This window comes from Aplidium turbinatum, chromosome 2 (assembly GCF_918807975.1).
Source record: "Aplidium turbinatum chromosome 2, kaAplTurb1.1, whole genome shotgun sequence".
NCBI lineage: Eukaryota > Metazoa > Chordata > Ascidiacea > Aplousobranchia > Polyclinidae > Aplidium > Aplidium turbinatum.
In genome coordinates this window covers 37759783-37891258 of record NC_137473.1, presented here as the reverse complement: position 1 = coordinate 37891258, position 131476 = coordinate 37759783, and the positions used below count along the sequence as shown (strand labels likewise).

At 37.2% G+C, this 131476-nt stretch overlaps 8 protein-coding genes and 1 long non-coding RNA gene across 10 annotated transcripts; 5 read left to right on the top strand and 4 right to left on the bottom strand.

Moving 5' to 3' along the window:
• Positions 1 to 23249: 23249 nt before the first annotated feature.
• Positions 23250 to 26652, top strand: LOC145764509 (histone acetyltransferase KAT2A-like). Its single transcript, XM_082576126.1, has one exon. The coding sequence runs from the start codon at positions 23311 to 23313 to the stop codon at positions 25735 to 25737; it is 2427 nt and encodes an 808-aa protein (XP_082432252.1). The 5' UTR covers positions 23250 to 23310; the 3' UTR covers positions 25738 to 26652.
• A 70-nt stretch (positions 26653 to 26722) lies between these two features.
• LOC145764914 (sodium/hydrogen exchanger 9-like) lies at positions 26723 to 61438 on the top strand. The gene is made up of 14 exons (XM_082576611.1): positions 26723 to 26870; positions 28886 to 29076; positions 29183 to 29260; positions 29771 to 29847; positions 50058 to 50273; positions 50641 to 50917; positions 51295 to 51462; positions 51606 to 51717; positions 52777 to 52930; positions 53627 to 53684; positions 54431 to 54469; positions 56453 to 56535; positions 56978 to 57083; positions 57281 to 61438. Exons 1-14 carry the CDS (start codon positions 26723 to 26725, stop codon positions 57641 to 57643), a joined length of 2070 nt encoding a protein of 689 aa, XP_082432737.1. The 3' UTR covers positions 57644 to 61438.
• On the bottom strand, positions 39783 to 40924 carry LOC145765686 (uncharacterized). The gene is made up of 4 exons (XR_014288605.1): positions 40872 to 40924; positions 40550 to 40611; positions 40239 to 40405; positions 39783 to 39797 (listed from the first exon to the last, which is right to left on the bottom strand). It is a non-coding gene; the product is annotated as an uncharacterized LOC145765686 (long non-coding RNA).
• Positions 61439 to 65958: 4520 nt separating the features above from the next.
• On the bottom strand, positions 65959 to 75464 carry LOC145765265 (claudin-19-like). 2 transcript variants are annotated; one of them, XM_082577061.1, is made up of 4 exons: positions 75256 to 75464; positions 74879 to 75061; positions 73127 to 73291; positions 65959 to 66374 (listed from the first exon to the last, which is right to left on the bottom strand). In XM_082577061.1, the coding sequence occupies exons 2-4, from the start codon at positions 74937 to 74939 to the stop codon at positions 66061 to 66063; spliced, it is 540 nt and encodes a 179-aa protein (XP_082433187.1). In that variant the 5' UTR covers positions 74940 to 75061; positions 75256 to 75464; the 3' UTR covers positions 65959 to 66060. The 2 variants fall into 2 exon arrangements, with proteins under 2 accessions (XP_082433187.1, XP_082433186.1); XM_082577060.1 differs by lacking the exon at positions 75256 to 75464 and having other exon boundaries at positions 74879 to 75163.
• Positions 75465 to 79709: 4245 nt separating this feature from the next.
• LOC145764271 (uncharacterized) lies at positions 79710 to 80096 on the top strand. Its single transcript, XM_082575894.1, has one exon. The coding sequence runs from the start codon at positions 79710 to 79712 to the stop codon at positions 80094 to 80096; it is 387 nt and encodes a 128-aa protein (XP_082432020.1).
• A 2526-nt stretch (positions 80097 to 82622) lies between these two features.
• Positions 82623 to 84336, top strand: LOC145764270 (claudin-7-like). Its single transcript, XM_082575893.1, has 3 exons — positions 82623 to 82836; positions 83059 to 83223; positions 83819 to 84336. The coding sequence occupies exons 1-3, from the start codon at positions 82623 to 82625 to the stop codon at positions 84334 to 84336; spliced, it is 897 nt and encodes a 298-aa protein (XP_082432019.1).
• Positions 84337 to 88947: 4611 nt separating this feature from the next.
• Positions 88948 to 90829, bottom strand: LOC145765553 (claudin-19-like). Its single transcript, XM_082577389.1, has 3 exons — positions 90583 to 90829; positions 90158 to 90322; positions 88948 to 89797 (listed from the first exon to the last, which is right to left on the bottom strand). Exons 1-3 carry the CDS (start codon positions 90794 to 90796, stop codon positions 89265 to 89267), a joined length of 912 nt encoding a protein of 303 aa, XP_082433515.1. The 5' UTR covers positions 90797 to 90829; the 3' UTR covers positions 88948 to 89264.
• A 7555-nt stretch (positions 90830 to 98384) lies between these two features.
• On the bottom strand, positions 98385 to 130878 carry LOC145764916 (claudin-1-like). Its single transcript, XM_082576612.1, has 3 exons — positions 130642 to 130878; positions 101612 to 101776; positions 98385 to 99548 (listed from the first exon to the last, which is right to left on the bottom strand). Exons 1-3 carry the CDS (start codon positions 130859 to 130861, stop codon positions 99274 to 99276), a joined length of 660 nt encoding a protein of 219 aa, XP_082432738.1. The 5' UTR covers positions 130862 to 130878; the 3' UTR covers positions 98385 to 99273.
• LOC145764913 (protein inturned-like) lies at positions 113937 to 118310 on the top strand. Its single transcript, XM_082576610.1, has one exon. It carries the CDS (start codon positions 113978 to 113980, stop codon positions 116570 to 116572), a length of 2595 nt encoding a protein of 864 aa, XP_082432736.1. The 5' UTR covers positions 113937 to 113977; the 3' UTR covers positions 116573 to 118310.
• Positions 130879 to 131476: the final 598 nt, after the last annotated feature.

Here is a 131476-nt window from a genome sequence, read left to right as displayed (position 1 = left end):
TGTGTCCGCGTCGGGGATGAACGAATAAAGTCTGGTGATGAACAAGTGCTGCAATGGAAACAGTATTTTAACTGCAACACTTGACGGAATGGGAGTGTTATGTTTTTAAAACTGTTTTTTCATCGGTCCAATTGTGAATCTGGATCCGCTTAACTTGTCTTCAGGGTCCGCGTCCAAATACTCCTGTAACAGATTCAACGCGTATTGCTTTCTTTTGTTGGTTTTTGCGTAAAGTGGTGCAAAAACTCCTCCGTGGCTCTACCTACCACCATCCACTTCAGTGTCGCTGCTATACTCCCCTCTTCAGCAGAGCAGTTTGCTTCTTCAATTGCTTGAAGCATGTTCTGTCTTATTTTGGTCTTCAATTCAGCAGTGTCGCTTAATGATCAGGCATTAAACTCAGATAAGTCTAAATTGTGGGTGGAATGCAGTCGCAAGCTGAAAGTCGCTGTCCTCGAACCAATGACCAAATCTGGTTTGTATTGCTTCCACAAGAACGTCCACCAACGGCAAGCAATCAGCAATGCTGTTGCTGGTTTTAATGTCAGACAATCTTTTTAGAGGCATTACAAGCGTTACACTAAATGCAATAAATTTCAACTTCTTGAAGGTAACTAAGTCACTGACCACTAAGTAACTAACCACTCGGCAGCTGTGGCCGAGTGGTTAGCGCGTTGGGCTCGCAGTCGAGAGCCTGCATGTTCAACTCCAGCCACCCGCACTTGCTGTTGTTTCTCTAGGCAAGAAACTTTACGATAATTGCCTCTACCTAGTGATCGATTTCGAGTAATGAGTGGTACCAAATTTAAGTCATAAGCAGAGTAGACAACCGGAAACAGACATTGCCGTCGGCTGCAGCGTGGGTCAGGTGTATGTCGGAAGGCGTACACCGATGCATAGCGCTCAAGTCCGCTTTCCCGCAATGCAGGATAAAGATAAACAAACAAACAAACAAACAAAACAAATTCAAGACAAATGTACGACTAGTCCAATTGATGTCAAGTTATCTTGTTGTGTATCGCGATTTCGAATAATAAATTCTCTTCAGCACAACTTTATAACAGGCATAGTAAAATCTTCAGTAGGTCAGTTTAAGAATGCAGCAGTTAAGTTTAGAAAGAAATCAACAATAGTGTTTTTCGGTTGCTAAGAAACAAATAAGTTTAGTCTGCTAGCAGTAGTGACAATATTATTTAAATTATGAAGGGAATTAAGTCATACATTAGTAAAACGGAGTGACAACGCCAGGGAGGGATTCTGGGGAGGCAAGCCATCCTCGCACAAAAGTGACACAAAATTGCCCTATAACGGATCAAATTGATACAGTCACTATCAATTAAATGCAAAAATAATGAAAAAGGCAATATAACGCAAGAGAACAACTGCACGCCCAGCAAGCTGATGCAAGAGAGAGGCCCAATTACGGATCCATAGGATGCACTGCCAAGTAATTATAAATTCAAGACAAATGTACGACTAGTCCAATTGATGTCAAGTTATCTTGTTGTGTATCGCGATTTCGAATAATAAATTCTCTTCAGCACAACTTTATAACAGGCATAGTAAAATCTTCAGTAGGTCAGTTTAAGAATGCAGCAGTTAAGTTTAGAAAGAAATCAACAATAGTGTTTTTCGGTTGCTAAGAAACAAATAAGTTTAGTCTGCTAGCAGTAGTGACAATATTATTTAAATTATGAAGGGAATTAAGTCATACATTAGTAAAACGGAGTGACAACGCCAGGGAGGGATTCTGGGGAGGCAAGCCATCCTCGCACAAAAGTGACACAAAATTGCCCTATAACGGATCAAATTGATACAGTCACTATCAATTAAATGCAAAAATAATGAAAAAGGCAATATAACGCAAGAGAACAACTGCACGCCCAGCAAGCTGATGCAAGAGAGAGGCCCAATTACGGATCCATAGGATGCACTGCCAATGAAGAGAATTTATTATTCGAAATCGCGATACACAACAAGATAACTTGACATCAATTGGACTAGTCGTACATTTGTCTTGAATTTATAATTATTTGGCAGTGCATCCTATGGATCCGTAATTGGGCCTCTCTCTTGCATCAGCTTGCTGGGCGTGCAGTTGTTCTCTTGCGTTATATTGCCTTTTTCATTATTTTTGCATTTAATTGATAGTGACTGTATCAATTTGATCCGTTATAGGGCAATTTTGTGTCACTTTTGTGCGAGGATGGCTTGCCTCCCCAGAATCCCTCCCTGGCGTTGTCACTCCGTTTTACTAATGTATGACTTAATTCCCTTCATAATTTAAATAATATTGTCACTACTGCTAGCAGACTAAACTTATTTGTTTCTTAGCAACCGAAAAACACTATTGTTGATTTCTTTCTAAACTTAACTGCTGCATTCTTAAACTGACCTACTGAAGATTTTACTATGCCTGTTATAAAGTTGTGCTGAAGAGAATTTATTATTCGAAATCGCGATACACAACAAGATAACTTGACATCAATTGGACTAGTCGTACATTTGTCTTGAATTTATAATTATTTGGCAGTGCATCCTATGGATCCGTAATTGGGCCTCTCTCTTGCATCAGCTTGCTGGGCGTGCAGTTGTTCTCTTGCGTTATATTGCCTTTTTCATTATTTTTGCAAACAAAACAAACACTGACTATAAGCATCAACAAATTGCTTTTAATCGCTGCGTGTTTCTTGATGCTTATAGTCAGATAGTTAGTTACCTTCAAGAAGTTGAAATTTACTGGATTTTTATAAATATTTTCAGTTTCCTGATGAGGGCTTAAGTTAAACCGAAAACGTTTGAGTGTTAAACTCATTTGTAAATATGTAAAATATATTATTATACAGTAATGCTCAACCCTGTTGTATTGTTGTGTCTTGCCTGTCTTTGGTACATATTGATTAATCGCCAAGAACAATTAATTTAGCCAAATCAGTTATCAAAAATCGCCAAAAAAGTGCCAAATCATAAATATGAAGCTAAACGTCTTAAAAAATCGCCAGATTTCTGGACTTTAGCGATAAATTCGCCAATATGGCAACCCTTCTCCACCAGACTACAAAACAAAAGTAGAACCGCGCATGCGCAGTGCTGCGCCGATACATCTGCGAGAAAAATGCATTATTGCGCAAAACGCAGCAAACACGCACTAAGCAAGACACAAACACATGTAGAGAAATAAACGGCAATTAAAAACTGAAATTTCAATACAAAAGTAACTTGTAACTGTAACTATTGAAAAAGTGCTAAAATAGGAACTAGTTACCGCGTTTCGTTACTTTTGGAAAATAGTAACGAAGTTACAGTTACTCAAAAAGTAAATAGTTACAGTAACTAGTTACTGCCCACCTCTGTGCATAGCACATGGCAATGGAATTAAGCCTTTGTGCTTCGGAGCCATGTTTGCGGCGTAGCTAGCTAAACGATCTTTCAGCTTCTGCAGAAGGGCCATTGACCAACAGCAACTTTACAAGTTTCTGCACACTGGCATACAACTCTTTGACAATAATAAGTCCCATTAACTTGTTTCGAACATCGCACACATACTTGATCGGCCCAAATTTCTGATGGAAGTGGTCATACCGTCCCAACGCTGTAACAGCACTGTCGTTGAATGTGCCAGATACTAAAACTTCTTCGGACTTCTTCAAGCATTTGGTGAGTTTTAATCCCTTCACCATTGAAGCTGTGAGTGAGGCCTTGCACTATGCTGTCAATAGATGCATAGAACTGCCTTCTTTAATGAGAAGCGAGGTTATGAGAAACACTTTGCTCACAGCGCTTACTTGAAATTTGGATTTTATCTAAACCTAATCTATTCACTTGCTCCTGAGATTCCTTGTATAACTGCATAGTGCATAACTTGTTCTTCATTTCTAAGACTCTGGTAATTAACTTTTGAGTTTTTCAACCAGCTCCATCATGTCGCTGATGGTATAAGACTTGGTCTACAGTTATCTTTTCAAGTGCTTTGTATAAAACTTGGCAAAGCTGCAATGCAAAGTATGTGTTGCCTTGCAATACTTGGGAATAAAGGCCTAATGATTTCGCATTGTTGAAATTTTGATGTGTGTTTAGCAAGGCTTCGTAGTTTGACAACACTGAAGATGTGGCCGATACACGTGTCAGCCATCTTGTTTGGCACAAAGTGTGCAAGCTATGGTGGGATTCCTCTTGCAGAGCGATTTTGAACTTGTCAAACTGACCCCAATCACCCCTCTGGCCTCCTGAACAATTCCCATAGCATTATGCAGGTCTCTATTGCATTCAGAAGTAATGGCAGCCTGAGCAATTAAGCTGCAACAATAGCTACCGCAATGCATATTACGAAGCCAATGGTTGCAAAACAGCGATTCGGCTTTGACAACCGTTCATGGCACCTTGCATGTTGGTTGCCCCATCATATGTTTGGCCTCGTAAAAGGGAAAGAGGTAGCTGACATCTTGTCAACATGACTAGTAGCCTACAACTTTGGAGATTTTATGAAGCACTAGTGGTTTCTGGTGCTTTATAAAATCCGATAAAATCTTCTTGCGATAAAAGTTTGTCATCCACATAATGAATACATATGGATAATTATTCTTTACCTTGGTTATTAATTGTTCATAACCCTGGACAGGTCACTCACGTACCGCCGGCACTTGAAGTCACTGCGCAAAAAACTATCTACACGCGTCGCACTTTTGAGGCAATTGGCGGGTTCCGGCTAGGGAGCTAGTGCTAAAACTCTTCGTACAGCTACCCTAGCCCTTGTTCATTCCACCGCTGAATAGGCTACTGCGCGCCGGTCTGGTGTCGTAGTTCTCACACCCACCAGATTGATACCGCCATTAACGACGCACTGCGTACTGTGACTGGATGCCTGCGTCCCACTCCAACGGACTGCCTACCCATCCTAGCAGGCATCCAACCCGCTGAGCTACGCCGTAAAGGAGCCACGATTTCTCTCGCTCGCCGCGCTTTGGACCCCGACCATATCCTCCATGCAACATTCAAGCGACCACCACCTATAAAGCAGCGGCTGAAATCAAGACGCCCCTTTGTGCCTGCCGCACAACAACTACTTAAGAACACAGAAGAACTTGGTTTAAGTGCGGCACACTGGACGAACCACATGTGGAACACGGAGTGGCAAAATCACACCTCCGCGCTCCGTGACTTCATACCCGACGCCGATCCCCGCCCACCAGGGATGTCCCTCACAAGGCTTGCGTGGGTCAGGCTTAACCTCCTGCAAACTGGCTTCGGCCGCTTTCGTTCGGACATGCACAAGTGGGGCCTGGCTCCTTCATCAGAATGCGAGTGTGGTGCCACGGAACAGACCGCAGACCATGTCATCCACCACTGCCTAACCCACCGGCCTCCACACGGTGTGCATGGTCTGAGGGTCCTGGACGACGGAGACTGCTGAGTAGCTGAAGATTTCCTGCCCTCCAATCTAGCCTGGAAAGATCGCTCATACGCCATCATCATCACCTTGGTTATCTTTTGTTCCATCCACGAAAACATAAAATATTTCTGATTGTGTCATAACATGTTCACAAATGTTTTTCTACTTTAGTGGGGGGTAATTTTGTATTAGTTACCCCCTACTCTAATTGGTGGAAGGTTAATCACCCCTCTGGCCCCAAAAAAAAGCCCCATGAATCCCCCTTGGGAATAGTGAGTTTTGGTCATTTTTCCATAATGGCCGCAGCTCCCATAGGCCAAAAATTCAAAATCGTCTAAAATTGAAGTTTTATACCTCATTCGAAAGGTAATTTTATGCTGAATCACTTTTACAAAAGAATTGTGGTCCAAAAGTGCCCACTTTTGATGTTATGATTCATTGAAGTGTCATTAGGTAAGATTTAAATTTCTAACGAAAACGCATGACATGATAGTGTGCGCCACTTATGGGTTTTGGGTTTGAGCCACAGTTCCATTGTGCACCATTCATTGCATTTAATGCTGATGCTTTCTGCACTACTGTAGATATAAAGTTAAGTGAACAGCACATAGATATGGGCGACTCCAGACGCAAGCACGGCTATGATGATTATGTAATGTTTAGAGATTGGCTTCAACAACGCAATCCGTTTACTTTTGCTGATGAGCATCTACATTCCTTGACATCCGGCTGGGTTTCTATATCTGGATAAGATTTGGTTAATTGTGAGAGATCAGAGGAGATAGGAGCAATCATTCAAAAAACATTGGATGGTCAAAATTTAGCAACTGCAACTATTCAACGCAAAACCTGTATTAAACCACTTGAGGTACTTGGAAATTTTGTAAAGATAGACAAGGAACACGTAAATGCCAATCCAATCATTCTTCTTACAAGACTGACCGCTATTGCAGAACGTGAAGACGATGTTAAGAAGTACTTTTCATTCGAAATGACACCATATCCTCCTTCACAGTTCAAGGATGGACTCATGAGAAAACCTGATAAAGCTGCTTTGAGAACAGCACTAATGAATGATACAGAAGCTGTTGGTAAGGACCAGATTAATAAAAATTCATTGTATGTTGTTGATGGAGGTGCCCTACTTCACAGAGTCAGATGGTTGAAAGACTCAACATTCGCTGAATTGGCTCAACTCTAGGCCTATGCAGGCTATCTTATGTTAAAAGACACTATGGTTCTGCTCATGTTATCTTTGATGGTTATAAATACGCTTCTACAAAGTCAAATGAGCATATTCGACGAACTGCTAGTAAAAAGTGTCCAAATGTCGAAGTGGCGTCCATCAATTCTGTACCAGCTACACAGGATCGTTTTCTTTCGAATAAACACAACAAACCTTAATTTATTGATATGATTTCTGAGAGTTTGAAGAAAGATGGACAGCAAGTACCTAACTGCGATGGTGATGCTGACACTGAAATTGTGGAAACAGCAATCAATCTTTCTGCAAGCAGACGAAATCATATTGTTCTTGTAGCCGACGACACAGACATCATTGTTATGTTACTTCATCATTGGAGGGAAGATTTTCAAGATGTTGTATTTTTCCAAGAAAGGGCTCAGAAAGGATGGAGCATGAAAACTGTTTCACCACCACTGAAGACAATCAGAGAACATCTTCTGTTTATTCATGTATGGTCCTGCTGTGATACTGTTTCGGCTCCATTTGGAAAAGGAAAAGTAAGCTTTTTCAAGCTTGTGAAAAAATTCTGATGAACTGAAACACATATCCATAAAAATGAACGATGTTTGGGCAGACCAAGCTAAAATTGCAATGTTAGCGGAACCAATCTTTGTAGCAATGTATGGTGGAAAGAAATTTGAAACCTTAACGAAACTCAGGTTAGTTTTAAAAGTATTGGCTAAGTCAGTTATTGTATAGTGTGTATTTCTCACTGAAGGCGACTGAAGGTCACTTTATATTACTCTGATACAGAAAATTAACAAACCACATAACAAATCAGCATTTTAGCACGAATCTCAAAGGCATTGCATTTGTGAATAAGAGTGTAACATTTTACCTAAATTAACGCAGAAGAGAGGCAGTTTAAGATAATTTTCTTGATTTTTTAAATATCCCTGTAATAACTTAAGTTATTATTTCATATAGCCTACCTTCCATTATTAATTTTACTTTGGACATAGAAAGCATATGGAGATGGCAACCCAGGGTGTGTTGGAACCAGAAAAAATGCCACCAACAAGCAGAGCAGCTTATTAGCCTACCATGCTCTTCGTGCACATTATCAAGTAACCATATGGAAATTGTTAAGCAATAAGGAAATAGAGTCAAAGGAAGAGGACTGGGGCTGGAAACTTGAAGACAACAATTATTTTCCAGTAATGACGTACAATAAAGTTGCTCCAGAGTGTGTCCTGCAGGTTATAAGATGTAAATGCCAATCAACTAAGAATCAATGTGGTACAAAGAGATGCTCATGTAAGAAGTATGACCTCAGTTGTGTAACAGCATGCAGTGGTTGTCATGGTGAAGGATGTGAAAATAAAAAGGTGAAACAGTTCTTCAGTTCAATGTTTTCTAATTTCTTGGACAATCAAGCTTTTAGTTAATTATGATGAAAATAAGTATAAAACGCCATAATTCATTACAACAGAAGCAAGTCATGTAACCATCATTTGAGTTGTATGGAGTGACTTCCACTATTTATATGTCAGGTGACATGCAGTCAGATCAGATATTTCATATCTTAAGATCAATGTTATTAATTTTAGATACTCGAAGTTTACGAATCAAGTTTTGTTTGTTTTATTATCTTTATCCTGCATTGCGGGAAGGCGGACTTGAGCGCAATGCATCGGTGTACGCCTTCCGACGTACACCTGACCCACGCTGCAGCCGACTGCAATGTCTGTTTCCGGTTGTCTACTCTATTTATGACTTAAATTTGGTACTACCCATTATACTCGAAATCGATCACTGGGTAGAGGCAATTATCGTAAAGTTTCTTGCCCAGAGAAACAACAGCATGTGCGGGTGGCTGGAGTCGAACATGCAGGCTCTCGACTGCGAGCCCAACGCGCTAACCACTCGGCCACTGCTGCCGACTAAGTGATGATGATAACGACGATGACGATGGACGGAATGTCTTTGATTTATTCTAATATAAAATATGGAAATGCCTGTAGCATACTTGGACATTGATTACAAGATTTAAGAAAAATTATGAACTGAAATTTGTTATAAGTGATCCTTTACTATTTAGGTCGGTGTTTTTTTTGTATAGTGTCCCAACATGTAAAATCTTGTAGCCTATTTCACATTTTTTGACATAATTTCTACAATTTTTCTATTTAGCCTACCGGTCAACATTTGTTCAGTGTGGTGTATTTTAATGTCAAAAATATGTCAATACTGTATTGGTTTGGGAGTAATTCAGCATAAAATATTACAAAAATTATAGGCTCTTCAGCAACTTTTGAATTTCTACACTACCGTATAGGCTATATAGCCTACAATTGGTTTTAATTTTCCACTTTTATGGAGACTTGTTGTTTATCTATTGAGTATTTCAAAATCAGTTTGAAGAGTAGGCTAACTTCGGATGGGAAATTGTAGGCTACACTTTTTCGTAAACTCTGGTTTAACAATGGAGTAGCCTAATTCATTGCTTGTCACTCCTCCTTGTCACACCAGGCTAAAGCCTAGGCCTAATGGTGGATTCTGCCTTATAGTCCGCATTTAATGGCGAATAACTTCAAATGTGTGTATTTTTTGACCATAGTTCTTTTGTGAAAGTGATTCAGTATGAAATTATCTTTCGAATGAGGTATAAAACATCAATTTTAGACGATTTTGAATTTTTGGCCTATGGGGGCTGCGGCCATTATGGAAAAATGGCCAAAACTCACTATTCCCAAGGGGTATTCATGGGACCTTTTTTTGGTGACTTCACATCACCAATCGAACCTCCTGACAAAGTTTCAGCTTGGTAGGCTATTATTTTTTTCCGGTCAAATCATTCAGCGACTGGACTATAGCCTATAGACTGGACTATATAGCCTATATCGATTTTGGTAGTTAGTATATTTTTCGTCCCGGACGCGTTAATGACGAAAAAGAAAATGATTAATATTACAGAGATTGATACACTGATAGGCCTACGTATGTAAATATACTCAAAAAAATAGAAGCCAAATTCATGCTTAGGCCTAGCCTATCTAGATGTTCCGAAAAGCACTGTTCATCATCACCAGTAAGGCATAGCCTGCTGATGAATGATGATGAATTGAAGTAATAATGGTTTCTAGTTTTTCTGCTACTACAGTAGTTTTTCATTAATCAGATTACCGTATGCAAACGAAAGAGTCATTATGCTCTGACAATGTTAAATTATTATCTGTTATGTTTGATCGTAAAATAGCATTTTCAAAAAATTATTTTAATTAAGTTTTTTTGTTTTTGTTTGTTTATCTTTATCCTGCATTGCGGGAAAGCGGACTTGAGCGCTATGCATCGGTGTACGCCTTCCGACATACACCTGACCCACGCTGCAGCCGACTGCAATGTCTGTTTTCCGGTTGTCTACTTTACTTATGACTTAAATTTGGTACTACCCATTACTCGAAATCGATCACTAGGTAGAGGCAATTATCGTTAAGTTTCTTGCCCAGAGAAACAACAGCAAGTGCGGGTGGCTGGAGTCGAACATGCAGGCTCTCGACTGCGAGCCAACGCGCTAACCACTCGGCCACGGCTGCTAGCGTTTGTTAGTTGTTAGAATAGTCAGGCAGAAACTTTCATATTTTGGCCACATAATGAGAAGCAAATCAATGGAAAAAGACATTATGCTTGGTTTGGTCAGCGGAGGAAGAGGAAGGAGGCGCCCAAAAAACAAGATGGCTTGACACAATTGTAAATGACAGTGGTATGGGAGTGCATGAATTGAAGGAGGCTGCGTGGGATCGAGAGATGTGGAGAAAGATGACGTATAGAGTGACCGAGAGTGGTAAATGACTGAACGGATGAAGAAGAAGAAGAAGTTAGCGTTTGTTTAGCCTTAAAAGTAAATATAAAAGTTTTCCTTATTTTATAATGAATTTGGCCTTTCTATAGCTTGAATATCTGGCAACCCTGGTTATCAGCATGAAGCCCTGAAGTTTTTAATTGTTTGTTCAACTTTGTTGCAGCAGAAGCATACCTAAAGCAAGTCACAGTGCAAAATTAAATTTAAACCAGCAAATAAAATGGCCAAGCAGATGAAAAGGAATTGAGCGAAGACTCTCAGAATAAGGGCTTCAATTGAAAATGCACAGTAAATCTTTGCAGACAGAAGCCAAAGACATTGATCAGTTATCATAAAAAAACAAGCTATCAGCGATTTTATTTTTTAAAAGTAATTTGTGGAGATAGGTTTTGGTCAATTTATAGCGGCTCAACTAAAACCAGCTTTATACAACCTGTTTGCATTAATGTCACGCTTTTGTGCATCCGCATAGTCATGCGCACAGCCGCACAAATTAAAACAACCACTTTCCTGTGTTTTATTATTGCACTAACACCAGAAAAATTCGGACAAAATTTCAAAAAAAATATCCAGAAGCTCTAGAATGTCCTGTTGTATTCTAAAACCATTTGTGGTTGGATTTGAAAAAAAAAGCCAATTAACCCCCCTCCCTTATTGTAAAATATCAAGAAAATGTTACTTGGTACTGTCAACAATGAGAAATACTTACGGTAAGTCTACATGTTGTAAGTTAGGCCTAAATAATTCTTACATGAAAGATTGGTCAATATCGGAATTTTAGCAGTATATAACTATAGGCTATATAAGTATATACGGTATATATTTGCAAAATACTGGTATTGAATTCCCGTGTTCTTTTGATGACTTCACATGCACTACTACAGTAACATATAATGTTCAATGTCCATCTAAATGCAGCATAAAAATTGTATATATAATATATACTTGCTGTAATTTTGGAACATTAAGACTGCTTTGTTTTATCCAATGTATCGAAAACATGCCAAGGTGTAAAGTAGGTGGTTTGCACCTACTCTTGTTTGTAGTGTGTGTTCATCCTTTGATCAGTTTGACAAAGAACTCTTTGAAACCATTTGATGCTTTCTGTTATACAGCTTTTGTCAGACATTAGTTTGTAATGATGAGAATTGAGTTGTATATGTATACCGCTATACCGGTACATTTATTGTGGCATAATGATCAGGGAATTATTCAACATGTTCTGAACATGGCCATAAAAGATTGGTACATTATTTAAGTTTTATAAATATACACTGAAAAAATTTTCTCATTCCTGTTAGAAGCACTCTTCATTTCGAGATGTGAACCGAAAATTTTCATCGTGGCTGCGTGTGGATTTCGACCGGTTGAAGTGAATGAGTAAAAAATAACTGTAGAGACAAAACTACAGCTCTGAGTCATTTGGAACCTTTTTATTGAATTCAGCATCCCTGAAAAACCCCAAATAGCAATTTTCTCCACTCTTCTACCATCTATATAAGAAATATACTTAAAAATCACTCATGCGTAACCACATTTGTGCCTCGTGTGGCCAAATTGCAATCCTTCATATCTCGAGAACCGAAGGTCATAGAACGCTAATTTTTTTTTAAAAGAGTTGTCTCGATGAGCTCTATCTGAACACAATATATATATCATAAAATTCTGGAACCATGGGTGTACAAACATTTTTTTTTCCTAAATTAAGGATGGAATGACTCAGAAGGAATGCAACCTAGTTGTTACCATGAACAGTTCGGACCGTCAGTTTGTACCTTAAAAAGATCAAGAAAAAAAATTAAAAAAAGCCGAAGACGCTGATCGCAGTTTTCGCAATCATTTTAAAATTTACCTTTGAAAAGATCGAGAGAAAAAATAGCTCAAAACCGAAGTCCGCTGATCGCAGTTTCCGCAAACATTTTTCCACAGTTTCCGCCAACTTTAACCATAGAGTAATCAATGCTCTAACCCTCGCTGATCGCAGTTTTCGCAAATTTTTTTCCGCAGTTTCCGTTAACCCCTACCCTAATTCTAACCATAGAGTAATCTATGCTCTAACCATAACCCTAACCCTCGCTGATCACAGTTTCCGCAATTTTTTTTCCACAGTTTCCGTTAACCCTTACCCTAATTCTAACCATAGAGTAATCTATGATCTAACCCTAACCCTTGCTGATCGTAGTTTCCGCAAACAGTTTTCCGCAGTTTCCGCTAACCTTTACCCTAACCATAGAGTAATCTATGCTCTATCCCTCGCTGATCGCAGTTTCCGTAAACATTTTTCCGCAGTTTCCACTAACCCTAACCCTCGAGTTTGTTTCAAATTGTTTCCAGGGGAAACTCCGATCAGCAACTTCGGCTTTTTTTTTATTTTTTTTCTTTCTCTTTTCAGGGTACGAACTGACTGTGCGAATGGTTCAAGTTCAAGGTACGAACTAGGTTGCACCCTGGTAGAAGTAGGGGATTGCTCACTCGAAAAGAAGGTGGGCAACTGGAGGGTCATAGTCAGGGCTGCGATTTTTGCCTTTTTCGGTGACGAGGTCACTCGACACGCGCCATCACTATTCGACAAACGCCGTGCCTTACGAAAAAAAAAAAAAAACGAAGAAAAAGGAAAATAAAAAGAAAATATAAAAAACTGAGAGAGGACTAAACGTAGTCAGGTCGAGGAACAATCGGGGGGGGGGGGAGGAGGCATCACGTGATGCAATCATAAGAGTGCTGACTTACGTAAACTTTCTTGCGCCAGGTACTTCAAAGCACTTAGGTCTAAAAGTGACGCTTCACACGAGAAACTCCCAAGGCGTCAGCGCCGCCATTTTGAACACTGCGGGAGAATGCTTTGATCGAAGTTCCAACGCCTGGCATCAAACATTTCGCCACACACGTTTTGTGCTATTCGACAATACGGGTTTCTTTTATAGATAAAATAACCGAAGTAGGCTACTTTAATTGTCAACGTGTTTGCAAGTTTGTATTTATGTCTGACTTATGCACTTGTTGTTCCAAGCTTGCAGAAGTGTTTTGCAATGTGAATAAGGAATAGTAGACAGATAAACACGGTTGCAACTTGACTTCCATCCACTAAAAGGGTTTCTGTGATTACGTAATGGGCGATTTTGCATTTGCATTCACAAAAGCACACAACCCAGTTGGCAAAACCGGTCGTTTTTACATTGATTCAACGTCTGCAGACGTTGAATCGAAAAAACGAGAAGCGAAAAATATATTATACTAGAGTAGTCTATCACGAGTCACGACCGCACTGTTTGATTTGTAGTGATGTAATAATATTATTATCGCTACTTTTGGTATTTACCAAAAGTAGCGATACGCACGCTGTTACGTTAAATCACGTTAAATAACTCAGAGGGAAAAGTAAGTTAATTTTGGGTTGGTTCAACGTTCGAGTCAGCACAAATCTATTTAATTTTCCTGGCGGGTTACATTGCGTACCCAGACAGCAAAAATCATCATTTTTACATTGATTCAACGTCTACAGACATGAAGTCAATGCAAAAATAACGAATTTTGCTGCCTGCGTAACAATGTCCAAGAAGAAATTTACGTTTGTTTTACATTAATTCGACATCTAGCGACTTTGAATTATCATAAAATAACGTTAATTGTTAAACCAGGTACCGGTAACAAATTAATATCTCATTGCGAGATGATTGCATCGATTTACGTTTACACTAACATAATTTCGGCACAATTGAGATACTGCGAGCAAACACAACACGAGTCTGTTTGATAAAGAACTAGTTGTCACAATCGGAATCATAAGACGCTGTATGGAAGGATGAAGCTGTCGCATCGTCACTGGAATACTTGAAGACGCAAAACTGCCCGTTCATGAACGCGCAATGCCATATGATCAGAAGCATTATTTTTCTTTTCTGCCGAAGAACCGTTTATCTAATTTTGTATCACTTTTTTAACTTGACCCCGTAGCTTTTCTAATTCCGATTTGTTTCCGTCATAAAATTCTTTACAAATTTTGCAAAATACCACACTAACTTTTCCTTCTGTTTGATAATAATCTATAGCAGGTAAATTCCACTTTTTAACTGTATCTTCTTTCACGATGATTTATATTCGCAACGACACCGGTAAACAATAAGCATTCGATAAAAAATAACATTTGCGTAACAATTAAGCCAGTATTCATAAGGTGGCAAACTTTTTACAGTTCACAATTGAGCATTGTCAGCGCATAAAATAGCTTGCGTGATGCTCTGGGCTACCGCCGTGTGACACGCGATGAAGAAGCGTATAAAATTTTGTTTGATTAAACAATAAAGCATACGGCAATTGTCGCAGCAATCCAACGTGTGTTGATTTGGCGACGGCAATGTTTTTGCCGTCGTAGATGGAATCACTCAACCAGCGTTAAAAACTTAAAGTAAGTGACTCTGATACCACACAACTTGTGCGGTAACTTGCGGCCAAACGCTTATAATCTGACTCTTGTGGCGTCATATTACTATTCGACAAACAAGCGTAGAATTTTTGGTCGTTCGACAAAAAAGAAAAAAATCGCAGCCCTGGTCATAGTGTTATGACAACATTTGGTGCAAATGCAGCATGAGGTCTACCACCATACGCCGCATACCCAGTTGCAGTGTAGGGTTTGCTACTATTCGGTGAGTCCGATTCGGTGAGAGCCTTTTTCGGTGAGAGTCCTATTCGGAGATATTTTTGAATTTTTTTTTGAAAATTATTGGGTACCGTAGCCTAATTAAAACCCCAAAACCCAAAAACCAAAACCCCAAAAACCCAAACCCCCAAAAAACCCCAAAACTCCCAAAACCCCCAAAAAAACCCAAAACCCCCAAAAAAAACCAAAAACCCCCAAACCCCTATCCCCAAAACCCCCCAACCCCCAAAAACCCCCAAACCCCAACCCCTAAAAACCCCCAAACCCCAACCCCCAAAACCCCCCAACCCCTATCCCCTAACCCCTATAACGGCAATGATAATTAGCCCACGGCGCGCAATAATTTAAAAAAAAAAACTCACCCCAACTCCTATCCCCTAACGGTACACGACAACTGGGCGAGACAAAGTGGGCGATACCCACTTGGGCGAGACCAGGTGGGCGACGAGACAAGTGGACGACGGACCAGGTGGGCGACGAGTCAAGTGGGCGACGAGCCAAGTGGGCGACGGACCAAGTGGGCGACGGCCAAAGTGGGCGACGGAATCGAAAGTTTAGCCGTTCGGAAAAAATATGACTTTTAATTTTTACTTTAAAATACAATGGTTGATTTGTAGAAGGGAGGCAATGAGAGTTCTCACGCTGAGTTTCACGAAGCATTGAAAGCAACATTTTCATTATTTTTTGTAGTCTAGCATAGTCTAGTGATAGCGCTTGCTGTTTGATGTTAATTTGCATTGTGACATCATCTTGACACATTATTTTGCAACACACAATCCAGTCTCTGAACATTATAAACACTTGCGGTAGGTCACTAGGTCAGCCAGTGGTGAGATCTTAACTACTAAGTAGCTGGTTTGGTAGGTACATGCATTAGACATTTGAATGTTTGTAGTGATTTTCAAGCGAAACAGAAGTTTTTGTTAGTTGTTCGAGTGTGTTATTGTTTAAAATACATGTAAAAACTTACATACGAATCATTAACTACGGAGATTAGCATAAATTTGATGCTCTAAAAATAATCCATTAAAATAAATTTTTTGACAGAATATCTAAAACTAAAGTTATATTTTTCAATTTTTAGGTCATGAACAAAATGGCCCTAGTAATGACTGTCAGTCACAATGTGTTCTGTAAACTGCTGATGCGGCTACGCAGCGTCTAGACTAGAGCATTCGGATTAAAGTTTTATTGGTACTTTCACATACAAAATTGTAAATGTAAGTTAATGGCAAGTCTCTATGAGACATTGGATTTTCCGCGCACATACGATTTATAGCGTCAAGAACACTAATTGTGCGCTGTTTTTTTTTTTCGGTCATCGACCGATTTTTTAGAAAAATGTCCGAAAAAAATATAGCCTAGCCAATTCGGTCAAAATGTGCAAACAAATATGTATATAGTCAATTCGACCAAATGTTGCAAGGTTGAGTTTCGCTGATGAACGTTGAAGAAACGATTGTCTGTTCCAACTTTTCTCAGGTTAAACACGACAACGTTTCTCAGAGAAACTTAATGTTGTAGCGAGTCAGAAAGTGCAAATTTTGCTTTGTATCAGCTACTTGAAAGGAAATATTTTCATCAGAAAAAATGATCGAAATAAATAAAAAATTACCGAATTTTTACAAGTCATTTCGGACAAATGACCGAAAAGTCTCAGCGAAAAAAAAAACAGATTGCGCGTGCTATGTTGGTGGCTGCAGCGTTTTATTAGCATCGATGGTGACCGGAAGTTTTTGCAACATACTCCATCGATAATGATGTTTGAAATTCTTAATGATACCTTGGTCTGAAAGATGGACAGAAGAAGTTGTGTTTGCTGGAAATAAAACACAACTTCTACTTGCTTAAGGTGAGTTTTGTCGATGTTGTTGTTACGATAGTTGTTCAAGAGCTTTTCCCGTGCCTTCCATATTCGTGAAATTTGCGCCTGTGCCATATCAAATTTTGCTGCAACAACTCTCTGCGGCGTTTTCCTTTCTAACTCCTTGATTACAATTAGGCTACTCTTACTACCACTCTTTAACCTTTCGTTTGTTTCTTTTCTGAGCGGTTTCTCTAAAGCTTCACGATAAACCGTGACGCCGCAAATTGCAAAATAATGTGTCAAGATGATGTCACAATGCAAATTAACATCAAACAGCAAGCGCTATTACTAGACTACAAAAAATAATGAAAATGTTGCTTCCAATGCTTCGTGAAACTCAGCCAGCGTGAGAACTCTCATTGCCTCCCATCCACAAATCAACCATTGTATTTTAAAGTAAAAATTAAAAATCATATTTTATACTGACAAGCTTTGATTAACGGTTAGAGAACGTTCATAACTGACTTCAACCACTCTTTAGCCATTCGTTTGTCTCTTTTCTGAGAGGTTTCTCTTAAGCTTCACGATAAACCCTGACGCCGCAAATTGCAAAATAATGTGTCAAGATGATGTCACAATGCAAATTAACATCAAACAGCCAGCGCTATTACTGGGTCCACGTCTTTTAGGCGCTGACAGTTAGGCGCTGGTCTAATAGGCGCGCACACTGTGGCGTCTGGATATTTAGGTGCGGAGCACTGTGGCGCCCGTTCATTTAGGTGCTATTCCTAGTAAAGTATGTAGATTGTATCAGCTTAGCAGGTAGAGGCGTAGGACAATGCTTTTCACACAAAATATTATATTGAACAGGAAAATATATTGTTTTGTTAATGCGTGTGCGTTGTTGGTCATGGCTTCAGTGCTGGTTTCGCTGACACTTTTTCGGTCATTTGTCCGAAATGACTTGAAAAAATTCGGTCATTTTTTATTTATTTCGGTCATTTTTTCTGATGAAAATATTTCCTTTCAAGTAGCTGATACAAACCAAAATTTGCACTTCCTGACTAGCTACAACATAGGCGCCAACTTTTTATGCTGTATTGATACGTAAAACAATAGATGAACTAGCGATCGGCAGCAGGACAACATTTTTTGAATGCAAACCGCAACAGCTTCGCGATAAATAATCACTAGAACAAGTAGGATGCTACAATTCCACACCAGACAAAATCTGTCATTTTTACATTGATTTAACGTCTGCAGACGTTGAATCAATGTAAAAATGACAGATTTTGCTGCCTGCGACATAGCAAAAATCTACCATTTTGTGTCGATTCAATGTCATCAGATGTTGAATGCACCCAAAAACAACATAATTTGCTACGTAGACGGAGCGTGCGTTTAGCTTTATGCGCTTGCAAACAGACTCGATGTTGCTTTCGAGTCGAAACCTCTGCAGTGAATTGTCGCGGCAGTGAACCGCTCGCTGTGAAAATGAACTTGAAGTCTCGGCACCACCAATCAACGCAACAAGGGCTTGTAGGCTACAAACCGCATTGCGCACATGCGGAATAATCAACGCAACAACGGACTCGCGCAAACTGCATGGCGCACACACGACCGTTGCCAAAGAAACCTGATCAAAGGCGGGGAATATGCGCATCTTTTGTTTCATCTGCAACACGAAAACAGGTCAGCCATAAAGTAGAAAGCAGGTCAGTCATAAGTTGCGATATTTAGTGAAAAGGGAGCTATAATCAAACGTCTCTCCGTAACTATTTTTCAAGAGCTGTTTACGGATGTGAGCAACTTCTAAATTTAAGTTATTCAAGGTGACGTGCTGTTGAATTGCTGTAAACGTGAATGATTTTACTTTCAACAGGTACGTTTTCAAGCGTATAATCAAGTTAGTATTTGCATTCCATTTTCAAGACGTTGTCATTCCATTTACAGTATACCTTTTACTTTTTAGTAAACCTTTTCGTCTCTTGTTTCATGGTAATAAATCTAATTCGTTGCTAAACTTTATGTTGTGCTTAGCTTAAAGAGTCGCAGTCCATCAACCGCTAGTTTATGCAGACGCATGGCATGTGTTTGCTTAACCGAAGTGGTCGAGTTTTGTTTATAATAATTAACGGTAGGTCGAACGTAGCGATAACTCCGAGTGTGGCAATAAAAGCAATCCTAGTGTGACGACATAATTACGTCATCCATCTGCGTGACATTTTGCTGAATTTACGTTGCTGCTGATGAAACACGTTTTCGCACCCACGGCCAAAAAAATAGTTAGGTGCCTATGAGCTACAACATTAAGTTTCGCTGAGAAACGTTGTCATGTTTTATCTGAGAAAACTTTCTTCAACGTTCATAAGCGAAACTCAACCTTGCAACACCCGATTTGACTATATTTTTTTCGGACATTTTGACCGAATTGACTATAATTTTTTCGGACAGTTTGCTAAAAAATCGGTCAATGACCGATAAATGACCGAAAAAAAAACCCAGCTTCAGTGAGTGAAGTTGCTTAATCCGCCAATGCTTTTTCACACAAAATGTTATATTCAACAGAAAAAATATATGGGTGAAGCTGCTTAAACCGGGAATGATTTTCACACAAATTGTTATATTGAAGAGAAAAATATGTCATGGCTTCAGTGAGTGAAGCTGCTTAAACCGGCAATGATTTTCACATAAAATGTTATATTGAACAGAAAAATATGTTTTTCTTTTAATGCGCGTGTTCAGCATTTATTTCTTGTTAGTCCAAGTTTGCGTCGGCGAAAGCTTTATCAATAAATTATTCAAGTTTCCGAACATTATTGAGTTCACTTTTAGTTAGGTCAAATAATAACTACACTAAACATCAGTAAAATATACCGTAGCCTATATTCAACCGGGCGGTAGGCTTAAGTGAAGACTAACTTAGTTTTCCGTCAAAACCCCGACTAGGTTTAATAACGAGCGAAGTCCCACCATTATGCTTGAAAAAATTGCTGCTGATGGCTTCATGTATACGTTGCAGTGTTTGATTGCGCATTTTTCGTATTTATTAATTGTTTAATAAAAATCTTCATCCTTCCACCTCGTGTAGCCTACCTTCTCAAACAAAAGAGCTTGCTGTGGGTTCTTTGCTGTAGCCTAGGCTACTTGCAAAGTCAGGCACTGCACACCAAAATTTTAACCACCCGCTTCAATATAGACTAAGGTATGATTTTTGTTACTGATGCTTAGTGTCGTTATTATTTGACTTAACTCTTTCGCAACCACCGAGGTCAAGACGTTTAATCTAAATAACCAGACATTTTTCACACAAATCTGTTGTATTTACGCCGTAAAAACATCTCATGTGATCGACGTAGACGCACAATCTTGACATCAAATGAAAGCATACATCTTCAGCCATAGGCGCCGAGTTTTCAAAATAGCTGGGCGGGCGAACACATACTGTCACGTCGTAAAGGTTATTTTGTGCATTTTTCAAAAGGGCGATTTTGCTAGGTTGTTGCGCTAGCCTAGTTTTACATTTAAGTCTATGTCTTCTCTAACACGATTTGAAAACAAGTAATAAATATAATTGGTACGCAACAACGTCTGGTCCTGGTAATTCAGTTCCGCATATTTTTTGTGATTGGTATGTGCGATTGTGCGGGTTGCGGGACGAAAACTGCAATACTGTACAATCCTCGCCTCAATACACAGTTGTTTGCCTCAGGTGCTTCTTATCTACTCAACGTCTTTTCTTGATACGTCATATGTTGCGTCTTTGCCTGGTGTAATTTAAACGCCACGTGATGTGCCTTTCTTCTGTTCTGCCGTTTCATTTTGCATTTCGTTTTTCAATTCAGTGTTTAGATCAGTCATTCATTTTCATTGTAGATATGATAAGCAGTTATTTTTTGTTACTTGATAAGGGCTAACGTGTGTATGGCCGAAAACGTTTGTAGCTTATAGTTTATGTTCAATTTTAATCCATTATGTTAAATGCCGTGTGGTTGCTTGGTTGTATATGTCTGTGGCTGAAGAAAGTAACCTCTTTACCAAAATTGTAATACTGTACTAGTTCCATAATTAATTACATTACTATTGTTGATACAACACGATAACACACACAATACATCGGTGGGTTCAGACGATAAGTCGCTCCTAGCGGGCGCACAGATAACAAGATGCAACGCAGAAGCGATTTCACGGCAATTCAGCTCCCGAGAAGCCATCTAGCGACAAACTGCGCTATTGAACTGAGCTTACATTGAATCTACAATCAGAATTAGAACAGTTGTATAACGAAGGAGCTGAATTTCAACTAATGACAACCAACGGTTTCATCCGGCCAAACCAACACGTGTGCACTGTGCAGTAGTGCACAGTTTAATATCAGTGACGTAACAGACGCAACTGTGATGATGAGACGACAAAATAGAGCATTTTGGCAGTAGAGTTAATTGATAACGTCGTTTGAGAGAAAATTACTCCTTTGAAGAACAATGCTACAGTTTTTACACCGATTTAACATCTGGCGATGTTAAAACGATGTAAAAGCAGTGGAAATTGCGGTCAGACTTTTGCCACAAATGAAGTTCCTCTCAGGTTTGCGCAATTTACTTGATTTATAGCACTGGGCTACGAGTGGAGACAAACGGCGCGGCCGGACACTTTTGCTCGTTTAACGGCGAATCAACGTTGTTTAACGTTGCATGAATGTAACAATGGCAATAATTGACGAAAACTAATCGCTTAATTAGTTGGTCTAGTAGGGCCTATCATATGGCGACAAAACCCTGCGAATAAGGTAAGTAGGCTAGTATCAGAAGTTGGCAGATGGTTACAGAAATTTTGGGACTTAAAGTTGCATTAATTTTTTTTTTTAAATTCCTGAAATGTCCGGCGGGCGCGGCCCGCTCGCCCGCCCGGGACTCGGCGCCGGTGTCTTCAGCTATCCGAAGATGCAAAGCTTTGCAATAAAATTTAAAACATTCAATGTACAACTAGCAACTTTCCATACGGTGTTTTTCTAATTTCTAAAAAAATTAAAAGTTGGCATAAAAGTGTACTTCATTATAATCTTTACTACCCAAGCATGATAAAATAATTTGAAAATATATGTAGTTTAATCGAATGCCAAAACAATTCTGCACATGAGAAAAATTTTACTTCGTTTCTGAGCGCAATGCTTTAGGAGGTACAGCAGAATGATTATGGAGAAAATTTGGAAAATTTTAAGCAAAAAGTTTATGTAATTTAGCCTACAGTCTTTTTGATCGAGAAACATTTTGTGTGAAAAGCATTGCCGGTTTAAGCAGCTTCACTCACGGAAGCCATGATATAATTTTCTGGCAAGCTGCCATGCTGATACAATCTACATACTTTACTAGGAATAGCACCTAAATGACCGGGCGCCACAGTGCTCCGCACCTAAATATCCAGACGCCACAGTGTGCGCGCCTATTAGACCAGCGCCTAACTGTCTGCGCCTAAAAGACTTGCTCCCCTATTACTAGACTACAAAAAATAATGAAAATGTTGCTTCCAATGCTTCGTGAAACTCAGCGTGAGAACTCTCATTGCCTCCCTTCCACAAATCAATCATTGTATTTTAAAGTAAAAATTAAAAGTCATATTTTTTCCAAACGGCTAAACTTTTGCTTCCGTCGCCCACTTTGGCCGTCGCCCACTTGGCTCGTCGCCCACTTGGTCCGTCGCCCACTTGGCTCGTCGCCCACTTGACTCGTCGCCCACCTGGTCCGTCGCCCACTTGTCTCGTCGCCCACCTGGTCTCGCCCAAGTGGGTATCGCCCACTTTGTCTCGCCCAGTTGTCGTGTACCATCCCCTAACCCCTATAACGGCAATGATAATTAGGCTACGGCGCGCAATAATTTAAAAAAAAAACTCACCGAATAGGGCTCTCACCGAAATAGGGAACTCACCAAATCGGGCCATTCCGGCAGTGTATGTGACCTGTCCACGTGCGTACAAAGTATATACTGCCAAAGTAAATGTATGGAAATGTGTTTATTCAATACTCTTCAAGTCATGATAATGCAGTGGAAGACTTCACGCGACAGTGGTAATGTTAGGTGATTTCACACTGCATCAGTAAGGTTCTGCCGATGTTTTAGCACTCAAAATTTCAAGTAAAATACAGCGATTCATCTGATAAAAATGAATCATTTGCGTAAACGCAAAAAAAAATGTGTGCATTTCTGCCAATTTTTTAGTAACCCTCCAGCTGTTCACATCGCAAGAACAATCAGTAAAGTGAGTCGTCCTGGTATTCCACCGTCCCTAATATAAGGCCTATAAGTGCTTTGTAAATATTTTTAATATATCACAGTTGTATATTTTAGACTATCACTTAGACCTATTACTGAAATTAAACTTAAACTCCTTGAGTTGTAATTGTATCAAATGGCAGACAGTTTATCTCAATCAGACTCAAAAGCTGCAAAAGTTTCAAACCGTTCATTTATTCCCAGTGAACTTGCACGTCCTATAAACTTACAGAAGATACAGCAACGAAAAGCACAAGTAAAAAGCTATTCAGATTTAAAGAAACTAGAAAAAATTGGTGGTTATTCATCTTGCAAAGATGAGGGGTGTAAATGCAATGGCTGGAAAAATACAGCTGCTAAAACTCCAGATGTCAAGGACCCCAGTGCAAGCGCAACTTCATTACAAGATCTTTGTCGGGGATGTGGACATTCATTATCAAGTCACGTGAAACATGTAGAAAATATCAATGCAGATGAAATAAACCAGCTTTTGAACATGATTGTTGATGTGGAAAATTTGTTTGTTTGCGTACAAAAAGAGGAAGACACAGACACTAAGCAGGTTTACTTCTATTTATACAAACTGCTTCGTAAGTGTATATTACAAACTACCAAACCTGTCATTGAAGGGCCGCTTGGATCGCCACCGTTTAGTCAGCCTAATATTGGTAAAGCTGTGACAAACTTCATTCTGTATAAGTTTAGTCATTTGCCACAAAAAGAATTTCAAATCATGCATGAACTAGCCAAGACATTTCTTCGTTCTTTAGATCAAGAAACATTAGAAACTCCAGCAATGAGGAAACAGAGAAATCAAATAGATGACTCTCAAGAATACAAAATGAATTATACACGTTGGCTATGCTATTGTAGAGTGCCGAAATTCTGTGAAAGTTTTGCTTGCCATTCAACAGTAGATGTGTTTGGCTTCCAACTGTTAAAATCAATATTTCCTTTACTTCGTCGCCATGTGCTTGATAATTTTAGGAGTGATAAACATCATATTGCAGCTGATAAGCGGGCACTTATTTTGTCTCATTTTCCAAAATTTTTGTCCATGCTTGAGGAGGAATTAAATTCTAGTAACTCCCCAATTTGGGATGTCGATTTTTCTTTGATGCCAGGTCATATGCCTTTACTGTCACCTCGATCCAATGAATCAATCAACGATATGTTCATCACTAGTCCAGGGACCCCAGGAAGTTTTGGGAGTATATTTGGCATCACATCTCCTCTTGGTATTGTTCAGACACCCACAATTGAGCAGAATTCTTCACCTTCATTTGCTTCAGGTGGAATTTCTACTCCAAAAAGTGATAGTTCACGAAAACGACGTGCTGGTGATAGCGTAGGGTATGATGAAGCCAAGAAACAAAGTGTAGCAACAGCATTGGACTTCAGCAATCACTCAGACATATCTTTGGAAGTTATTAATGAAGTGGTTGCAACAGTTGTTGATCCTTCTCAAATGCTTGGACCTGAAGTGACACATTTGTCATCACAGTCGGCTCGTGATGAAGCAGCCAGACAAGAGGAAAGAAGAGGAGTCATAGAGTTCCATGTTGTCGCTAATTCTACAGATGCAACAAAACAAACATTAATTTGGCTTGTTGAAATTCAAAATGTTTTTGCTCGTCAGCTACCCAGAATGCCCCGAGATTATATTGCAAGATTAGTCTTTGATACCAGGCATCGGACACTCGCATTGGTAAAAGAAGCTCATGTAATTGGAGGCATATGTTTTCGCATGTTTCCAACTCAACGTTTTACAGAAATAGTATTTTGTGCAGTTACGTCCAATGAGCAAGTCAAAGGGTATGGAACACACCTAATGAACCACCTCAAAGAATATCATATCAAACAGAATGTTTACCATTTTCTTACGTATGCAGATGAATATGCTATAGGTTATTTTAAAAAGCAGGGTTTTTGCAAAGAAATCAAAGTACCTCGTTCGAGTTATGTTGGGTACATCAAAGATTATGAAGGAGCAACACTGATGGGGTGTGAATTAAATCCTCGAATACCTTACACAGAGTTTAGCAATATTATTCGAAAGCAGAAAGAAATCGTGAAAAAGCTTATTGAAAAGAAACAGCAGCAGGTGAGCCAAGTGTATTCCGGAATGACTTGTTTCAAAGAAGGTGTTAAACAAATTCCTGTTGAAAGTATCCTTGGCATCAAGCATACAGGATGGAAATTGATGAACAACAGAGAACGAAAAGAAATTAATGACACCACAGAGAGCTTACTTAATCCACTTAAATCAATTGTTCAAAGCATGAAAAATCACAGCAGTGCTTGGCCTTTCTTAGAACCTGTAAAGAAATCCGATGTTCCCAATTACTATGATGTCATTAAATCGCCAATGGATCTTAAGACTCTTGGAGAGCAGGTTCGAATGAAGCAGTACTCGGCAAGATCTGCTTTTATAGCAGATGCTCAAAAAATATTTGACAATTGTCGTTTATTTAACTCTGCAGACTCTGACTACTACAAATGCGCAAATGCAATGGAAAATTTTTTTAATAGCAAATTGCGAGATCATGGGCTTTGTAAATAAGACAGACTTTGGACATTTATTCAAAAAATGTTTGTTATCAAAGCCAAAATTTATAATTGTTTTCTGAAATTGTTAGAGATGATGGTCACCACCAACATGAATGTTTTCTCAAACAAACATTTTTAATGACAATTCACAATTTTTCAAGTTTATTTATTGTGAAGTACCGCAATTCACAATTTTTCCAGTTTATTTATTGTGAAGTACCACTACCGATGTGTAAAATCTGTCTATAATTGTCAACACCCCAATGTAAACAGTATTAGCAATGTATTGTATACATATAACTTTAAAATGTTGTTTTGGACAATTTCATCTTATATCAACTATATGACAATCAAGTTTTTCGTACAAACCAATTTTCTCTCGTGTGATTTCACACATGACACTATTTTTGACTTACTAAACATATCAAAAGAAGGTTGTGATCTATTTCTGTGATCTTAAAAGATGATGCTGCAAGTCTATTTCTGTACGTTATTAAATGGCTGTGAACTACAACATTTAAACTGTGTGTAAGCTACTATACGATTGATGATGATCACGATATATCTTGACAACCTGACCACATTTGCGTATATGATGTTACTTATAAATCATAAGTTCATTTGATGTGCATTATGTTTGAAGAGATTTAGTTTTATTCTTTTATCTTGATAATGAGTTGTTTGTAGTGCTGATGCACCACCATTTGAGTTAACAATGCATTTGAAAATTCCAAGATATTGCCTGGTGGCATGGTTATTGGTTATCTGATACAACTCGAAATCCAACAATCGTTCTTATATCCCAGATAATCTTTTAGTCTTTTTACATTGATTCAATGTAAAAAGACCTAGTTTTACTTAGTGGAGTGGAAGGTTAGAAGTAATTTATTGTTATTTTACCTGCCACCTTTTTATAAATTCTTGTTATTGTTTAGCACAAATATGCAAGGATATTGTTGACTAAGTTATTTATAACGTTGAGCTTTGTATATGGAAAAATGCAAACGGCCGAAGAAAAGCAGCGCATGGATAGTGCTAACCTTTTTCTATTTATTGTGCTTTTAATGCTCACTATTTTTACTATATGGATATTCAAACACAAGAGAATTCGTTTTGTACATGAAACAGGTCTTGCTATAGTTTATGGTGAGTTGAGTTCTTTTTTTAGTTTTCATTCATTTTATTGCTAAATGTGTATTTTGTTCATTTTCAGGGTCTGCTACTATTCGGTGAGTCTGATTCGGTGAGTCCGATTTGGTGAGTTCCTAACCTCTAACCCCTAACCCTAAAACGGCAATGATAATTAGGCTACCGTACCCGATAATTTAAAAAAAAATTGAAAAAATCCCCCGTTAAGGGATCGGACTCACCGAATCGGACTCACCAAATCGGACTCACCGAAACGGGCCATTCCGTAATTTTCAATAGTTTGATTTATATATCTAAAAAGATGACAAAGCAAACCAACAAAGGAAGTTCATTAAGATTCATTCATTTTCGCTTTGTCCGCTGAATTTCAATTTTCATTTTTTATTCAAACTAAAATATCAAATTGTTTTTGCACAACATAATAAAAGTGAGACTTGGTAATTTTTCACTAAAACCAATTGTTTTTGTAACGATTTTTTTCACATTTTTAATTATGCCACGTTTGGTCCTCATTTTGCACAATGTCATCGTTGTGATCTCACGAAAACTTAATTCAACTGCTGAATCGTTTTGAGATCACATGTGTCAATCGTAAACACATGAAGCTGTTAAAATTTTCCAATGCAATTTGCCAAAAATCTAGACCTGATGAAACAAACAGATAACAATATTGGATTCAGCATCGAAAAGTACACTCGGAACCATCAACAGTTTAGCAAGTTCCTTAAAATTGACGCAGCACAGTGCTATTTTTGTTCACACTGAGGTCAAGAAAGACATAAATTTTGTTCTGATATCAGAAATTATAGCCAAGAAGTTTTATGTGACGGATTAAAAAGGTCAAAAATGTGTGATTGATATTGAAATTTCTAAAATTTCTTGCCTGCTTTAAGTTTAAGATATGTTTTTGTCTATTAGTCTAGTGAGGTTGGATGATAAAAGCAAAACCAGGCTACTGTCGACTCAGGCAAACCATCTACTGGTGTAGGCATGCACTCATACATAGGCCTACTGGCAAGGCAAACGCACAGTAAGCCTTTTCATCTTCGTTACAATACTACTTTCAATAATAATAGGTTCAAACTGTTTTTTTTTTCAGTCATTTATCGATCATTGACTGATTTTTTAGCAAAATGTCCGAAAAAAAAATAGTCAATTAGGTCAAAATGTCCAAAAAAATTGCAAGGTTGAGTTTCACTGATGAACGTTGAAGAAACGTTTGTCTGTTCTAACTTTTCTCAGATAAAATACTACAACGTTTCTCAGCAAAAATTAATTTTGTAGCTAGTCAGGGCGAAGTGCAAATTTTGGTTTGTGTATCAGCTATTTGAAAGGAAATATTTTCATCAGAAAAAATGACCAAAATAAATAAAAAATGACCAAATTTTTTGAAGTCATTTCGGACAAATGACCGAAAAGTCTCAGCGAAAAAAAAAACAGATTTTAAAAGATCAAGAATCATGGTCTAATTGGGCATAATTATGTTTTCATTTTTGTCTTGTTATGATTTTTTTTTCGTGGTGCGCACAAAATAAAACTTTGGCTAGGCTAGGTTTTATTACAAATGAGGTTATTGGATAACCTAATGGGTAAAACTTCACTTTGTTTGTTCTTATATTTTGTTCGATTACCTCGGCAATTTCCGATGCCAAATTCTTAGGCTGGCAACGCCACTGCGCTTCCCTGAATTATTGCCGTATTCAAAAGAACAATTAATTTTAGTACAAAATATAATCAAACGTTGCGTCATTTATAGATTACGGCATTCCAGCCTTGCCACATTCAGGTCTTCCGTCATTTAGGTCTTCCGTCATTTATGTCTTGCGTCATTCGTGTCTTGTGGCCTAGGGATCACGTCATTCGGACTGCAGCATAAAGTCGTATATCCACCATGTGCATGAAATAATCTTTTTGTTGTGCGAATGTACGTGCATGGTTATCTTAGAGTGGACGCTTTTACCAATTTCTGCTTTCAACATTTTCCACCAGGATAAAATGCGACTTTATTTCAGGTTTAATCATTGGTGCTATCTTCAAATACACAAGCATAGGTAATTCCCATGTCCGCTTTTCCAATCTAACCTGCTTAAAGCAAGGTGAACCACCAGATGTCCTCATCACAAACTACAACTATACCGATTACACCTACAGATTACAGTCGTCTGCATGCAACGAGTCCTTCACTGATCCCGAACTTGAAAAGGTGATTGACTGGTTGCTTATTTGCACTAACATGTCCTATGCATAGCTTCTTTGCATTGGGTTTATTTGTTTGTTTCTTTTATGCATTATCTATTTTTGTATTCCAGGTCACGTTTGATCCTGAGCTTTTCTTCAATATACTTTTGCCTCCAATCATTTTCTATGCTGGTTATAGCTTAAAAAAAGTAAGTAGATTTTCTTAGTTTGTATGAATATAATGTGCTTCTACAAGGTGCTTCGCCGTTTTCTACTCTTTGCTGATTGTGATTAAGCGAGCTAGATGTCAAGGCAAGTCACCGAAGCACCATGTGGCCGTTGTATTATTTTCACCTTCAACTCATGCAGAACTGAACATACATATATGCTACTGTGATTTTACAATTCTCCGAAAAAGGCTGTCTCCGAATAGAGGATTGTGTCCGAAACGAATTCTCCGAATAGTAGCAGATCCCATCCAGTGTACTTCAATATCCGTGTAAAATCGATTGAGCCACAACTCAGCCAAAGTCTTCAGCAGTTTTTGTCAAGTGATACAAATTGGTTTGTCGATTTCAACGACTAGGAGAGCTGTCAAGTTCAAAGGGCGGAGAACTTAATGCAAAAAATAAACGACCGAGGAATTTTTTTCTATTTTAACTACTGTATCAAGCAATTTACAAATATATATATATATACTCTTTTTGTGTGTTTTTCAGCGCCACTTTTTCCGTAATATTGGTTCCATATTAACATTTGCGATTTTTGGGACTGTGATATCAGCTCTTGTAATCGGGTAAGTTAAGCATGAGGATTTACTTTTATGGTCGTTACCACAGTACATATTTTTGGAATCAGGACATCCTATCGTGATCGACTCGACGCAAGACAATTGACCGCAACTGACCTGTTGCAGAGATATTTCGTTTTGCAATATTTTGATTTCAAAAGTCCTGATAATCGGCAACGCTGAAATACTGTAATTCGAACATGAATCTTCAACACAAGTTTTTACCCCACCACAAAGATTTTACGAGCTATCCAATAATAAAGTCTCTTTAAATTAAAGTACAATCAAACTACAATAGATTGTGTTGCTGATGTACATAGCTTGTGTTTTCTTGTTTCGAACATGATGTTTTGGATAACTTTTAGGTCACAGTAAGCATCTAGTGAAAAAAGTAAAATGGTAATTCAATATTGGTAAACAAAGGTATGTATCGGTACAATGTAGGCTACATGGCAAGATGGTATACTGCATTGATGTAAGCAAATTCACTTCAAATAGTTTCGCTTTGAGATGTCTCTACTCGGCCAATTGTCTTGCATCAAGTTGGCCTCGTCAACATGTTGTGTTACATTTTTTTATAAAGGAGTTACTCAATATCGCCAACAAGCACTTTGCTTGTGGAGATAGCCAACTGATTAATTTTGTGCAAGTTAATGGCTGCCTAGTAGACCTCCCCAATCCCCGGACTTTTTTTTGTTTTCATCTATATTGTGACTTTTCTGCATGGGTTTTCAATGCTGATTTCAAAAATATGCATAAAATTTTTTTTCGATCAACGTCTGGGAAGTTATTCGCTGTTGCTTAGCAACAACTTTTTATAAAAATTACAAAAATCTCCTTTAAAACCCCTTTACTTTTAACCTAGTATCCTGATATCTAGATTATCTGAAAGCATTTCTTCTGCTGAAGAATTTAAAAAAAAATTATTAAAATTGGACAATCGGTACCAGAGTTATGACCGTTTAAGTACCCAGATTATGCAGTCACGCATGACTGATTTTTGTTAATTTATTGCCAAATGATACTAGAAAAATGGTGAAAGTTACTGTCAAGGGGTTTTTGGGGGTAAAGAGTTCAAAAAATATATTAAAAAGTGTCTCAGAGCAACAGAAAAAAAGTTATTAAAAAATTGATACGAACAGTCATGCATGAATGATTTTGTCGCAGTCGCTTCATTCCTACAACGAGATGTATTCCTTAGGCACCACAAACGTTAAATGCCTGGAGTCATATACAGTATAACGTGGAACCGATCATCTCAATGTAGCTAATATCTGGGTACCCATTGCACTTGATGTTAGAATACACGCTACATTGCTCGGAAAGAGCTCTGATCAAGTGCAAGATGGTCACAGTCCGCCACAATTTCAATAGCATCTCTTACCCAGCATAACGTAGTCTATGTATCTAAATCATGTGGCAAAAAATGGATTAAGTCAGCTGAACTTAACGACAACCTTCTGTAATGCATTTCAGGTTTCACTATTGATCAGTTAGCATTTTCTACTTGTATCTTGTATGATTATATAACGTATTGTATACACTTCTGCTGTCTGATATTCCGTGTGTATTCATGTATCCATCATGGAGCTGAGGAAGAGTAAAATAAACAATGGTGGTTTGCTTGGTAATTTGCAGCCTTTAAAACATTTTAAGGAAGGACAATTTAGACCAACTACTGGAGATGTTCTTCAGAAATACATATATCATCTTCAATTAAATCCTCGTAATCACCAGAGTGGGAAGCTCGCAGCTTGGGATACAGCAGTATGTCCAGCAAAAGTATGGCAGCCTGCTTGCATTCCACTGATGACAAAACAAAATATCCAAAACAAAATTATTCGTTTGGTTGATGAATCCAAGAAATAAAAACATGACAAAAAGGGATCTGCTGCCTTAATTAAATTTCGAGAAACTCTGACAACAAGATTTATGATATCTGCTAAGAATGTTGAAAATCTTATTAACAAAAACAAAACATTGCTACCAGAAGATAAGGCAGAAGATATACAGTTTCTTAAATTACTTGAAACAAACCAACCAGCATCTCTTGGACCCCTTGATAGAAAGAGGTTGAAACGCTTCACAAATTATGCATTGAAGAGTCGAATAAAGGTAATAAAGTATGATGTAAGTTTATTCCCAGTATGCTTAACAACCCAATGATTTTTAAAGTAACATACCTATTAATGTTTGATACGGATGCATAAACAAGACGTTTTTTACAGATAAATGCAGATTCTCAGCCATCTACCTCAGGACTTAATTTCCTCTCCTCGTCATTTTCCCAATAAATTAAGTCGAATCTGCACTGAGAATCTGCATTTATCTGTAAAAAATGTCTTGTTTATGCATCCATATCAAAAATTAATAGGTACTGTATGTTACTTTAAAAATCATTAGGCTGTTAAAGTAATTTAAGAAACTGTATACCTTCTGCCTTATCTTCTGGTAGCAATGTTTTGTTTTTGTTAATAAGATTTTCAACATTCTTAGCAGGTATCCTAAATCGTGTTGTCAGTGTTTCTCGAAATTTAATTAAGGCAGCAGATCCCTTTTTGTTATGTTTGTATTTCTTGTATTCATCAACCAAACGAATAATTTTGTTTTGGATATTTTGTTTTGTCATCAGTGGAATGCAAGCAGGCTGCCATACTTTTGCTGGACATACTGCTGTATCCCAAGCTGCGAGCTTCCCACTCTGGTGGTTACGAGGATTTAATTGAAGATGATATATGTATTTCTGAAGAACATCTCCAGTAGTTGGTCTAAATTGTCCTTCCTTAAAATGTTTTAAAGGCTGCAAATTACCAAGTAAACCACCATTATGTTTCTCGGCAGCCGATTTGTAGCAAGAATTGACAGCGATAGACACGTGTTTCGCCCATGAAACTGGGCTCATCAGTATCGCACCGTATTCTGCCACAAATTTATTCGACCACCGCTTTACCAGTCAGTTTAACTCTTATCTTTGTGGAAACAAAGAAAGAGCCAACAAAACCAGCAGGCGCCAGGGCAGAGGACATTGTGAAGAAAGGGGCGTTCACCATTGTTTATTTTACTCTTCCTCAGCTCCATGATGGATACATGAATACACACGGAATATTAGACAGTAGAAGTGTATACAATACGCTATATTAATCATACAAGATACAAGTAGAAAATGCTAACTGATCAACAGTGAAACCTAAAATGCATTACAGAAGGTAATCGTTAAGTTCAGCTGACTTAATCCATTTTTTGCCACATGATTTAGATACATAGACTACATTATGCTGGGTGAGAGATGCTATTGAAATTGTGGCGGACTGTGACCATCTTGCACTTGATCAGAGCTCTTTCCGAGCAATGAAGTGTGTATTCTAACATCAAGTGCAATGGGTACCCAGATATTAGCTACATTGAGATGATCGGTTCCACGTTATATTGTATATGACTCCAGGCATTTAACGTTTGTGGTGCCTAAGGAATACATCTCATTGTAGGAATGAAGCGACTGCGACAAAATCATTCATGCATGACTGTTCGTATCAATTTTTTAATAACTTTTTTTCTGTTGCTCTGAGACACTTTTTAATATATTTTTTGAACTCCTTACCCCCAAAAACCCCTTGACAGCAACTTTCACCATTTTTCTAGTATCATTTGGCAATAAATTAACAAAAATCAGTCATGCGTGACTGCATAATCTGGGTACTTAAACGGTCATAACTCTGGTACCGATTGTCCAATTTTAATAATTTTTTTTTTAAATTCTTCAGCAGAAGAAATGCTTTCAGATAATCTAGATATCAGGATACCAGGTTAAAAGTAAAGGGGTTTTAAAGGAGATTTTTGTAATTTTTATGAAAAGTTGTTGCTAAGCAACAGCAAATAACTTCCCAGACGTTGATCGAAAAAAAATTTTATGCATATTTTTGAAATCAGCATTGAAAACCCATGCAGAAAAGTCACAACATAGATGAAAACAAAAAAAAGTCCGGGGATTGGGGAGGTCTACTGCCTAGTTTACAACCTTCTCTATACTTGCTTTGCCTTTACAATGTAGATACCAACGACCTGTTTTAGCCTGATGCTACATGTTCGCTATGGTTATTGCAGTTTGCTTTAGGGTCATTCTTTGTGGAATCATTCAGACCCATGTCACCCATAGTCACAGATTTTCACAAAATTTCACACAGTTGTAGAGGGGTCATTCCATGCCAAGCGTCCTAGACCTATCAGCTTGACCCTCTTCGCTTTTGCTCTAACTTGGTGAAAATGTTATATGACATGATTTAGCCATGCATTACAAATTTTAGCTCAGTATCTCTATTATAGTTTTGGACATACAATGCTTTAAAGTTTTAAGTATATACCCCCTAAACTTTTCCGCCATTTTCAATTAACCAATAACCATATATTTTTCTCCGAAGGTTATATAAAGTTTGTTTTTGATAAAATGATTCACTTTTAGCTATATTACATGATTGCATTGTCAAAATGGAATTAATTTGCAGAATAATGGAGTAATCAAGCCTCAAAGTATATGTATAGGTCTTTTCTTCCCCAAAAACAAATTTTGTGCCTTATTTGGAAGTAAGTAACTTTTTTATGAAAAGTAGGATACCTGTAGTTATTATAATATATTTATCATGTATGCTCTTACCCTACCAGGCAACAACTTCACCAAGTTTGATAAGTAACATTATATTATATATACTTATTAGAAAGTTACAATTGCACATCAAAATATGCACCCTAAGCAAAAAAGCCAATATAACGCCATCTTGTGGTATAAAAATACCCCCGTAAAAAAGTGTTTACAAAATCATCATATCATCATAATCCATCGTCGGTTTGTTCCCCACTAGTGGGGGTGGCCGATTGTTTCCGCGCAGCAATTGTCTTAATCCCTTTTTTCCATTTCACCTGTCCCTTGCATCTTCCTCCTTCAGTCCGACTTTTTTAAACTCATCCTTCACTTGTTGTTTCCCCGTTCTTCTTGGACGACCGCGTTTCCTCTTCCCATCCACCTTTAGATCTGGTGCCTTTCTAAGAAAACTTCCTTCCTCCCTCCTTATCACATGTCCATACCATCTTACTCCATTTGCCCTTGCCAGTTGGTCTATGGTCTCTCTCATCTCTAGCATATCCAACAATTCTTCAGTCCTTTTTTCCCTTCTCGTTTTCACCCCAGACATTGCTCTCACCATTGACTTTTCTGTTCTTCTCAGGATTGCCAGTTCACTCTCTCTCTCAATACCCATGTCTCGCTACCATATAGCATTGCAGGCCGCACACAGCTCCGATATATATACTTTTCCTTTCATCCTTAGTGAAAATTTTCTGCCATGCAACATTTCCCCACATTCCCTGAACTTTGCCCAGCCCAATCTTGCCCTTGTTGTCACCGCTGCTTCACATCCACCACTTTCCATTTATCCGATCACCCAGATAACAGAAGTCTGTCACTGTTTCGATGCCATGGCAGAACTCATCATCATGGCCTTCCACTTCATTCCTTCCTTTACTGCATTTCCCACAAACAAAACACTTCGCCAATCTTTTTGCGGCTCTCTTGACATTAGCACATCTTGCATGTATCCACTTTCCACATTCCTTGCATTGCATTGAATTTCTCATCACTCTCTTGCCACATATTCCACAGGGATCTACTTTGTTCTCAACAACTGTTCCTTCTGCTCCACTCACCATAACTTTTGTTTTTTCAAGATTTACCTTCATACCCTTGGTTCAAATGCTTCTTTCCATTTCTCAAACTTTCTCTCCATTCCCTCCATACCAGGCCTCGAAACAACTTTTTTTTTCCGGCGGCCAAACTAGTCCGACTGAAGCAAGCTGTTCGGCGGCCAATCACAAGCACATGGCGGCCATCGAAACTTCGACATTGCTGTGAACGTTTATTACGAAACAATTGTACCAAAACATGTAAAACGAGAAGCGAAAAATATACTAGAATAGTCTATCACGACCGCACTGTTTGATTTGTTGTGATGTAATAATGCCAAAAGCAGCGATAAAGCGAGCAACAAAATACGCACGTCGCACGCTGTTACAGTAATTCACGTTAAATAATTCACGGGCGGAAAAGTAAGTTAATTTTGGGTTGATTTAACGTTCGAGTCAGCACAGATCAATTTAATTTTCCGGCGGGTTATACTGCGTAACAACAATGCCCAATAAGAAATTTACGTTTGTTTTACATTAATTCGACATCTAGTAACGTTGAATTGTCATAAAATAATGTTAATTGCTCAACCAGGTAGCCTACCGGTAACAAATTGATAGCTCCCTGCGAGAAGATTGCCTCGATTTACGTATACACTAACATAATTTCGGCACAATTGCGATACTGCGAACAGCACAAAGTCTGTTTGATAAAGAACTAGCTGTCAGAATCGGAATCATCAGATGCTGTATCGGAGCACGAGGTTGGACGCTATCACTGGAATCGGACACATCAAGAGGCTCAACGCATGGCTGTAAATCTACACCGTCTTCGCCGTTCGCAATCAAGCGTCCACGTTTTGCGGCTTTCGGGCTTTGATACCAATCTACACGCCTCTTTTTCGTAGAGCTCCATCAGGGTGTTGACTAAGGAACAAATCTATGGCTGTGCTATAACGACTGGGAGGAATGTCTAACCCTAACATTACAAGCGCTCGTGTGGCCTCGGCATTTTTATTGCCGACGCTAATTCCGAAGACTGAATATATCGCATCAATAAACAGTATTGTGATGTCACTTGCATCCTGCTTATCGTCAGACATCAGCTGCTTGGTCAATCAATAATGTTAACAATTCAAGCATAGACATTAGACAGTGTGTATTGTGATTTATTGGGTGCTTTGACTGCTTTCTAATCCTTTGTGATTATAAGTGACAAAGTACTTTATTCACAAGGGCGCTTGCGTAAAATTTTCTCGGAACTTCATGGCGGACAAATGCGGCCGACGGAAGGGCGAGACCCGGCGGACAAAATGTCGGTTTTTGTAGGTTAATCGCAGCCATGGCCGCGATGGCCACCTTCAGTTTCGAGGCTTGCTCCATACTATTACTTGTCAAGACCAGGTCGTCTGCATACAAAATTTTACTCAATAAGCCCTCCCTCACTCCTTCAAAATAATCTTTTTAACCATTTGAAGAACAATACCTAAGGAACTTGTGTATTTTTTTACCAAAAATAAACTTTATATTATATAACCTTCGGAGCAAATAATATGGTTAATTGAAAATTGTTCAAAAAACCAAATGCTTAAAAGTTTAGGGGGTACCTTAAACTTTAAAGTATCATATTTCCAGAACTACAATAGATATGGAGCTAAAATTTGTAATGCATGGCTAAATCATGCCAAACAACATTTTCACCAAGTTCGAGCAAAATCAAAGAGGGTCAAACTGGGATCTTTATGATTTTCAGGACTTTTGGCATGAAATGACCCAGAGCTTAATTTTTTACCAACAAATATTAATTGAGAAAAATTGAGTCCGTACTTTTTAAGTTATGACCCCTTGAAAATGGTTGTCGTCGTCATTTGTATGAAGATTCTCAATAAAAAATTTAAAAATTGTTACCACAGACGAAGTTTTCATTTTATATCATAAATAATAATAATATATATATGAAATTTGATCAACTTGTTGCTAGTGCTTCAATCATAATTGTTGTGTGCAAATTTCAAGAAACTTTTGTCATGGTTGAGTGATTTGCTACACACTTTTTTAAGTCTGCGTATACGTAATCACTCATCCGTGATGCAACTTTGGCCGATTATGACAAAAATGGCTATTGGCATTTTTCGTGTAAGTTATCATATGAAAGGTTTTGACATACTCTTTTCAATGATACAAAGAAAGTAATGTGTATATATTTGAGATTATAACAATAAAACAGCCTAAGTAAAAACGTTCTGCTTTATTTTGAATGCAGTTCTTACATTTAAATATCACGAATAGCAATTATCTTGAAACATTAAATGTATTAGAATAGTACCATACTGGTAATCCAATTTTTACTAACTACTTTGTTGTTTACTGTTGTCAAATGACTTACTTTTAACTTAAATCGAGCACTGGGACATTACTTACTTGCAAACAGAGGTGGGCAGTAGCGCGCTACTTTTTTGGTAAAAGTAGCGGTAGCGGCGCTACTTTTTAGTTGCAGTAATGGCGCTATTTTTATTCTAAAGTAGCGGGAGAGGCACTACTTTTTTTCAGTTGCACTCCCGCTACCACTACTTTTTAATTTAAATTTAAAAAAAATGCTTGTTTTTGCAATACTGGCGTGGTCAAGCAGCTATATAATCGGCTTGGTTGCAAAGTTTCGGTCTTTTCTAGCTGACGTCAACTTCTTCAGCGAATATCTCCGTGTGATGAAGCCTATCTGCCAGGCTTTAGACATTCTTCAGGGCGAGTCCAAGGCATATTAGGCTATGGAGTCTTGCTTCCAACCATCACAATTTGTGGGAAGAAGTTGACCGAGATCATTGATCTTGTGACCTGTGAGGAGTTGAAAGTGAAAGTCCTTGAAGGGGTGAAGAAACGATTCAACAAATGCTTCAACAACATGAAATGCGTTATGGCATCATGTCTTCATCTCTCCTTCAAGACGTCGTGGCTACAATTTCTGCACTACGTTTCCACGGATGATGCTGACGCACTGCGAGAAAAAGTCGAGACAGATGTAATTCGACTGTTGCGGGAGACATCAAGCCTGGTTGATACCGAGAAGAATGACACCAACACCAGTCATGACTTCGAGGATGTATTTTTGGAGTGTTTGCGCCATCCCGTGAAACGTCGGTGCAGAAGGAAGCAACAAGGGCTTAGAGCAAAAACGAGATATGTCAAAAATCGCACTTTTGAGAAAATGAAGGTTAAAGTATATCGTTGTACCCTGCTCTTGGCATTATACCAAATTTCATGGTTATGTGTCAGTTCCTAATGGTTGTTGAAGTGTGCCAGTACAGTTTATTTTTGTTTGAAAATAAGTTGCGTGTCTTTACTTTGCGCAAGAAATGACATACCACCTTTTTGCACAACAATTTATTCAAATGAAAGGAGATATGTCACACTCAAGATCAAGATTTCAAGAACAAAGCAAAGAGACAATTTATTTCTTGCTTAAACTGTTTTAAAAAAGTTCGTTTAAGTTGTTTGGATCTTGTACGGCCATCCTATTCTTCAAGTTTTTCTGCATCACGTTCACTGTTAAAAAATTTTACTGTCCTTTGGACAGGCAGCAAAATAACTTCCTACGTAGTAATTTTATTTACTGTAATGGAAGTATTTTTACTTCCGTTGACAGTCATATTTTTAATGTTTCTGATCAGTAAAAATACTGCTCTGGATAGTCATTTTTTAAATGTTTCTGATCAGTAAAATTACTGCTCTGGATAGTCATTTTTTAAATGTTTCTGATCAGTAAAATTACTGGTCTGGATAGTCATTTTATAAATGTTTCTGATCAGTAGAATTACTGCTCCGGATAGTCATTTTTTAAATGTTTCTGATCAGTAAAATTACTGCTCTGGACAGGCAGCAAAATAACTTCCCGAATAGTTTTTGTGACAAACGGCATTATGAGAGTAAAATAACTTTCTCTACAAGTAAATATTACACACGTGCATTTGCAGATATAAATTTATTGTGTACAGCAGACCTCACTGGCGACAATGTTTCACAATATATTTCTCAAGATGTTACAAGTATAGCTATTTGTTTGATGTTTCACGAACACGTGAATTCGCTTTTTTAACTGCAGAGTTCAGCCGAGGCTATATTTCGGCGAAACATGAAGCAGCAGCGACTGAACAGTGAATTTCTTGACTTGCTTCAATCTTCATAACAAACATCCCTGCCGAAGCATGACCTCGTTGCACAGTCGGAGTACTTTAGGGTGCACATCCCACTTTTTCTTGTCATGACGGATGACCCCAATGTGAGCAAAGTATCTGAGGAAACAACACAAGTTATATCAGTGGATCTTTTCAAATTTGACCGTGATATTTAGCAATGTTTGTAACTACACCACAATACCATCGTGTAGTGAAACCTTCAAATTGATCAGAATGCGTTGTCACTTCCACAAACCTTAGAATAATCGTCATCCTCTGGAGTTGTGGCTTGGAACTTGCGTACATAACTAGTATTAACAGTTTAACACCTCTAATAATCAGTCTGGATGGCTGAGTGGTCTAAGACGCAATCCCTCCGGTAATGGGTGCAGTTCTTACTAGCTGCAGTAGAGAGACACTGTCAAGAACTTCGTGGATTTGAATCCCACTCCAGACCAGCTTGTCACTGGTATGAATGACTTTGTGAAGGAGGGAGTTCCATTATTGTTATTCCTTAGCTCATACATAAACAATTAAACACATTACAGGTTTACATACCTCTGTATAAACTCCAGACTTGCAGCTGCACTATCTGGATATGACATTGCAAAGACGTAATATGAGCAGAAGAAGTAAGCCAGCGCTACAAAAAAACGACTTGGTTTCCATTGCAAGGTTGCCTTCGATGAATACGAGAAACTTCACTGCACTGGCAAGAGTGGGCCCTGCAGATGCAATGAGGCACAAATGAAACTACGAAGACTGAAATTAGTGCATATTTACATTTACCAACTTCATATTTAGGTGAGCAATTCAAAAGTTCACTTGTACATCAGTCAAAATTGTACAAACGCTCATTCACAACTTACCAAAACACACAATTATTGGATGCTGGTACACGAGTTTCTTCAAACTGGGAGATAGCTGAATCCTACAAATTGAATTTAACATTTTTAAGATATTGAAAATAATACAAACATTGTCAAACACTCATATAGCAGCACTCTTATCGCTAAGAAGGCAATGAAATAGAATTTATTAGCAGAAGTAGCATGGTGTTCATATCACACAAGTTATATATAAGCTATAGCCTAAATTTGCAAAGTATGTATCAGATGTTCTTCCGGGAATGGGAAGGTTGGGTATTAAAAAATCTGTGTTTGCAAGTAAATAATAATAGATGTACGTTACCTCAAAGCATTGATAAATCGCTGCGCAATCTTCTTTAAAATATGTTGTATCATAATCAGTTCCACTAATCCCACTGAGATGGCAAGTTGTCTCCCAGCCGCCAGTTGTCTCCCGGCACATCATAAATGCACAAGGATAATATCCAAGTATCAAGTTATTCAATGAAATGAAATACAACACATGCTCAGGAAAGCATGAAAAAACCTAAATTGGTTTAAAACATGTATTATGAGACGTTGTCACGAATAATACCGGTAATAAGTACTGGTCCTCTTCCTGTAGCCTAATGGGGATTTTTCCTTCTTGATCTTTGGCCAGGGCTGAGAGTCTATCGTTTACCACCCTGGACCTGCTGCTCAAATTATTCATGCTGGTCACACACGAAAGATCAGCCTACCACAAGTTTTATCACCACAGCTGGATAAACCACTCAATTATTTAGTTCTCACTTTTTAACAGTCCTGGGCATTGACTAGGCCTATAAACTGCAACTGACGACAGAGGTTTCACTCTGAGATAAAATGGAGTTGCATCTCAAATGCCGTTACTCCCTGGCTACTCATGGGCAAGGCGTAGCACCAGATATGGCAGATATACTCTCTAGCTAGGGTCACAGCTTGTTTTTTTAAAACTGTGTACTTTGTGTAGTAATATTTTCTCATTTTGAAGACAGTTGCAGCAGCCATGCCTAGTAATCTTTTGGCAGTGGCTATTTGACCGGCGCCGGTCTTTGAATCTGAAACACTATTTGACCGGTCATGACATCACTATACAGGCAACTTTTTCTTTTTCTCTTACAAAGCAAAAGACGAAAAGCGCGTATATAAGTTCTAAATTCGACAATTTTATTCAACTTGATCCGTGATGCGTGCGATACTTCACCGACTCCTATTCTAGAGGGAATGAGTTCGATACTACCCGGAAGCATTCTTGTTTTTTTAAACTAAATTTTGACCCAAAGTGCATTTTGTAGTCAATTTTTAATTTGAGTTGCATTACATTTACATATCATTACCATTTTTTTAAAAGAAGCATTGTACGGTATATAACTAACTTGTTGAGAGCAAAAGTGTAATGCTTCGTTTGGCACACACGGTCACATCAATCAATCATTTTATTTTTGTCATTAACGCGTCCGGAAAGAAAAAGATATTAACTACAAAAATCGATATAGACCTACCAGCACGTTAATGAACGAGAAAAGGTGGCAAAACCTTGAAAGGTTTAAAATGTGCCTGAATGAAAAATTATGTAGTAGGCTACGGTACTATATATCAGTAGTTAGCACGGCCACAAACGGAAAATTACCCAGAGAAATTCTCAAATTCCAGCAAATTAAAAAAACTCTAACTTTATTACTCACATTTGAAAAGACATAAGAAATTGGGCTGTAGGCAACTGAAATTAAAAATTGACTACAAAAATGCACTTCGGGTCAAAATTTAGTTAAACAAAAAAGAACGCTTCCGGGTAGTATCAAACTCATTCCCTCTAGAATAGAAGCCGGTGAAGTATCGCACGCACCACGTATCGAGTTGAATAAACTTGTCGAATTTAGAAATTATATACGCGCTTCTCGTCTTTTGCTTTGAAAGAGAAAAAGGTGCCTGTATAGTGATGTCATGACCGGTCAAATAGTGTTTCAGATTCAAAGACCGGCGCCGGTTAAATAGCCACTGCCTAATCTTTTTATAGTACGGGTACGATTCCAACACTGGATCTTCCAATCCAGAGTCCGAATGCTAGAAGCTACTACAACAGAGCTCGACTACTTCAACATTGTGTGTTCAGTAGGCTACAATACTGGTATACCGGGAAGATGTGTTAGGTAGTTCTTCACATTGACTCAGGGGTGCACCGGTGCAGTGGTTAGAAAATTGTAGGGAGGGGGCAGAGCCTCACTGCATTGACTGACAGACCGACCTGCCTGATCTAAGTCATTGTTGTTCAGTGCATATTGCTTAACTATGTAATTTCGTAGCAGTTTAATGCAGTTAACTTACTAAAAGCATCGAAATAAATTAATTTCAATGGTACGCTATTGTTCTCATTTGTCCATGGTAAACATAAAAAAATCAGCAAAGATACCATTCGTAGGATTAAACTTGTTACCTGTTCAGTGATACAGGTTTAACGATGCTACTTTTGCTATTGACACGCTTCCTCTGTCTATCTGAAACTTATGACTGCAACAAAACCAGCTGTAACTAAGTTATTGCACTATTCCTGCAACCATGCTTGATGCTTGCATCCTTGCACATGCTCAGTTGTCAGACTCAGTGTTGCCAGATGCTTAGCACCAAAAAGTAAATAAAATTTCACCAGATATGTAAAACATCCTAAATAAAACAATTTCGCCTAAAAATACAAATATTTTTTAAGACATAAGACACTGCCGTCACGCATGCGCAAACCTCTTGCAAAACGTTTTCTATACGAGCGGGGATTTTTCGCTTAAAAGTTTAAAAAAACTTTCTTGAAAAAAATAGATTGGGGGAAAATTTCACTAGATTTCACCAAAAAGTTTTCTGGTCCCAAAGTCAAAAATTTTGGCATCAAAGGCCTCTAAAATTGAATTTCACCAGAACTTTTTTAAATTTGTTATCCTATTTCCCCATCTGGCAACGCTAATCAGACTGCAAATTTTGAGCGGGAAGGCGGGAAATTGAGCGCGGACCAGGATAACATTCGCCAGCCCATTGGCTGACGACTGATAAGTGATAATAATTCTCGGGTTTTAGTCAGAGAGTCGAACCGTTTGACTATAAAACTCGGGTTCGGGTTCAGTTCGACTCTCTAGTACTTTCAGTGCATTTTTAAGGAACCAATATTACAAACAATTAAAACATTTTTGTTGGAAGCCCGTGAGTTCGGATCTCTAGCAAACTTTCCTTCCAGTCATGATTGTTTCAATTAACCCACGAACTCTATATTGCTGGCCAAGGTAGCCTATACCAGATATCAAAACAGAAAAGCATGACATAACGTAGCATCCCACTGTTTCGAGAATGTGCTGGTGTGACCGTAAATATGTTGACCGGAAAAAAGGTTGACGTTTCGGAGAAGTGCTAAATATATTGCTGCACAGGAGTATAGTAGCCTAATCGGACTAAAATAACGGTGTTAATAAAATGTTACTGCCCATGTAGCCTACCGTACCTATAGTTCAATTACTGCCAATGCAAGTTAAAAAAAAACTATAAAAAGTCAGTAAAATTTTACTATTTTTGTCAGTAAAATTGCAAAACACTTTCACAGACCAGTAAATTCACTTCCAAAAAAGAAGTGAAATCATCTACTACGAAAAGAAGTAAAATTTAAAACTGCTCAATCAGTGATTCTACTATATTTGGAGTAAAAAAACGTCTTTGTCTAGTAAATATACCACAAAATGGCCAGTAATTTCAAGTACTGTAACAAGATAGTAATATTCTACTGCTCTTTTGACAGTAAAATTACGAAAATTTTTAACAGTGTTGTACGAGACGCTGGTGAAGCCAGTGATATTGGTGTCAAACATATATCTTTTTTGCGCTGAAATGATAAAAAAATTATGTGACATATCCCCTTTTTCCTTCGCCTATCTCCTTCATTTCTCAAGATACACATACGGCCTTTTTACACAAGACGCGCAGCAGGCTCATGAACTTCCTGACGTGCCTAACTCAAATTTGGAAAAAATTGACATACCTCCCTTTTGCACTAAGCCCTTGGAAGAGATGTGCTTAAGTGAAAGCGGACAGGACTTAGTGACTCTCATTTTAAAATGCTCGTGTTTTTGAAAGATGCGTAACAATAAATTTCCCTTAGAATGTTTTTCTATAACGATGTCAAAATGACAGCGTAAACGAATGATAACATTCGTTTTCAAGGTCATTTTTGCATCACTATAGGGACTTGAGTGTTTCCTAGTGTCATTTTAGAGGGTCTGCTACTATTCGGCGAGTCCAACTCGGCTAGTCCGATTCGGCGAGTGTCCTATACGGCAAGAGCCCTTTTCGGCGAGTTCCCTATTCGGCGAGTTCCCTATTCGGCGATTTTTTGAATTTTTTTTTTAAATTATCTGGTACCGTAGCCTAATTATCATTGCCGCTTTTACATCGTTTTAACGACGCTAAACGTTAAAATAAGATCCTAACCACAACCCTAACATCTTACCCCTAACCCCAAACCTCTAACCCTAACATCTTAACCCTACCCTCTAACCCCTAACCCTAAAACGGCAATGATAATTAGGCTACGGTACCCAATAATTTAAAAAAAAAATCAAAAAATCGCCGAATAGGGCACTCGCCGAATCGAACTAGCCAAGTTGGACTCACCGAAATGGGCCATTCCGCATTTTAGACAATAGTAGCGGAAAAAGTAGCGGTAGCGCGCGCTGCTTTGGCCCGAGTAGCGGTAGCGGGTAGCGCGCTACTTTTGTAAATTGGTAGCGGTAGCGCGCGCTACTTTGGCCCAAGTAGCGGTAGCGGGTAGCGCGCTACTTTAAAAGTAGCGGGTGCCCACTGCCCACCTCTGCTTGCAAACCTGTGCACATAATTTTTGCATCAGATTCCAGAGGTTTAACAATAATTAAAGAGAAAATTAAAACAATTAACATTTTTTGTAGCAAATCATAGTGTGTTGATGTATTCTTAGGTAGTCTACATTTTATCGACTCTAAATGTTATCTAACGTATGTTTCTGTGTGTTTCTTTGCTAAACCATGGCTCAACTAATTTACAACATCTTATATTTGACTATGCTGCATTGACCAACAGTCCGTCTGTCAACGCTGCTCAATGGTAATTATGTTTTGTTTAGTCGCAAAACTACAACATTCAGTAGACCCAAAAAGATAAAACGGTAGGCTGTAAGAGAATAACATAAGAAGTGTAGTTGACTGCCAGTCGCCAGACATACGTGAAGAAATAAAAGGTGAGATAAAAATGAATGAAATCAAAAGATGATTTGGAAGAGTGACGTAGGTAAAGTTGTAGAAGAAAGACTGCAACAATCAATCAAATTTATTCTCCATCCAGCAGACACAGCTTAAACACCAGCCATGACGAAATTAATAATTATATACTGCATCATGGCTAGTGGAAATGCGGCCTGATTTGTCACATTTTGCAGATTTTGATTACCGCTTTCTGAGATGTTTTTACTTTTTTTTGTCTCTTGATGATATAAGAGCTTTTTGTTGCCTTGGGAAAGCAGTAACAAATGAGAAAAAGTGAGTTGAAAAACGCTCAATCAGACTGTTATTAAAAAATTAACAGTCTGACCAAAATCTTCGAAATCGAATTGTCTTTGTTTTTCAACATCTGAGGATGTTAAAACCTATTGCATCATCTGGGGAAGCAAAAGTATACTTTTTAGAAAAATTCATTTAAACATTCGCCCCAAAGTTAGCAAAATCTGAAAATTTCTGCAAAATGTGACAAATCAGGTCGTATCTTTAGGTAGCCATGACTGCATGAAAAGAAGGCAGCAATTACAAGGGTCATGCGATAATCACAAATGTTGCATGAACATTTCAGGTGGCACATACTATTTCAGGTAAGATTGTTTCCAATTAGTAGAAAGTTGTATCAGCAATGTAGAAAGATTGCAGCATTGGTCTGTATACAACGGCGATATGTCATGATTATGTGGATAATTGTAGATTTATTTCAGCAGACACGCTTTGTGTCCGTGACAAACAACTTCCCGATAGTTGGTTAAGCGCCCGAATTGCACGAAAAAAAAAACGGCAAGCTCATGGCAATCTATTGGAAATATATCATACAGACTATGCCAATGTGCAAGCTTTTAATTTCACTGTAAGGCCAATCTGCTGAGGTTAATAGCAGTTACATCCGCTAGTATAATTTGCTACTACTGTGGGCTGAGTAGCCTAATCGTATTATATATTTTTTTAATACTTTGTGTAGCGTAAACAAATACTTTGTGTAACCCCCGGAATGGCCCGTTTCGGCGAGTTTCCTATTCGGCGATTTTTTGAAAATCCAACGACGCCATATGTTTGTTTAGAGAATTTTGTGTTTTATTCCACAATATCGTTTCTTTTGCATTCCGACAAAGAAAAATAAATTAAAATAAAATTTAACGAAAAATGGTTGAACTATTAAATTAAAATGTTTGCTCACATAAAATTGACATGTATCCTCCTACGTCATCCACCTTCTTTGCGTCATGTTTATGTCATTCGTCATGTCATTCATTTTTTAAATAAGCTATTTGTTGATTTTATATGATATTTCAAATATATTTTACATCAAAACAACCTTTTTCACAAAAAGATGCTGTAACTCAAAACAGTCAAAGAATTTTTGATGTCAACAAAACTTTTGAATGTACAAAGGCAATTGCATCGTTTTATTGTCGCCAGACGTTGAAATCGTGTACAAAATGGAACTTTTGCTGACCAGGTATAGGCTGTACCTGAGAAACATTATAATCCTCTTTTTAAATATTTTACTAGATTTAGTAACATGCTGAATATCCAAAAAGCGTTTGACAACGCTGGCACCGTAACAAAAAAGATTTGTCATTTTTAAGTAAATCCAGGAGTTTTGAAGTGATTCCAGATTTAGTGCTCACATTTTGGCAATTTGGTTTGTCAAAACTAATGTATCTAAAGACTACATAAACTTACGAACAAAGTGCTCAAAATTTGTTTAAAAATTTACATTCCATTTACATGCTGATAATTTTTTTGCATGATAGCTTTGGTGCTATTGTTCTTGTACGCGTATTTTCATAAATCAGTTATGCATACTTGTTGCTTACAATGATGTTCGTATGATAGGCAACGTGACTAGCCGCGTCATGAATGTGACAGCTAGTATATTCAAGTACAGAGGTCACCAAACTACGGCCCGCAACCGGCCCGCGAACTGATTTCATCCGGCCCGCCACGTGCTGCGGAAGTTACCAAACTTTTTGTAAAGGACTGATGTTGCTGTTGAGCTACACGCAATCTGTTAATGATTTTTCCATGTTGTTTTTACATGTTGGTGTTCTGTTTTTACCATTAGGCCACCACAAATGGGGACAGCCTAGGCCAAATTTGGAAAGATGTAACGTTTTTCAAGAGCCCGATGCCCTGTAGTGTACCACAGCAGGGGATAACTTTTCCAGCAACCTTTCGATTTTCATCACAACTTTGCTATTCTACAACTGACTTTGTTATTTATTGTGCTCAATTCAAGTCAATGGAGATTTTAAATAGATGTATATTTTTTTGTAATTTGCATCCGGCCCGCAGCTGTTAATCTCGCAGCAATCCGGCCCTCAGACAAAAAAGTTTGGTGACCCCTGTTCAAGTAGAACAATTGCTTATTGAGTTTTCATGTAGCACTTCTCAAATGTCTTTAACAATTTCTTTCATCGATACAAGTTTTCAAAATACAGTCTTGGTTGATAAATGCACTCTGCAATTTCGTCAAATCGTTTTATTTCAAAGGTTACAGTTGTTGTTTATTCATTTACAACACTCCATAAGATATACAGTATATTTTTAAAACAAATAGCCTACTAAAGAATAATACAGTACAGGCCTCGAAATTCACGGCGGTCATGTCCGCCGTCACAGCATGTGATGTCCGCGGGAAACACCATCTAGAACGGTCATATTTGTCCGCCGAGAAATATCGATAGAAATCGTCATTTCATAGCACGAACAATTGTTGCGAATATATAATTTCCCGTGCATTCTATCGCGCACCTAGAAAGTGTGAATACTGTATCCCTTGGCTTCCATTCAAGCAGGAAAACTTTCGATATTTACGATTGGTGACATTGAATCAGCGTAACAAAGGTGAATTCTTCGCCGATGGAAGTACCGGTACTTTTACACTAATCACGCGCAACTTAGTTCAAGTCTTACGTCACAATGTCTGGCTTTGATCTGCGAGTAATATTGATAAGGCAAGGTTGGTTACAAAATTAGATTATACGAGTCGGCTATTCCAGCAAGATGCAGCAGAATTTGTTTAGTTTTGGTATTACTGTACAGTGAGAAAAAACAGGCCCAGGGAAAATTCACTTTCACTCACATGACGCGCAAAATTAAACCTAAAGAAAAAAGCTTAGTGAAACTTTGCACAACAGAAAATAGTAGCGTTTCAGTGTAGAAGTTTTCCGACTCGTGCGCAGAGCATTGTGACGCAAGAAGCCACACGACCTCGTTCGGCGTAAGTTAATTAGTTATGCGCGTATTGAACAGCTACACGGCGCTTTGACTCTTCAAGTGCACGTCGTTGTTTTGATGAAAGCTTTTCAGAGTCAGTGACTTCGCTGAAATTTTGAAAAGCCTTCTAATCCGTAGCTATAGTTCTCAAATGGCGAAGAATTATCAAGATAAACTGATTAAGCATGACGATCGGCGCTAAAACTGGTGTGTCCGCCGTGAGACTTAATTTGTCCGCCGAGATAGCTGCTCAGACCGGACACGTTTGTCCGCCGTCAACAAAAACGAATTTCGAGGCCTGCAGTATCACAGCAAAAATATGGTCAAATCTAAACATTTGAGAAACTTGCTTAACTAGCTCACACAAAATGATAACTGAAAAATTACACAGCACAACCGGTCAAGTATTTGAGAGGTAAAATTAATTACCGGTAATTGCTTGATATTAACGTCAGAATAGTTTTCTTATAAGCTTGAAAAATCCTGAAAAGGGCTGTATGACTAGCCGAAAACGTTAGCTTATTGTTTTTATAGTGTTAAATGTAGTGTTGTTGCTGAGTTATGTCTGTTAATGGTTTAAAAAAGTTACCTCTCAACCCAAATTGTAGTATTTTTTTGCTCAAAAAACTAAACTCTGCAACTGTGTAAAATTTCATGAAAATTCGTGACTATGAGTGACAAAATCCAAAAATTTTGGATGATTTCACAAAGAATGACCCACTAGCTTTCGGAACAAAATTCTATAGTCATGTGCTATGACGAATGGTTTTGCCTTTATTTTGGTAGGCCTACCGGTGTTTCTGCTTTGTGATTCCGATGACGCATTTTCAACATTTTGAAACCTTGTCATTTCCTCGCTAAGCATAAGCTATATCCACCAGAAGAAGCTATGTTTCGAAGGCGTTAGCGATAATATCCGAACTTGTGTTACCTTTGCTACTCATTGTTATCGTTTCCTGAAGCGTCCTTTGCTTCCTGAACACTTCAATTGCACACTTTTCCATCAGGAGCATATGCTATGGATTCGTGCTTTGGCTTCAAGAATATGATCCGAGCGTCACGTTCGGCTTCATCGATTGCTTGATGTTCGGTGCCATTGTGTCGGCCACGGACCCTGTTACCGTCCTAGCTGTGTTCAAAGAATTGAAAGTTGATGTCGATTTGGATGCTTTGTTGTTTGGTGAAAGCGTTCTCAACGATGCAGTTGCAATCGTTCTCGTGTCGTAAGTATTAGGACTACGTGATGTGTCTTGTACTGGGAACATTTTAGTCTTGCAATATTTCACATTATGAATACCTTTCGTTTTCTTATAAATCGCAGTGAAACTAGACAGATGAGAAGGAAGTGCTTTTTCAAACATCCGTCTCACAAATGGCTGGTGACACCGGTATAGTTGATGTTTCGATTGTTGCGAGTAGAAGGTTGCAATGTTGCATGTAGCTTGAAACTGCAAGTTTTTGTCTGACTTAACTGAAGGGCGACGTTTTATGTTGCGTTTTCATTTCCAACTTATGAGAAGTTCAATAGCCTCATTTATATACTTGTTTTTTTTCCAGTAACCAAATGACTATTAAAGATCATTTTTGCAGATCAATCAAGAAGTATAAGGATGCAGATACGAAAAAATTCAGTTCTGGGGCTTTCTTCAGCGCAGTCGGGTCTTTTGTTGGAATTTTTCTTGGTTCTTTTGGAATCGGTGCGGGCGTTGCCATCGTTACAGCATTAATGTTCAAATTTACCAAAATCGGTCAATATCCTGTGCTGGAAACTTCGATTTTCTTTCTCATGTCTTGGAGTTCATTTTTGTTAGCCGAAGCAGCTGGCTTGACTGGAATTGTTGCAGTGTTGTTTTGCGGAATTCTTCAGGTACGGCCAAATCAACCATTTCAATGGCACCCGCGGATGTTTAAATATAGATTCACTGGCTGTTGCTTCAGCATGGCTGCACTTCATGGCTACACGTTTAATGCATTTATGTGTGTCCTTATAAGTAGGAAATGATTTGCTTTAAAATGCATATCAAAATCTAGTGCTAGGTTTTTCAGTGTAAGTCAATGGTACTGTAACATTATTCGTAATTGCTTTCGTTATTTAGGGTTAGATACATTTTTTGGATGCTTTACACATGAGGTTGGATAAACTACCCTTTAGTTTAACATTCAATTGAAAACAGAACCTAACTTTTTCTTCATTAGAAAATATATGATGAGCAAGTTGTTAACTTTGCTTACATTCTGTTGCAGGCTCACTACACCTACAACAATCTATCAGTAGAATCAAAGTCGAGGACAAAGCAGTTGTTCGAAGTTCTTAATTTTTTGGCTGAAAACTTCATTTTCAGCTACATGGGAGTTTCAATGTTAACTTTTAGCCATCACCTCTTCAATGCTATTTTTATCGTTGGAGCTTTTGTGAGTGCTATCCCGTAGTGTGTTTCGACGCAGTTCTATATCAGTTTTTCATCAACAACGTCGTTGATATAAAAATATTATTTGATGTAGCTTTTCTTACCTTTGTTGATGACATTACTCATGTCACGTTTTTTTATTTTCAGATCGGCTTAATTGTATCACGCGCTTGCAATATCTACCCTCTTTCGTTTTTACTGAACCTTGGCCGAAAGAAGAAGATTTCATACAACATGCAACATATGATGATGTTTGCTGGTTCGTGCTTGTGTGTTTGATGTCTCGTCAAGTTTAAGAAAAAAACTTTTGACTCACTAAGTTGCCACATAAATATTCTAAAGCAGTTACTTTGATGTCAAACGCTATCGATTCCTATCTATATATGCAGGGTTGCCATCGACATGGATCCCAAAATAACGACAACCGAAAAATTAAGTTTTTATACGAAACGAAACAAACGTTTCTAAACAAATCTTTGCATTTATACGAGCCATGACATATCGCATGCCATATTTTTTGCCAGAAGCAATCTGTTCTAGAAACTTCTTTGTTTGTGGTAAGTATTTTGTGCTTCTCACGGCAGCTCAGGTATAGGATAACCTTTTCTTGTAGCGAAGATTTGACTGTCATTTCACAAAGTTTGTTCCTTTACTTGGTCCACTGAGCCGAAACAAGATGCTAACCAGCTTGTACAGCAACGGAAAAGAGTCGTCTCCAGTAAAGATCTTCATCCACGTCTTCAGGTTCATCTTTGCAGAACACTACATTATCTGAAATCTTCTTGAACAGAGCATTAACCGCCGAGAGCTCATTGAACAACTTGTTCTTCATTGCAATTGGTAGATCAATTTGCTTCTCCAACCCCTTAACTTCCTCATACTCAAGTGTTTGATCTCTTAGCAAGGTCCAGCTAATGTGCGTTGGATGCTTCTCAAATCGATACCACTTATTACTATATTCCAAACAAAGATAGTAGTTTTGTAATTGTTAAAAATAAGACAAAATAAGGACTCAAGTCAAAAACAAAGATGTTTCTTAGATATAACGACAACATTTTTTTTCTAAAACATTGTCCTTCAAAATTAGAACAAATCTTAGAAAAATGACAGTATGGCAACCCTGCGTATAAACCTTAAAAATTGGCATTGGTTAGATTTGAAGTTTCAGTTTTTTAAAGGTATTTGATGAAGGGCGCTGTATTATTAAGGTTTTAAACTTTCCATTAAGATTCTTCATTATCTTGAAAATTGACATTGTTTCAATAGTTTAGATTTGAAGTTCCTTTTTTTTAAAGATATTTCATGAAGAGCATTTTAGGCTTACGTGGTGCCATCGCTTTCGCCCTAGCCATCCGCACCACATGCACGGCTGGGGAGCACATGGTGTTCAGCACCACCTTGCTAATAGTGTTCTCCACTGTTTGGATCCTTGGAGGAGGAACCACTCAGATGTTAACTTGGCTCAACATCAAGTAAGTGACTGATCTGTTGCATATCTCAGTAAAAAGTGTGTACAATTGCTCCCTAATGGATATAGTTCTCGGCTCTGAGTCGGTAGGTACCGGTAATAATAATGTTATGATTTTATTTATTGTCGCTCTACAACAGCTAAGGTCTTTTAGCTACAGGGCTCATTTTTAATTTCATATCGGGTTGATGATGTCATCACATTATCATCCGACTTATTCTCACTGCGTTATGCAAGAAGGAACATAATCGGTACCGATTTTGAAGTCTTCGGTTTGACCCGACCTAGAATCGATATCAATTCTACCAGCACCAGACCCGAGGACTAAACCACTCAGCCACTGAGCTGGTGAGAGTCTGTAGGCGCGAGTTCGATCCCTCATTGGCCGTATTCAGCCTCTTATAAAACTAAAAAAAACACTGAACTCTGCTTAGCGTTTAGAATTGATAAATACATAAGTAATAATTCAGACCTCTGGAAATTACACACGTCTACTGTAGTTACTTTGTTGTATGTTCGCTAGGGTTTGAGCCAGGCTACATGTTGCGGACCTTGATTAAGGATTTATAGTGATGGTGATACCAAAAAATGCAGAAATAACTTCGAAGAGCATACGGAGGATGCTATTAGCATGACAACCGTATTAATATGGGGTAGTTGTTGCGTTTGTAATGGATTAAATACTTGATTTCTATTTTAGGGTTGGCGTTGACCCGGATGCTCCTGTGCAGACCGAAGCTTTGCAGCATACAGCGAGTGTGAGTTTTTTTTTTTAGATTATTATGGCAGCACAAGTTTTATGTTTCGGTGTTGCGTCGTTAGACTTGTTGGTTAAACTGTTCTTCATCTAGCAAAAATTGCCGATTTCACAAAGCAATGTAAAAAATGCAATTCTTGCTTCAGATTCTTGTTTGACGTTCTTTGTTTGAAGAAGCCGACAGTTAAGAATTATTTTATTTGATTTTTAATCGTTGAAGTGTTACATTGGTCATTAACTTCATGTGTTAACGTACAAATTATTTTGGTAGTTAGTTTAAATTTATCACATGTCTACACAGGAAATCACCTTTTTGTCTGCTTTTTGATTTACTAATACTTTTGTAGTTATTACAATTTGTGAAGGCATTTTTGCTTCTTGTGTCTCTTTGTGTTGAAATCGGTTATTTTCACATTTTTTTGCATTTTTTTGTGTGTGATTTCTATTTTTCTAATTATAGCTTCATATTTTAGAATTTTTTAAAAGAAGGGTTTTTTCGAACCCTTGTATATTTTCACCAACGCTAACATTAATCTAACACGTTAGAGTCGAGGTTGACTGTACTGTGTCGTCTTTTTTCACGAATGAAATTGTAACAAAGAAAACAAATTTAAGAGACAAACAGCCCTACAAATTTTTAATGCTTTTTTGAAATCTTTTTGATAAGTTTATAAAGTGGCAATAGCTTTATTTTCGTAAAAAAAGTTTTTATTTTCAACTAAACTATTGTTTTAATCCTCATGTCAGGGGGGGCTGGTGTACCACCGTTGTGACAGCTCAGATGACGTAAGTTGCCTTGGGATGAATCGCTTTTAGTTTGCATTGATCGTGCCCTTTGGTCAATGTTTCTCAACCGGTGGGCCATGGGTGACCAGTGGGCCCCGGATCAGGTTTTAGTAAGCCATGCAACTCACCAAGTCCTGCCACTGTTTTGGAATAACATTTGTTCGTTTGATACTGGGAGAACGCATAAACGTCAATGAGATGGTGGTTGCACAACTGTTCTGAAAAGTCAGCCAAAGCATGCGAAGAAATGTTGAGAAACACTGCGGTGGGCTTAGCTTGAATGCCTTTGTTTAAATGCAGAACGTCAAAATAAAAACCAAATAATTGATTCCTCTGACTTGTGATTCAGAGAAGGTAATCTGTATTGAAAATTTAATTCACAGCATTTGAATCAATTTTAAAGGTTTTTAATTTTGTATTGCGATGTTCATCAATTTTAAAGTTTATTCTATCAAATCGATTGTAATGTGACTCATCAGAAGTTGGGAGTTGGGGAAGGGTAGACTTGCAACCTGTTTGCAGCTTGTGTGGCAATCCATTGGTTGACTTGCTTGCTTTATTGACGATAACAATATTATTTGCTCAGTACGCCAGAAGGCTGTTCATGAAGCATCTAACCAAAACATTTCACGTTCTTCTGGTGACCAGGATGTAGGCGATGCTACCACAATATCGTCACCCTCATAACAAAACTGCCTAACTCATTTTTTTAGCTTTTGAGAAAAACACAAAAAACTTCCGCAAAGATAATGTTTTTATTAACGAATTTTTGCAAAAAAGTAGCTTACAGTACTTTAGTGAGTGTAAAGCGTCTTGAGCATTTTTCCAGGCATCACTAAAGTTAAAACCAGTGACTTGGGCTGAAAATCTCAAAATTGTCAAAAAGTGAGTTAGGCAGTTTTGTTATGAGGGTGACGATATGTTAAACATGATTACCTATCAAGGGGCGAAAGTCGATTTCTGTGACTGACCATACGTTATAAGCAACTGGTTTGCACCTGCAGCATCTTGTGGCAGCCTAACCTACAACAACCAGAAGCGCGGGAGAAATTTTGAAATATAACTTGCTTTCTGCTTTCCCCAAACATTTATTGTTAATTCAGAAATGAATTGTCCAGCATGTACTGCTGATGCCAATATACCTTGTAATCCTTTGTCACTGATTTTAACATTTTTTTGTTTCCTTCTTCCAATAACATCATCTTACCACATAATAAATGTATTTCTCAACTTACACTTGATCTTAAGTTTGAAGATGTCATGATATCAAGTCGCATGCTTGGTCAAAGATACAAATGCTCTTTTATTTTTTGATTCTTTACCACAATCATGTAAAACCGAGTAGCAGGATCTCACACGATTTTAATTCTATACTTACTGTATGTATTGTATAGCCTGCCATCACGAAAAAATAGCAGCAAGAATCCAAATGCACAACATAAATTACAAATTGTAAAGGATGGTTCTCAAGCAGTCCAGAATGTTAACGCCAGACAGCAATCATTAGTTGCATGGTTGATATAATTGCAATTGTTTAATTCCCTTTGTGTTACGGAGGTTTATTGGCTTGTGCTATAATAAACCCAACACTCTATCAAAGCTCTATCATCTCTAATGGTGTGGGTAGCAATAGCATACACGCAGAAAATTACATCAGCGGAAACTTCACCTGCTTCCATGCTTGGATTGAAATGCTTCTTTTTAGTTTGCACGCTTCTCATTTTTTGTTTCGCTTTTGGCTTTCTGATTGCTTTCGATTGACTGTTAAAAAATAAAAAGCAACCGCACTTTTCCTTTGTTTGCTGTGTGGGTGGTATCACCCTTAATGATAGTTTGAAAACTTTTCATCATGCTCATGAGTAACCCAGACAGCAAAGCAACCGGTTTTTTTTGCATTGATTTAACGTGAAAGTATAAAAAAACGGTTGGTTTGCTGTTGGGATCTTGAGCTCTTGCAAGTAACCCGATGAAATGTTGTTGCAGCACGACACTTCAACATCATCTTCACGACACAAGTATGCGGACAGCGCGTGGATATTCAAGAATTGGTACAAGATTGACAAAAAGTATCCTTTTATGACTTCACTCTCTGAAGCTACCAAAATAAAGGGTGGTTACCAAACATGCGGAACCTAACTGATCTTCGTCATGGGTTCTGTCATGTAGCTCTGTTATTCACCCTTGTAGTGAATCTTTACTTTATTCATGACTTAATGCTAAAACCAGTGAGCATTGTTATAGTGGTTGTTTCACAGACAACCAAGCCATCAGTCAGTTATTTGTAAACTCATCTGTGTTTATATTTCCAACTGCAAGCTTTGTGACGCACTCAACTTTAATATGGTTTGGTTTTTCTGTTGTTGCAATCTTTTACTACGTCGAAAGGTTTGTGGGACGTTTGCTGTATAATTGATATAACCGCACTTCTGTACAACTTTTGTAACTTTCTTTTAAAATCTTTACTTTGTAAGTCGAAATTTTGCCTTTTACTTAACCATAAACGCAAAGCTACATCAAGCCATTACTCACTCACGCTGGACCACCCCTGACCACTACCTTGCCCAGCTGTTGTCTGCCCCTGGCGAAGCTCCTAACAAGCTCGGAGGCCTACTCGGTAATGTTTGTTTCCATTGTGATTGAGCAACCCACAACCATTTGTGAAGTGAAACTTATTATAGATCTACTGATCGTGATGGAAGAGATTTAACTCGGAAAGTTGTGAAAGTGTGTTTTGCATCTTGTTTTTTTTAATTAGTTATTTTTTAAGTGAAAATCCTTTTCAAATTTTCATGGTGCAAATGTCTATTGCAGGATAACTGGGAGAATGATAGCGACGCTGAGTTCATTTTGAACGACGATGCATTTGGGAGCAACAGAGCAAACATGGATTCCGCTCCATCGCCGTTGTCGAACAGCAGATCCGCTCTACAGCCCGACGCTATCGAAGGACTGCACGAAGTCAATAGCCAGCTTTCTGCGGGATCTTCGACCTTAAATTCCAGTAAAGAGGTGATGAAAGTACCTGATTTTCATGAGAGTGAAGTAGCGAAACGATCCGTAAAGGTGGAAGTTACTCAGCCCAGCAGCCCCTCTTTGTTCTCGTCTGGACTTAGTGATGTAGATTTGGAGGTGCTGCCACAAGGTGGCAGTGATGCAGATACAAACATGATATAAAAACAGCGTTTGTAAATGTGCTTTTATCACCAGTTATATTTTTCGTTTGCACATAAAAATCTTCACTTTTGCGCTTCTTTTTCCTCATAGATTGAAGTGCTATATTTTGCTTTTTCTGTATTTTTATGTTACAATGCTCTGTTAGATGGTGTTTTACTGTTTATTGTATGATCCTCGAAGATGATGTTAGACTGCACTGTAACCTATATATTTTGTTGTTGTTTTCATCTTCAAAATGTACCATTGCGAGGTATGCAATTTTATAAATATATTATTTATAGCCTAGTGCAGGGATGGCGAACCTTTTTTAGTGCATGAGTCACAAAAGAGACCTTAATTCTTGTAAAAGCAAAAGTGGGTCATACATTTAATTACATGTTAATGCAAAACTACATGTTAATGCGAAACTATACAGCATGTTAATGCGAAACTTGCTTCTGCATCTTCTCTGCAAGTCTTATTATCCTTGGTTGGTAATCCGTAGTTTTTAGCTTCACACATGCAGCACTCATATCTGAGCTGAGACGATTCCGTGTGCTTGATTGTTTAAAATTCATGTGCGAAAATAAAGATTCGCACGAATATGAAGAACCAAACAACGTTAACAGAACTACCGCAAATCTTTTCATAGTTTCAAACGAATTTGGTAGGGAGATCCACTCTGTAAGAATTATATTTTCAGCATGGTTTTCAACAGCAGGAAAGTCACAACCATCCATATCCGTTTTCATTTAAATTTTTGTAGGAGATGATTTAAGTCTACAAATTTTGTTTTCTTAACTGCACTTTCTTGAAAGTCTATCATTTCCATTTCCAAGTTGTAAAGACGAAACCATTCGAAGTTTGATAATTCAAGATTTTCAAATTGAATTGCATGCGGGAAAAGAATGAACTGCAATGTAGTATCTAGCTTTCGGAACTGGGTAAACCTTTCTGACATTATATTTTTGGCCTCTTTCGTCAGTAAAACATACTTGTTGAGTGCAGTTTGCTTTTGTTCATAAGTTAAATTGGTGCTGGTAAAGTGCTTCAACAACTGAGGAAAATAGTTCAGCTGACCTTGTTCAAGGTCTACAGAAAAAATAGCGAGTTTCTTCTCAAATGTTTTAATGTGCCCAAACATGGATAATAGGCCTACAATATCTCCACAGCCTTGTAATTTAGTATTTAACTTATTGTAATGCATTGTGAAATCAGCGAAAAAATGTAAATCATTCAACCACGTACTTTCGCTTAACTCTGGATATTTTTGATTTTTTTCAGCTAAAAAAAGTTGTACTTCTTTCAACAATTCAACAAATCGCTGTAAAACATTACCACAACTTAACCACCTTACTCTGTTGTACATGAGTAAGCCATTAAATTTACTGTCACACGCGTTCAATAAATTTGCAAACTGGCGCTTATTAAGAGCATGAGATGCAATACATTTGACTATTTTTGTTACCACACTTACAACTTTTTGAAGAGATTTGATTGATTTGGCGCAAAGGGCTTCCTGATGTATTATGCAGTGAAATTCAACAAAGCTGCGCTTTAACTCCTGTTTTAGTAATTGAATAAATCCAACATGTTTCCCAATCATGCTGGGCGCTTCATCAGTCGTTACAGATACAATCTTCTCCATATCTATATCTAGCTAGGTATAATCTAGGTATAGCTAGGTATATGTATACCTACCATATCTATACCAGTACTAGATTAAAATAGGGTGGGGCCTTATCACAAATATTTAGTGAAACATTTATTCTTTGCTGAAATATTTGTTTAAATTTTATTATTTTAAAAAAGACAAGTGGGTCACTGAAAATCTGTGATGGGTCATTTCGTGACCCGCGGGTCAGTGGTTCGCCATCCCTGGCCTAGTATATACACAAAACATAAATAGTATTATAAATAATTTGATTTGAATGATGAATATTCTACAGTGCTTATAAAATCAAAGCAGTTAAGGCAGGTTTGTTTTGATTGATTTCACTTCACGTGTACTTTGTACATTCGTGCCTGGCTCTGTGATAACGATTTGATCAGTCAAAAGAAGCAAAGCTTTTCTAAGTAGCAGCCATCGTTTGACTGGTATCTTACCAACAATATTTTGGTTGACCACAATGTTCCCTATTCAGCAAATCAATCAATTTTTACATCGATTCCATGTGGACAGATGTTGAATCAATGTAAAAGTGACAGTTTTTTTGTCTGCGTCGTCACCTCTGCTGCTTCGCCATCCCTGCGGACTTTGAGCTCGTTGCAACGCATGATAGTTTGAAACTGTAAATTGTGTTAAAGTTTTTCGCCTTACCTGGTACTTTTAGAATCAACGCATTTCACAAACCGTACCTGACAAAAATCGTCTGCAGAAAGTTGGATTTTGTTAGGATCTCGCAGAGTTATGGTGATCGTTGGCTTGATCTGAATTTGCACCTTTTGTTTTCTTTTATTCTTACTTATCTCTGGATTACGTTGTTTCTTGCCATTGAATCTTTGTGTGCATTCCGTTTGCTTGATGATGGCACCATGACGTCATTGCGTAAAGAGGTTTGATAACGTTATTAACACACTCGTTAGTTAACACTGATTTTTGTACAGTTTTTATTCGCAGTTAGTTGAATCGAGCTCACTTAAATATCATGAAAATATATATATTTTCGCATCCGCTAGACGGCGGTATGGATGTCTTAGCATAAATTTGACGCATTCGATCTCAATACTATACTCCATAGATGAGCGACAAGAAGGTATTTGGTGATGAGTAATTCAATTTATTGTACATCGCTCAAAACAAGAAAAAATTAAAAAGCACTGTGCCCAGTGGCGTACGCAGGGGGGGGGGGCCCATTGGGCCATGGCCCCCCCCCCCCCCCCCCCTTAAATTTTTTTGTAGTTAACGACGTAGATTAAGGCATTTAATATGTTTTGCATTGCTCTGTCAAAGCAATTACTGTAACAATGTTGTTTTATAGACTAAACCAATACAAAATACACGGGGGGGGGGGGGGGTTACAACCCCACTTTGGCACGCGTGTGACGTTACAATATTGAGAATGATGCTTTCAGTCTCTTTATGCTTGGGAATGATGCTTTCAGTCTAAAAAAAAACTTGTCTAATTTTAAACAAAACTGCATTAAAAGAGCGAGTTTTGCCAATACCAAACATTCAAACATCTCAGCCAGGAATTAACAACAAGAAAACATAGAGACTTAGCTTTATTTCCGAAAAATGCCGAAGAAAACATGATCTTATCCTTTTGCTATGCCACCTGACAGCGCCATTTTACAGGAATATTCATACCCACGTTTTTGTTGAAAATGCTCTGTTGAACAAAATTTTCTGGGGGAGGCCCCCCAGACCCCCCGCCGCTGGGTGTCGTCTTAAGCGAAAACGCCGTCGGGCTTCGCCCTCCGGTCGTCAAAACCCCCCCTTTCAAAATTCCTGGCTACGCTCCTCTCAATGGCCCCCCCCCCCCCCCTTGAGAAAATCCTGCGTACGCCACTGACTGTGCCCAATACAAAAAGTCTGACGAGAGCGCAGTGCTGAGTACAATACGAATGAGTTTGGTACCGGTACTTAAGTTTTAATGGTGTTTGTTAATCAATATTTTGTTGTCAATCGATCGCTTGTTAATGGTTTTGAAAATGTTTGCTTTCTGGAGGAGAAATATCTAGGAAGCTTAATTTTTGCATACTTGTAAACGAATTCACACTGACGCATGACTGGTTGTAAGTTTCAAGTTCAAGTTTTGTTGCTTCTGAGCTATCATCTGTTACAGGTGACGCTCAAATAAAAGAGCTGCTTGACATACGTTTCCAAAAGCTTAGAATGCGCAAGCCAAGAGCTGAACGCTGTTTGGTCTGCCGTCTTTTCGTTCAAATTGTTCAAACAAGCTTTGGAAATGTTAACAGTTTAGTTTAACCATGTCCTGTTGCAATTTAATGTTTTGTGCCAGTCCTTCCCGAAAATTGCATTCGGTCAATTAAATTTAAAGCTTTCGTTAAGTAGTATAGGCTACCTACTGTTTTTTTTACAAAAATTGCATAGCGCAAAAGCAAAGTAGCTTACAAATACCAAGCCAGTGTACAAACGTAGGCTTATATTTATTCTTACAATTCAAAATTTCAATTTAATTGAAATCGAGTGAAGTTTTCGAAGCTTTTTCAAAAGTATTCAGTGTAATCTGCTACACATAGTTGGTAAACTTGTGAGAGTCGTTTTTTCCTCTCTCTTTGAAATATTCCAATTCGAGTGCGGACGATTCTCTTGCGTATCTTCTTGGTTGAACTTTGTAGGATGGTGAATTATCCGCATCATCTTTAGGTCCTTGAGCGCATATGCAAGCCAGGAAAGTCAAGACGCTTAACAAGGCACTGACATAGCCAAGATAAATGCAGGCTCCCAGTTCATATTGAAGAACGTTGTCTTGATTCGTTAGGGAGAAAAAATCTCGGACGATGACTATCGTGTACCACAGAACTGACGTGAAGGTTAGAATTGCTGAAAAATATTAAAAAATGTTTGATAAAATATAAGCAATGGGCTACAATCGAGACTGTCAGTTTGTTCTGCAGGTTTTAAATGGAAAGAGTTTAAAATGCAGAGCTTGCATTATATGACGGATCAGTTAGGACCAGAAAATTTAATACCTTAGATATCCGAGATTGCCTATTTTACTCTTTTTCTCTCAAAGAACTTGGAATATTTAAAGCTATCCTTCATAAATATATAACCATTAACCTACTCTTCATGACAGCGGTTCTTAGCCTAAAGACTACGTAATTTACCACAAAGGGGTAATTTTACAGGAGTTAATTTAGACTACCGTTTGTTTAATGATCTTGCTTTGAACCAGGGGTCACCAAACTACAGCTCGCGGGCCGGAACCGGCCGCAAACTGATTTCATCCGGCCCCACGTGCTGCGAAAATAACAGCTGCACTACAACTGTTACGGAAAAAAGTTACCAAACTTTTTGTAAAGGACTGACATTGCTGTTGAGCTACACGCAACCTGCTAACGATATTTTCATATTGTTTCTTAGGAAATCACAAACTTTGTTGTTCAAAACACCAATGTTTCATCAGTGCGATATCTCTGTTTAGTAGGCAAATCATACCAGCCAGACTAGACATCACAAGCAGAAGGATTTGGACACTCAGTAGCCTACCAGTGCTAAATAATTAACTTTTAGGTTGTGTTGTATACTTTACTCTGACTTCCACCGATAATAAGTTATCTTCAAAATCAAGTTTTTGAACGTAGTCTCTTTCTACAGAAAGGATCGATAGAGCTGATAGCCGATCATCATTCATATGGTAGAACGTAAATACGACTTTATCATTTTTAGCTTTGAGAAACTCCTCACAGCTCGCAATTGAAACACCAATGATAAGATAAAGTTTCAGACACAAGCATAAATATGGTGTCGATGCACTGGAGAGGTTGCATTTACAAAAATTCTTGTTTTGACAGTTACGTTTACTCTGCTTGTTTGTTAATATATGGCGCTGTTAAAACAAATAACTTGACTTGACTGGCAATTTCCACAGCTAACTCCAAAAAGTCCACCTCGTCGTCAGAAGTGCTTTTAAAAGCGGTGAATCCATTGTGACTTTCCCTTTGCAGCAGCGCGTGAGGATTCCAAAATCCAAACATATCCTTCCAGTGGTGTATGCCGGTAATCCTAGTTTCAGCTTCAAGTTTAAATCTGTCCAAAGCTTGAAACATGCATCGTCTTACTTCTCCAACAACACTAAGACCAGCATCTTCTGCGTGTTCGCCAGGTATTCTCTTTTTTCTGCGAACTCTTCGATCTTCAACTGGAATTTCTAACTCTGTGCATTTTTTGATAGCTGCATCCACAGAACCTTTGACCAGATTATCTCGTTCTTCTGCTAAAAAGTTGACGAACGCTTTCATCTTGTTAGAGCATTGCGCTAACAGCAGTCCTTTTTGCTGCAAGTAAGTTTGAGTATCATGAGATTCTCGCAGGATTACTTTCCAAAAACATAAGAAGGAAAAGAAAGAAAAATCACGCAAGAAGCAACTCGAGGTTTTTAGCTGTTGTTCTATCCTTAAATTTTTTAAGGTGTGCTAGCTGTCTCTTTGTAAATCATTTTCTTGTTTTACTTTTTATTTATTTTTGCATTACTTCATTTCTCGTGCTGTGTGCAGCCTCATTCTGCCGCCCCCTTGCAGCCTGGCGCAGAGCCAGAACCGCCAAGTGGCTGCTACGCCACTGACTGTAGGCTACTTATGAGCATAAACACATACAGGTTGTTAGTATTGCAGTATTGGCCTGAACCAGTGCTTTATTTCTTCAAAACTAACACTTGTTCCATGGACTCATGTCAATTCTGATCATTTCAGTTTGTTTTTATGATTGATGTAACAAATAGTTTTATCGACACTTTGGCCTTGTAGGCAATCTTCCGACGAAACATGTGCAATGGTTTGTTCATGCACCACACAGCAGATGTGATAGATGCTCGTAAGCCTCGTCATTTCCATCCACACGCACTAATTTTAGTGAACTCCTATATGTATCCTTTAATTCGTACTCATGAACCCTTGTAACTATTATGATAAACGATACATCTCCATTGAAGACCGTTGGTTGGAATCAGAGTTATCCACACTTTTTTGCTCCACAGATTTCTATCTGTGAATATGTTATTTTTGCGGACCCTATTCGCATTTTGATTCATTTATCACTTGAAAGCAGTAATTACGACCATCCATAAGTAACCTAGGCTACTTCCTGAAATTGAAGGACAACATTATAAAGATTTGCAAAGCAGCCTACTGGAAAGTTTTGAATGGGCCTTCGAATGGAAGTTTCTAGTTGGCAGAAAGTTTTTTTTATCAAGTTTTCTTCAACTTGTTATTGCTATGAAGGATAATTTTTTGCTATGGCATTTATGAAAACAAAATAACGAAACAAGCTTCTACCATGTATCCTCTCCTTTGTCTAGATGTGGCCACAGGAAAAACAATGTTAGCCTTCTCACTATTTTTATATTTAATGGGAAATTATGATGTTAGTTTTGTGTTGTTCTTTGTAATTATTCAAAAATGGGTCGCCTATTATATATTATTGAGATCTATTAGGCACTTTTTTAAATTTTTTTGTAGTTAACGACGTAGATTAAGGCATTTAATATGTTTTGCATTGCTCTGTCAAAGCAATTACTGTAACAATGTTGTTTTATAGACTAAACCAATACAAAATACACGGGGGGGGGGGGGGGGTTACAACCCCACTTTGGCACGCGTGTGACGTTACAATATTGAGAATGATGCTTTCAGTCTCTTTATGCTTGGGAATGATGCTTTCAGTCTAAAAAAAAACTTGTCTAATTTTAAACAAAACTGCATTAAAAGAGCGAGTTTTGCCAATACCAAACATTCAAACATCTCAGCCAGGAATTAACAACAAGAAAACATAGAGACTTAGCTTTATTTCCGAAAAATGCCGAAGAAAACATGATCTTATCCTTTTGCTATGCCACCTGACAGCGCCATTTTACAGGAATATTCATACCCACGTTTTTGTTGAAAATGCTCTGTTGAACAAAATTTTCTGGGGGAGGCCCCCCAGACCCCCCGCCGCTGGGTGTCGTCTTAAGCGAAAACGCCGTCGGGCTTCGCCCTCCGGTCGTCAAAACCCCCCCTTTCAAAATTCCTGGCTACGCTCCTCTCAATGCCCCCCCCCCCCCTTGAGAAAATCCTGCGTACGCCACTGACTGTGCCCAATACAAAAAGTCTGACGAGAGCGCAGTGCTGAGTACAATACGAATGAGTTTGGTACCGGTACTTAAGTTTTAATGGTGTTTGTTAATCAATATTTTGTTGTCAATCGATCGCTTGTTAATGGTTTTGAAAATGTTTGCTTTCTGGAGGAGAAATATCTAGGAAGCTTAATTTTTGCATACTTGTAAACGAATTCACACTGACGCATGACTGGTTGTAAGTTTCAAGTTCAAGTTTTGTTGCTTCTGAGCTATCATCTGTTACAGGTGACGCTCAAATAAAAGAGCTGCTTGACATACGTTTCCAAAAGCTTAGAATGCGCAAGCCAAGAGCTGAACGCTGTTTGGTCTGCCGTCTTTTCGTTCAAATTGTTCAAACAAGCTTTGGAAATGTTAACAGTTTAGTTTAACCATGTCCTGTTGCAATTTAATGTTTTGTGCCAGTCCTTCCCGAAAATTGCATTCGGTCAATTAAATTTAAAGCTTTCGTTAAGTAGTATAGGCTACCTACTGTTTTTTTTACAAAAATTGCATAGCGCAAAAGCAAAGTAGCTTACAAATACCAAGCCAGTGTACAAACGTAGGCTTATATTTATTCTTACAATTCAAAATTTCAATTTAATTGAAATCGAGTGAAGTTTTCGAAGCTTTTTCAAAAGTATTCAGTGTAATCTGCTACACATAGTTGGTAAACTTGTGAGAGTCGTTTTTTCCTCTCTCTTTGAAATATTCCAATTCGAGTGCGGACGATTCTCTTGCGTATCTTCTTGGTTGAACTTTGTAGGATGGTGAATTATCCGCATCATCTTTAGGTCCTTGAGCGCATATGCAAGCCAGGAAAGTCAAGACGCTTAACAAGGCACTGACATAGCCAAGATAAATGCAGGCTCCCAGTTCATATTGAAGAACGTTGTCTTGATTCGTTAGGGAGAAAAAATCTCGGACGATGACTATCGTGTACCACAGAACTGACGTGAAGGTTAGAATTGCTGAAAAATATTAAAAAATGTTTGATAAAATATAAGCAATGGGCTACAATCGAGACTGTCAGTTTGTTCTGCAGGTTTTAAATGGAAAGAGTTTAAAATGCAGAGCTTGCATTATATGACGGATCAGTTAGGACCAGAAAATTTAATACCTTAGATATCCGAGATTGCCTATTTTACTCTTTTTCTCTCAAAGAACTTGGAATATTTAAAGCTATCCTTCATAAATATATAACCATTAACCTACTCTTCATGACAGCGGTTCTTAGCCTAAAGACTACGTAATTTACCACAAAGGGGTAATTTTACAGGAGTTAATTTAGACTACCGTTTGTTTAATGATCTTGCTTTGAACCAGGGGTCACCAAACTACAGCTCGCGGGCCGGAACCGGCCGCAAACTGATTTCATCCGGCCCCACGTGCTGCGAAAATAACAGCTGCACTACAACTGTTACGGAAAAAAGTTACCAAACTTTTTGTAAAGGACTGACATTGCTGTTGAGCTACACGCAACCTGCTAACGATATTTTCATATTGTTTCTTAGGAAATCACAAACTTTGTTGTTCAAAACACCAATGTTTCATCAGTGCGATATCTCTGTTTAGTAGGCAAATCATACCAGCCAGACTAGACATCACAAGCAGAAGGATTTGGACACTCAGTAGCCTACCAGTGCTAAATAATTAACTTTTAGGTTGTGTTGTATACTTTACTCTGACTTCCACCGATAATAAGTTATCTTCAAAATCAAGTTTTTGAACGTAGTCTCTTTCTACAGAAAGGATCGATAGAGCTGATAGCCGATCATCATTCATATGGTAGAACGTAAATACGACTTTATCATTTTTAGCTTTGAGAAACTCCTCACAGCTCGCAATTGAAACACCAATGATAAGATAAAGTTTCAGACACAAGCATAAATATGGTGTCGATGCACTGGAGAGGTTGCATTTACAAAAATTCTTGTTTTGACAGTTACGTTTACTCTGCTTGTTTGTTAATATATGGCGCTGTTAAAACAAATAACTTGACTTGACTGGCAATTTCCACAGCTAACTCCAAAAAGTCCACCTCGTCGTCAGAAGTGCTTTTAAAAGCGGTGAATCCATTGTGACTTTCCCTTTGCAGCAGCGCGTGAGGATTCCAAAATCCAAACATATCCTTCCAGTGGTGTATGCCGGTAATCCTAGTTTCAGCTTCAAGTTTAAATCTGTCCAAAGCTTGAAACATGCATCGTCTTACTTCTCCAACAACACTAAGACCAGCATCTTCTGCGTGTTCGCCAGGTATTCTCTTTTTTCTGCGAACTCTTCGATCTTCAACTGGAATTTCTAACTCTGTGCATTTTTTGATAGCTGCATCCACAGAACCTTTGACCAGATTATCTCGTTCTTCTGCTAAAAAGTTGACGAACGCTTTCATCTTGTTAGAGCATTGCGCTAACAGCAGTCCTTTTTGCTGCAAGTAAGTTTGAGTATCATGAGATTCTCGCAGGATTACTTTCCAAAAACATAAGAAGGAAAAGAAAGAAAAATCACGCAAGAAGCAACTCGAGGTTTTTAGCTGTTGTTCTATCCTTAAATTTTTTAAGGTGTGCTAGCTGTCTCTTTGTAAATCATTTTCTTGTTTTACTTTTTATTTATTTTTGCATTACTTCATTTCTCGTGCTGTGTGCAGCCTCATTCTGCCGCCCCCTTGCAGCCTGGCGCAGAGCCAGAACCGCCAAGTGGCTGCTACGCCACTGACTGTAGGCTACTTATGAGCATAAACACATACAGGTTGTTAGTATTGCAGTATTGGCCTGAACCAGTGCTTTATTTCTTCAAAACTAACACTTGTTCCATGGACTCATGTCAATTCTGATCATTTCAGTTTGTTTTTATGATTGATGTAACAAATAGTTTTATCGACACTTTGGCCTTGTAGGCAATCTTCCGACGAAACATGTGCAATGGTTTGTTCATGCACCACACAGCAGATGTGATAGATGCTCGTAAGCCTCGTCATTTCCATCCACACGCACTAATTTTAGTGAACTCCTATATGTATCCTTTAATTCGTACTCATGAACCCTTGTAACTATTATGATAAACGATACATCTCCATTGAAGACCGTTGGTTGGAATCAGAGTTATCCACACTTTTTTGCTCCACAGATTTCTATCTGTGAATATGTTATTTTTGCGGACCCTATTCGCATTTTGATTCATTTATCACTTGAAAGCAGTAATTACGACCATCCATAAGTAACCTAGGCTACTTCCTGAAATTGAAGGACAACATTATAAAGATTTGCAAAGCAGCCTACTGGAAAGTTTTGAATGGGCCTTCGAATGGAAGTTTCTAGTTGGCAGAAAGTTTTTTTTATCAAGTTTTCTTCAACTTGTTATTGCTATGAAGGATAATTTTTTGCTATGGCATTTATGAAAACAAAATAACGAAACAAGCTTCTACCATGTATCCTCTCCTTTGTCTAGATGTGGCCACAGGAAAAACAATGTTAGCCTTCTCACTATTTTTATATTTAATGGGAAATTATGATGTTAGTTTTGTGTTGTTCTTTGTAATTATTCAAAAATGGGTCGCCTATTATATATTATTGAGATCTATTAGGCACTTTTTTGGGAGTGACGGTATTAAAAAGTCTAAAAAAGTAAAAACCACTGCTTCAAGGCTTAGTAACTTAGGCAATATGTGCAAACTAAGCTGTAAGCGGTTAAATCATTTTTTTATTTTGTTACCGTATTAATTAATTTCAATTGAGTGCGCTATTGCGGTAGGCTTACATTGTTACCAAAAATATCGGTTTAGTTAAGTCGTAGGCTAATAACGAAATTTTGTGGTTATTTTGGAAGTCATCATTATGATAACCTTGTCGTCAACCTTAAAATAACCTTAGCAGGTCAATGGCTTTGGATCCGTTCATACCATCACTTTCCAAACACAACTATTGTAGCTAGGCTATATAATTTTATTGCGAGAGTTTAAGTTGCTACAAAATGTACTAAACTATGCAATTTTACAGTAAATAACTTCATATGTTTGCACAGCTTAGTTTGCTGACTTTAAGCAAAGTTTTTCTCTAGGTAAGCTACAGACTCCAATTGTAGAATATGATTTTGTTTAGTAGGTATCTTACGTCAAATTCCTACTTTCGAATCCAAGGTGTAAAAATCAAATTTTTTAATTTGTTTCTAACTCATTTCCAGCCGCACTGACGAAAAATAGTTTGCGATTTTACAGCACGTGTAGTCGCGCCTCTAAACAGTCGACGATTCTGGAGCCTTTTTTAGTCGTTGCCGCTAAATAGCATTATTTTTGCATCATATAAGAATGTTTTTCATTGTGATATATCTTTTCCTTTATGAAAGACCAACGCCAATTTAGTGAATGATTGATCAGTGTTTCATTGATCAAAAATGAAGATTGTCAAAAATAAAACACTGGTTTTGAAAACTAATAATAATCGACCTCAAAATTTCCAGCTGGAATGATATAAATATTTTACACCAATAGATAGTTTTTTGTTTCCAATGCACAATAATGACGCTTACTTTGAATGGTTAAAAAAACAAAACAACGATTATAACTTAGGTGTATTGAGTAGCCTAGCCTACATCTATAGCTAAGTATAGAAAACAGTAAAACGCTTTATTTTATCGCAACATACGACAGCGGCAGTGAGAAATTTCTATACGCTTTTTGCTATCTTCTCTGACTGATAAAGTCTTAGAACAAAAACAGTAAGCAATTACCTGTGATAATTAGGCTAAAAGTTGAATAGCCTATAAAAAAATAAATTTTGCTAAAAATTATCGAAGATTCCACAATGTCAACAGTAACAAAAGAGCTAAGGGCTCTGCCATGAACAGTAGCTTGAGAACCACTGTGATAGAAACAGGGGCGCCGGAAGCGGGGGGGCGAATGCCCCCCTGCCCTCAATTTTTCTGCAGATGGGGGGGCAATGGTGCCCTTTTAAAGTCATGTAAGCTACTGCACATTCTGCAATATAACAATTTCTGCTATTCGCCTTAAAACTCGTTGTTTTTTCGACAGCCATCGTGGCCTACCTGGAGCTCCTTCTCGGCGGCCAAATCTGCGTGCTTGGAGGCCAAAATACAAAATAACGATAGCACAAGTAAATAGAATTAAACTTGCAACAATGCTAAAATGATCACTTAGCGTTGTTGAAGTCTGGGCCTGGGCGACGTCCTACAATAGAATCGTTGCACCACGCAATAACTGCTTTATCGGGATTGTAATCCAGAACTATTCAAACGACACTCGCACGAGTGTCTCCAATGTGGCTGATTTTAAAGAAGTTCGCCACTCCTCTAGAATTCTTTTTAGCAACGAAAAGCAACGTTCGACATGTGTTGACGATGACGGCAAGGTAATAAAAAACGTATTTCAATGATGTGAAGGACATTACTAAAAGAAGCATAATTTTTGCAAAATAGGATAATAAAATGTTTTTCCCTCGGATGTCAACTAACCTAGTTCTCCTTTTAACAACGATTCAATGTCCGACAACATCGATTCGACATAAAAACGGCAATATTGCCAGCCGATGTAAATTAGCACTTTGGACTAAGACTTTGTTCAAATATACATCGGGAATTACAAACAAGACTTACAGCGCTGGTGATCGGCTAATTGTAGATGGATATATTCCAGCAATAACAAATATTCCCGCACAATGCAACAGTGGCGATTATGACGCGCTGACCTAATTTTGCGTCACTCTTTGACACTACATATTTTCGACAGTTAATCTACGATCATTCTATTGCGAAATTAAATAATTGGCTAAAAGAGACTGGCGGCCAAACCTGGCCGATTGAGGAGGTAGCACCGGCGGTCATTTAAGCACTACTTAGCGGCCATGGCCGCAGGCTGCTTTAAGGCTTGACAGTAGGTTACATCATTATAACATAGGCTTGCCATTTTTTAGAAATGCAAATCCGGGACGCATATAAAACTGCAAATAATCTTAATTTAGGCCTAATACAAAATAATTTAATGCAACTATAATTGTTTAATATGGGAAAATTACCAATATATTTAAGCCTATTTCTCCAACGAAAACAAGGGGACTTAACAATATTTATGACTTATGAGCACATGAATCAGACCTAATAATATTTTTCAGTGCTAAGTACCTTTTTCGAAAGTACAGTGTTAGATTTTATCTTTTCATAAAATTCACTACATGTCAAATCAACATTAATTTTGCAAGTGAGGAGAGCTTTGACATTCTGTTCTAGCATTTGGCCTCTGTCATCAGTCCACATATTGTTCAAAATTGAAAAAATTCGCTCAACTGATGCTGATGTCCTAGGCAAATAAATCACAAACTCGACAAGTTTTTGAAAGTCTGGAATGGTTATGTTTTTGTTGATAAAAGTTTGGAACAATTGGATCCACTTTTGTTCAAGAGATGTCGTTGCATTTTGCCATGATTTTTTCCTCTCACTCTTAGACATGTACCGTATTTCTTTATCAAAACGTGCTCATCGAAAAAGAAGTCGATGTTGATCATTTGCTTCTGAAACATTTTGTTGATATTTTTCGCAGACCTACTTGAGAAAGAATTGTTTAAGATGACTAGCTCAAGAATTTTTTTTTGCAAATTTCAAATTGAAAACTCCGGGACAAATTGGTTAACCGGGCAAAACAACGGGACAAGGCCTTAAAATCGGGACTGTCCCGGCTAAACCGGGACGTATGGCAAGCCTATTATAACATAGCATGATGCCCTTCTTTGCATACCGGACACTTGTAGGCTATCATTACTCAACACATAGTGAACTGATAGATTAGCATTATCGCTATATCTTATTTTAAAACTTGAAAAAAAATTGGCCTTTTAGTAAACAAAAGTGCCCTTTTTTTGTAATCTTGCCCCCCCAGTCAAAAATCGTTCCGGCGCCCCTGGATAGAAACATAAGTTTATAACAATTCATTTGAAAAAAATTATCTCTTATCTTTTTGCTTAGCCTAGTCTATTCAGCAATACACTGTACTGTACTATAGGCCATACGTAGGCTATTTTGTTACTTGCTGACTACCAAGCGATTTATAATTATTTACCATTACCAAGACCTGGCTTAGCCTATAGGAAGACCAGAACGACCGAGCATCCGTATTGTTGACACTATTCATTTTTAGAGTATTTCTAAAGCACTTCAGACTTTATAGAATTGTTACTCGCCTAAAACGTTAGTTTTCGCTTTAAAACTGGTCTGTAAACTACAAAATTGAAAACTGCTTCTCAACAGCTTAGCCTTAGAATTTAGCAACTTAACTTTGTAAAGTCTAAGGTTGAATTTTTTGCGCTTATTAGCACCCAGAATTATCCTCACAGTTTTACGCAAAATGAATAGAATTCGTATCTTTCGTCTCTGGCTTGACCTAACCCGAAATTTAACCGGTAGGCCTAACAAGCCCTACATTAATCATTTAATCAGTCTGTCACTCAGCTAGCAATGAATCAAAACGCATTCGGTGCTATTAATTCACGACATGGCCACGACCGTTAGATTCCATTGGTGGCTGAACCACCTTACTAAATTAAAAGAAAAAAGAACAATCTGCTGTTCTTTTAAGACTGTAAAATAATGGGCTAATATAAAAATACAAGATGCTTTGAATAAAAGAACGAAATAAGCTAACCAGTCTGCAGTAGCCTAATAGAAGCAGCAAAAAGGATCTGCCGGAATAAAAGCTTTGAGAACCAGTGTCTTGGCGTACCTGCTAAAAGATAGCTGAACCCGCTGACAACCATTAACTTTCGTTTCAGATTAAGTTTGTCTTCATACACCCTCGTGCATTGCATTCCCAGTAAAATGCTCGCACAGGGCAGAGTCGAGAGAAACACAGCAGAAATCATCATGGCTTGAAGGCAAATCTGATATCCTGAAAGAAAACATTTGATAAGCGTGTTGTTATCAATAAATTAAATATGTTATATCATTGAAGGATTCAAAATAAACTGTGTTCGAAATTTTAAACATAATCAAATAAACATGAGTTAACTCAAACATTTACAGCAATTGATATGAGTTGGCAGTCTCGAGTTGGGCCCAGTTGTAAATTTGAATCCTGATAGAGTAGGGGAAGATTTTGTGAAAATAGTTTGATACGATTTCTGATAGCACATAATCATTTAAAATGTCATGATTGAAGGTATTTTTTCATGACCTTATTTGACCCTTTCAGTGTATTTGCAATAAAGATGTAGCCTACTAGAGGGATTTTTTCCGCGTGCCTCCTTGTTTTTCGAAGTTTGTTATCTAATCTCATTCCTAGTTGGTTTGCAAATTAGCTGCTTAACTTCATTTTTGCTTGGTATTTTCGATTATCTTTTCAAACAAAATTATAAGCAACATTGATTGATGGCATAAGTGTAGGAGCCAGGGGTGCGGGGGTTGCAACCGCAACCCTAAACATTTCAATTAGTTGAAAGTTTGGGAAAATTTAGTAAAACTTTGGGCAAGAACTTTCAGCATGTTTTAAAAATTTCATTAAAATTAAACTTATTTTTGATTTTTTGCTCAAATAATAATTATGCAAATGTCGAATAAAATGCAACCACACCCCCAAACTATTCAACTAATTGAAAGTTTGGCAAAATTTGATAAAAATTTGGGCAAGAACTTTCAGCATGTTTCAAAAAAATTTTTAAGATTGAGCTTGATTTTGTTCAAATTACCTGTATATATATTTTTGATTTTTTGTTCAAATAATAATTATGCAAATGTCAAATGAAAATTGAAATCCAACCACACCACAAAACTATTCAATTAGTCAAAAATTTGGTAAAATTTGAGCAAGAACTTTCATCATGTTTCAAAAATTTTATTAAGTTTGAACTTATTTTGATTGTTTGCTCAAATAATCAAAATTATACCAAACTGTTGGGAGCAGTGTAGAATTTTTAATCATGTGCTGGTCTACGCTTTGTCACAAAAAATATTTTGGTGCATTTAAATATATTTGAGCAAGAATTTTTCGCGCCCCCTAAAAACTAACTTTTCTCTTACGCCTATGATTGATGAGTTACACTTGTTTGCATTATCACATAAGATACCCTAATAATATGAAGAGTTCTATTAATATTGAGTAAACTCTGTAGTTTGTTATGGTATAAATCTAGAGAATTAATTAACACACCATCTTTTGCAATACGACAAATACCACATGTGTATTGTGTAGCATAATTAGGTTAGGCCTACTTGTAAATTTATGACTTTCTGGTAGTGCCAAACACAGACACTAAAATATGCAGGCAGCTTCTCCATCAATAATGATTGATTATTTTTATTTCAAATAATAAATACTGGCATTTTTACATCATCGTAACTTATTCATTTTAAGCAATTTATCAAGATTTAATAAATATGTGACAAAATGAGTTCAAAAATGTTTTGCGAACGATTAGCTTGTTAATCAATTATACTATCAACAAAATTAATTTTAAAACAAATATTGTAAGAAACTCACCGGATAATAAAAGCTGCGATTCTTGTTCCATGCAATGATATTGCCCACCTTGGTATTGCATGCATTCTCCAAATAAATATTTCCAAGCCCATATTGGTCCCAAATTAGCGCCGCTAGCTGGTCCAGTGACGGCCCACTGATTCCAAAAAGTTGTTGTTATGACAGTAGCAGAAGATATAACCCCTAAAATTAGAGCTGGAACTTGGGCGAACATTTTCAAACCAAATGAATAAAGTATTTGTTTAATTTTCAATCCTGAAAACTTTGAAGCGTAAGTGCAGTAAATAGTTGTGCAGCCTATTTTTGTTTTCAGCGTAATGCTTTACAAATTACCACCACAAAGTGCATGCGCAACAAAAATAAATAGACAAACATACTATGACATCCTTCGTCGATTGCAAAAATATCTTCATCAAAATCAGGAACTGGTTGTATAAAAATCTTAAATCCCAAGCTCAGTTACAAGTTAGACCACACCAGAGATGGTAAACTTTAATATTGATTATAGCCTACAGCCTAATTTTTTATAATCCACCTACCCAACGATTCAACACACAGTACACCGAAATGGAAATAATTAAAAAAAAACTAAAATTTTGAAATAATGTCGCCTATAGTATTTCATATACCAATTTATGTACAATTAAAATGCATAGACTATTTGCATCAACTTTATTGCAAACAAAAAATACTATCAACAGTGCAAAAGTACTCAATGCCAAGCAAAAAAGCTAAGCAGAGCGAATCATGTCAAAAATTGCTATTAACTACCTAAAAAAGTTCATAGCCTGTTTCACCCTTATTGAGATGTCCCAATAAGGTTGAAACAGGCTTCAAAGGTTTTTAGGTAATTATAGTAGCTAAATTTGATATCCACTATATTGTATATGTAGGCTATATTTTGTCACACAAGATTGTACTTGTTAAGCCGTTTATTCAGAAACTAAATGTGTTGCACTACCAGTCATTGCACTTTCATATTTTGTTTGCTGTCTGACAGAACTTGAAACTCGAATAAAATCTACAAAAGCAGTTACAAGTTTTTCAATCAAAATGAAATTTTTGTGTAAATATCGTAAAAATTTATCATCGTGTGCAGCGCTTTATAAAGTTTCACATGTGTAGCAGTCGATTTGTTTGTTTATCACAAACACAGCAACAAAAAGTAACCAATAAAGTGAATAAGAAAAAGTAAATAGATTTAAAACTTTATGGTTAACGACGTTTTCATCTTATAAGACTGTTAGATTTATCGGCCAAACTTTTTTGTTTGATTTTATTTTTTAAGAGAAAGAATTTGCTGAATTTAAAAGTATTTTAATTTATCCTTAACCACTCTTTGTACAAATAGTTTCTTTGGTGATTTTTCATGAACCACCGCATATTCAATCGATGATTTCGTATTAGATGAATAGAAATAGTAAGTGTACCGTTCATCTGTCCTGTGCAGTATTTTAAAAGCAAATCAACTTGGATAATTGGCCAACCCCATCATTAGCTGACTACCAACTTCTCACTAGTAACCTTCTCATATTTTGTTTAACTTTTTTTAAATGTATATACGTACTTCATTCGTTTTACAACCTGTTGCTTTCATCAAGAGCATTTTAACAAAAAAAATTAAAATCCTATATTTTGTTTATTTCTTACGCCAAAATAAAACTTGGTTAAAACGGAACAATCAAACAAGGTGTTTAACAAAGGTATTTTAACACGAACGCATTTACTCTTTTTTATCATGTTTTGATTTTGTTTTCATTTTTTGTGACCTGTTTAATTTGGTTTATAACTAACTATCCAATAAACTGTCTCCATTGATCAGGTATGACTGTTTGTTTAAATTATGTTTGATTTTATTACTAAGTTTTATGACACGTTTTATCGCTTGAATGATTACAGTTTTATTGCAGACAACAGACACGGCCTTTGGGCCATTGCTTTTTATTAGTGACTTTGAATAATTCTGTTTCTTTGTAAAATAAATTGCTGAACAGTTCAAAAACATAGACAAATAAAACCCAACAACCAGACGGCATTTAACATAATAACATGAAAATAAACTAAAAATTACAAACGTTTTCGGCCATACTCATGTTAGCCCTTGTCAAGTAACCAACTGACTGATGTTCTTCATAAATTGAAATAACATTTTGTTAATTCAAAAGGGCTAACATGAGTATGGCCGAAAACGTTCGCAATTTTTAGTTTATTTTCATGTTAGTACGTTAAATGCGTCTGGTTGTTAGGTTTTATTTGTCTATGGTTAAAAAAGTCACCTCTCTACCAAAATAGTTTAAAAGCAAACAAAAAATTGTTTTCCCTTTTATTATGTTTCCAATGGATATTTCCTTATTTTTGAAAAAAAAAATTAAAATCTCCCACAAGCATGCTGACAGGCCTAGCCCGTGTCAGTGATTTAAAACTTTCATAATTAGTTTATCTCTCCAGTGTAGATAAAAACGACCTGATATAGCCTGATGCCGCTTGTTCACTATGGAAGTAGCGGTTTGTAACAATTTTTCAGATCACAGTTTCCTAGTCGTGTGCTATGGCGATACTCAATCTATTATATAATCTTCATAATTACTGTAGACCCACAAATAGAATTTTGATTTGAATAAACACTTTCTGAGGATCTCCCTTTTAGGGTGAAACAGGCTGTAGAGGCTTTAAAAATTAGTAGCTATATTTGATGTAGTTTGCTCTGCTTGGCTTTTTGTTTGGCATTGAGCACTTTTTGTAGTATTGATTGTTCAATTAATGTATAGATACATAAATAGATACATTCAACGTAGTGGTACTAGGATGACAGCAAAAGACCACACAGTCAACAAAATCAGCTGCTACCAGCTGCTTATATTGCAAATGTAGAACCGAAATGAACAAAATGATCTTAGCGTTATTTGTAGTAAGTTTGCGCATTTTTTTCAAAAACTTTTCTCCTGCATATTTTGTAAGCTTTAGAAGTTTCAATAAACATCTCCACCTAGTGGAGAATTTATAATATAAATCTTTCCACAATGTGAAACTCTAAAGCAAATTTTCAAACAAGTTTTAAGTGAGTTTTCAAAGTTTATGTAACTCGTTGCTGCAATTTAACATTTTATTTAACAAAATCAATTTTCCAAAATATGTATATTGTACATGAAAGCAATACTTTGCGTCATGTTCGTCTTTTTAATGATAATTGCATGAATAAAGCTAAAATAGGCATACAAACGAGCTGATACACCTTTGTATGTTTTGGTTTTGAATCTTTATCCTTGGACTGACAAAGCCAGGATATTTCTGGTAGTTTGCATACTTGTAGAGACTTTCGAGGCAGTGCCGGTTACCGAGATCGGCAAAGTGAAGTTTTCCGATTTTTGAAGTGTTGTTGCCGGTTAATTATTCCATCCATTAGGTGCACTGAATGGAGAGCAGTCTTGAAATGTGTTGCTCAAGTGCACATCTCAAAACTCGAACCAATGCTGCTGGATCTTGAAGGTTCTTCGTTCATGAAGTAAGGCGCTAAGCAACTGAGCTATCGGGCGGATACAGGTCTCGGAGAGGATAAGTCTGAATTGAATTAGTCTGAATCACGAGACCAAATGTGAGAGGCGACTGTTTGTAAGACCGGTGAACAGTGAACACGGCTTTACACTAGCATCTCAAAACCTCCCGATTGTGTATTGAAAACAAATGATATGATGACAATCGAGGTAGTAAAACTTGGCGACTTCTTCGCCGAACAATTTTATCCGATTTCGCACCGCACTGGCAGTTTAGTTCAATTAAGCTCATTTATTTTTTCTGCTGAAGAATAAACAAAATATACACAATACAAGAAATAAAAATAATTCGCACAGTAAGGATGGCAGCGAACGACCAAAAGGTCACCAAAGTTAGCTGCCACCCGAACATATAAGCAAAACACACACAAAAAATATTTAGACAGGCAAAAATAGACACGATCGAACAAACTTGTTGTGTAACACTGAAATTAGAGCGAGTAGTGTGTTTTGCCTTTCTCCAATTTATAACTGAGTATTATATTTTGGATTTAAACAAAGTATGAATTCGTTTTAGCTTAAATGCTATACCACAGACCTTTGCAAGCTGCCTCCTAAGATTAAAGCAGACCGCTGAAGGTGCCAATCGTCATTTGTGCATGATGGAATAGGAACAGTTAACCTTCGGGAGCAATCAGTAATTGAACAACCGAACTGGGTTGAAATCTCAGTTCTAGAGGGCGGTGTCAGTCCAAGTTTCGTGGTGTACGTCGTAGAAGTCTATTAAATGGGTAACTGAGAGAAGACGGTGCGGCACCGAACTAGTGCGATGCCGATCTATAAGTAATGCTGGGATTGTTGACCACAAAGTGTCGGTGCAAGAAAATCTTTCCAAGTTGTTGGCACCAGACACGGTAGTGAGGAGAAGCAAGATGCTTTCTTTTTTGTGACTGTTAATGGCGATAATGTGCAAGTGATTTCTCTATTGTCGAATCAGGAATCCTAGGCTAGTAGGAGGACAACAAAAGCTTAGCTTTCGTGATTGTCTTTCATACTGTGTTTTGTCTCCCCGTTTTCGTGATGGAGAACTAGCGTCACAGCTTTGCTCTCTCTAAGGTTAAGTTTTCATTGTAGTAGATATTCTAACAAAGTGCCGTGCTTTGACTAAGCGTCAAATTAAGCTTCTCCACTTTTTACCTTTCCGTTTTTCTTGCCAGCACCATGGATCAGCCATTTTATGTTAAAGAACATTTTGATTGTTTTATAAAACCTTATCATTTATGACATGTTAAGATCTAAGAAAATTCAACACCCTACAGGTGAAAAATGCAATTGAGACAATGAAAGGATTGAAAAAATGCAACACTGAAAAAGATGGAAACAGAGCATTAATTCCGGCACTGAAGAATGAAGATGGCTCAGAAACATCAAACAGAGACAAGATAATTGAAAGATGCGCTGATTTCTATCAAACATTATATAATGATCAAACACAAAACATTGTCACTAAAAATCCAGTCGAACAAATTCCTCCAATTTTGAAAAGCGAAGTTGAAAAAGCAGTCAAACAGATGAAAAATGGAAAAGCACCCGGAGAAGTCCACATAGTAATAGAGATGGTAAAAGCAGGAGGAGATATTCTACTCGAAAAGTTTTGTGAATTATTTAACAACGTGATCGAAACCGGAAAAGTGCCAGAAGAATGCTATAATTACTCTTCTCTTTAAAAAAGGAAACAAGAAAGACCTTGCAAACTATCGCCCCATTAGCTTACTCTCTCATATTCACAAACTTTTTATGAAAATCATCAAGAACAGAATAAGCAGCTAAATGAAAACCAACCCCGGAACAAGCAGCTTACAGACAAGCATTCTCTTGCATTGATCACCTGCATGCAGTTGGACAGATCGAGAAGATTAATGAATACCAACTATTCATATTTATGGCATTTGTTGATTGTGAGAAGGCATTTGATTCCATCAAGCACTCCTCTGTTTTTAATGCAATACAAATTCATGGTATATCAGATAAAATAGTAAACATTATCAAAAATACATACACACTGCACAAATCAGAACCGAGAAATTAAGTGATAAAATAAAGATTCAGAAAGGGGTGCGTCAAGGTGACACTCTTTCACCTGTTATCTTTACAGCTGCAGTTAAAGAGATATTCAAGAGGCTGAAATCTGAGACTGGACTTGTCATTAATGGACAACTGCTGACCAAGCTCAGATTTGCAGATGACATCATCCTTTTTGCACAGTCAGAATGTACTCTGCAACAATTGCTTGAGGAACTGAATTGAGAAGGGAAACGAGATGGAATGAAGATGAACAAGGAAAAGACAAAAATAATGTGTAACGAGATAGCAGGGAAACAACCAAGGACGGGTATTTTGATAGATGGAGAAAAGATAGAGAAGGTTGATCAATACAAATATCTAGGGAAAATGATAACGCCAGGAAACGACATCGAAACTGAGATCACCCAAAGGATAACATTAGGCTGGAGAGTTTGTATTTATACTGTATGAATGCAAACGATTTTCGTTGGCATGTTTGGTTCAGTGGTTTCGTCTTTTGACATGTTCGTGAGGACATCAGTTCGCCCATCGAAGTCAATTTTTTTTTCTTTACATTAATTTTTGCGGTGCACAAAAGCTTTTCAAAAAAAGTAAGGTTAGGGTTAAAGGGTTAGGGTTAAATTTTAGGGTTAGGGTTAATTCTTAATCAATTCGGAAAATTTTATTTTTAGACTAGTGACCAGAATCAAATTTTTTCCCAACTTTTTTAAACTTGACTAGACTAGGTGTGTCTCCAGACTACGTTTGTTTCAAGTTCAATGTTTAGATTTGGATCTGGAGGATAAAAGTCGGCTGCTGTGAGGGCGAAAATCGGTAAAAACAGTTGCGCGCGCCGCGCGTGACTAATAATGGCTACACTTACAGAAATATGCAAATGAGACAAAAAGTTTGTGGGAAAATATTTCGCTGTCGGGGCCAGGCCATGTTTTTGAAGTTTTTTGATCACCTAAAGACTAGCCAAGTTGTTAATTTAAAATTGAATTGTTTAAATCAAGTTTTAAAAGGAAGGAGGACATGGTCCAATGCACCTCTTCTGCGTACGCCACCGACCCATGACTATTAGCGCAGAAAATTAAAATCTGCAAACACAATCATGATCAAGAAACCTTGCCGAAAGACGTAACTAGTAATAAGAGCTGTATCAAGAAAGACCAGTAGGCTATTTATATGTGAAGTGTTCTGTGACTTAGGCCTAGGCCAGTTTTAAGTATGAATTTCTTATAGTCAATCTCTCGGTATGAATTATGTTTTTTCCAAAAAAGTTTTTACGTTACAAATTTCTTTTTTTAACTATTTTGCTTGTTTTTAATAAAAAATTGGCTTACGATGATCTTAATTATTTTTAAAAAATAATTTTATTTACGGTTGACTTATTATATTATTTTTCATTTATTCTTGTTTTCGTGGAAGCCTTTGCGATAACCTATAAATATTTTTCTTTTCAATTGTTTTTATCGCAAGACATTTCCACAACACGGCAACATCAGCTGCAATTGTTTGCTGCGGGTTGAGTTGTTTTTCTATTGACGTTGTTATTGTAAACAAGTGCAAATTTAAGCTCTCAAATCCGATCACGTTTTTACGCAGCACAAGTCGACGAGCAGTCAACGTCAAGACGTAATCCCTGTCGCAAGCCACTGCGGTGAAATTCGTGTTGATTGGTCTTGTTTTCGCGGCAGTGCGGTCACAGTGGTGCTTGATGAAAAGTAGGATTAAGTCTGCAAGTTGAATGCTTTGCAGTCGTTCATGTTTATTGATGTGCTGTTCTCTCGAAGAGTATATATAATTGGCAGATTTCACATGATTTCATCAAACGAATTTTGCAAAGCTAAAACACATGGAAATCGTTTCTAGCAAATTTATGATAACTTTTTAGGTTTTGAATAAGAATAGTCCATAGGCTAATTTTAGTTGATACAAACCATATTCTGGTTCAAACATTTTGATAATTTGATCAAAACTTTGGTTTAGATTCGTTAGTTATCAAAAGTGTTTGGAAGTTTTGGTTATGACAAAGCTATTCAATGTCTATTGTTAAAACCATTAACCTTTTTGAAAACAGATTTTAGTTATTTTTATCTTTTTATCGAATGTTTCATTTTTAGCTAGAAATTGTAGTAAAAAATATACTTGCTTTACTTTCTTTGGTACGGTACCAAACTTGAGCAATGTATTCTCAAATACCTGCTTTTGCACTTGGAGCGTTGGCAGCCGCGTCAGTCATCACTACCACCTTCTGGAATCAATGGTCAGTGAGTGGGCCGACCAGTAAGGGTGTTCTTGGCCCAATATGGGCCTGGAGAAGTCTGTTTGGAGAATGCATGCAATACCAAGGAGGCCAGTCCCAATGCCAAGGACAGAATTCAATGTTTCTCATGTCAGGTGAGAATTCAACGATTGACTTTGATAGACTGTGAAATGTTTTTAAAATAATAAAACCATAAAAACATTGTTCAACATATAACTATCTTATAAAATTAAAACTAGATTTAAAAATTAATTTGAAATTAATATTTTGCAACTTTTTCTGAAATTTTTAGTTTAAAAAAGTAATTTTATGACTGATGAACAATAAAATCTATGTAGCCTATCTAATCTTTTCAGGTTACAAGGTTGCCATCCGAGGTCTCATGATAACTTCCATCATTCTCTCCACTCTCGGATGCATTGGCATAATACTTGGCATGCAATGCACTAAAGTTTTCCAAGAAAAAAGAAACTTTAAACGAAGATTGATGTTCGGCAACGGAATATGCTTCTTGCTTTCAGGTGAAATTCCAATCATGATTCTTGCAGTAACCAGACTACTAGAACTATCAAACCAACGTTTTCTGGACAACGATCTTATGTTAAGTGAATTCATCGCCAATGTATCAGAAATATACCCATTGTGTATATTTTATATCAAGTAACAAAAGTAAACTTATGATTTTTAAGCTGATATCGAGGATTTACTAAGTAGCCTACCCTTTGTCGATTTTTCACAGTTATAGCGCCCATGAATTTATAGACCTAGTGATGTGGTTTTGTTTTCAAGGTTTAGGCACATGATTTCTTTCAGTATTTATATTTATTAAATATTACGAAATTTTAGTCCACTTTAACCACATACCCAAAGTGGAGCTTATTTTAAGTTATTTCATAACAATATTAAATAAGACTCCAGAATCTACGGAATTCATATAAAATGAAACCTTACAAGGTTTTGCCACTTTCCCTTGTTTGTATAGGCTTTATTGGTCTGTTGGTATATCGTATGCAGCTCATGGCATATTTTTATGGGACAGCATAACAAAAATAAAATTATAAATATAAACTGGTCCAAAGTTTATATTTCACAATTTAAACGGATTTTACTTTCTAGGTGCTTTCACACTGGCCGCCGTAGTTTGGTACACGTTGGTTGTCTATGACGAGTTCTTCAAGTTCGAAAACCAAGATAACTACATCCAGTGGGAGCTTGGAGCTTGCGTGTACCTCGGTTACATCGCGAGTGTCTTTTGTGCTCTGGCGTTCCTGGCTTGCATCTGTCGTCCTGGGAAGCCGGAGGAAGATGACGATAAGTGCTCTAGAAGTTACCATTACAAACCACGTCAATACGAGCAACGTTCCTCCAGAGATGATGACGAAATCAGAGGCTTCCTTGATCGTTACCGATCCCGGTACTCCAGAAGTAAATCTTCACATTGTTCTTCATCCAAAAAATCATCTAAACGAAAGTATTCCTCAGAGAAATACAAATCAAGAGATCACGACCGCAGAGATCTTTTATCCTCCTCTAGCACGTCGCGATCATCTTCTCTGCGATCTTCATTTGATGACGCTAAGTGTGAAGATGTTGCAAGCAGCGTAGACACTTATCGTTACTCAGCATACGTCTGATCAATTGCGATAATTGCTGTAATATTTTAACAAACATATATTTCAAATTGATAAACCACAATGCTACTGTGTGAAAAAAGCACATCCACGTCTATGTAGCAAGCTCGTGTTAGATTGTAAAAACGGACTTAAGGCTGTTTATTTCTTTGCCCCATTGTGGCTGCATCATGGATATAATTATTTCTGTTTCCATTTACATAAGCTGGAAGTATCCATACCACGATTTATTTTTGCAATTGGTTAGATGTTATTTACTACTCTACATTGTACTTTTGGACATTCTTGTCGATTCGTTTCTGATGACAAACGAGCCAAACTATTGAGTTGATAATCAGCAACGTCTACAAGCGTTGAATCAATACCAAAAGTATTTTGGTAAAAGAATATGTTTTTTGTAAAAGTGTGAGAACTATCAAAAATGAATGCAATAAACTGTTTTGTAATTTTTTACATTACTTACGATAACCACGAAACAATGACGTTTAATATGTTACAATAAACGTCTAAGATTACTGCAATAGCAGTTTAACAAGGTGCTAGTATAATCTTATGTGGTGTCTCAAGATCAATGGCTCATTGGCTCACGTTGAGTATGCGTAGAGTAAGTTTAAAAAATGGAGTAAATAACGTGCGTCTTATTTTGTATCTGTGCCGATCTTTTGTTTTATATTTGCATATTTATTTAATGCGTCTGTGTCTCGCAAACATGTTTAAGAAAGTTTTTATTTTACGATGACTTTTGAAACTGTGTATGACTTATTTCTTTTGCGTTGTAACCATCCCCAATATATCGACTAAACAGATATTTTGTCTGTATAGTGTCTAACGGAAAGTTGACTTTGGATGAAAAAAACTGTGACCACTTGAGTTGTTGCAGCCACAAAAGTTTCCGATAGAGAAAATATTTATTTTTAAGCTAAGAAAGCCTCTTCTGAAGCTTAGCTTTAGCAGATCTGCATATATTCATAAATCTGAAAACACCGACACGGCCCGGTAAATGAAGTTATCAGAGTGAAGTTTGTGATTGAATTGAAGTGTTTTTCCTTGTAAACTTCCCCATCCATTGACCAATACATAGACAGATGTCCTTGAAGTGCGCTAGGCGATATTGGAAAGATCCAAAATTAAATCTACCGTCTTTTGTTTTTCCATTCTTTCATTAGGAAAGCCCGACATTAATGACTCTGTTGTGAGAACAAAGCATATCAGATGGTTTATGGCTTTCTGTTAAAGCTGAAAATTATACCAAACTTTTGAAAAAGTGTATAGGCTACAATCACGAATTTGCACAGCAAAATGCGTATTATAAAGCTTATATGTTAAGCAATAGCCTACAAATATAACACAAATCACATTACGTAAACAACTTTAGTGTGACCTGAGGCTACAATCAAGCAAGACATCGATTATTATTATTCAACCCAAGCCAGTGCAGTGTAAATATCTACACCTCTGCTCTCGACAGAACAAAGAAAGCTGATCTTGTAATGACACATTTCAACTATAGTACATAATTTTTTTGCATGTTATTCGCTCTGAAAACGCTCTTTGCCAAAATACGCGAAACATCAGTGAAGTAATAAATCAACTTGTTCTTCTTAGCTTTCACTTTTATTAGATGAACGTTGCAGCTAGTGTTATAGATACGATAATCATCCTTGATGAACACCCAAACTTTTCAGTATTCAGGCAATATGCAGGTAGGCTGCATAAATCCACGTTCGGACATGTGCATACTGTATATTTTTTGAACTAATTTTGCAACAATGTTTTTATCTGTTTATGATTATCGTTTGCCAAATGAAATAGTTCTCAAAAGTCTTCTGGAATCCCAGTGAAAAGGTATCAATCAATTGTGATAGCCCGCACAGAGTTTTTAGCATGGACGATAGCAATGAATTTTTGTACTTTTTGGTGCTGAATCCACATCTAGCTAAGAGTTCTTGCAGGTACGTTGAAGCAAATTTAGAATTTTTTTTCAAAATATGCATTAATACGTTAGCCTAAGTTTTTTTTTTTTTTTTTTTTTTTTTACATATAACCTAAAATGTTGTTAGGCGTGTTCACTGTTCATGATCAGGACCAGTAGGGCAAAAATAGCTTGAAATGATTTAATTGACAACTTTTTTGCCAAATTAGCAAAAATCACTGTGAAAATTTTGACATTGATTTTCACTGTGAAAATCACTGTCAAAACTCACAATGAAAGAGAGAGCAAAATAAATGCAAAAGGGGCTCTTTGCAGCTATTGCTTTACATGAAATCACCGAATTTGCAACAAAACTGTGGCTTATAAAACTATTTTTCCTTCTCTGTATAAAGCTACCGGTATGTCGATTGGTACAGTAAAATTAGTAGATTCGATGGTTTATTATAAAATGACGACAATAAGAGCTGAATTAAATGGCATATGGTGAAATTGTTCAATCAAACCATCGGATTTTTGGGAAAACTTTTAAAACTTGTTTGACCTTCCATCAGCATCACTCACACAAAGATAACAATAAACGATTTATTTTCTCGGTGTAACCACAACAATCAAAAGAGAAATTGTTGTTGTTTTCCTAATCGGAACCCGTTTTATGATAAGGTAACGATATTTCTACATTTCTTTGAAGTTAGAGGTAAAAAAAGTAAGAAAACAGCTAAATATGTTTCAGATCTATCGCAAGCATGGAATTGAGCATTCAGCAACGATTGGGCGACTTCCTGATCAGAAGCACCCGGGAGCTTACGTCTGAAAAATTTAAACCTTACTAACATTGACTATTTACGATCGATTGTTGAGGAGAATCACAATATTCCCATACTGCTAGGGCTTATTCAGGCAGAGCCGATGACGATGATGATGATGATGAGATCAGATAATAATTTTTGTGCTGTTTTGCTGTTAAAACTGCTACCTCACTTCATTTTGATAGATTAATTATATTATTGCCTGAAATTCGCCTCGAATCTGTTCTTTTTATTTTTCTTATCCAATTAAGCCCAAAGCAATGGTTCCATTCTATTCATCTCTGCTAACCGGCCAACATTCGAAATGTTATCGCGGCTAGCTCATTAAAAACACCTTCAAACTAAAATGCAGGTAAACAAAATATAATATGATTTACCTAATATTTAAACTCACTGGAATGTTAAATCAATTAGAACCCCTGGCTTTAGTTCTATACAAAAAGCGGTTCTCCTTGGAGGTAATATGAGACAATAAAAAAAAATAAAGTAATAAAATTAAAGTTGTAATGTTTAATATCTTCATACTGTAGGTATTACCGATTTATTGTTTTTGCATATTTTTCAGGACCTTCTGATGATCTCCCTTTTAGGGTAAAACAGACTGTAGAAGTTTTAGAAAGTAGCCTAATAACTAAATTTGATGTCTATTATTTTGAAGTATTTGAGTTTAAATTTGTTGCGATGATGACATTTACCACCAGTTCAAAACTCTTGTTCGGAAGATGTCTACAAGACGACAATCGGCCTTTAGAATAGCCAGCTTTTCAGCAAGACAAAGGCCACAATTTATGCGGCCACCGCCAGTGTAAGTCCGAGCATAAGTGTGGATTTACTATGATATTTTAGGATTAAAACCCTTGTCCTTAAGGTCCCAAACCAGTTTAGATAGTTCTGTGTTATTTATGAAGGAACACTACCTGTCCAAAAAGGAACATTTGTGGTTGGAGAAACATTTTTTAAAAGTCTTTACACAACAACCAATGTAATTTAAGACCTTTGGGCCGCTATCAATGGTGGATTTATAATTAACGGCCTTTACTCGCATTCCCTTTCAAAGTGCAATCGGATTTCAGCCTACAATTGCAACCAGTCTGAGATAGGCCTAGTTCATTTTAGGCTGCAATATTTCTTTATTGTGGTTATATATAATGCTTGCATCATTCGGAGTACAACTATTGCTTAGCTTAATAGTATTGCAGTTGAATATCTTATGCAATCTATGATGGAACGGAAAGGAAAACCGAAAACTTCAATCTGTCAATCTCAGTGATCGGCTTGCGTCAGTGGCTCAAAGCCTCTGCAAGTATGGGAAACTGCCTAGATTTAGCTCTCAGAGAAGCTTTCCTAGTTAAAAAAAAAAAGATTCAATCAGAAGACGAGGTAAATGTAGTTTTAAAGCATTTTTTAAATAGATTTTTGCATTAATATCAGGGTTCTATAAATATAATGAAATCCTTTAATTACATTAAGGTAAGCGAATTTGCAAATTACAGATGGAAGGATACAAAATCGAAAGAATTTGACATAAAAAACAAGGAAATTTTTTTGAACAGCTGAATGTTCATGTAAAGAGAACGGGTTGAGCCCTATACCAAGCAAAAATCTAGGCCTTCTCTGAAACACATAGAGCCTCTTATAAAAGTATTTATAAAAACAAATTAGGTGTGCCCTCTTATGAAAGAAAATCTCAGCGATGGGAGTACATGAACGCGACATGTTTCTTGCATCCCCGGCCTCAACAACCTTCTGAGCCAAGAAAAAGAACCGGTCGAATCCAAAACTATCCTGTTGTCCCATCAACGCTAGTGATACTATGTCAACTAATCGACAATTTTTTTCCAACAGTTTACGTTGGATACGTAGTATTAAATCTCTTGTATAAAAAACATAAAAGTTTTATTGGAGTATTAACATCAATGAGTAAAAATCAATACACTTGGTTATTACATAAAAAGAAATACATACAAGTAAAAAAAGACACACAAAAATTTTGTAACTTTTTCATCAAGTGAACTTTGCCCAATTTCTTTCTCAAGCTCTTCGCTAAATAGTTTTTCAAATTGAACACGTCGTTACGAAGAGCAGCCGATCGTTTTAACTCCTCGTTTTAAAACATAAATCTGAAATTTGAATCAATAGTTCAGCATTGCGTACCAATATTGCCACATCAATTATTGACGCCATAAATAAAATTATACATATGCAGAGTAACGATAAGTGTCCACGCTGCTTGCAATTTCAACGCATTTGGCGACATCCGATGCAGAATTTAAAGATGAAGAACGAGAGGATCGAGCAGAAGATAGAAGATGCTTATGTCCGGAATCTCGTCGGTCGTACTTATGTGAAGAAGTGTGTTTTGAAGAGGACCTTCGCCTGGACGATTTTTTGGATGAAGAAGGGTTCGAAGATCTCTTTCGAGAGTATCGGGATCGGTAACGATCAAGAAGACCACGTATCTGGTCATCATCCCGAGAAGATTTGTAAATACGGGGTTTGTAGTAATAAGATTTTGAGTTTTTTGTTTCGTCTTCCTCTTCTGCTGGTTTTCCAGGACGACAGATGCAAGCAAGGAAAGCCAGAACACAAAAAACACTCGCGATGTAACCGAGGTACACGCAAGCTCCAAGTTCCCACTGGATGTAGTTATCTTGGTTTTCGAACTTGAAGAACTCGTCATAGACAACCAACGTGTACCACATCACTGCAGTGAAAGTGAAAATTCCTGAAAAACAAAACAACAAAGTAAGCATTTGTAAAATTTATGCAAAAGTGCAGAAATAATGTTTGTTGACTAAAGAGTCCAGTTGGTTTTATAGCTTACGCTCATAGTCATCTATTGAATGAATAGAATTATGAGTTTAGTATAATATGTAGGTAACATCGAAAACCAGCAATCACTATATGAAATTTCTGTTTGTAACAAGAAGCAATTGAATTAAAGAAAGTGTTGGAGTAAAGCCTGGAAGAGGAGACTCAAGAATAACTCGGCTATTTAGTGGTAAGCTTTTTATTGTTGCGTTGCTAGGATCTAAGATAGCGCTTGTTTCAAAATTATGCGATGCGTTTCATTTGAAAGGCTCACCTGATAGCAAGAAGCATATTCCGTTTCCGAACATCAGTCTTCTTTTAAAGTTTCTTCGTTCTTGGAAGACTTTGGTGCATTGCATGCCAAGTATTATACCTATGCATCCGAGAGTGGAGAGGATGATGGAAGTTATCATGAGACCTCGAAGAGCCAGTTTGTAGCCTGAAATAAATTCAATAAAATCATTTGAAATGCAACAACGTTTTTGCCAATTACTGTAGTTAAAGCTACTTTATTGAAAGACAATAACAAATATGTTTTTTGCCACTAACTGCTCTGTACGTTTTTTTTATGATCAATCATTATATAATATCATTATAAACAGGTCTTATTTTTATACAAAAATTAAATGTTGAAGAATGCATTGTAGTTTTGTTATTTTGTTTTTTTATATTTATCAAAGTCAATCGTTGAATTCTCACCTGACATGAGAAACATTGAATTCTGTCCTTGGCATTGGGACTGGCCTCCTTGATATTGCATGCATTCTCCAAACAGACTTCTCCAGGCCCATATTGGACCAAGAACGCCTTTACTGGTCGGCCCACTCACTGACCATTGATTCCAGAAGGTGGTAGTGATGACTGACGCGGCTGCCAACGCTCCAAGTGCAAAAGCAGGTATTTGAGAATACATTGTTTATTTCAAAGATACGAATATATTGAATAATAAAACTTTTCTAAAATAATACGACAGGGTGACATGAGAGAATATGCAATTAAATTTTATGTCAAGGCATAAAACAGAAACGAAATTAACTTTTTTATGTGCATTATTTTACAAGGGTATAAATTAGCATCATCACGTTAATAGCAATCATCTTCCAAACCTTGTATTCAAAAGTCAAATGAATGAAATAAAATGTAAATCATTTTTGCGTATTCTGCGTGTTATCGTACTCGTAGTGGCAGTTTTGCTGAAAATTGAAATTTGTAAATATATTTTTCATATTCTGTTATTTTCATTCTGATCTTTGAAATGTTCGAAGCCAAGTTTGCAACAAACGCAAACGGCAACTGATGAAATCGTTTTCCTTCTTGAGTTTTTATAGCTTTTTGCTGAAAAAAAGCATCTGAAAAAGTACTAGCCAGTTCCAAGTTGTTTTCAAATTTAACACACCGGTTGGAAATCACGTCTTTAACTTATGATTAATCACCACACCCGGATGTGCACAAATTGCACTTGATCAGCCTGTAAACAATATCTGTGTTGTTCTTGCGGTGTGGCCGGAAAGCCATAGACGCGTTGTCTTCATTGAAGTCTTTGCTTCACCGTGCAGCCTTAGGCCGAAAAGCCTTCAAGTTGTCAATAAATTAATCTTTTGTTTTATGTTGATTATGTGAAGTAAAAGAGTAAACAAATCACTTTTCTTTGTAACTGGCCTTTCACGGTCATGCAACCTTCTCAGATGGAGGATTAGTGAGTTTACCAACCAGCTTCGATAAAAAGACATGGTCATCCTGAGTCATATTTGTTAGAAAGAAATCGCATAATCAAAAGGCTTTGGTGAGCAAAAATGATAATATTGTTTGCAGATAAATTTTACTTTTTTCAATTAGCACAACAACTTATCCTTGTAATAAAATCATAGCACAATATCAACAATCCTAGTAGCCTAATAGGGCAAGCAAATTCGCAATACGTTATGATAAATCGTAGCTATTCGGTCTTAATAATAGGCTATAAGTGTACAATCTTTCTGCACCACAAATTTTCATTTAAACGATTTTTGATGGTGCTGAGGTAAACCTAACATGCACGGAGGGATTTTGCACAACTGGAATACACTGTAGGCGTATATTTTTATTTTTATACCTCTATTTTACTTGTTCAGTATTAATATCAATTTATAAAAAGTTTATCATTAATACTCATATAGGGTATACAGTGTTTTAATGTAATAGAGACACTGAGACTGTGGTTTACAGTCTGGGGTGTACGAACTCTTTCGAGGCCTTTGGAAGTTTTTATGCGGTCCGAAAAAGTCTTGATCTTTGACAAATACTAAAGCTTTGGCATGTAAGGAAATTGTTGCAAGTTTTCCACTCAGCATTCTAAGAAGAATACTAATCTGCAGGTATGATAACTCTTGGAAAGTGTTTCAGAGTGAAAACAAAAATTATTATTAAACGCTCTATGCAGAAAATATTCATCTGAACCATCTGCATATCAGCTTGGTATATGGCTATAGCACTGTACACTGTACAGTAGCCTACAAGATGATATTTGAAGAAAGGTGTAGTACGTCATCGTGAATTATATATGGTGAAAAACAGATGTGGAGAAAAATGCTGAAGAAGTTGGAAAGATGACGTAAAGAAATTATTTGACTTGTCCAATATTTTTGTTACTAGCAAAAGTACAGTAGTACTGTGGTAGTAAACATTTTATTTGTTGCCGTTATTTGCAACATCTACTTGCTTTACATTAACGGGAGGCTGCGAAGGGACTATTCAGAGTCTTTAAGTCAATCAGTCACCTTCACTGCTAACCTGTATCAGTGGGAGCATAGATTAATTAACAAAAAATAGTGATGTGGGAGATGATCAGAAATTAATAAAAATAAAAAAAGAATGAGGTACATTATAAGTCTCTGTAGTATGATTTGAAATTTGCTTTTACGTGTAGGGTACTTATTATTTTCTATTTAAGCAATCTTTTGGAACTTGAGAAGAAAGATTTACAAATTTCAACTGGTAGGCCTTCATAGGCTAAATTTTCAAATTTTTGACCCATAGAGTATTTTATAGAGCATTGCAATTTAGTAGTTCTGTATCGACAATAACAGTAATCTAGATTGCACAAGCTTGTGATAGTCAGGTTATGAATTTTCGAATTCCAATTTGTATTTTGTGTGGCGACTTCCAAATAGACAGTCCGTTCCGTATATTAGATAAGGATGTACAGCCAAAGAATGCCTTTGATTAATAAATAATGTTTTAATTTAGAAAATATATCGACAAATTTGGAGAGCTTTGAAGATAAAGCATCAATATGAGGAATGGAAGAAAAATTCTTGTCAATAAAGGTACCAAGATATTTAGCAGTATCAACGTTTTCTTTTAGATGGGTATTGTCGCAAAAGACATCGACATTGTTTAAACTTTGGTTTTGGGTGCAATTGCAAGTTAGACAGTAGAATCATTTATCTCGAGTAAATTGACTGTAACCGATCGTTTGATTTTTCTCAATGTAGGCTAAGGTTTATTGCACTTTCAAAACCCAGAATATAAAGCTTTGGTAGAGAGTTCGCTTTTGTTGTACCACAGACATACAAAACAAATCAATATAAACAAACTCAAAAATGTGGGATGGAGCAGCAGAAAAGGTGTTGACTTTCCAATAATGCAAACCTGGTTCGACTCCCGGCTTCAGCTGGTTGGTGAAGACACTGCTCACCTCTACCTAAAGCAGTGGTTCTTAAACTGGTGGACGCGACCCCCTCGGAAGGCTTGAAGATTCTCTAAGAGGGGCGCGAAGGTGGTAGGCTATTCAGCAGGGGTCCGCAAATACTTGTTGGCGCGACCCAAAAAACAAGTGTTCGAAATCTTCGCGGCCCAAACGTTTCAGAAGCATATCATAAGTTTGCGCAAAATACTTTGCAATTTGATATCAATTTCAATACGGTCGTCCCTGCTTAAGCTCACATCGGGACCCGACGATTTTGGGCTTATTAAGCGGGGGACAATTTTCTACCACTCCTGAACATTTTCAGGTATGGTAGAAAATTTCATGGGCACAAGTTGTTTACTTAATTGGATTTGTGGAAACCATTGACTGACAATCCCTTGAATCGCAGATGACACAAGATGGTGATAAATAGTTCAAGTGGATAACCAACATTTGGTTTCGTAACATTCGTTATGCAAAAACAAAGGCTATTTAACGGACGAAGCTACTTGTAAGGCAACAGATATTAATTGTAGAAGTGAAAATGAAAAAAAAATCACCAGTAATAATCGCTTCTCGTGACATGCAGTTTTTCACTTAAAAGCGATGTTTTCCGATGACAAACATTTGTCGTTTCTAGCACTAGTTGCTACGTTCATCTGATGAAAACATTTGATTGAGAAACATTTGATTGAGTTTAATGCTTTTACATAACCAGCATGTTGAACCATTTCATTACCTGTACTTGCCAGTGCCAATTCATTTTTATTTGAAAGATTAATTAATTTATTTGACTTTACAGTACTGTGATGACAAAGTAATTCCTCATCAACGCAAGATTTTCGTTGAAATAAAAATCTTTCCAAACATCGCAAGTTTGAAAGGAAGTGTCTGTCATTAAGCTTCAAATACTTAGATTGGTTTTGCTTGGAATTCTGACTCATTTCTTGGTTAGCCTAAGCCTGTGTTTTTCACTTGTCAGCGGTAAGAAGACGTGCTTCACTTGATGCATTTCATTTTCAATCAATATTGGAAATCTAATTCTGCCTGTCTGTGTGATTAGAGCAGTCTGCCTACTGTTTATGTTGTTGAAAGCAACTATAGCCTACTCAAGGTGATTAGTTAAAACGTTGGGCGACACCTAAACGAGCTAAAAAGAAAAAAAAACAAAATTATAAAGGCTTTCTCTCTTAGAGTGTATTTTTATTATCTAACTTTCAAAGCGGTGGTCAGCAGCAGATTAAGTATATTTTAGCCAAATAATAATTTCCGGATCAAAATGTTTTCATGTTGAAGATGTTTAAATTACAATAAATAGCCGTCATTGGCTTTAAACCGGTTATACGTTTCAATACAATTAAAATGCGTAACTGAACTGAATAATCACGTATGCTACTAGATAGGGTTGTAACTTACTGTAATTAAATTTGTAGATCCAACACTAGTGCTGTAGTTTTGACTAAAATTAAGCCCCGGATATATCACCACATATGCTACGACACCTACTTGACCCAAGCTTGTCATTTCTATTTCACCACATCGCGCTTTTGGCTGACTTCATGTTTATGTTAAACTTCATTTCAGTGAGGGCCAACGTTACAGAATGCCTATCTACCAGCCCAGGCACTGCCTTCTTCCGCCGAAGTCATCATCGCGTTGGGGATTTTAGCCTACCTGTGTCCATCGGCTCGGCAGCCCGATGCAATCAGTCCCATAAAAGCCACACGAGTAAGTTTTCCCCGATCGAGGTGAACTGGCAGCTATCCGAGAGTTTGTGTGGCTTGTGCGTAGCTGAGACTATATCCTAAACTACTTTACAAGCAAACATCCTTGGTCTTCAACTTGGGCGTGGACCTTAGGCATCTACAGTATATTGATTCGCTTTTTGTTGGAAACCCTTCTAATTTTGCTAATGTTTTTTTTTTGTTAATTTTTTTTGTGTTAGAGCTTTTACGTTCTGTAGTAATTAACATTTAAACAATAAAAATAAATAAATTGATTGCAAAGTAAAGATAGAGATAATAAAGTGAAAAGATGACTGAACGAGCGGGGCACAACACTTTTGGTTTTGACAAGAGCAGTCCAACAAACCATACCGCTTTTAAGATAAGGTTTTCCTAGCCAGCTGAGTTGGCCCCAGGGAGGTAGGCTAAGCCATAGTTTCATCTCTCAAGATATTCCAAAATAAAGAGAAACAATTTGCGTAGAGACTGAGAGATTAAACTATTGCTTACTAAACTATTGGATAATTAGAATATCCTATCAGCCGTAGCATGCATTTTTCGATAACAGTCGTCAACACAATTAATGATAGAATTGAGCCATTGCTACTTCGTGTTTTTGTGTCTTTGCCTGGCCACGGTCTTTGCTCATCATATAATTGGCCGGAAGTGTAATTTGGTTATGACAAATAAAGTCTAAGATTTTGCGCGTGTTTACTTTGTTTAATTCTGAAAACTATCCGAGAACGCAACACAAGCAACAACAAGTTCGACTAATCCTATGCTGAAACCACATTCAAGCAATGGAGGAAAGAAATCTGTTTGGAAGTTTACCGGCTTATGAATGCGTCATCGATTAGCGCAACAAACGGCTTGCACTCTCAATCATCAAAACCACTGTTTTGAGAACGAATGGAAATGCGGCGTTCAAAGTTGTGCGGTTTTTATCAAAACATTTGATGACATTGTGATGTTATTCACTGAAAATCTCTTTTTGAAGGAATCATTCTATTTATAGTTCATTGAAGCTATTTGAATCACTGTTGCCAGTTTTTGTGCAAAACTGTAATTTCATGTTTATTCTACTTTGTGAGTCATGTCGTTTGGTGGTCCATTGTCTTTCAGATTAATTTATGATTCTTTTCGGCAAAATTGAAGTTGGTGCTTTTGACAAGTTAATCCACAGACGAAACGGAACGGAAGAAGTTGAAATAAATATTTACAAGAGAAGAAAACACAGCGTTCAGTGGTGTAAACCTAACGCAGACATCATTATGTATACATGCTTTATTTTGTAATAATCTTAGCCAGCGTAGCCTACCATACAAATACAACATAACAAATAAGAAAACAATGTCGAAAACAAATAATGTCAACATTAAAGTCTAAATAAACAATACAAAAAGCTAACCCGGTGCCATGAAATAGAAATGAAGATGAATTCTTATCATGCTTGCCTCCGCTTATTGTGGCCAATTGGTTGTTGTATCTAGTTTTTATGAAGCCAAAACCAATTTGTAAAGCATTTATCTACGTTTGTTATAGCAAAGCCTCTGCTTTTTATAGCTTTTGTCTCTTTGTATGTAGCCTAAGCTGTTGATCTGAGTAGCTAAACGAGTCATATTTTGTGTATTTGTGTATTTAAATTTTAAAATATTTGAACAATGGGTTTCATTTTTTCTTATCTGAATAACATCTGTTACCTTATACAGTAGTCATTTTATAGAAAGGTAAAATAACGTTTACATGCAAAATATAGTTTTTATAATAGCAAAGCCTCCGCTTATTATGGCTTTTGTCTCTTTGTATGTAGTCCATGCTGTTGATGTGCGCAGCTTGACATGTCATAGATTTGTGTATTGCAGAGTCTGATAGTCAGACAAGCAGGAAGGTTTTTAAAATAATCGTTTGTCCAAGGAAAACAATTTACATTTTAAAACAGGCTTATATTGAAACGAGTTCTTTTGACTTTTGGCTTTACGCTCGCTTGTGCTTTGGCTTCACGTTTTGTTATCAATGTAGGACATCCCTGCAAAAATACCAAAATATCAAACATTTTCAAATTTCCATTTTAGAGGGTAAGGTGTGTGCTTGGAACTACATATGTGCAAAAATTTCAGAATAAAAGGACCACGTTGCTGGGTTGTCCTACAACTGAAGAAGACCACCAACAGTTGTGCTCATAAATTTAAGTTTTGAATGTTTAGATTATTGTTATACTGTGCTTAAGTAGGCCGCAGTGTGCATCCGGAAGTGGTCTTAATAGGCTGAACCTCCTGTATAAAATTACAGAAGTATTTTTGGGTAGATTTAGTGCACCTTTGGCGCATGTGTCAGGTGACACTCAACAAAAAAACATTGCTTTAGATTAGGCCTGCACGACATACGGCTGTGGCCCGCAAAATCTTTCCATGGGGCTTGTAAGATGATTCAATATATTTTACAATTACAGTTTGTAACAACATTTTTTGGCTTATTAACTCAATTTTAAATAAGTGCAAATCAACGTTTTTATGTACAAGAATGAAATGTGGTACTCTCCTTTGGCGGTTTAGCTAGTGTTTGAACAATTGGTTTCATTTTTTTTTTATCTGAATAACATGTTATCCTATAGTCATTTTATAGAAAGGTAAAGTAACGTTTATATGCAAAAGTAGCTAACTGCTCTAGGCTGCTGCTGAACTGAGTCGGAGTCTGCCTCGCTTTCTGACCTAGTCTTGTTCTGAAACGATTCCTGTTCCATATCTAGAAAGCTAAAACCTCAATTGCTAAGGTAACAGGGATCAGTAGTCAGTAGATGTAACAGAAAATATATTTCGCACTTGCTAGTGCACCGTCAGTTCTGTTGAGGTCCTTGTATCATTTTAAGGTTTGAAGTTTTAATCTTCTTTCAACCATATATTTTTTGCTTTTGAATTTCAAATATGCTCGTAAAACAGTTGATATAGCACTGAAGACTGATGATGATAATGAGACTTGTAAACTGACCCTGTTTTATAAGTTCAAGTTCTTTTATTTCGCATCCGGAAGAAATCTACCTTGAAAGTCATCTGCTTTCAAAATTGAAATATTTATTCACAATGCACCCATGAAAAGGTTTACTACTGTATAAATCAAGTTGTATTTACAAAAAACGCAATAGTCAACAAAACAATTGTTCTCGTTCAATTTACTTACTTACCATGACTATTATCATTTTAAGAATAGTGTTGCCGCACGACATCAAGCAACAGGAGATCAAGAAGATGTAGTAGCGCTATTGTTTCAATTTCGTTTGATCTCTGAGACTAAATACAGATCAGCTTGCTTCGGCAAAGAAAAAAGGTTCAGATGGAACAAAACTATACCGGTAGCTTAAATCAACCAATTAATATTAATTTACGCATTTGAATGTAAAGTTTTACAATCAATACAACCACTAAATTTTGAGTGCATGAAAGTCAAAATTATTGTGAACAAGTTTAAGGTGAAGCACGGATGGGTCCAAGTATAAAGCGCGAAAATTTTAAAGCATAACGTATGCCAATAAAGATGTTTGAAATTTCAATAAAAAAAATAAAAAATGTTTTTATTGTTTTGCCAACGTAGGTTCAATTTTGTTAGGTTGTGACACAAAGGCGCTCTGTCAGACAGACTAATTTCACGATGACGTCACAACATTATTTTCAAAGCAATAGCCTTTTCGGAATCATTTTTTAAATTTTCTAAACGAAGCTGAATTGCAAATCCAGAATCCGACCAAACCTTTTTTCAAAGTCAACCCTGAACCTAGCCCGAATCCAACCCAAGCAAGACCAGCTTGAAGCAGCCCTACAATGTTTCTGTAGTCTGTAGAGAGACAATAAGCGAACACTTGCAGTAAATGGATTCAAAGTCTTCTCAACAGAGATACAAGACATTCATTAGTTTGGCTCTCTGTGCATTTACAAATGAGTTAAAACCTAAGTTCCGTAACTGAAAGCGTAAAAACAACAATAGGTTAAAGTTTTTGTAGCCATGAGGCTACACGTATTCGGATAGTTTGCTTTTTTCAGCAAAGCCAGTATTGGATGAGTATTTATATTCGTAGCCTGATGTGTAGTTGCTCGTTTTTCCTTTTGGACCAGCCATGCAAAAGCAACACAAAGCGGAGATGAATGAAACTAAAGAACTGCAGTATCCCAAGTAGATAGTTGCACCCAATTCATACCGAAAGGAATTGTCTTGGGAAGTGAAAGAAAAATACTCTTGGATGATCATACCAGTGTACCAAGCAACCGAAACCAGAGTTAGGATGGCTGTAAAAATATGAGGATCGGTAAAGCTCTAAAGAAGTACTCTAGGCTTTTGTTCAATGTAGCCTATACTAGATGACCATTTGTAAGCAACCATTGAATAAATTACTAATTCAATGATTGACGGCTTGCATTATAATTAATAATTAATTGTTGATTGAATGGATCAAAGTGTTCAGATGTTGCCTATGGAATTATACCTTGCCATGTAGGCTCAGTGGTCCGCCCCGTTAACTCAGTGATTACGCGCCCGACTCAAGATCACGCGGCGCTGGTTCGGCTCCCGAGGTGTGCGCTTGAGCAACGCATTTCAGGACTGCTCCCCATTCAGCGACACATACTGGGTGAAACAATTCTCCAGCAACAACAATTCAACACTTCAACAGCAATCGGAAAGCTTCACTCTGCCAGTCTCCGTAACTATGGCCCTGCGTCAAAAGCCTCTATACAAGTAGGCTATGCAAAACTACCAAGAATAATCTATCAAAGGCTTTATCAGTTCGAGGATAAAGATTCAAAACCAAACCAACCAATCTAAGCTATATAGCCATCAGTAGATTACCTTAATTTAGCCAAAAGCACAAGTTATTTGATAAATTGAAAATAGCATTTGCATTTACATCTATTTATGATTTTAGTCAATAAAAACAACAGTTATAGGGCAAGCGCGGTGCTGTATTCGAGGGTATACGGCGGTATACGCAGCATACTCTCTGCTTTTTCGAGCAACTATTAGTATACCCTCTGGTTTTCCAAAGAGAGTGCGTATGCTATCCTTAATTCTTGACAACTACTAACTAACTACTTAACCCTTCGAGGACCATTAATAATGTGAGCTATTTGATGTCTATTAATTGCAATGGAATACGCCTGATGGAATACACCTGACATACACATGAATACATGGAATACACGCGCAATGGAATACACCTGACACCTGTAGCTATCAATTTATCGCTAAAAAATATGTAAGATCCTGGCTGCTAAACCAACGATTAGCTAAAGATATATAGCCGAGCTGACTGCATAGCCGGCTGCATTGCCGAGTGGTGAGAGCCCTGGAACGGCACTCGAAATTCGCCGGTTCGATACCGCTTACGAGCATGCGGCTGTGTCTTTACTCTTTGGCAAAACATATTAAGGCATGCTTGAAGGTGGACACGAAGGTTGGCTTCTTTGCTTCCCGTCCACTTAATCTAAATCTTCAACCACCAGGTCTAAGCCTGGATGCGACAACAACAAGTTAAGAATAAGCTTACTAGGCCTACATCCCAAATTTGTAAAGAGGTTAGAGATGTAGACATAGCTGTTTGGAATGTATTTATAAAAAAATAAACAACTTTGTACCTCTCGTCCAATTTTGATGTTGATAATTCATGTTATGGTAGAAATAGAATAAAGATTAGCATTTTGCAAGTTGTGTATTATTTATCATTTTGGCAAATCTGACAGTATACCCTGTGCTTTTTTTTACGAATACAGCACTGGGAAAGTGTCAAAGGGCCACCGGTAGCATAGGCTACTAGCTCTAGGTTTATCAAATCACAAAACGGTGACTAGCCTATAGCCTACAGCCAAAGGCTTTGTTTGGACTTGATAGAAAGTTTTTAATTAAATTAGACTATAAACTTTCTAACTAAGCCTATTTAAGTGCGTTTGACTTTTTTTTGTTGGTTAGCGTGTTAGTAGTTTATATAACTTATGTATTTTATATAGCCTACAGCTAGACCATACACCGTTTATTAATTTAGCTGATTGTCTTTTACTTTATTTGTTCCAAAATGTCAATGACAAGCAGTGTCGTTGAAAGGATAATTTGGGCATGGTACCAAAAAGTGGCCTGGGCCTTCAAAAACAAGATATTTTTTTATGAAACCAATGAGACTCTAAAGAATACTCGATATTTTCTTAGTTCCACGACCCCTTTAGCAGATTTGGGCCCTTATAGAAGTTCCACGCCATAAATAGATATCAGGCCTCTAAAAGGGTCCTAGCCCGGGATCTTAAAAAGAAACCTACTGATGTCAATGTTACTGATTACGAGAAATAAAACGATATGTTCTCACCTGTTGTCGCATACAAAAATCCACTCACAAACATAAGTTTTCGTTTGCTTTTTGGGTTTTCTTCTAATACCTTTGAACATTGAAGCCCGGTCAAAGTAATAAAGCAAGCTATTGTAGAGATGATTATTCCTATGCACATGAATGCTCGTATTGCGATCAAGTAACCTGAAATAAACAAAATAGAAAATACGTAGGCTCTTTTTTGTAGCGGAGTGCCAAATTCACTTACAAATGTCTAGTGGGCTAATACTGTATATTTTTTTTAATTTGACTATTGTAGCCTAAAAAGTGGAGAATTTTTTTAACAATAGGTTATGGCCTATAAAATTCAATATTGAAAAAAAGTAATTGAAATCGATTGGCCATATATTACGCATTTATTATTTTATAAGAAAACTTTATAGCCATGTTTTTACAAGTTTATAACTTAATCTAGGCCTACATATTCTTCACCATAAGTTCAAATTAATTTGAATAGCATTTAGTTTTTAAGGCTAGCATAGGCTATTTCAGTAGTCTATAGTTCAGTGTTTTTACATCTGAACACCAAGAAGTTACCGTACGCAAACAAACATAACAAAAGTTGAAATTAAAGTAGAAGGTAGAAGCGACCAAATGCAAACGCTACCCTAAACATTACCCTATATTACCTTATAAGAAGTATGTAAGGCTTCCCGTGACAGCATCGAGTTTTGAACACGAGCCGATGGAGTGAGGCACCATCGCTCCAATAACAGCTACACTACTCAATGTGCCAATAGGGAAACGTTCGTGTTTGTTTTGAATCTTTATCCTCGAAATTAACTGGAACTGAATGATCACTTAATGTGAACAGAAATAGGAAGTATGTCTGTATTTCGGTCACACATAGCCGGTTCCCTGTAATTTTTTATCTTTCCGAGTTTTTTATGACATTACAACTAAGTTTTTGAATGGGAGCAGGGTCTCTGAGAGAAAATTTTTTATTATGGGTACGATGAGTCACTCCGGGCCCCCCTCTCACTCCGGGCCCCCTTTGTCTTGGGCAAAACGCGTGATGTTTGCTTAGGCGTATTGCACATCATACAACATTTTATTGTAGAATTGGATATCTGTGCACAATAATAGTATCAGACGGCAAAAAAAGTATTATTAGTGTTTTGTGTTGTGCATGTCATGTGATCTGTCCCTCTCCAATTTTTGTATCCTGCATTGAATTCGTGTGTCAGTTATTGATGGTGCAGTTGAGAGGTGTCGCTTGTACAGCTTTAATATAAAATTTTCAAATTTATTTATTTCTCTTAGATGTGGCCTATAATTATTTCTGATGAGGACACTATATGGTGTCGAAAATGTTGGATTTAGTAGTTTTTTTTTTCTTGTTTTTTTGTGTGTTTAATAAAAAATGTTAAATCTGTAATCGTTACTGAGCTTAGCTGCATAATTACCTTCCGTATCAAATTACCTTCCCTTCCCCTACGTCAGTGCTTCTCAACCCCTGGGTCGCGACCCAAAACTGGGTCGCCGTTTCATTTGGCTGGGTCGCTGTATGATGTGGTGACTGGTGATGAAAGAAAAAAAGATAATGTCTCTTGAGCAAAGTTAAAACTGCCTACCACTAATTTATTTTTCGTCATTTCCACTATTCACACTACGCCGCAGGTTTCATTCGAATATTTTGCCACGCGCATTTTGCGGTGAAGTGTACACAACAGTACACACTAGACTAGGAAATTGTAACAATTAATTGCTTCAAATGCCACACCAAACAAATACAATTAATTGCTAAAATTGGACAATTAATTGTTTTAAACCTTATCAAATAGAAAAATTAATGCATTTCCCGCACCCCTTTCAAGGAAGGAAAAAGGTGCGCAAGGAGGTGAAGGAATTTTTGATAAACAAGCAGCATAACTTGGCAGAAAAGTTTTCTGATCACAAGTGGTATTTGTTTGTGGCATATCTTTCTGATATAGCCTATTTTCGCAGCTGAACGTTTTCAATAAATCTTTGCAAGGACCAAATATAATATGTTAGTCAATGTATCTGAAAAACTGATTGCTTTTACGGAAAAGCTAAAGCTTGTTATAGAAAAGCATTTGGGTTCATGATACCAGAATTTGATTTGATTTTCCCTAAAAATGCAAAGGGTTTGGAATGGGTGCGAAATCCATTTGCTATTGACGTTGATACTCTGCCTGAAAACTACCAAAGCATTTTTGGGCTTCAAGATAAGTTTATTGACATTCTGCGCTTACTCACATCAAACAAAGGAAAGAAATTGTCTTCAGCCTGAAGATGACATAAGATTGGCAGTGAGCAAGATAGCTCCAAACTTTGACAAAATTGTTGAAACAATACAAAGTCAAAACTCATATTAATTAAATTCGACAGTTTGTTGTTGTGTTTAATCGTGTTATATATGAGTGTAGCTCATTTTTTCATGCTTACAGAACGTTACGCGAAACGTAGTTTTGGAAGCAGGGTCACCAAACCTTCGCTATTAATTTAACATTAATACTTGGATCGCCACAAATAAAGATTGAGAAGCACTGCCCTACGTGATGAGCTAACGCATCACGAGTGTTCCCCTCAAGACCATCAACACTTTTGATAACCCACCAAGGGCGATCATCATAGCAACTGTCTTTTTGTCTTGTTTTTGTTTATTTCTTTTACTCATAGCTTATAAATGGTTAAAAAAAATTCACTAGCCTATTTTTTTTCTCTTGATAGGTGCTGTTGAGAGGTGTCGCTTGTAGGCTACAGCTTTAATATAAAATTTTAAAATTTATTTATTTCTCTTAGAGGTAGCCTATAATTAATTATTTCTGATGGGAACACTATCAGGCCCGGATTTAGGGGGGGGCAGAGGGTGCAGGTGCCCCGGGCCCCCCTTTTGAAGGGGCCCCCGACGTGGAAAAAATGTGATTTTGTGTAATTTTTTTCTTTTAGCCTTTGAAGTTTCTACAAAATGCTGTGCAGTGCAGGATTAATGGTAGGCCTACTGTAGACGCAAAAGTAGTTTTTCGCGCCGAAGGCGCAAAAATTTTTTTTGCACGGAGGGCCCCCCGATGTAAAAGTGCTCCGGGCCCTCCATCAGCTAAATCCGGCCCTGAACACTATGTGGTGTCGAAAACGTTGGATTTAGTAGTTTTTTTTTCTTGTTTTTTTGTGTGTTTAATAAAAAATGTTAAATCCGTTAACGTTACTGAGCTTAGCTGTATAATTACCTTCTGTTCTGGTAGTGTTACGTGTACGGTATCTGGTACAAGTCAAGCTCTCTACCAAGGCTCAAACATAGCATCTTGTTAAAACATAATCAAATTAATCATCTGACCAATAGGCCTAACCTTTTTTCATTAACTTTTGAATTCACCACATGCCTAGCAGAAGAAAACGAAGTCAGTTTTTTTTTACTCCGGCTCCGCTTCTGCTCCGAAAGTATTGACTCCGGCTCCTGCTTCAACTTCAAAGTTTATTTGAAGTGAAATAAGCGTGAATCGTCCAATCTGCCTTGAGCCAGCATGGAAGCAGTAGGGCGGCTCATAAAATCACATGGAACCCTGTCAAATAACCCATGTTGATGCGCAATCTGCTGCAAGCAGAGATAGCGAATGATTATTATGACTATTAAGCGTGAAACTACCTTTTTCAAATAGTTTTTAAAAAACACAAAACACCCGGGCTTTTCTCAAAACTGCTTTTGCTACACTATACCCCCCCCCCCCCTCCGGACAGGAGAATAACCAACTTTTATGATTTAGTTTAGGGTGTTGTTAACAACAACAAAAATTTGCACCTAATGCATTAAATCACCACTTTGGGTCCCTAATTTGCGCGCAATGCATTTAATTACCTTTCCGGGCCCTTTTTCTAAATTACGGGCCCCCCGGGACTAAAGAATAACAACTTTTATGCTTGAATTTAGTTGTTTAGGATGATTTTAACCAAACTTTTTTGCGCGTAAACTATAATATCACACTTTCGGCCCCCCAACAATCACAGTCCTGGGCCCTCAAGGGTACGCCGTAGCCTACCCTCCGTACCCACCTCTCATAGGCCTTGCCTCTCATAGGTCTTGAATGGGAGACTCTCGAATAAAAAGTTTGGGAAATGTGTCACCTTTTGAATTTTTTTTGTGTAGGTGTTAAATTTAAATCGCCCTGTTAGCACTTGGAAGTGTTAATTGTAGTTCTTCTGAAAGAATGAATGAGTCGATCGAAACACGACAATCAACTTAAAAATTCGCGAAGTCACAACACCCAAGAAGGATTTTAAAGTATGGAAAACGAAGAGAAAAGTAGTAGCCCAAGTAAAATTGTAAAAATTTATAAAAGTAAAAAATAGATAGTTGCTATATTGATCAGCCTTGGCTTAAGAGTGCCACTCAGAAGGAGGGGGGGGGGTTGGGGGTTACAACCCCCTTCGGCACGCGTGTGACGTCACGATATTGAGAATGATGCCTTCAGTCTAAAAAAAGATTGCATGATTTTAAACAAAATTGCATTAAAAGAGCGAGTTGTGCCAATACCAAACATTCAAACATCTCAGCCAGGGATTAGCAACAAGAAAACATAGAGACTTAGCTTTATTTCCGAAAAACGACGAAGAAAACATAATCTTATCCTTTTGCTATGCCACCGGACAGCACCATTTTACATGAATATTCGTACCCCCACTTTTGTTGAAAATGCTCTCAGAATGCACCAAACTCAAAGTAATTTTTCAAAAATTTCTGGGGGAGGTCCCCCAGACCCCCCGCTGCTGGGTCGTCAACCCCCCCCTCTTTCAAAATTTCTGACTACGCTACTGGACTGCCACTCATCGTGAAGGAAACTCTTGATGCGTTTTGCTCAATAGGCTATGGAGAATAGCAAGGTAGGTAAAGAAAGCATCCTGTCTTGGAAAAGCCATATCAAAATGCAACGTAGGCTATCAGGCCTTGCAAAACCAACATAAACGATACACTAAACGGACTAGACAAAACAACATTAACATTGGACACATAAACGGATCGAGATAGTAGATTCAATAAATCGTTGTTTGGCATGGAGGCTGATTCTTTTTTCAAATAGCAAAGTAAGTCTCGTAAATAGATGAAAAATTCAATTCAATTCCATTTTATTTTTCTTTGTCAGAATCCAAAAGAAATGATATTGTGAAAAAGAAATACAGTAGCCTACCGGTAACAAAACCAACGAAAAAAAACTCGATGAAAAATAACGAATATATTTAGCAATGACCTGTATAGATAACGTTTACTTTCATTTCATGTGGAATATGGTATATTTAATACTGCAACCTTGAACTTAAACAGTAAAAAAGTTGCGAAAAAGATTAGTACAAAAACGTTTGTTTCAAAGATTTCCCCGCAAAAATAAAATTTGATACCCATCGCTACGTGTCGCTAAAGAACATTTCTCAAGGTAGAGCCGTTACAACGTCATTTTGTCAACAAAACCTCAAAAGAAAACTTTTCGAGTGGAAATAGGAAAGTAGAGTTGTCAAGCTCAAAGTATTTAGGACAATTCAGGTAAAGACTTACAAGCAAGTGAAGTGTGACCGTTTGTTGGTCGTGCATCTACTTAACCCTTCCATAACCAGGCTGGAGTATTGTGGACAGGGGCGCCAGAACGATTTTTGACTAGGGGGGGGGGCAGGATTATGAAAAAAAGGCACTTTTATTTAAGTTTTAAAATAAGATATAGCAATAATGCTGGGCAGTTCGTTAATCGTTTTTCCCCTATTGACCATATAAATCAAAATGTGAGACAGATGAAGATAAATGAATGAAATATATTGAAATAGCTTGAACAAGTAGAAACGAAAAATAAATTTCACATTCATAGCGTCACAATCTGCTACAAAGTATAAAATGTGTCTACGGGATAATTTGTATACTATACTGTATATAGACAGATATCAAACCAATCCAAAGTACATTTTACGCGCGTCGGTTACTCGAATGAGCTCATTTGCAACAGCTTCTAAGTCAATGGTGTCCATCACCTGTTTGTGAATATTCCCAAACATTCAGTTGTTTAAATTGTTGTCTGCCATTTTGGTATGATGGCACATTTTTATTTGCCTCATGGCGCTAAAACTGCGTTCAGCATTCACCTTTCCTAACTTGACCCTATAATGTTTTATGATTCAGCTGATATCACACAGCTAGTCTGATCAAAATTTTGTGACACTTGTGCCGTAAGTGGTGTATTAACATCTCACATAGTGGTACACACTCAGTCTGTGTGTGTACACAACACCAGAACACTATCTTACTATGTAATGCTACTAATATGACTCAAAATTACAAAGATTTTATGTCCATGATTGAATGTAACACAGAAAATAAGATGTGCAATGTGCATAGATATGAAAGTTGTCCTGGAAGAGAAGTTTTACACCAATTTTTAACAGAAAAGCTAGCAGGTGAATCTGAGGATGACATTGTTTATATATACACATTGGCAGTCCACTGATCGATCAACTCTAAAAACCTTAGTTTCTTGATCATCTTTCATAGACATTCTAACACAAGCAGTGGACAAGCTTACAGCACACTCTTTCATAGCTAAGTGCCAAGCTACCGGTAAGTACGGTATCTGCCAGAATGCAAACAAACACTAAACTTTGAAAGCTGTATTGCTATTTTAGATATTGCAGAAAATTACAAGTTTGTTGTTCAAGATGAAGTGCAATCATTCCACTGGAATGTCAATGCTCAATACATCCAGTGGCATTTTATTACAAGAATTCTGAAGATAAGTTTGCCCAACAGTAGTAGTAGTAGTAGTCCAGTTTTAATCCGGTGATGTCCCCGAGGGTGGCCGGATCCAACAATCCATGTGTTTCATTTCAGATGATTTGTGCCATGATACAGCATTTGGATTTGTCTACAAAATTTTTACGAATTACAACTTTTGTACGCCTTTAACTATACGAAAAAATCAAAAAAAATCGAATATTTTGCTGATGGATATGCAGCTCAGTAGAAAAACTACAAAAACCTGCTTAACCTCTGTTACGGTATCATAAAACTGATTTTGGAATGGATTGCTCCTGGACTTTTTTTGCCACCAGTCATGGTAAGTCTTCTTGTGATGGCATAGGAGGCACAGTGAAATGATTGGCCAGTAGAGCAAGTTTTCAATGACCTTACTCAAACCAAATTCTCAATTTTGATGCGTTAATGAAATTCTGTAAAGAGTACAATAGTACATAAAAGGCATACAGTTTTTTGACATTCAAAGCAATGAACTTGAAAGAATTCGATACAATAGAAAGGTATGTTCAAGGTTCCACTGTACATGGCACACGATCTTTTCATTATTTTGAACCAAAATCTTCTCACAGTATTGCATGTAAAAGGATTAGTGATGATAAACAATTTACTGGAATACACAAATTTTTGAACCTACTGCCTCTCTTTGACTATGTTGCATTCACATACGATTTATATTGGTGGTTTGGCATTGTGCAAGAAATTTTTAGGGACGAAGGAGATGTCAACATCAAGTTCATGGCACCTCATGGACCATCTCAATATTTCTATTGGCCGAGGGATGATTTCTGCTGTGTTCCTTCTGAGCATATTTTATGTGTTGTTTTATCTCCTAGCCCTGTAACAATATCTGGACGCAACTATGTAATCAAAAAAGAAGACTTGAAGAAAATTGAACAAACCTTCTATGACCTTTTGTAGAATGTAGATACTTGTGTACTGTGAAAACTGATTCTTAATTACCCAATCAGAAAATTGGCTTATTTTAATGGCTTAATCAACCACTTAAAAAACTGCTAGTGATGCATCCAACCTTAAAAGTTGATGAAGTGATTTCTGTTTGTGTTGTTTGTATTGAGATCTCTTACAATGTTTATGGTACATATAAGTTTACTGAGTTTGTCATTCTGTTCTAGTTTAAGACAAAGGAATAAAATAGAGCAGAACTAAGGCAATAGAGATACACTCTCCTCAAATACACTTGCAAAAGATGTTCAAAGAGCATTTGATGTGCTCTAAGTCCTATGTTTCAACTTTATAGCCATTTCTTCATAACAATTTAAGTTAAATTACTGGTGTTTTCTAAGTTGATTATTTTGGTTTATGCAAAACTTACATCAACCAAATTTAGTAAAAGAATTATACTTCAATTGCTTTGTTTAAAAAAAAATATATATACTTTGCACTTTTTTCCCAACACTCCGAAATATTCCCCCAAAGTTAGCGTGTCAAAAATAAAATAAGAAAAACTTTATACCTAAATTACCATTTGAAATGTTCATCTTAGAATAATTTAAAGTGCAAAAATGAATTCCTTGGGTCTTAAATTGGTAAAATGCGTGTTTTCATTATGAAAATCGTTCAAGGTAAAGAGTTATTGCCAAAAAATTAAGGTGCGAAATGAAAAAATGGCTGTGCTCAGCTCCCAAAATCCTACTAGTGGCCAAAAATTCAAAGCGCTCTATCTCGGCCCCCAATAAAGATATTTCAAAAATTTTTTTTGCTATTTTTATCATTTTTTAGTATGTATAAAATATGTCAAAATAAGCAAAATCTGTGACTAGTGGTTACAAGGGGTGTTTGATTATAAATGGAATTACCCATATCATAACGGCTTACTTACACTTTTCCTTCTAAAAAATTTTAACTTCCAGGTTCTCACACTCTTTGCTATGCTAAGACGTTTATACCATTCCTTAACTTTTCTACAATTCTGTATCACTCAGATTTTTTTTCTAACTAAAACCAAGACCACGAGGAACATTTTCTTTTCTCATATAAGTCAGCCATCAACAATACCCAGCCACCCGGTCCTACTTTTGGTCCTATGCAATTAGGGGTGTTCAATTTCAATTATTTGAATATTCGAAATTCAATTTGTTTTCGATTTTCGAATTTCGATTTCGAATATTACAACTATTCACCAAACTGCAAAATGTGACTTTATTGAAAGAAACGACATGAAAATTCGCTAGAAAACGCGAAAAAAAGCCATGAAAATTTGCGAAAAAAGAACACAAAATAACGTCTACAGCCTGGGTTTTTTTTTTCGCTGAGACTTTTCGGTCATTTGTCCAAAATGACTTGAAAAAGTTCGGTCATTTTTTATTTATTTCGGTCATTTTTAGTCATTTTTGGTCATATATAGTCAATTGACTATATATTTTTTCGGACATTTTGACCGAATTGACTATATTTTTTTCGGACATTTTGCTAAAAAATCGGTCAATGACCGATAAATGACCGAAAAAAAAAACCCAGTCTACAGCTCCAGGCCCATGTTGGTGTTTATGAACACAAGCTGATCGACATGGTCACCCGTCAGTCGGATCTCAGCTTCATGACGGTCAGGCCAGCTTTTGAAAACGATCGCTCCTCTGGAGCCGAGGTCGCTGGGATTCCAAACACTTCAAGTTCATCTTCACAGCGAGCGATTCACTGCCGCGACATTTTACTGCAGAGTGCAGAGGTTTCGACTCAAAAGCGACATTGAGTACGTTTGCAAGCACATAAAGCTAAACGCACGCTCCGTCTACGTAGCAAATTATGTTGTTTTGGAATGCATTCAACATCTGATGACATTGAATCGACACAAAATGGTAGATGTTTGCTATGTCCCAGGCAGCAAAATCAGTCATTTTTACATTGATTCAACGTCTGCAGACATTAAATCAATGTAAAAATGACAGATTTTGTTGTCTGGTGTTGGATTGTAGCATCGCAACTCGTTCATAGTGATTATTCATCGCAAAGCTGTTGCGGTTTGCATTCAAAAAGTGTTTTCCTGCTGCCGATCGCTAGTTGATCTATTGTTTTATGTATCAATATTCAATACAGCATAAAAAGTTGCCCTCACACAGAAATATGCGTGGGGGCCTGGCACCCACGCAGGCCCGTAGCCAGCCAGGAGCCTGGGGGACCTCGCCCCCCTGAAAAAAATTTCGCCCTCTCTTGGCAAAATCTTAACATTCTCGAGCAACAGCTACAAGTATAATGATTTTGCCCATTTAAATTTTTTCGCCCTCTTCCCTCTAAAAAAAAGTTGACCCCCCTTGCTCTGCGGTCTGGCTACGGCCCTGCCCCCACGGCTTAGGCGCCTATGGATCCGGTAAAAAATGGACAAAACTGCGACAAAGCTCAGCCTACACTTTCTGCTATTGCACAACCTAACGATCTTCATTCTTGAGAAAAATTTGTGAAGTTTGGCTTTAAAAATGCCAACCTGGCATCCCTGGTGCAGGACTGCCCGTTGGACCCGCGAGAGCGTGTGGTAGTCACGTGATCGACAATGCGCATGCATCGAAGTCTTTTTTCGCTTGCAAAATGCGACAAGACAAATTTCACGCCACTCGTGTTACTTTCAACCGCGTTCAGCCGAAAGGGTTGCTATAATTTCGAATATGTCCGATACGAATTTCGAATATCACCTTAATCGAAATCGAAATTGAACACCCCTATATGCAATGCAAAACGGTCGTTAGTGGTGCCTCGAATCATTGGCATTTGACTTTCACAGCTGGTGGTAACATCAAATATAGTTGTGACAAAACCGTCTTTGAAAAAGCATAGGAGTGGTAGAATGTCAATAAATTATGTTTGTGACCTACACAATAGCTCATTACCGAGTAATGATACAAGAACTATACCGGTACATACCGGTGTACAAAGAACAATGGCACGGAAGGGCATCATGAACCTAGTGTGATATAGAATTTTATGTGTGAATATTATTTTTAGGCAAAAATGAAAGATTGTAATTAGGCTAAAAGTGAATAACAGAAATTGTTGTATTGAAAAATGTGCAGTAGCTCACATGACCTTAAAAAGACACCATTGCCCCCCCTCATCCAAAGAAAAACTGAGGGCAGGGGGGCAATTGCCCCCCTGCCTCCCCATTTCCGGTGCCCCTGATTGTGGAAGTCTTGTAAAAGGCAGCATACCGGTAGCCTATCGTATATTGGATCTAGTGCTTGTATACATAGTTTAAACTGATCTACGCATGACGACAATTTAATGTACTTTTGTACATCTTACTAAATTTGTCATCAGTATATTTTAAAAAACCACGCTGTTAATGTGGTGTGTGTTGTATGATAGTTAATAAAATAGGCTTTGGTGAGGTGTGCCTTATTCAAAACATCTCTTGTTAGTTTTAGGTCCTATTAGTATTGGGTTTTTGTTTAGTCCAGTTTAGATTTTTAGTGGTGAGCCTTGGCAATTGATTGTTGTAATCTAGCAAATAACAGCAAATCGAGACAGCAATTGTAGCTCACAGAGCTCTGTGGAACTTCATCCTATACAGAGTGATGTCGACTTAGAGCATGCGCTCTTCATATAATGACTAATCAGGGCAGGAACTTTGCTTATATAAGAAAGCATCACCTTGCTGTAGTTAAATATGGAAGGTCTCAACAAGTCAAAGATTGGCATCTTACGAGAAGTAGTGAAGGCCAACCAAGTAACAGCTACGGTATTCTCCTTCAGGAGACACATGTCACCACCAGTGCTTTTCTAAAGTTTCACTGATACATGTTGGCTGCACAGTGCACAGACTTATAGCATATCATATCATACAGTATATAGTGGGATAGTTTCACCAATTGGTGGACACTTTTTAAACATTAAAAATACCTAAAAATAATGGTATTGTTCTCATTTTTTCTCCTGGTTAATGCATAATTGTTTGCCAATAATCTGTGAAAGTATCATTCTTTGTGTGTTACCAATTCTGTCTCCTGAAAGATTTGAAAAAGGTAACTGTGTAAAATTATAACAAAAAGGTTACACTTATTTTGTGGTGGCCCATAAAAATTCAATGATTAATTCAAGGGGAAAATTTAAAAATGGTTGCGGAAACTCCGATCAGCAACTTCGGCTTTGTTCTATTTTTTTCTTGATTTTTCAGGGGACGAAATCGGAGGACAATGTGTTCAACATTGTTCTTCTGATTGTTACCGCGTATACGTGCCAATATCAGACAGCTTGATGCTGGGTAGTGGGTACTGTTCATAAACAGGTACCTCTGACTTAATAAAGCATGTGAGAATCAAGTGTTTTCAAAAAAATTTATAGGAGAGAATAAATCGTGAGATTCACAAGAAGAAAAAAAATGAAGCAGACCATCCAAAAAATTTTCCAAATAGTGTAGGCTACATAAAAATCACAAAAGTATCTCGGTTCCAAAATTTTCTGATCATCATTTTACATACCGTAGCTTCAAAGTTTGAAGCAAACAATGTGTTTTTGCAGTTATAACATAGTTAAATATTATATAAGCTTTATTATCCTAACCTAAATTAACAAAGTTTTGTGTGTTTTCTTTTTTTCCCAGACTTTCATAACAGATATATTTTTAATTTGTATGGATATCACCTGTTGGTATGGCTGATGCCTTTGCACCGGTCTATACATTGAGTCAGTCCACAAAAACAAATGGAAAAAATACACTTGAAGAATTGGATGACTCTGATGAAAGTGAGGAATACTATAGCTCCTCAGAATTTACAGATGATTCTGAAGAGGAACCTTTGTGGCAAGAAGAAGCTCTCAAAGCAGGGGAGCTCTTTTATGTCAAAGATGATGAGGATGCAAACGATCATTTAATGAGAAACAGTGAGGATAGAAAAAATAATAAAATGTCAGTGCCAAGTCCTCGTTCAGCTACAAATCGTTCAATATACCAAAATGCAATGCCAGCTTCAAACGCACCAACTCCTCGAAAAAAAACTTCATCTTTAAAAAATGTTTTTCTTGATGTTGAATCTGCACCGTCACATCGCAGAAAAAGCCAAACTGATTTACTCGCAAGTATGCTTGGAATAATCATGCTTGATATGAGAGTCGATAATAAATTTAGTGCTAAAGTACATGAACCTGAAAAGATTACTGTTGATGTTTTAGTTCCTGGCGGTGTTGCCATGCAATCGGGACAAATCAGTCTTGGTGATGTTCTGATTGCAGTTGATGACTTTTGTGTAACCACTGATAATATAGAATCAGTTCTACAACAAGTAAAAAAACCTTCAGCATTGAAATTGACTTTGGAAATAGTAACAGAATTGCCATCACCAAGTACATTGGCAAAGCAAATTGCACCTATCAGGACAGAATTTTCAATTCCTCATGAGAAATTGGAAAGTGCGGTTACACTGCTAACTCCACATCCAAGCAGACAAACAAATGTTCACACACTGAGTGGGCCAAATGGGGTGTATTTTCTTACTCAAAACTTGCACTCTGATACAGCAGCAGAAAATGATGATTTACTGTACAGTTATCCTTCAATTCAAACTACCATCTCTCCTTCTAAATTAGCACAAATACGTGGAGTTTTTATGACCCTTGCTGATATCGTTGAAGAAAGTTTTTTGTCAAGAATCCTGAGTACAACTATTCTAGTTGATGAAGATTTAACCCACTGTGCATATCATCTAGTTGAAACTGAAGTTTTAATAATTTGCCTTCCCGCAAAAGACTATTCCTTGCCGCAAGTTCATTTAACAATTGCAAACATAGTTCGATTATTGAATGTTATGTATGGCTCATTGTCAACCGCCTTTCAACCTGAAAACAAACAGAGACTTGATCATTTGTTTCATTTTGCTTTGGTGTTAAATGCATCGTCACCAGAAATCACAAGCAGTTTATTAACGAGTAATTCTTGCAAACTTTCTGGTGTGAAACAGCTTACTTTGTCCACAGAGTTACAAGGTCATGTCAATTCTGCATTAGCAGAGTTGGAAGCAAGTGACTTCGATGATGGTTCTCAATCTCCTAATTACACACGACGACTGTACACAGTTAGGGGTTCATGTGTTTTTTATGACGGGTATCTCCTTGCTAATCATCTCCCACTAGAAGACCTTCAGGACGTTTTTCTATTTTGCTACAATCACAATTTTTTAGGAGTAAGAAGAAAAGAGAGAATTGGTTTGTTGATAATTTGGAGAGAGGTGTTCAGATGGTGCAACAGATTACATGAAAAAAGAAAAAACGAATTTATTGAAACCAATGGAAGATATTTCTTATTGGTTGTTGGCATAAAAAGAAGCCTTTTATGCACCTTATTGCAACTCAATGGAAAGCTATTCCCTTCTTCTCATACACCTCGCCCAGATGTTAAATATGTAAATCATGCAAGAGCAGCTTTAATCAATCTTGAATCAAGCACCTATTGTGAATATATGCGGCAAAGGTTATCGCAACCGTCACAATTGCAACTGGTATGTGCTGATAATTTTCTGCCAAAAAAATCTTCATTTGGCTTGTCTAAGCCTCCTGCTGGACAGAGCAACAAACAAAGCAAGGGTTTTAAATTACGTTTTAATTCTCCGTTAAAATTTAAAGGAGCCACTTCCGATAGTGATGATGGAAGGAAATCGTCTCCCAACAGAAATAGCGAGGTCACAAAATCTCCTGGGCGCAGTTTGTTTCGGGAAAAGTCTTTCAGTTCTAATGGGTCAGCTGACAGCAGTGGCCCCACAAAGCGGTCACAAGGACAAGTTTACTCTGCACACTCAGTAGATGACATTCAAGAGCCTTTAGGGTCACTGGATATAAAACCAAATGTTCAAACAGGTCTTATCACAACTGGGCTAAAAAATAACCTGTTTTGTTATCTCAAATTTGATCCACTGAGCGGCACTTTGATCATGCCAACAGACCATGATCTCAGCACAGTCAGGGGTGAAGCCCATCAAGAAATTGTGATAAACTTTAAAAGAATTGCCTTAATTTTGCATCAGAGATTTGCAATCAAAAGTGAAAATGGCGACTGCTGTATTGAAGAAGCTATGTTGTTTCAGTTTTGTCCTAAATCCCATATAGAATCAAAGAAAAAGACGGAATTTTTGCAATACTGGGTTGTTGGGAGAGTAATGAAGAAACCTTTTCCAATGGAACTCTATGTGTGCTTCCACAATGCCGCTCCACAATCTACTGTGGAACTTGCTTTCAAAAGTGCGATGTACATATAAAGGCTAAATTTTGAAACTTTTAATTAGTGATTTTTATACCTTTTAAGCACACTGTATTTTGAACGCCATAAGTTTATAGGTGAAGGTGAGTCCCATACTTGCATCCAAGCATCCCAGGATGAGAAGATAAGGTTCTTATTATGCTAACCTTTTGGCATTGATGTTTACATACAGCAACTTGAATTTCCTTTTGTTTTCGTGTACCTTAACTCGATGGCCATTAGATTTACTTTAACCTTGCAAGCGCTATATACACTATTTCTTATTTAATTTATATGCGTGTGAAATGGGTGGAGAGGCGAATGCAAACTTAGAAAATTGAACCGAACGAATACCTGTGTTTTATAGTTTGTTTAAATCTTCCGTGTCGGATATTCTGCAATAATTTTTAATGTTTCACAAGTGAATTTCTACAAATGAAGGATGCTTGGTTTCGCTACGTTGTATTCATACAGTTGTTACTTATCGTATGACGTTTATGACGTATGACTGCTTTAATGGGGATGGTTTGTCGGAATCGTCATGTAGGACATTGTAGGTGTTGCATTGGTTGACGACAAATGTTGGATTTGCTTTACTAAGGGATGGATAAACAAAATCATATATTACTCGGAATAGACAAAATTTCATTGGCTGTTTTTGTTCCTTTTATGACTGTAGGTGCCTTGACAACGATGCATTTGCATCAACCAACAATCCATTTGTTTTTAATATTTTTAGTTTTATTAGCAGTGATACGTAATTTTGCTTTTACATTGCTCACACCGCTTTAAATGAAGAATGTCCATTGAATAAAGTACACTTTATGGTTTTCTTGCTTTTTGGTGACAAAGCGTTTGCTGAATACTGAAAAGTTTGAATTTCATGAGAACTATTTACTTTTTCAGCAATAGTTGCAACGTTCATCTGATTAATGTGAAAGCAAAACCGAAGCATTTATCTTACCTATATTGCAGTAGATCATTCCAAAATGTGATTTTGTGTATCCCTCAGAAGATGCGCGAAACGTCAGTGAAGCAATAAAAGCTGTTACGTTTCTGCTTTTTATTTCGCATTCATCATACCAACGCTTCGACAACTGCTAGAAAAGTGATTACAGCTATTCGAGGATGGCTTAGTTTCTGGAGTATTATTTCATAGCTGTTTGTCTTACATTATCACATGTCGCAGATATCCCGTTTGGGTTTGGCCTCAGTTTACCAACGTTGTTGTTACATGTAGTTTCAGGTCGAATGAATTTAAGTAATAGGCCTACTGTATTTTTTTCGCTGCAGCGCCAATTTTTTTTTTTTTGGATCCACAAGTAGTAATCAGTTTACCACTCGAAATATTTTTTATTCCTGGGTATTCCTTTACAATTTTTCTTCGTCTTTTAATAATGTTGAGTTTGTTACCATCCGATAATAAATTTCTGCCTTTTTTAGTATTGCTCGTTTTTACCATTTTCATGTGAACCAATTTTTTGTGTCTTCGCATTTGTACAGTGTGTTTATTATCTCACATTCCCGTACAACCGATCTCATGTGATCATGATTTATGTACACATGTTCCATGGTTACTGTTGCTTAACCTACAACGCTAGATGTCACTGTTTGAATAAACTATTACATTTTTTATACAACTCAGCTGTGAATTTTTAATCCAGCGTCTACTGATATTCTTACTTTGACTACACGTTCTTATTAATGCAGTCACAGCCTAGTCAGCAACTTTTTGCATTGTCTAACATCTGCCAACGTTGAATCACAGTAAAAAAGCACTGTTTCGATGGCTGGGATACCAATTATCCACTGAGTGAGGTGAAGAGCTATTTCTGTAACTTAGTAGCTTTGATGCCAGAAAATATAGTTAATTTGTTGAAAATCTTTGAAACTAACGCTTTTAACATGATATTTGCGAACAAAAATGTTCGTTTCTCATAGCTGCTGCCAATTCTTTTGTATTCTTCAAACCAGTGATTTAAATCTTGCTTCAAAGACATAGTTATTACTTCATTTAAACGGTTTGTCCCGAGGCAGTGTGGACTTTTTGATAAGGCTAGGTGACTTTAAATTGCATTGGCGTTTCTGGCTGATTGTAGTTTGGTGTAATTTAAAAAAACAAATTTAAATTGCTCTGAATATCTTAACAGTTCCGCCCGGGTAGCTCAGTTGGTTAATCGCCTGACTTTACGAGCAAAGAAATTTCAGCATCAAGCGGCGCTAGTTCGACTCTCGTTTGTGCGCTTGGGAAACGCAATCAAGAAAAGCTGTCTATTCAGCGTCACCCAGTTTCTAGACAATGAATGGAATAATTTCTAGACAAAAACACATCACCGATCGGAAAACTCACTCTGTCAATCTCGGTAACCGAGTCTGCGTCAGTGGTTCAAGGCCTCTACAAGTAGCCTATGCAAAACTGCCGGGATTATGCTTTCAAAGAAGCCTTCTCTGTCCAATGATGAAGATTCCCAGAATCAATCAATTTAATTTGATGTCATACGTGGTAAACAAAGTGAGAAAATGTATACATGGTTCTACAAACAAATCTCGTTTCTTTTGATTGCGTGTTCAAGATATCCAGACCTCAACAATCAAATTTTATTTTGGTCAAAATAAAGCATCTTTTTTCTGCAGCTCAGTGTTTGCTAAAGCTAATGCAGTCAAGCCTTCCGCATTGGCACCTACCACAAGCGTTATGCACACACCAACTCATACAAAATCAATCAGTTAACAGTTTCCTTATTAAGACTGCCAATTCTGTTTAAAGTCGTAAATATTATTGCAATGAGTTATGGCTATCGGAAGTTGTAGCTTATAACGACTGTACCGGGCGACTTCGGTCATAAACCAGCATTGTGGATTAACGACAATGATCTGCAGACTTCTCTAAGCCTCAAACAAACAATTCTCGTGATCACTAGAGACTAGAAAAAGGTCAATCGATATTTAAAATTGGAGAGTTGTTAATATGATTCATCCAAACAAACACTTCAAAGTTATATTGGAATGAATAGTCAATGCTTCAAATTCAACTTGAGCCAACACTAAACAAATGATAAATCTTAGGTATGAGAATGATAAAAGCTTTGAATTTGGAAGTGATAAAGTTTTATCTATTTTGTAACTTTGAAGATTAGTTTTTGACTCATTTTTTCGACAAGTCTTTAGAATTCTGTCGAGTAGATGCAATACCTTTTTAGCTTATTTTATGTAAGATAACTACAATTGCTGCAGCATTGGAAGTAATGTCGAAAACAAGCATGCAACAAACTCATACTTACATAAGTAGACCTAGACTACCACGAAACATTTACATCATCTTACATAAGCATCCTTATTCCTCATTTGTAAACATGTGCGAACGACATTGGCTTGGCGATGCTTTGCAGAAAGCATCGAGCGTAGCCTATTTAATTAATATATATAATGACAACGCTAATAGCCTTTCGTTAAATATGTCAACATCAACACTCTCAAGGGGTTCAGAAGGAAAGGTGAAGAAAGAAAATATCGTTACACCTTCTGAATATAGCACCCCCTGAGTATTTCCTCTCCTTTAAAAAGTCAACAACGCCTCCTAGAGGTCGGTAGCGCCCAGGTTAAAAACTAATGATTTAGTTTAGAGACCAATGACCAATAGATCAGTTAGTAAAGCGCATGACTTTTCAAACAAAGAAACTTCAAGATCAAGCGCTAGTTCGACTCTCGGGATGGACGCTATTGAGCAAATAATGCATTTCAGGACAGCTATCCATTTAGCGGCATCTGGTGGATGGAATGATTCACAAACAACAGTTGAGCACAAGCTGAAACTTTACCCTGTCGAACTCTGTGACCGGGTCTACGTCAGTGGTTCAAAGCCACTACACATATGTGAAACTGTCAGGATTAAGCCATTGAAGGGATTTTCTTAGTCCAAGAATAAAGATTCTCACAACCAATCGAATGACCAGTGATATTATTTAGCACCCAAGTCATGTAGCCTCTATTGATTATGCACCGTGGGCTACATACAAATGGCAAACAAATGTCTTTTACAGTAAAACAAATCAATCATAACATTAAGTAGGCCCATTTCAAAATGACTAAGGTCACTATGCCTTAGTTTTGCAATGTTTGTGGGTTTGTTTTTGTGTTGTTGTTTTTTTCAGTAAAAACGCTACAATTTTTTGCCGATATTGACTCTGTTGAAGGTGAAGCAAAGTTACTTTGCTTTGCTTCACCTTCAACAGACCCTCGGCAGACCTCGGCCTTCAACAGATCTCGGCCTACTAAGAAATTGAAAGTACCAGCTAACCCATCTAAAGGAAATAGGCCAACGTCCACTCCAGTATCTAGTTATCTCTTAGGGCTATAAGGCTATCAAATTGTAGTATTGTTGCTATTAAACAACTAGTCGCGTTGTTTATGTAGGACTAACTTTTCACAACCTTTGTTTACAATTAAAACTTGATTTACATTTTTCATTAAATGCAAGGCACGTGTGTGCTCAGCATCTTGATTGCATAGCACATCGAATTGTGATAAATACCTTGCCTGTAAGCTTAATTGAAAAACGATCTAACCCACCATCTACTAACTCAAAATTGAAATAAGTAGCCTAGGCCTATCTTTACGATAGGCTATACCCGACAAATGAATATCTCTACTTGTTGTGTTTTTGTGTAATGCAACTTACAAAGATGGGTAGCCAAATCAAAAAATAAAAACCCCAAAATGTGGTTATTAAACTCATGTTCAGAAAAACATTTCGAAAACTATATAGGGCCTAGGCAACTGTGTTGATCTTCAGTGCTACAAAATGTTTAGTCTACTCTACGTCTACAGCATAATGAAAGTCATACGGAAGGGGAAAGAACAAGCTAAAAATAGAGTAATATACAGTATACGATAGTGTTTAAACAAACTCCAATACAAAAGAGTTGCTTATAGTTATATGTAGCCTACTGTACATGTTTTTGCTAAATCCAAACAAGACTACCATCGCCATAAACTCTCCCACTAAGAAATATTAATACCAGGTAGACTCAGCTCGCCATCTTGCGGAACTACTGTACATACAGTACAGACAGCTACTTGGTGTGCAAATGTATCAACATAACAGCAACAATATTTTCCTTGTTAGCAATAGTTGCACGTCGTACTGTTGAATGCAAAAGTATAAACAGAAACATTCAATTTGTTTTTCTTGCTTCACTGACGTTTCGTGCATCATGACAATACGCATCCTCAAAGAGAATAACATACAAAATGAAATATGAAATTATAATTGTTATCTCTGACCATGAATTGTTACAAGCTAATACCTTCACTTATGCAAGTGAAGTGAAGTGAAGCACATGGCACAACCAGATGGATCGATCATTGCTTAAGTACAAAATCAGTGCATTCTACAATTCAAGAAATAAAGGTTCTACAGGAGTTCATAACCTCTGACCATAAACCTCTTACAGTAACTTTCACTTGTGAAAACCTCCCAAGAGTGGAAATGGATACTGGGTCTTTGTTGATGAAACCTAGCAAAATCCAATGGCAATATCTTTCTCAGCAGCAAAAAGAAGACTATAGAAGTTCAAGCAAGTATTTTTTTTCACAAGTACCCATACCATACAAAACCATTAAGTGTACAGACCCCAATTGTAGTAATGATCTTCATCAAAGAGAAGTTGAATTGTTTTATGATAACTTGATACATGCTCTACATATGTCAGCAAATCCGTTTTCTCAGACAATCAAAAAAAGATCCAAATTAGAAATCACAGGATGGAATGACAAAGTTCACACTGCTCACCAAGTTGCTAGAAATGCTTATCTAGAATGGTTGTCGAGTGGTAAGCCTCTCACCGGCCTTACTTTTAACAAGATGAAAACAACTAGAAAAAATTTTAAATATGCATTACGGAAATGTCGATCAGAGACTGCACAGCTTAAAGCTGATTCTCTTGCTGAAGCCCTTCATCATGAAAATTCGCGAAAATCATTTTGGCAAAAAATTAAGTCCTCAAAAGTTAAAGGTCCTATCTCTTCAACAGTAGGAGGAGCAATTGGGTCTACTGCGGTGACTGAGATGTGGAAAAATTATTATGGCAATTTATTAAACTCTGTGCGTAACAATCCTACAAGTGAAGCAATAGACATGTTGATGCAAGACACTGAATCTTTTGCCAATATCGAGAAATATCAATGCACTACTGAAACGATACAAATGCTACTATGCAAATTACCCTTTAATAGATCTGCTGAAAGTGATAAAATTTCAGCCGAACATCTAGTATATGCAGACGAACTATTGTGCTTCTTATTCAGCTTATTGTTTAATGTATGCCTTTCTCATGGTATGCTGCCTTCACCTTGTTTAAATACCATAATTATCCCTGTTTGTAAGAACAACAAAGGCAATATTCAGGATGCTGGAAATTACAGACCCATTGCAGTGGCAACTGTAGTGTCCAAATTATTTGAACATTATATCCTTAAGCATATTTCACCGTTTTTAAATACATCTGACAATCAGTTTAGATTTAAGCCAAAACATGGCACAGATTTATGTGTTTATCTTTATAAACAAACAGTATCTCATTACATACACAGCAATAGTCCTGTGTTTAGTGTATTTCTGGATGCATCCAAAGCATTTGATAGAGTTAATCACAATATCTTATTTAACAAGTTAGTTTCACGGAATGTTCTTATGTGCTTTGTACGATTATTGAAGCATTGGTATAAAGAACAAATAATGAGAATAAAGTGGGGGAATCAAATTTCTGACCCCTTCCATGTCACCAACGGAGTAAGGCAGGGAGGGGTTTTAAGTCCTTACCTGTTTTCTTTGTATATAGATGACTTATCGACTGAATTGAATTCCCTAGATGTCGGATGTAATACTGGTTCATCTCACTTGAATCACTTAATGTTTGCAGATGACTTGTGTGTATTTAGTCCAAGTGCTAAAGGTACCCAAAAACTCATTGATGTGTGTGAATCCTATGCTTCTAGACATGACATTATTTTCAACTGTAACAAAACTGTTGGATTGGTCCATCAATGTCACAAATTTAAAGTTTTGACTTCTCCATGCATGCGGCTGTACAATACACAAATTAAATTTGTTGGACAAGTGAAATATTTAGGTATACTGATTGATGATACCATCAGTGATGACGCAGATATTAAAAGGCAAGTGCGATCTCTTTATGTCGCTGCCAATCAGCTTAGGTCCAAGTTTGGAAATTGCTCTACCGAAGTTAAAAATGTAATGTACCAATCATATTGTATGCCAATGTATGGTTCGCAACTATGGTGTAACTATAAAACTTCCACTTTAAATCGCATACGAGTTGCTTACAATGACTCGTACAGAATTATCCACAGTTTGTCGAGATGCGACAGTGCTAGAGTGTATCAGGTACAGAACGACGTGTTAACATTTGATGCTCTATTAAGAAAAAATTGCTATGCATTTGTAGAACGTTGCAAAAAATCAATTAATCCACTGTTGCGCAATGTTATGTCTTCTGATTACTACTTTAATTCTACATTTTATATTCACTACAACAGTATTTTGTACGTTGTTTGATGTAGCCTGCTTGATGTTGTGTTAGTCTGATATTTTGTGTGATGACTGTTAAAAATTTGAATTCTATGGACTTTGTGTCTGATTGCAAATAAATAATAATAATAATAATAGGCTACCGCAGTGCTGTTGAAGGCAAGAGAAAAAAATGTTAGTTTGATAAGTGGACAAGAGATGCGAGAGCGGCTACTTTATACGTGTGATGGCATCAGAGGCGCCGGAAGCGGGGGGGGGGGGGCAGGGGGGGCGGATGCCCTCCCTGCCCTCAATTTTTCTGCAGATGGAGGGGCAGGGGGGGCAATGGTGCCCTTTTAAAGTCATGTAAGCTACTGCACATTTTGCAATATAACAATTTCTGCTATTCGCCTTAAAACTTGTTGTTTTTTCGGCAGCCATCGTGGCCTACTAGGAGCTCCTTCTCGGCGGCCAAATCTGCCTGCTTGAAGGCCAAAATACAAAATATAAATAACGATAGCACAAGTAAATAGAATTTAACTTGCAACAATGCTAAAATGATCACTTAGCGTTGTTGAAGTCTGGGCCTGGGCGACGTCCTACAATAAAATTGTTGCACCACGCAATAACTGCTTTATCGGGATTGTAATCCAGTAGCCTACTGCGGGACCATCTAACGACACTCGTACGAGTGTTTCCAATCTGGCTGATTTTAAAGAAGTTCGTCACTCCTCTAGAATTTTTTTTAGCAGCGAAAAACAACGTTCGACATGTGTTGACGATGACGGCAAGGTAATAAAATTAGTATTTCAATGATGTGAAGGACATTACTAAAAGAAGCATAAATTTTGCAAAATATGACCAAAAAATATTTTCCCCTCGGATGTCAACTAACCTAGTTCTCCTTTTTAACAACGATTCAATTTCCGACAACATCGAATCGACATAAAAACGACAATATTGCCAACTGATGTAAATTAGCACATTGGATTAAGACTTTGTTTAAATAAACGTCGGGAATTACAAGCAAGACTTACAGCGCTGGTGATCGCGGATGGATATATTCCAGCAATAACAAATATTCCCGCACAATGCAACAGTGGCGATTATGACGCGCTGACCTAATTTTGTGCCACTCTTTGATACTACATATTTTCGACAGTTAATCCACGATCATTCTATTGCGAAATTAAATAATTGGCTAGAAGAAACTGGCGGCCAAACTCGGCCGAATGAGGAGGTAGCCCCGGCGGTCATTCAAGCACTACTTAGCAGCCATGGCCGCAGGCTGCTTTAAGGCTTGACAGTAGGTTAGGCTACATTATTATAACATAGGCTGTCATTTTTTAAAAATGCAAATCCGGGACGCATATTGAAAACTGCAAGTAATCTTGATGTAGGCCTAATACAAAATAATTTAATGCAACTAATTATTTAATATGGGAAAATTACCAATATATTTCTCCAACGAAAACATGGGAACTTAATATTTATGAGCACATGAATCAGGCCTAATAATATTTTTCTGTGCTAAGTACCTTTTTCGAAAGTAGGCTACAGTGTTAGATTTTATCTTTTCATAAAATTCGCTACATGTCAAATTAACATTAATTTTGCAAGTGAGGAGAGCTTTGACATTCTGTTCTAGCATTTGGCCTCTGTCATCAGACCACATATTGTTCATAAATGAAAAAATTCGTTCAACTGGTGCTGATGTCCCAGGCAAACAAAGCACAAACTCGACAAGGTTTTGAAAGTTTGGAATGGTTATGTTTTTGTTAAAAGTTCACTTTTGTTCAAGAGATGTCGTTGCATTTTGCCATGATTCTTTCCTCTCACTCTTAGACATGTACGCTATTTCTTTACCAAAAAGTCCTCATTGAAAAAGAAGTCGATGTTGATCATTTGCTTCTGAAACATTTTGTTGATATTTTCTGCAGACCCACTTAAGAAAGAATTGTTAAAATGACTAGCTCAAGAATTTTTTTTTACAAATCTCAAATTGAAAATTCCGGGACAAACTGGTTAACCGGGCGAGACAACGGGACAAGGCCTTAAAATCGAGACTATTCCGGCTAAACTGGGACGTATGACAAGCCTATAATAACATAGCATGATGCCCTTCTTTGCATACCGGACACTTGTAGGCTATCATTACTCAATACATAGTGAGCTGATCTTAAAACTTGAAAAAAAATCGGCCTTGTAGTAAACAAAAGTGCCCTTTTTTCGTAATCTTGCCCCCCCAGTCAAAAATCGTTCCGGCGCCCCTGGATGGCATAAAACTTTCTAACAATTTAGTCGAAGGAATTGGGTCAAACAAAATATTCGCGGCTAATCTAAATTACCCGGACGTTTTAAATTGTGCCATAATGGGCACGCAAATGAACGTTACAACTATTGCTAGAAAACGTTAAGCTTATAATCCTGATGAAACACTTTAACGTTTCAATATTCAACAACAACGTTTGATGACTGCAAAGTAGACCTCCCCAATCCCCGGACTTTCTTTTGTTTTCATCTATATTGTGACTTTTCTGCATGGGTTTTCAATGCTGATTGCAAAAATATGCATAAAATTTTTTTTCGATCAACGTCTGGGAAGTTATTCGCTGTTGCTTAGCAACAACTTTTCAAAAAAATTACAAAAATCCCCTTTAAAACCCCTTTACTTTTAACCTAGTGTGCTGATATCTGGATTATCTGAAAGCATTTCTTCTGCAGATAAATCAAAAAAAAAAAATTTTTTAAATTGGACAATCGGTACTAGAGTTATGACCGTTTAAGTACCCAGATTATGCAGTCACGCATGACTGATTTTTGTTAATTTATTGCCAAATGATACTAGAAAAATGGTGAAAGTTGCTTTCAAGGGGTTTTTGGGGGTAAGGAGTTCAAAAAATATATTAAAAAGTGTCTCAGAGTAACAGAAAAAAAGTTATTAAAAAATTGATACGAACAGTCATGCATGAACGATTTTGTCGCAGTCGCGTCATTCCTACAACAAGATGTATTCCTTGGCACCACAAACGTTAAATGCCTGGAGTCATATACAGTATAACGTGGAACCGATCATCTCAATGTAGCTAACATCTGGGTACCCATTGCACTTGATGTTAGAATACACGCTTCATTGCTCGGAAAGAGCTCTGATCAAGTGCAAGATGGTCACGGTCCACCACAATTTCAATAGCATCTCTCAACCAGCATAATGTAGTCTATGCATCTAAATCATGTGGCAAAAATGGATTAAGTCAGCTGAACTTAACGATAACCTTCTGTAATGCATTTCAGGTTTCACTATTGATCAGTTAGCATTTTTTACTTGTATTTTGTATGATTATATAACGTATTGTATACACTTCTACTGTCTAATATTCCATGTGTATTCATGTATCCATCATGGAGCTGAAGAAGAGTAAAATGAACAATGGTGGTTTGCTTGGTAATTTGCAGCCTTTAAAACATTTTAAGGAAGGATAATTTAGACCAACTACTGGAGATGTTCTTCAGAAATACATATATCATCTTCAATATCCTCGTAACCACCAGAGTGGGAAGCTTGCAGCTTGTGATACAGCAGTATGTCTAGTAAAAGTATGGCAGCCTGCTTGCATTCTACTGATGACAAAACAAAATATCCAAAACAAAATTATTGGTTTGGTTGATGAATACAAGAATTACAAACATGCCAAAAAGGAATCTGCTGCCTTAATTAAATTTCGAGAAACACTGACAACACGATTTATGATATCTGCTAAGAATGCCGAAAATCTTATTAACAAAAACAAAACATTGCTACCAGAAGATAAGGCAGAAGATATACAGTTTCTTAAATTACTTGAAACAAACCAACCAACCAACATCTCTTGGACCCCTTGATAGAAAGAGGTTGAAACGCTTCAAGAATTATGCATTGAAAAATCGAATAAAGGTAATAAAGTATGATGTATGTTTGTTCCCAGTATGCTTAACAGCCCAATGATTTTTAAAGTAACATACCTATTAATTTTTGATACAGATGCATAAACAAGACATTTTTTACAGATCAATGCAGATTCTCACTGCAGATTCGAGTTAATTTACTGGGAAGATGACGAGGAGAGTAAATTAAGTCCTGAGGTAGATGGCTGAGAATCTGCATTTATCTGTAAAAAACGTCTTGTTTATGCATCCGCATCAAAAATTAATAGGTATGTTATTTTAAAAATCATTGGGCTGTTAAGAATACTGGGAACAAACATATATCATACTTTATTGCCTTCATTTGATTCTCCAATACATAATTCTTGAAGCGTTTCAACCTCTTTCTATCAAGGGGTCCAAAAGATGCTGGTTGGTTTGTTTCAAGTAATTTAAGAAACTGTATATCTTATGCCTTATCTTCTGGTAGCAATGTTTTGATTTTGTTAATAAGATTTTCGGCATTCTTAGCAGATATCATAAATCGTGTTGTCAGTGTTTCTCGAAATTTAATTAAGGCAGCAGATTCCTTTTTGGCATGTTTGTATTTCTTGTATTCATCAACCAAACGAATAATTTTATTTTGGATATTTTGTTTTGTCATCAGTAGAATGCAAGCAGGCTGCCATACTTTTGCTAGACATACTGCTGTATCCCAAGCTGCGACCTTCCCACTCTGATGGTTACGAGGATTTAATTGAAGATGATATATGTATTTCTGAAGAACATCTCCAGTAGTTGGTCTAAACTGTCCTTCCTTAAAATGATTTAAAGGCTGAAAATTACCAAGCAAACCACCATGGTTCATTTTACTCTTCTTCAGCTCCATGATAGATACATGAATACACATGGAATATTAGACAGTAGAAGTGTATACAATACGTTATATAATCATACAAAATACAAGTAAAAAATGCTAACTGATCAATAGTGAAACCTGAAATGCATTACAGAAGGTTATCGTTAAGTTCAGCTGACTTAATCCATTTTTGCCACATGATTTAGATGCATAGACTACATTATGCTGGTTGAGAGATGCTATTGAAATTGTGGTGGACCGTGACCATCTTGCACTTGATCAGAGCTCTTTCCGAGCAATGAAGCGTGTATTCTAACATCAAGTGCAATGGGTACCCAGATGTTAGCTACATTGAGATGATCGGTTCCACGTTATACTGTATATGACTCCAGGCAGTGGCGGCTCGTCCATAGAAACTGCAAAACTGCAGCACCCCCTGCACATTGCAGTATTTTATTTTTTTTATTAATTTCACGTTTTTTCTCGTGTTCTCTATAGATCCTACCGACTAGAAGTTTCATAATTTCTGGGTTTTAAAAAATATGATGATTTTTTAAGTTTTGTATTTGGCAGCTCTGAACTGCAAGCCCTGCAGTTGCGATCTTATAAAAGAAGAACAAAGAGAAATTGTGACGTCATATTTTGGCTCAGGTTGCTTCAAATCCCACAATTTCGAACTGCAAATTTTGCAGTTGCTGGTCACGTGGTCAGGCTAGCTACTGTTGCAAATACTGTTGTTTTCAAGCACGATATTAGGTGGCTGCGACTGATGCTGTTACATGGTTAGACTAATGTGCTTTGCTTTCTCCACAAAAAAATAAAGCTTAGACTAGGTTTTCATTAGTGTTGTTAAATTAAATTTAAGAAAAGCTCTACCAATAAATTTTGTGGTCACTAAACCTGGTTGATTTTTTATAAATTAAATGTAACCTAGGTTCATTGTTAACTTACGATAATAAGTTAAGGCCAAAGGTCACATGCTAAAAGAGCCTATTTAACTTGATGAACATCAGGAAATTAATTGCTCAAATAGCCTCAGAATTCATGAAATACCACTAAAATAAGGTAAAATTTATGGGGGTCATGTCCCTAGACCCCTTGGCATCGCGCCTTTGGCGCTCGCTTATTCACGTATAGGCTACCTCCGGTTGCAGCACCCCTTGCTATAAATACCACGAGCCGCCACTGACTCCAGGCATTTAACGTTTGTGGTGCCAAGGAATACATCTTGTTGTAGGAATGACGCGACTGCGACAAAATCGTTCATGCATGACTGTTCGTATCAATTTTTTAATAACTTTTTTTCTGTTGCTCTGAGACACTTTTTAATATATTTTTTGAACTCCTTACCCCCAAAAACCCCTTGAAAGCAACTTTCACCATTTTTCTAGTATCATTTGGCAATAAATTAACAAAAATCAGTCATGCGTGACTGCATAATCTGGGTACTTAAACGGTCATAACTCTGGTACCGATTGTCCAATTTTAATAATTTTTTTTTTTTTAATTTATCAGCAGAAGAAATGGTTTCAGATAATCCAGACATCAGCACACTGGGTTAAAAGTAAAGGGGTTTTAAAGGGGATTTTTGTAATTTTTTTGAAAAGTTGTTGCTAAGCAACAGCGAATAACTTCCCAGACGTTGATCGAAAAAAAATTTTATGCATATTTTTGAAATCAGCATTGAAAACCCATGCAGAAAAGTCACAATATAGATGAAAACAAAAGAAAGTCCGGGGATTGGGGAGGTCTACTGCAAAGTTATAATGAAGTAACACAAATAAAAACGAAACGTTACCGGGAATTTCAAACATGGCTGTCATGTCTTTCTCACATTGGAATTGGCCAGTTGTATATTGTAGGCAGCTGCTCCATATCCCTCGAAATCCCCAGATTGAATTGAGGAGCGATGAACTGGAACCAGCGCTGGTCACGGCCCACTGATTCCAAAAACACGTCACCGTTACTGTGACACTGGACAAGAAGCCAAACACAAAAGCACTGATTTGCATGTACATTGTAGCACTGAATTGTTTTGATTTTTTAATTAGTTAAAAGATATTCTGAAAAAACACAAACGTGTTAATGTGAGATTTTTTGATCGTTTTTGCAAGAAAACACATTAACAATAATAAAACTTTTGAAAAAGTTTGAGAATTTTTGATTGGCGAAATAATGCAGAATCGGACTGGGTTGGACGAATGATGACGATCAGTGACTTACGAAAAGAGCACCATTGGGCCATGTACCCTCTCCAAATTTTTTAAATGATTATATTTTAAACTAACAATTTGCCTGGTTTCTGCATAGCAGCAATCACAAAACTCCAAAACCTTATAAAAAACATAATAAAAGCTAATATCGTGACCCGGTCATCTTCCATGGCCTAGTACAGTGGTTCTTAACCAGGGTTCGATCGAACCCCTGGGGTTCGACGAAGCTGTTTCAGGGGTTCGGCGCGAACGCCCGAATTTTAGAAAACATTTTTGAACCACACTGAAGTACGATGGCTATCGAAGGGGAAGTAATGAATCGCGTTTTTGCTTTGCGCACAGAATTATTGGAGTTCTTGAACAGTCACAACCATCGGCATTCAAAATACTTTGAGGGCAAGTTTTATCCTTACTTTGGTT

Coding starts and splice junctions, on each gene's coding strand:
- LOC145764509 (XM_082576126.1), top strand. CDS start 23,311: ATGGCAGACAGTTTATCTCAATCAGACTCAAAAGCTGCAAAAGTTTCA.
- LOC145764914 (XM_082576611.1), top strand. CDS start 26,723: ATGCAAACGGCCGAAGAAAAGCAGCGCATGGATAGTGCTAACCTTTTT. Junction 52,931..53,626: donor TTAACTTGGCTCAACATCAA/GTAAGTGACTGA, acceptor TTTCTATTTTAG/GGTTGGCGTTGACCCGGATG. Junction 57,084..57,280: donor CAAGCTCGGAGGCCTACTCG/GTAATGTTTGTT, acceptor TGTCTATTGCAG/GATAACTGGGAGAATGATAG.
- LOC145765265 (XM_082577060.1), bottom strand. CDS start 75,092: ATGTTCGCCCAAGTTCCAGCTCTAATTTTAGGGGTTATATCTTCTGCT. Junction 73,292..74,878: donor ATCGCAGCTTTTATTATCCG/GTGAGTTTCTTA, acceptor GTTTTCTTTCAG/GATATCAGATTTGCCTTCAA. Junction 66,375..73,126: donor GTTCAGCTATCTTTTAGCAG/GTACGCCAAGAC, acceptor AATATTTTTCAG/CAATTCTAACCTTCACGTCA.
- LOC145764271 (XM_082575894.1), top strand. CDS start 79,710: ATGAAAGGATTGAAAAAATGCAACACTGAAAAAGATGGAAACAGAGCA.
- LOC145764270 (XM_082575893.1), top strand. CDS start 82,623: ATGTATTCTCAAATACCTGCTTTTGCACTTGGAGCGTTGGCAGCCGCG. Junction 82,837..83,058: donor TTCAATGTTTCTCATGTCAG/GTGAGAATTCAA, acceptor TAATCTTTTCAG/GTTACAAGGTTGCCATCCGA. Junction 83,224..83,818: donor AATATGCTTCTTGCTTTCAG/GTGAAATTCCAA, acceptor TTTACTTTCTAG/GTGCTTTCACACTGGCCGCC.
- LOC145765553 (XM_082577389.1), bottom strand. CDS start 90,796: ATGTATTCTCAAATACCTGCTTTTGCACTTGGAGCGTTGGCAGCCGCG. Junction 90,323..90,582: donor TTCAATGTTTCTCATGTCAG/GTGAGAATTCAA, acceptor AATTTATTTCAG/GCTACAAACTGGCTCTTCGA. Junction 89,798..90,157: donor AATATGCTTCTTGCTATCAG/GTGAGCCTTTCA, acceptor TTTGTTTTTCAG/GAATTTTCACTTTCACTGCA.
- LOC145764913 (XM_082576610.1), top strand. CDS start 113,978: ATGGCTGATGCCTTTGCACCGGTCTATACATTGAGTCAGTCCACAAAA.
- LOC145764916 (XM_082576612.1), bottom strand. CDS start 130,861: ATGTACATGCAAATCAGTGCTTTTGTGTTTGGCTTCTTGTCCAGTGTC. Junction 101,777..130,641: donor AGCCATGTTTGAAATTCCCG/GTAACGTTTCGT, acceptor TGTTTATTTCAG/GTTACTTGATCGCAATACGA. Junction 99,549..101,611: donor ATTTTTGTATGCGACAACAG/GTGAGAACATAT, acceptor ATATTTTTACAG/CCATCCTAACTCTGGTTTCG.